Here is a 144,179-nt window from a genome sequence, read left to right on the forward strand (position 1 = left end):
CTAAGGACATCACACAACACCCAGCCATCACGAGGCAGAGAAAATCCCTGACCCCGCCGGGAATCGAACCCGGGAACCCGGGCGTGGGAAGCGAGAACGCTACCGCACGACCACGAGATGCGGGCCGCATGGATTGGGACTTTGTTTCCGGGTCATAAGTGATAAACTAACATTCATGACGTGTCATCACTCTTACAGTTATATTCAGACAAATATTTTCAGTGGCTTCTTTTTGTTCGATCGTGAGAGTTTTCGGGCCACTTTCAGGCACGCTTTTCTCACTTTAAACTGTTACCGGAAAATTTGCATTACGTGTTCTTTATCAAACCTACACTTTTAGAAATCGATCGAATGCTCAACCGACGATGAGATCGAATCAAATTACCTACTTTTCTGATATTGTCATCTGTTAGCACTGATGAAGTGCACCCGAAGCGCGAGTCATCTTTAAACGCTTGAACCCATGAAAAACTCGCTTATGTAATAAACAGTCTTCGCCATACATTTCTTTTGGTTGAAGACAGGATTAAATAGCAGTTTTTCTAGGTTCCATGTGAAACTCAATAACAGCTCGCTGCTCTATTATCAAATTTCCATTCTTCCGCAAAACAAAATACCATCTCTTAGGCATACAGCTTTGCCTCCATATTGGATTTCTCTTCTTATTATATGAAACGCATGAATCAGAGGAAAGTCTCAGAACTCTCATTGAAAATGTCATTATTAAAATTAAAACCCTAGCCACACTACTAAAATTAGCTGTAGGAAGCTAGTTTTGCTATAGGAGTTTCGGGGCAGTAAGCGAATTTGGGAATAATGGAGAACATTTGGTAGCTTATAACTATGGAAGTAATTACGTATTTGATAAGCTGTTTTTTGAATCAGTACATACCGTTAAGTACTCATTTTGGTCAATTCTGTAGACAGCGAGATTGAGAAAAGCCGTCCTCAGTTTTCTGTGGTTTGTTGCATTTCCCGCGTCCATAGTCGAGGTATCCGAAGAACTCCTGAACGTATGTCACTCAACTCGAAGGTAAGCATATTTCAATCCTGGCTGTGGAAGAAATTCAGCTGTCATGGGCCACGAGAGACGGTATCGTGCAGATACTGATAGGCAAGCTCAGTGCCGAAATCCTAGAATCACATTCCAGTCCTGTCCGAGGAGGCTCAGGGAGTGGTGCACGTCCATGATGATCCGTTTGTCGGGTGAGGACGTTATGTTTGGCGGGCCCCTTGAGGTTACTTGAGAGCACGAGGCCATGTGTCAGTACTGGTTTACATCCCATCACTTCTTTCATCATCACACACCACAAATGTAATACTACACTGTATACACATCCGTTACAGTCAGGTGCACTCAACAGACACAATTCGCACACACGTTTTTGAAATGAGTCACTGTGCATGGGGGAAAAAACCCTGTCCAGATACTTAGCTCTTCAGTTTCAACATTTTGTTAATAGGGAACCAAGAACTTTTTTAAACCTCAAAAATAAATAAAATTCTAATGTAAATTTCTTGTGACTAGGACCTTCCGTCAGATAGACCGTTCGCCTGGTGCAAGTCTTTCGATTTGACGCCACATTGGCGACTTGCGTCGATGGGGGTGAAATGATGAGGATTAGGACAACACAACACCCAGTCCCTGAGCGGAGAAAATCTCCGACCCAGCCGAGAATCGAGCCCGGGACCTTAGGATTGACATTCAGTCACAGTTACAACTCAGCTACCGGGGGCGAACTTTAAAATGCTTAAAGTCTTTATTAACGATTCTGTCAATAGTTGCAGTATTCACATCAGGTGATTAGTTTCGAAGCTTACAGGTTCATTTTCAAATCTAGCCTACTGAGGCAGCACTCACAGCGCCTGATCTTAATAATAAACATTAAAGTGGCAACAAGTGCTTCATAAAATGTATACGAAAAGCCACACATTCCTCTTAGCAAGTCAAAATCAAACTACTAGCTTGCTGAACCTACCCCTTCAGGTTTCCGAAACCACAATTCCATTCGATTTTATCTCTATGTTTAATTACTTTCCAAAAAACAGCCGCAGCAGGAACACAGGACTGGACTGCCCAGAGTACCACAATTCCTCAGAAGCTCAAGGTGCGTGCATTCCTTCTACGGAACTAAGAAGCTAGTAGAGAGCAGTGATTGTTATGTGGAGGCGGACCTTTGGCTTGTTTATATACCCATATGTCTCTGGGAGTCTACTTTCTTCGCCTTTAATACTGTATAAACAATGGTCAGAAAGTCACAGTACCAAATAACTTTCTCAGAAGGAGTTAACTCTTACCATAAGGCGGGGGCTGACCAAGAAGTAACAGGGGTTTGAAAATAAAAAAAATTAATAATTTGGAAGAAACTGAATTTTATTATATTCATTTTAAAGGTACACTTTTAAGCTATTTTTAAACATATCGCCATTCAAATTGAGGCAATTATCATACCATGCCACAAGTGTTTCAATAACTTCTCTGCAGAAATCTAAGGCTTGCTATCTCAACCACTGGTTTTTACCGGTTTGCAGTTCGGCGCGAGATTCAAAACGTTGAACCAGCCATGTCTTTATTGTTCTGAGAAGTGGTGGTATTCGCTCGACTCCAAATCTTAGATGTATAGTGGATGGTAAAACACCTCCCAACCAAAATCCCGTAGGTGCTCTCGTATACAATTGGCCCTGAGTGGAAGTGTGTTGTGGGAAAAGAAAGAAAAGAAAGGAAGCTCTTGGTGTCGTCCAGCCTTAGCTTTGTCAGTGTTTGACAATATCTCTCTGACTTAATTGCTGTGCGACGTTCAAGCAAATTAACGAGAATCACCCTCTCGGAGTGCCAAAACGCAGTATCCATTGTCTTTCTCGCTGACAGGGTTTACAGGCAATTCCTTGTTTTCTTGGGAGAATTTCTGTTTTCCCATTCCATCGACTGCCTTTTTGTTTCACAGTTGACATTCTTCACGAATGTCTCTTCTTCACTTACGATACGATCGATAACTTTGTTTAGCATTTTTCTCGTCTTCTTCGAGAGAGGCTAACGCTGCAGCGAATCTCAGATTTTTTGTGATCTTCTTTTAGGATTTTCGGAAACCACGTAGCAAAAAATCTGTGGTAAACCAGTATCTCTGCCACAATTTCATATACGAAACTCCGTGAAATTTGGGGAAAATGTTGCGAAAGTTTCGTAATCGCGAAACGACGATTTTTACTGACTCGGTCGTCGATTTTCATCTTCAGTTTGTCCAGCTAGGCTTAACACTGCAGTCCTCATCGTGAATATTGGTACACCTATTTTTAAAAGCAGTACGCCGCAACCTCAAGCAGTTTTCACTCCTTATTCCATTTTTATACACGTCACAAAGGTTAGCATAAATTTCAGTTGACTTGCAATTTTTTGATAGTAACAACCTAATTATCAAACAAGGGGTGGTATTATTTACTGCAGTGCACATTTTAACACGTCACAGACAGCAACGTAGCAGGTATATAGACCACGCGTTACCACTGCTGGATGCTTACCGAGGGTAGGAACGTTATGACACCATGATGGAGGTTGCAGTCCCGCCCAGTGCAGCGATAGACCGAAACGTCTGCTACTCTCTGAATAGCCCTCGTATAGCGCTAAAGTAACACAACTGCCTAAAGAACGTCTTCTCATGCGACACAAAGCTCAGGTCTTGCTTTCAATCTCTTTGCGGCAGAGCTTGAAAGATCTGCGTGGTTCTGCAAAGACTGTCAAAGAGCTGTAAGTGGAACCAATAATTTATTTTCATTCTTCTCTCTAACCTTCTTACCACGTAATGTTCGGTACTCGTATGCAAAATGATACACTTCTTGCTACTAAACTCGTAGCTTACTCAAAAAAGTAGAACCGGATATCTCTGCAGTTGATTTTGCGTATTACTGTCTTCCGTAAGGCGTCATTTTGTCGCCAGGTAAGCTACAGAGGCTATTTGAATGAAGAGACAACGAAACTGCAATAAATGCAAAAGGCCGTTTGTAGAGATTTACCGGTGTTTCATTATACATGAAGCCATGCGTCCTGGTGAGTTGTCTCGCACTGGGGCCCTTCTGTTTCACGTTTCCACTTTAGAGGTAAGAGCTAAGCTACAGACCAGAATGTACGCGCCACTTTGTTCTCACCGCCGACAGGTATTAGGTCGTACCTGGACGCTCATGAATACACACAACCCACCATAGCAGGTTTCCGAAGTACTGTGATTATTAAACCTGTATAAACAGGTGGAGTCCAGCCCTAAACCAGTACACTTAATACTGAATGGAATCTGATGAATGTATTGGAAATGTGACACTTACATACAGGCGAGGAAACGATAACGTGTTTCAAAGCTAAGAACCAGTAAACAAAATCTAGTAAAGAAACTTTCGTACTATGATTGATTAATAAGTATCATATGTATAATTTCATAGTGCTTTCTGGCAAAGGGGAACTTACTTGTTTCTTCGTTTCGTTAGTCTTTAGTATATCGCCTAGATTCAGGTCAACAAAAACGAAGTTGCGTAACGTCGATCGAAGTTTCGTTAAATAATTCCAACACTTGTCTCAAATGGGATGGGCTATGTACTGCAAGATATAAATCAGGATGAACAACAACGGTGAGTATTCCTGACATTTCTTTCTACCATAGGAGGAAAAGAGTTTCACACATAAACACTATCACACAGCGATTCTTCGGAATATACGTCAGCGGCTTCGTACCATAATCAGTGTCAGATCTTGTTCTTAATACTTCTATGGCGCTAAGTAATAATAAAGATACGAGTAAATTACAATGGAATTAAAATCCAATGTAAGTACTTTTCAAAAATCTATCGTAGTGCGTAGCCATAAAAAGATTATGTGAATGAAATAGGCCTATTCGAAAACGGTTACACCTGCGATATTATTTACAAGCTGAATATCAGGTTACATAAGACGCCAATTTGGCCTGTCACATCTGAATGGCCCCCCACTCGGAGCAGATCCTCTCAAAAGAAGGGTGCATCTACATGTGGCTGAGGCGGCACAATAGATAACGTAATGTAAGAGCTTTGAGCAGAACCAGGGTAAAATATCCCACTTGACCGTCTCTATTTAGATTTTTGATGAGTTCCCCAAATAAAGTGAGACGAATGGCGGGAAGCTTCCAACGAAAAGGTCGCGGCCCTTATCCTCCCCTACACTTATCCAGCTCTAGTTTGTGGACCACAAATTAATAAACGTGTATCCCCCTTCTTTCACTCCAATAAACAAAAGAAAAATATTGAAAAATACTCCCAATATTGACATTTTAGACCGGTGCTCATCTTAAAACCTCCGTTACGAGACATCTATCGATGGAATAACCGAACAAATGGGGAAAGGTATGCCTCTTAAGAGAAATATATAATATGAGAACTAACTTCATATATGCACTCAGTCCTAAAAGTTTAAATCTGGTACGCAGGAGAAATACAAGTTTTTCTGATGTACATTAATTAAAAGAGTTTATAAATTTATAAATTTAAATTTCTCCCGGGCCCCATAAATTCATAAATAGATCTTAAAGTTTGACGTCATCAGCTAAGAGTAATGCTTGGGGAACAGGACACAAAGCTATATAATTGATATACCCTGATCACTGAAAAAAAAAAAAAAAAACAAATTGTAGCATTATAAAAGAAAACGTACTTTCATGTCAACGTTTCGTCATTTTTGTTCCAATCGGCCACAGTTTAGTGTTCGAATCCTCTTTTATAGCTATAACATTAAATGTATTCACGGTAAATGATGACAGCCAAAACAGTTGCAGGATAATGATTTATTAAAATCCTCGACCACGGTTTCGGTGTATATAAATATACCATCATCAGAAGTAAAATACCTAAAATTACATCCTGCAATGGCGATTAATGAAACTATTGTGCCAAAGGCGTCGTCAGTAGTTTCAGCCATGTTTAAAATCGTGACATTAAATGTACTAATGCCCCTACATATACTAATACTTTTAGGACAATTTAGTCACATCATTTAAACTACCAAATTAACATTCACTACCGGTTGCTTCACTGAACATCATCCGGTGAAAAGCACGCTGGAAGTAGCAGTGGAGTGTTTGGCATACACCTAAACAGTGCCCGCATCTCGTGATCGTGCGGTAGCGTTCTCGCTTCCCACGCCCGGGTTCCCGGGTTCGATTCCCGGCGGGGTCAGGGATTTTCTCTGCCTCGTGATGGCTGGGTGTTGTGTGCTGTCCTTAGGTTAGTTAGGTTTAAGTAGTTCTAAGTTCTAGGGGACTTATGACCACAGCAGTTGAGTCCCGTAGTGCTCAGAGCCATTTGAACCATTTGAACCTAAACAGTGCCTCCAGCATGTACATAACTCTTCACAACGCCCCAGACACGTGTCATCTGATCATGTACCTTGAACGCAACCTGTAACAAAAATTAAAACACCTCTTATTGTAGCCGACGTGAGATACATTTATTGTCTCAGAGATATTTTTTGTGTATACTATCGCACAAAGAATCTACAGTCACCATATAAATGAAGCGCCAAATCGAAATTTATCGATATGTGAAGCGTAGAACAAACAAATTAAATGATAATATCAAACGCTGATTGCTTAGTAAGTTACTCAGATGGTAAAAAAAAGAAAAAAAAAGAGTGTAGCCTTTTGAGATGATCTGGCGTAAACCTGTTGACATGGTGCTACTTCCGTGGCTGGGGCGTCAATGACGTAGCCTTTTAATCCTAGTATACTAAAGCGGGGGAAATGTTACTAAACCATCGTAAATGTAGCTACTCTTCTATTCAAAGAAGTTATAATTTAATTGTATGCACTTGTTAATTACAATTGTAAGGTCTCCAGTGGTAGGTCTCATACAAAATAAGTACAAAATGTCCCCTTTTAGTCCCTATTCTCACAAAACCAAATTGGCGAATGCCCCGAATTGGTACCAGCTGCAGTCGTAAATTTGACAAAGGTTCATAAATCTACAGTTGAACATTGGCTACTTTTAACATTTCAGATTTTTCACAAATCACAGGTGTCAAAACAATTAAAGCACGTCACACAGGACAGAGCTACAGTTGAACATTGGCTACTTTTAACAATGCAGATTTTTCACAAATCACAGTTGAACATTGGCTACTTTTAACAATGCAGATTTTTCACAAATCACAGATGTCAATATAATTAAAGCACGTCACACAGGACAGATCGTTGCAGAAGACCCAAACGAGTTTCGATTTCTTACAACCTCTGAATACATCTAAGATTATTAAGAGAACGGTTCGACGAACATCTTTCTCTCCTACACTCAGACTTGGGTGTTATGTTATATGATGTTCCCGTAAAACACAACCATTAAATACTGTGATACTCACTGAGACAAACGGGATTTCTGCTACACTCTAAGGAAAAAAAGAGAGAGAGACGCACCATGAAGGAATTATCTGAATGGGACGGAAATCGGTAGATGTGATGAAAACGTACAGAAACATACGATTACAACTACAGAGAAATTGGTTGATTTATTCAGGAGGAACAACACAAAAAACTGAGCAAGTCAATGAGGCGTTGGTCCACCTCTGTCACTTACGCAAGCAGTCATTTGGCTTGACGTTAACAGATAGTCGTCGGATGCCCTCCTGAGAAATATCGTGCCACATTCTGCCCAATTGGCGCTATAGATCGTCAGTATGTCGAGATGGTTTAAGGTCGCTGCCAATAATGCTCCTTAAGTTCTCAACTAGGGAGACGTCCGGTGACCTTGCTGGCCATAATATGGTTTCGTAAGCACGAAAATAAGCAGTAGAAACTCTCCCCCGCATGCTGAAATGTAAGTACAGGATGGCTTGCCATGAAACGTAACGAAACAGGCAGCAGAGTATCGTCGACGTACCGCTGTGCTGTTAGAGTGTCTTTGATGAGAACGAAGGGGGTCGTGCTATGAAAAGAAATGAAAACTCGGACCATCATTCCTGTTGTCGGGTCGTATGGTGAGCGAGAATCATTCTGGTATCTTACCGCTGTCTGAGGCGTCTCCACATACGTCTTCGGCGTAGAATCTCACTCTCCTGTGATGAGTCCCGCTTTTAACTGAGCCCCGATGACCATTGAAGATGTGCCGATAACCAGGAGTGATGTTCCGGGGTGCCATTTCGTTTCATAGCACATCTTCACCCTTGCAGCACAGCCGCACGTCGACGATATTCTATGCCCCGTTTTGTTTCCCTTGGTGGCGAGCCATCCTGGGTCTTCATTTCAGCAAGACAATGCCCGCCTGCACGAGGTGACAGTTTTCACGGCTTGCTTCAGTGCTTGCAAAACACTGCCTTGGCCAGCAAGGTCCCTGGATCTCTCCCCAACTGAGAACTTTTGGAGCGTTATGGGGAGGGCCCTCGACGATCTGATGCCCCAGTTGGACAGTATTCGGCACGATATCTATCATCCATCAACTCAGTGTGAAGCTTAATAATTGCTGACATTAGAACCAGATGTGAGGGAAGGCGCTATTGACTTAATTTCTGAAGCACTTGCTCCTGAATAAATTACTCAGTTTTTCTGAAAGTGTAATCATTTGTTTGTCTGTACATGTTAATTACATCTATCGATTTCCGTTCTATTCAGATAATTCCCTTGTGGTGTGCCGGCCGCTGTGGCCGAGCGGTTCTAGGCGCTTCAGTCTAGAACCGCGCGACCGCTACAGTCGCAGGTTCGAATCCGGCCTCGTGCATGGATGTGTGTGATGTCCTTAGGTTAGTTAGGTTTAAGTAGATATTAGTCTAGTGACTGATGACCTCAGATGTTAAGTCCCATAGTGCTCAGAGCAATGTGAACCACTTTTGAAAACGACCAGAAGGGTACGCGTCCACCTCCTGCTGCCTTGAACCAGATGATGAAGGCGGTTACTGCTGCAGTGTGGGCGTGTCCAGCTCCATTGGTAGGACGAGGCGGAGGAGGCGAAGGCTCAGTCTCCATGAGGTCGTCCCGCGGTGCCGTGATGACGCCCTCTGGGGGCTGCTGCGGCCGTGCTGTCCTCTGCACCCATGAATCTGGGGGAAGAGAGGCTGAAAGATCATCGTGTACATGACAGAGGCGAAGTTGATTTTGGTGGTGGCGCTGCAAACCATCTGGACCTCAAAGGGGAGACATGCAAGCGCCAAGTCAACGGACGATCTCGCCTCTCACCCACAGTCTGCTGCCGCTAAAACCCTGTAAAACACAATATCGTGCTCCGCAAAGAGATAGTTGCGGCCTTCCTTCGGTGCCGGATGCTGAGGAGGGTGGAGCAGTGGGAGCAGTGTGCGATGGCGGCGGCCGTGAAGGAGTTCCGCCGGCGGGTGGTCCATCCCGTGTGTGCGAGCGATAGGAGGCGAGAAACAGTTTCAGTGCTTGATCCCTGTTGAGTACGGAGCTAAGTTTGGCCATCTGCTGCTTGAAGGTTCCGACAAAACGTTCCACTTCACCGTTTGACTATGAATGTAACGGTGCATTAGTTAGGTGCTGTATGCCATTGCGTTCACGTAAACTGAGGGCCGTTGTCTGACAAGTACTTCACATAATCCTTTGAGGAAGAAAATCGATGACAACATCTCAATTGTGCTACGTGAAGTAGTTGTTGAGTTCATTGGCATAGCAGAAGGAAACTTGCTATATGAGACAAACACAATCAATCAGCGAGTGTTCCGAAAAGGTCCCGCAAAGGCTATGTGCACACATTATCATGGAGATTGCGACTTATGCCTAGCAGAGAATTTTTGTGGTGGGGCGAACTGATTTTACGCACATGCATGACACTGTGACGTCATCTGTTCTGTTTGAACGTCCATACCCTGCCAAGTACAGTGTAGATGCGCTAACTGTTCTGTGCGAACAATCCCCCAGTGTCCCTGGAGAAGTAAGTGCAACACTTCCTTTTGCAAAGCTTAAGGGATCAACACACATTACTGTCCACTGTCATGGTGAACAAGAATCACATCCTTCTGTACAGAATCGAATATAATAGTCTACTTTCCCTAAAACTGTCTCCATGTCTGTGATTTGCGAGGAACTGGCGAGTCTCCTATGGGTAACAAATGCGACTGAAGAGCCGGCCGAAGTGGCCGTCCGGTTAAAGGCGCTGCAGTCTGGAACCGCAAGACCGCTACGGTCGCAGGTTCGAATCCTGCCTCGGGCATGGATGTTTGTGATGTCCTTAGGTTAGGTTTAACTAGTTCTAAGTTCTAGGGGACTAATGACCTCAGCAGTTGAGTCCCATAGTACTCAGAGCCATTTTGCGACTGAAGAGGATGTACACCTTAAATATTTATGACATAACCAAGATACTGCAATTGAGGTTTAAAAATATCACACTTCTCCAGTCTACACTTTAGCCCTGCTAACACCTGATATCCCTGTAAAGGAAGAGCTAGCTCCAGGAATCGACTTGCCCTACCCTACTTGCAGATCGCGCGATCGTCTTAGGAGGGGCGTTCCTCTATGCAAGACCAACATGCGAAAATGGGGCATTCTTCCAGCTGATGGAGATACATGCTGTGAGTACGGAACAACACAAGACGCGGTCCACCTGCTGATATGTCGTGAATCTGAATAACCTTGCACAACACAGGATCTGATCGATTGAACTAAAAAGGCCATCGGAGCTGCTACCTACTGGAAATGCTGACCGGACACGAAAATGAGTGAATGAGTGCTGCATCAGACAACACACGAAATAAAGCTTGTTACTTTGCAATATGTTCTTCAGCAGAATGACCTGCCACTACAATATCGTCCAAATAGTTCGATCAGTGTGGTACCTATGCAGTCAGCTGTTCCATATACCGTTGGAAAATGGCGGATGCGGAAGCACTGCCAAAAGGAAAACGCAGATATTTAAATAAGCTTCGTGAGTGTTTGCTACACACTTTTTGAGATTCTTCATCGAGCAGTTTTGAAGATATGCGTCTAGCAAAGCAATTTTTGAAAAGTAGCGTCCAGCGCCTAATTTGTCCATAAGATCCTCTGGGCGTAGCAATGGATAAGTATCAATGATAGTTTGTGGATTGACTGTAGATTTAAAATCAACACAAAGGCGAATGCGACCTGAAGGTTTGGGGAGCGAAACCTGTTGATTTGCCCACTAGCTCATATGGGCGAAATAACTCCGCTATCTTGCAAGTTTTTAAGTTCCGCAGCGAATTTGTCCCGTAATGCAATGGGAACAGTTCTGGCCCGGCATTGTCTTTTAGCGTAATATGTGCAACAAAATGGTTAGCTTTGCCAAAAACCTTCCGGGAATTCCTTTAGCAAGCTAACTACACTGTATTTTGCATTGAAGGCAGGCCCTGATAACACATTATCTTGAATGTTAAAACCTAACAAATAAAATGAATAAAGACCAAATATTTTCTCAGAATTCCGTGATTTGAGCACTGTAAAAGTCAATGGTCGCATATGCGATCGATACATGGCAGGCAAAGTACATGTTACGAGAACGGGAAAGTCTTGTCCATTATAAGCCGTCAGTTGCGTGCTAGTTGTAGACAGACGTGGGATTCCTAAGTTCATATGTGTGGCGACTTAGCAATGTGACAGAGGCACCTGTCTCAAACTGAAATTTCACACATTTCCCACAAATAAGTAAATGAACAAAAAGTTTGTTTTACTAGTTTATTGGTGACGAAACTTGACGCTTGCTAGATTTGCTAATGCTTGTTGCAGACTTTGAATATCTGCATTAAAGACATGGGCCTTGTGATGAGAGTTTTGTGAGTGGGCTGAATTCTTAGGTTTGTTCTGTTGCAAACATACGGACTGTACATGTCCTTCCCTACCACAAGAGTAACACTGAGCTTGTCAGGAGTGGCAGTCTTGGAGTTTGTGCCGTGAGTAACGGCGAGCGCAAAACTTAAAAGCAAACGATCCAACCTGACAAATAGCTGGGTGCTCAAATGTGTGAGGCGACAAGGCACCAGAATCATACTGATCTAGTATTTGCACTACCTGCTGAAATGATGGGTTGCACTGTTTCAAAATCTGTTCTCTGTGTTTGACATCAGGCACATTGTACACGATTGCATAACGCAACATAACATCTGCATATAAAGCACCGCAAGCACATTTAAGTTTACATTTCCTTGTCATACCTTACAAATCTGTTACCCACACAGCCGGCCGAAGTGGCCGTGCGGTTAAAGGCGCTGCAGTATGGAACCGCAAGACCGCTACGGTCGCAGGTTCGAATCCTGCCTCGGGCATGGATGTTTGTGATGTCCTTAGGTTAGTTAGGTTTCACTAGTTCTAAGTTCTAGGGGACTAATGACCTCAGCAGTTGAGTCCCATAGTGCTCAGAGCCATTTGAACCATTTGTTACCCACACGATAAGCTTGTTCTGACCGATTTTTGCAATTAAAGAACTGATAACTAGCTGGTACCACATTCACTTGTTCGTCATAATAGTGAGTTAATGACGCTACCCCGTCCAAGTTCACTCGGAGTGGCGTTGGGGAACAGTTTTTGTAGTAGCCTAAACGCTGCACTTAATACTGTTGATAGCAGATAGGGAAGTTTCACAGTTCCTGGTACATTGTGGAAGATGACGTGGACAACCACTAGATCCATTCCTCTTCTTGTTGACGAAATTATCGAAAAGGTGGAACAGCATCTGTAGTAGGCGGTTCCTGTTCTGTCTGGCGTGCGGCGTTGGCTAATGGCTGCTGCACCGTGTTGAGTAGTGCAACTGCTGCGTCTGGAACCGAAACATCTGCATTACCTGTGTGGCATCTAACGTTTGCGGCTGTGGCGCCTGAGCAGGGGGCGGGACAAGTGTCGTCGGCATGTTGGAAGTGACAAATGCAAAAAAACAGATAAGGGAAGCATGCAAAATAAGGACAAGCAAGGAAAATTTCGGCAATGCCCATCAGAAAACATGGATGAGCAAACGCAAGGTGAAACTATTAAAGCAATAAGTGCCCCTACAAAGTAAAGACAACAGAGAATTAAATTGCCAGCACAATACAAACGAAAAGTTCATGACCGTCGGTCACCGGATTCGGAGGATACTCGTCGCCAAATGTGGGGTCCTGCCCACTTGTCGCATATAGGGTGCCTAAGGGAATGCTATACAACAATTCAAGTAAATAACATTAGTAGTTTTATTTCAATAAAGCAATTTGCCAAAAATTTGAAATGAAAAGGGTGTCGCAAGCGATGAGGGACATGCAACGTAAATCAGAGCCCTTTGCCATACACAATGTTCATGACACATTTGGTGGATCACTTATAAATATTATCATAGCATTCTCTGCTAGGCCTGTCCATGTACTGTCCCGATACTGAGCGGCCGAGGTTGGCAGGATCGGCACTTATATTCTCCTCTTGTAGAGGCTGTTCCTGTCGTGGAGCGGTCCTAACCAGCGCACTTTCTCTTCCCTTGGGTTTTAAAAACTTCATTCCGGCACTTGTGGTTACGACAGAAGAATAAGGCTTAGTGCGTTGCATACAGGTTACAGGACTCCAAGGTATGCTGACGACATTGCTCATAGTGAATACACTCATTCTATAAGTAATTTTCATATAAATATTAGTAGTGTGATAAGGGAGATTGTGGATATGTTTTAATTAATTCAAGATGCCAAATCCTCCCCCCAACCCTGCCCCGTTCTTGGTGGGAAGACGTGGCAATGGTTCACAGATGATGTCACCTTATGATGTCACTGGATGACGTCATGGGCTTTCTGCTTCCCCATTCTATATGTAGAAATTAGTCATCATGTCTGAACCTGAAGACCTGAGGTTCCCCACTCCTGGATTTGTTGGGAGAACAGTTCACAATACTGCAACCAAAGGGCACCCGAAATTATGAAATTATTGTTTTTTCGTCATTTGGAAACTGATGGGAATCTAGTTCCCAATACAGCCACCAGAGAGCGTCCCTTCTTGGAGGAGAATCCCCACACCTTCCCTCTTGAAAATCACCACCCCTACCAAATGCTGAGCTGGGTGTTCCCCCAATGTACGCGTTCCTATTGGTTTCCACCAAATTAGTAGGTAGAATCTGTATAAACCCTACCCCATCCACAGTTATCCTCATTCTGGTCTAGCCTGTGATAGTGTCCTCATCATTGTTAGGGATCTCACCAAAGGCAATGAAGTGAGCAGCAAGCAGCAGCAGCTGCAGCAGCACCAGTGACAGTGCCAAATGACCGAGACAGTAGTTGGAGGAATTGGTGTGTAGGAACATATTTTCATACCATGTGTCCTGAACGGTGTGTGTGTGTCTGTGTGTATAAGTTCCCCAGCAACTATTTCACTTGTAGGCAGCATGCGCTCCAGATCTGCCACCCTCTGAAAACATTTGATAGTGGTTTACTGGGATCGTCAACACGTGCCATCCGCCATTATCGATGGACTCTGGGACACAACTGAATCAGCGCGGAAGAACGAACTCTTATTTGTCATTAAATCCTATTTAGACCTTATGTCCAGCCACGTTCGAACGATTGTTGCTCTCAGCTTGGCCAACATTTTGTGTAGTAGACTTCACACTCTGTAGGCCTATACCGTCAATTTAATTGCAAATATAATCATCGCAAGCTCTTGGTTTAAAAATCATGAAAGAAGGCTGCATACACTAGATCTAAGTTCTAGGGGACTAATGACCTCAGCAGTTGAGCCCCATAGTGCTCAGAGCCATTTGAACCATTTTTTGACATTACACACATCCCTGCCCGAGGCAGGATTCGAACCTGCGACCGTAGCGGTCGCGCGGTTCCAGACTGTAGCGCCTAGAACCGCTCGGCCACTCCAGCCGGCGCCTGGAGAAGGTTTCGGATTCATTATACACTCTAAGACAAGAAGAAATGGCGCACTATGAAGGAATTATCCGAATGGGACGGAAATTGGTACATGCGACGTACGTAACGAATACAGTTTCAGAAAAATTGGATGATTTGTTCAAGAGAAATAACTTCAGAAACTGAGCATGTTAATAATGAATTGGTCCCACTCTCACTCTCACTTTTATACAAGCAGTTATTCCGCGTGGCACTGATGGAGAGAGCTGTTGAATGTTGTCCTGAGAGACTTCATGCTAAATTCTGTCCAATTGGCCCGTTAGGTTGTTAAAATACCGAACTGATTAGAGATCCCTTCCTATCATGCTTCAGAATTCTCTATTTGGGACACGTCCCATGGCATTGTTCCCCAACGTAGAGTTTGGCAAGCACGAAGACAAGCAGTAGAAACTATCGCAGTGTGTGGACGGACATTACTTGCAGAAATCTAAGCTCAGGATGGCTTGCCATGAAGGGCAGGAGAAAGTGGCGTAGAATATCATCGACGTACCTTTATGATGAAATGATGCCGCGAATGACAGCCAAAGAGGTTCTGCTATGAAAAGAAAAGGCACCCGACACCATTACTCCTGGTGGTCGGACTGTAGGGTGGGAGTCAGTCTGATTGGTATCCCACCGTTATCTGTTTTGACTCCACCCACGTCTTCGCTTGTCACCGAACCTCAGTTCAAAGCGGGACTCATCATTGAAGACAATTTCACTCCAATCAGAGTCATTCCAGGTCGTAGAAGTGTCTCAAAACGCCCCAGACAGACATGGGATACCAGTTTCAGTGTCGCCCGCCTTACAGCCCAAGAGCCAGGAGTGATCGTCTTCAGTCCCATTTCTTTTCATAGCAGGATTCTTTTGGTTATCATCCGGGGCACCCTTACAGCACAGCGGTGCGTCGAAAACAGTTTACGTCCCCTTTCATTGCTCTTCATAAGAAGCCATCAAGGGGTTACATTTCAGCAAGATAATCCACGCCAACACACGGCGGAAATTTTTCCTAATTTTCTTCGCGCTTTTCAAACCCTACCTTCACTAGCAAAGTCGCCGGATGTCTCCTCAACTGAGAACGTTTGCAGCCTTAAGTGAAGGACCTTCCAACCAGCTTGGAATTTTGACGATGTAACACAGCAACTGAACAGAATTCGGTACGATATCCCTCAGAACGATATTCAACAATTCGAACAATGAATGTCAAGCCGAATAACTGCTTGCATGAGGGCCAGAGGTGGACCAAAGCGTTATTGATTTGCTCAAATTTTGAAGCTCTAGGTCTGGAATAAATCATCCAGGCTTTGTGAAAACGTAATACTCTGTTTGTCAGTCCGTGTAAATAACATCTACCGATTTCCGTCCCAATCGGATAATTTTTTCGTGGTGTTGTGGTGCATCGTGGTTTTCCTTTTTTGTTTTTTGTCTTAAAGTGTGTAATGGAAAGACAAAGATTTCAGAACCAGAGTTTAAACTGGATACATTTCCCGGAGCACATGAACTATAGACTAAAAGTGAAGAAATTGGAAGAAGATGAGAAATTGAAGAGATAGGACGTAGTAAGGTGAAAGCACGAGATTTTTTTGAAGGAGAAGTCGAACGAGTAGCCTTGAGAGATAAAGAGAGTGAAAGCATTAGATAATCAAACAGGTGAAAAGACAAGGCCAATAGAAATCGTTGGATAAGGCAGGAGATATTTAATTTAGTCGATGAATGGAGAAAATGTAAAAATGCAGAAAATAAAGCAGGTGTAAGAAAAAACAAACGTCAATGAATGTGATTGACAGGAAATACAAAATCGTTAAGCAGGAAAGCATGTAGGACGAATTTAAGGATTTACGTTCATTTTTCACCAGTGTAAAGGTAGGTACCACCTACGGGAAAATTAAGAGGCCTTTGGAGATAGAGAAGCAGTTGTATGAATATCAAGAGCTCAGATAGTAAATCAGTACTAAGAAACAAGAGAAAGCTCAAAGGTGGATGGAGTATATAGGGGGTCTATACAAGGAAAATGAACTTGAAAGCAGTATTACAGAAAGGGAAGAGGCTGTGGATGAAGATGAGGTGAGAGGTATGATATTGTGAAAAGAATGCACTGAAAGACTGAATGCAAACCAAGTCCCAGGAATAGAAGGTATTCCATCAGAAGTACTTGTAGTCTAGGGAGAGCCAGCAATGTCGAGACTCTTTCATCTGGTGTGGAAGTCACATGAGACATGCGAAACACCCTCAGTCAACAAGAAGAATGTAATAATGTCAATTGCAAAGAAAGCAGGTGTTTACAGATGTGAATATTACCAAACTATCAGTTTAATAACTCATGGTTGCAAAACACTTGCTCGATTTCTTTACAGAAGACCGGATAAAGCAGCAGAGAAATCTAGAAACACACGAGGCTACAATGATTCTCAAGAATTCTCTTAGAAGTTTGGATAAGGTTATGGCATTTCTATCCATAGATAATATTTTTATAATTTTTTCTGGAATACTCTCTTTGAAATACTGAACGCAGCAGGAGTAAAATACGAGGAGTGAAAGTCTTTTTACAACTTGTACGGAAACCAAGCTGCAGTAATGTAGGCAGTCCCGGTGGTCCCGGTCACCTACGGTGGACTGAATGGCCGAGCGGTGACTTCTCCAGTCGTCAGGATGCTAGGAAATGGCTGTAGAAGCGTCAGAAACGCCAAATAAACATTATTAATTCAAAACACCTTTATTTCTGCCGAGTACAATGTGGCCTGCGTACACAGGCTAGCTGAGCCTGGTGATATCAACGACCTTCCCCGAGTCCTCGCTGACTCGTAGCAGTGACACCCCCTCCGGGCCGCACGTATTGCTAGCGCAGCGCCGCGTGCTGTGACGTAGCGGAGGAATGTCCTTACTTCGGCCGCGCGCGGCTGGCGGCGCCCGGCAGGGCCGCGGCTCGGCTGCGGACAGCAAGCTGCTGCGCGTGTAGGCTCTGGACTGGATTCTCGACGCTGTCGGCACGACGGCCACCCCGTCTTCTTCCCTGCTCCTCCTGGTGGCTCGTCCACGGTGGACGGGCGAAACGGGCTGCAGTCCCCCAGCGTCGTCGGCTCACCAGGTTGTGACGGCGGATGCACAGGGCCTAGGCCCCGCACCATCTCGACGACGACTCACTGGTGTGGTCAGCATTGGCGGCGAGAGAGTCTGCCGCGGTGTCAGCTAATCCTGGGTTGATGATTGACAGCGGCAGCAGAGAGGACCAGAGCTGGTACTGTCCCCTCATGTCTGCTGCTGGATGGGCCGCCCTTACTGCAACATCTCCTTAATAAAGATTAACATGTCGATCACCGAGCTGAGCGCTACGCAGCGACCCAGTACACATCTAACTGCAAGTCTAACTGCGAGTGCCTTGTTGCTATCAAAGCTGGCGTATTTAAAGGAAGCACGAGCGACGTCCTGACGTCATGCTCGTTTGTAATGAACGCATTCCTTGCACTTATAGTGCTGGTTCATCTGTCGTACTCGCCCCTTAGATGTTCTTGCGACAGAGTTACGTGTTGTTACGTCAGACTTACGCGAAGTTGTGAAATGCAGTACAGCTGACGCTATACCTCTGTCTTGCACTCTACGTAAGTCTCTGTCTAACACAAACCCGCCTGCTAAGCAGTTCTCTCTTGCCTGCTGTGTGTAACCAGACCATTGCCCCTGCGTGACGTCACATTCCATACATGCGCAATCCTCTACCTCTTGGCTAACTTCCTGCCTCTGGCTCTCGGCATAGGCAACGAAACTTTGACAATATTCCAAGTTTCCAACTATTCCGCGGCACTACAGTATTACGAGTAGTGGGGCGTGAAAGGGAACCTGTTGTTGAGAAGGTAGTGAGACAAATTTGTAGCCCACCCAGAGCTCACAAAGTCTGTATATTGCGCAAGCTGTAAAGCAATCGAGAGAAAAATTTGGATTAGGAATTACAGATCAGTAAGAAGAAATAATAACTATGTGGTCTGCCTATGACTTTGCAATTCTGTCAGAAACGGAGGAACAGTTACTTGGAATGGACAGTCCCTTGCAAGGAAGATATAAGATGAACATCAACAAAAACAAGTAAAGGATAACCGAGTGTATTCTTATTATATCAGGTTAATTAGATTAGGAAACGAGACGCCAGAAGTAGTAGACTACATGTGTTATTTGTGCAGCAAATGATGATGGCAGAAGTACAGAAGCTATAAATGGTAGTGTGGTAATGGAAAGAAAACCGTTTGTGAAGAAGAGACATTCGTTAATATCTAATGAAAATTTATGTGTTGGAAAATCTTTTCTGAAAGTATTTGTCTCAAGTGTAGCCATGCATGGAAACGGACTATTGATGATAAAAAGTTTAGAAAGGAGATAATAGAAGCTTCTGAATTTTGATACCACAAAAAGATGCTGAGGATAACATGAATAGCTCGCGTAACTAATTTGGAAGTACTGAACAGACTTGCGGAACAATACATTTGTGGCACAACTTATATAAAAGAAAGGGTCAGCTGATACGACGCATTCCGAAACGTCAAGGAATCACCAATTTCATATCGTAAAGAAGTGTTGGGGCTAAAAGTAGTAGAGGAAGAGCAGGATATGAATAAAGTATGCAAACTCAGTAGGATGTAGGTAGCAGTAATTACTCTGTGATGAAGTGGCTTGCACGGGATAGGGAAGTTTCGAGAGGAACATCAAACCAGTCTGCGGAATGAAGCCCACAACAACATCGTGCGTTATTCCTACCCTGCTGTATGTCTAGAATAAGCAAAATTTCGATATTGTTATCCTTGCTGGTGTGCCACGTGAAATGAAGTGTTGTGAAACATAGCTCAAATTGTATGTGTTCTATGTAATAATTTCAGTGTCATAATAAGAATACACTGATATACAGGGTGTTTCAAAAATGACCGGTATATTTGAAACGGCAATAAAAACTAAACGAGCAGCGATAGAAATACACCGTTTGTTGCAATATGCTTGGGACAACAGTACATTTTCAGGCAGACAAACTTTCGAAATTACAGTAGTTACAATTTTCAACAACAGATGGCGCTGCGGTCTGGGAAACTCTATAGTACGATATTTTCCACATATCCACCATGCGTAGCAATAATATGGCGTAGTCTCTGAATGAAATTACCGGAAACCTTTGACAACGTGTCTGGCGGAATGGCTTCACATGCAGATGAGATGTACTGCTTCAGCTGTTCAATTGTTTCTGGATTCTGGCGGTATACCTGGTCTTTCAAGTGTCCCCACAGAAAGAAGTCACAGGGGTTCATGTCTGGCGAATAGTGAGGCCAATCCACGCCGCCTCCTGTATGTTTCGGATAGCCCAAAGCAATCACACGATCATCGAAATATTCATTCAGGAAATTAAAGACGTAGGCCGTGCGATGTGGCCGGGCACCATCTTGCATTAACCACGAGGTGTTCGCAGTGTCGTCTAAGGCAGTTTGTACCGCCACAAATTCACGAAGAATGTCCAGATAGCGTGATGCAGTAATCGTTTCGGATCTGAAAAATGGGCCAATGATTCCTTTGGAAGAAATGGCGGCCCAGACCAGTACTTTTTGAGGATGCAGGGACGATGGGACTGCAACATGGGGCTTTTCGGTTCCCCATATGCGCCAGTTCTGTTTATTGACGAAGCCGTCAAGGTAAAAATAAGCTTCGACAGTAAACCAAATGCTGCCCACATGCATATCGCCGTCATCAATCCTCTGCACTATATCGTTAGCGAATGTCTCTCGTGCAGCAATGGTAGCGGCGCTGAGGGGTTGCCGCGTTTGAATTTTGTGTGGATAGAGGTGTAAACTCTGGCGCATGAGACGATATGTGGACGTTGGCGTCATTTGGACCGCAGCTGCAACACGGCGAACGGAAACCCGAGGCCGCTGTTGGATCACCTGCTGCACTAGCTGCGCGTTGCCCTCTGCGGTCGCCCTACCTTTCCAGCACGTTCATCTGTCACGTTCCCAGTCCGTTGAAATTTTTCAAACAGATCCTTTATTGTATCGCTTTTCGGTCCTTTGGTTACATTAAACCTCCGTTGAAAACTTTGTCTTGTTGCAACAACACTGTGTTCTAGGCGGTGGAATTCCAACACCAGAAAAATCTTCTGTTCTAAGGAATAAACCATGTTGTCTACAGCACACCTGCACGTTGTGAACAGCACACGCTTACAGCAGAAAGACGACGTACAGAATGGCGCACCCACAGACTGCGTTGTCTTCTATATCTTTCACATCACTTGCAGCGCCATCTGTTGTTGAAAATTGTAACTACCGTAATTTCGAAAGTTTGTCCGCCTGAAAACGTACTGTTGTCCCAAGCATATTGCAACAAACGGTGTATTTCTATCGCTGCTCGTTTAGTTTTTATTGCCGTTTCAAATATACCGGTCATTTTTGAAACACCCTGTAAGTCAAAGATATAAAATCATATATTCCGAAATAATGAAACAGCTGTAACTGAATAGATCCAGACATTTCACAGAGCTATTTCCAAAAGTCAACATACTCCAACAATTATCAATTTATCACGTCTTGTTATCAGCCCTTTGTGTGTAGTCGCACGTTTCCTGTGTTATTGAATAAAGTCTTACCGTCTCGGTAAGTGGTTTATAATTGGATGGACTAGCTCTCTGAAGAATCAATAATCAGTTGAATCAGTCGCCCCGAATAAACAGCAACATAATTCCATTTCGTCCGCCGTTATCGTTCATCGCCGCTGCACCACTTCCATATAATTACGCTGTGCTCTGATTCACTGACTGCATTAGCATATGCAGCGAGTTTTAGAACCGATAACTCGCTTAGCTGAGCAGCAACGAAACCAACAGCAATAAATAGAATTTGACATTACACATTTCGTACGTCATTATTATTGTTACCGTAGTTAGTTTGTATTTCACTGTTTTATAAATCACTTTAATCAAAATTCATGTCTTCGTACGAGTTGATATTGGAATTATGTAAATAAAGAGATAAAATATTCAACAATAAAAACAAAAGATATCTAAATCAAGTAGTGATATCCATAATTTACAGATCCGAGGCAATTGCAAATTCCGAATCATACGCATGTCACTTCCGCCGCTATTTCTGCTCATGACTGGATCCATCTGTTGCGACAGTGCATGTTTCCAGTACGAACAGCCCTCTTAGATTGTTTCCATGTGATGCTATCATTTTCCGTCTTGTAAAGTCATCAGGTAGTCAAATCCAATAGCAAAATATTTCAGACAAGATATCTGTTTGGTGCTAAAAGTGATACTTGACAATAAATAATGAAAAGTGTGAAATCATCCACATAGTAGTAAAAGGAGTTCATTAAATTTCGGATTTACGTGTGTTCAATTACGTAATTGTGTTGTTGTTGTGGTCTTCAGTCCGAAAATTGATTTGATACAGCTCTCTATGCTACTCTATCCTGTGCGAACCGAATAATAACTGCAATGTACATCTTTCTGACTGCTTACTGTATTCCGTTCTTGATCTCCCTATACGATTCTTGCCACATACGCATACCTACAACACTAAATTGGTGATCCTTTGATGTCTCTGATTGTTTCCTATCAACCGATCCCTTGGTTTGTGCAACAAACTTGTTGTCTACCCATTTCTGTTCATCGACAAATCTTATCTTCAGCATTTTTCTGTAGCATAACATTTAGAAAGCTTCTCTTTTCTCTTTATCTGAACAGTTGATCGTCCAGTTTTCAATTACATTCATGGCTACTCTCCGGACAAATACATAAAGCTTAAATCGATATTCCATGTTAACAAATTTCTCCTCTTTAGAAATGTTTTTCTTGCCATTGTCAGTCTACTGTTTGTATCATTTCTATTTGGGCCATCATCAGTCTTCCCAAGTATCAAAAATCATCTACTACGTTAAGTGTCTCGTTTCCTAATCCAAGTCCCTTAGCATCACCAGATTTAATTCGACTACATCGTGTTATCCACGTTTTGCTTTTGTTGAAGTTCATCTCACATCCTCCTTGCATGTTACTGTTCATTGCATGCAACTGCTCTTCCAAATTCTTGCTGTCTCTGACAGAATTACAGTGTCATCGCAAACCTCATAGGTTTCAATTCTCGCCCCCCCTCCCCTCCCCCCGAGCTTTAGTTCCTACTACAAAATTTCTTTGGTTACTATTGCTGCTCGTTCAATGTAAACATCGAATAACGTCAGGACTCTTACAACTACCGCCTTGTTTTTGTACAAGTTGTAAATGGCTTTTCGCTGCTTGTATTTCACCCTGCTACCTACATAATTTCGAAGAGAGTATACCAGTCAAGATTGTCAACAGCTATCTGTAATTCTACATATGCTACAAAAGTAGGTTTGCGTGTTCCATACTTAGGGATTACAATTACGAATAACTTAAATTGGAACGGTCTTATACGTAACGTTGTGGCCAAAGCAAACCGAAGATTACGATGTATTGTTAGACCACTAAGAAAATGCAACTGATCTACTAAAGAAGCTGCCCATAATATGCTTGTCCGTCTTCTTCTGGAGTACTGCTGTGCGGTATGCCATCCGCATAAGACAGGATTGACGGAGGAAATCGAAAAAGTTAAAAAATGTGCAGCTCGTTTTGTATTGTCTCAAAACAGGGGAGAGAGTGCGAGGGATGTACCCGAATTCTGCTAGCAGTCATTAAGACATAGGCGATTTTTGCTGCGGTAGGATCTCTCCACGAAATTTCAATATCTTTCCCCAGCAAATATGAAAATATTTTGTTGACGCCCACCTACATAGATGAAAATTATCATCATAATAAAATAAGAGAAATCGGAGAGCGCACAGAAAAAGTTCGTTCCTACCGCGCGCGTTTATAGAGTCGTACGCTGGAGAAAACGATTGTAGGTGATTCGATGAACCCTCTGCCAGGCACCTGATTGTGAACTACAGAGTAATTATGCAAAGCTTCAGTCCTGCTGTCAGATCCGTAGTGTGGTCGTCGGGCAGCAGAAAATTACGACAGTGAAAAACGTGAGGATACAATGTTGTAGCACAGACGTAACATTTAAATTGTTTTACTCTTTTAGTTTTTGTATTCTAAATTCGCTGTTCTGATGCGAGCGAACATAGAATAGTCACTCACAGCCCAGTGAGTGTAGGCGGAAGAAAGGTATGTATTCGTACAATGAACTGCAATTATATAATTTGTTAGAATAAATAATTAATAATATTTTTGCTCATGATTTAATTTTTATCAGTGTATTGTGCAAACTATTTACCACTCAAAATATATTTTGCTAAGGAGAGCGTCTAATAACAAAATTCATACCTTAGTTGTCAGCGATAACTTGTAGCTAGCGACGTTTACAGAGAGTAGGTGGTAACAGAATAACTTTGTGTGAAGGCCATTTTAGTGTGCTCTTTTTATACACGATACCTACAACTGAATTATTAGACTATCCTTTGAAACCCTCCGACGTTTATTAGTAGCATTTTGTGTGTTTGTGTGTGTGTGTGTGTGTGTGTGTGTGTGTGTGTGTGTGTGTGTGTGTGTGTGTATGTGTGTGTATGCTTGGCCAAAATATATATCTTACATCACTAACGAGCCTTCGTAAACAAAAGAAAAGGAAGCTGTATGACAGGCAAGCAAACTGCCTTTCCGTGTTGGACAGAAATGGTCCCCAACTACTACGAAGATAACCATAAATATTTCTGGAAATAACAATGGAGAAAATTGTGACTGATTTTGAGCAACAGAATTATTTACAAACAGCAACGCATACTTTTGCGTGTGTACAACACGAGCTATTTAATTGGAATATTCGTTTATTATTGAATCGTGAAAAGTAATGTCAGCCTTTAATCGTAGATTTTTTGAGTCATCAGTTTTCTGGCTGATTTTAAGCGGCCCACCACAGATTCTCCTCCTGTGCCAACATATTTATGTCAGAGTAGCACTTTCACACCACGTTCTCACTTAGAAACCATCTACATTTTTACACTTTATAGCTCCCTCTACTACCACAGAAATTATTAATTAATGTCCTAACAGATGTCATATCATTATGTTCCTTCTATTTATCAGTGTTTTCCATATATTCCTTTCCTCGGCGATACTGCAGAGAACCTCCTCATTCTTTTCCTTACCAGTCCGCCTGGTTTTCAACATTCCTCTGTAGCACCGCATCTCAAGTGCTTAGATTCTCTTCTGTTCTGGTTTTCCCACGGTGCATATAATGGTGTCCTCCAGACGTACATGATCAGAAATTTCTTCCTCAAAGTAAGGACTACGTTTGATGTTAGTAGACTTCTATTTAAAAGGAATGTCCTCTTTGCAGTGCTAGACCGCCTTTTATTTCCTATCCTTGTCTTGAACACCAATATTCTGATGTTAAGTTTCTTGCTGTTTTCAGTTCTGCTGATTCTCATTACATCTTAAGACACTTCTTGCATATTTTGCTGCTACTTCGAATGTGAAGTGAGCGATAGGGTGAATCATTGTGTCAATTCTTTGTCAATTTCCTCACACAGGGTCCTTATTTGTCGCAGAAATAATGCTTTCACTTGCTATAATATCGCTTATAGACTGTTATTCGAGTCTGAAAAGCAAATGTTGCCACTTTTGGTGAATATTCCGGATAAAGCATCAGATGTGTATGAACCCACTCGTTGCTTAAAGCTGAATATTTAACTCAGTTAGCAATGAGTAACATCATCTAATGTTGAAGAATTTCTTCACCTTGCATTTTGTGAGATCAGCGACTTTAAATGGGTCAAGTATAGTGGAAAGTGACTGAAATACTCTGTACTCTACAATGTTTCTATCAGGACGACGGCAGTTCTTTCGAGCATTATCTAATTTAATGTACTTTAAGGCCTAGGTATTTGATTTGGCGATAGACGTTCCTAAATACATCGCAGATATCTGTCAATTCTACCTCTGTTTCCGGATATTCTGCGCGTCTTCTTCTTTATCTAGTCTAAATCAAAGTAACTTAACATTCTCACTGAAAATAGGAATAAATGTAGATATTTATATAGAAGCCAAAATCACTAAATCACGACAGAGGGTACTGGTGTGATGGCCATACGTAAGATACCACCGTTTTCCTCTAAAGAAACAGTATACCACGAAACATGTGTGCAGGTCGACTAAGGCTTCAATTCACTGTTTGTCATGTCCATTGATTTGGTACCAGACGAGTTCTAGGCGGGAATACTAGCATGCAACTTATAAGTTGTATCAGTAGCTCCCGTAAACCATGATTACGCTGCAGGTAGCTTTCATTGTAAACCCTATACGGAAGTGTGACGAAGTTCTGAAGACTGTATTGCGGGCCGCGCGGGATTAGCCGAGCGGTCTCAGGTGCTGCAGTCATGGACTGTGCGGCTGATCCCGACGGAAGTTCGAGTCCTCCCTCGGGCATGGGTGTGTTTGTCCTTAGGATAATTTAGGTTAAGTAGTGTGTAAGCTTAGGAACTGATGACCTTAGCAGTTAAGTCCCATAAGATTTCACAAACATCTAAACATTTGAACTCTATTGCGGCATATCTCTTGCGTGCCACAGCTAGATGTGCTTTTTAAGGCATTCCCGAAAAGGAAAACTGTGTGTCCATAGGATGTCCATAATACACCAGACGACTTTCCTCAATGTCAGCGCAATATGTATCAGTGTGTTGTATGTGTTAGTCTTCCGTTTCGGCAGAGATATCAGAGGAGCGATGTGGATACCACTGGATGCCAAACGCAATTAACGTTTGCGACACGACACGTAATGATTAACGCAATTCAAAATTTATTGTGCCCAACAACCGAGAGATATTTTAGATTAGATGTAACAGTGATTCTGTAGATCAATAACGGGGAGGTACTCGAGGATGTAGAAAATCTCAGAGAACAAGAACACATAATATAAATTTACAAAGAAAATAATTATGTCAGTGTACCTTCTACAGATGAAACGGTCTTAAAGAATGTGGATCAGTAAAAAAAAAGTATCTTACCATACTTTCATTTAATAGGTAATAATAAACTTGTCTCGCAACCATGTAAATCTACAGTAAATTAATGTGCATATGATTATTTTTAGTTACTGTATCCACGCATCATGAAACAGAAATATCAGTTATTGCCAATTATTTATATTGATCATATTCCTGCACTGACGATGAACAGAAAAAGTGACATTTGATATTATTAATGATATATACATATCAGTTGGATTTCTACTAAAAAATTCGCCAGTGGTGTAGATGTTGGCCACAAATAATTCCTTTATACGCCTCTGTAACTGATCAGTATGAGTAGTTAAACTCTTCACGTTTGCTGAGAAGTTACTGAAAATGTGTGTTCCCGAATGAAGGAGAAACCTAGGGACCAAACTAGCTGACATTCAAGCTTTGTGGGGATTAATCTTATTTCTGATATTACTTGCAAGATCAGAATTTGATGTAACAGCATTTACAGAGCGTTCGGAAATTATGATTACGAACATCCAGGACTTGTTGAGGGGAGCGACTGTATAATATTTTGAGTAGGAACCCATGCCCGGAAACGTACCGTTTCCGTGCTACAGCCGTTTGTAAAGGTTTTTGATAGGTGTATATGCAACAGGGTAGTTATGGTGGGATGTGGTTACGACCGACCGTCTGATGTCATTTGACGTCTATCACACCTCTCTGACTTAGTTGGAGCCCCATTCACATGTCTGCGTGTGTTAAAACAACATGGTTAAGTACACGTTTGCAGAATATACCGACATGACCCTTCTGAATGGCGAAGCTCACGGTTGTGAAATGACTGCTCGTCGCCTTTATCAAGATCGTTCTCCACATGGTCCGACTCCACTGCATACCCTTTTCGCCATAATTACGCAACGGGTTCGAAAATGGATTCCTTCACCTCAGCAGGCGTAGTTGTGGAACTCTAAGGAGACACCGCACGTCCGAATTGGAAGAGACTGTACTGCTGAATAGAACCCGTGAGCGAGAACACTAGCAATTTTTTTCTATTAATGAGTGGACTTGTAAAACAAGTGACGTACTGGGTCACGCCTAATGAATTACTTGTAAAAGTGGTCGCATTACCAACATGTTTTCAGATGGGCGTAACACCCAAACGGAAATTTTCCAGACGTGTTCAATTTCAAAATACTGTCCACTCACTCCCCTCTACAAGCCGTAAAAATCTGTAACGGGAATTTGCGACCACTGTATGAAGCAGCATGTATATACATATGGGATGCCTTCTAACCCCTGGGTCGATATCAGGCAAATCTGGCGATCAAACAGCCTACTTTACTAGTATCTGCACTGTGAGGTTTATACGTCCCAGCTCCATTAGGAGAGGCCAAATTGTGTTTAATCAGTCCCTGTCGTGTAGTCTGCCCTGCATGGTAGGGCTGTTGTGTGGGAATAGTATCAACCTGTCTTATTGATCAACTTTGGAGAGCAGCCTACATGCGCGATGCAATAAACCATTTTCCAGCCCCGAAAATATATGTTACCCTGCACGACAAGTGTTTTGGAGTGTTATCGACCTGCTTTGAGGTGGCTACATGTGCAGTGGGTATGGCTGGGAGTCAGTTGAGATAAACAGTAGAGATGACGGACTAAGAGAAGCGGGCAGAAGTGGATGGAAGGAGAGAGAGGAGGCAGCAGGGGATGATTGGAGAGAGAGAGGGAAGAGTGAGGGACAGAGAGAGGGGAGTATGGAATCGGCAGGGAGAGGGGCACGAGGAGATGGGTAGGGAAAGGTGCAAGAGGAGATGAATAAGGAGGTGGGACAGGATGGAGTGAGTATGGGGAAGTGGATGGGCAGAGAGGGAGGGCAAAGAGATGGCAGAGAAGATGGACAAGGAGATATGGAAGAGATGGTCAGAGAGGGGAGGTGGGGGTCGAGATGGGCAGAGAGAAGGGAACGAGGAAGTGGATATTGGGGATGAAGATGTAGTTACAGAGAGGAGGTGGAGGAGATGGATGGATAGGAATTGTTGGTTGAGACAGACTAAGAGGGGGAATGAAGACGTGGGCTCCAGAGGGAGGATGAGGAGATACGTGCAAAATGTATGTCGAACATCTATGCGAGTGGAGCCATTGGGAAAAGTGTAAAGCAGTATGTGTGTATTTATATCGAGTATGTTCTCTTAAACTACAGGATCAATTTCAACCGAATTTGGTACACATACAGGTTCAAAAACGAGCATATTCATTGTGGGGGGTAGAATATCTTAGCTCCCATAGGAGCAGAGATAAGACAAAACGTGCTCTTCCTGCCCATAATGTTTAGGCTCTGCACATCAGACGCCTTGTATGGGAATAGTATAGACCTGGCTTATTGATGTATTTCGTGGGGGCTGCACGTGTATGTGGGTACATGTGAGCAGACAGAGTTGATTAGGAGATGTGTAGTGAGAGAGGGGGATAGAATGAGGTGGGCAGAGGAAAGATGGGAGAAGGAGATGGATAGACAGAGAGAGGGAGGATGTGATGGGCAGGGAGAGGTGGGAGGAAGAGATGGACAGAAAGAGGGATGAGTAGGGGATGGACAGAGAGAGGGCAGAAGTGTACAGAGCGTGAGGAGTAGGAAATACGAGGGTAATCGCAAAGGTAAGGTCCTATTATTTTATTAGTGGATAGACAGACCTGTTTATTTCTTCAATGGTTTACATCAGTTTACAGCTTGAACATTCAGCTATTTTTCGACATAATCACCATTTCTGTAGATGCATTTTTGTAGACTCTGTGGCAGTTTCAGTATGCCCATTTCATACCAACTCGCCGCCATGCTGTTCAGAAAGTTATGAACCTAGATGGAAAGTGGAGGTAGGGGAGAGAGTTGCAGGGGGCAGGTGGAACCTGTAGAAGAGTAGTGGGCAGCTAGGAGGGAAGAGCGGGAGGCAGTGATGGGCAGAGACAGAGGAGTCGGAGGATATGGACAGAGGGAGGCAGCATGCAGATATGATTGGACAGAGAGGGCGTAGGATACGAGCTAAGAAAGGTGGGAGGATGAGGTGGACAGACAGAGAGAGTGGGTACGAGGAACTGGAGGTATGGGGGTGGGAGGGTGAACAGCAGGATAGGGAGAGGAACGGATCAACACAGATATTTCTATAGTTCCTTCGTTCTTATGTTCTTATGGCCTACTTAATTTTGTTAGGTGGAAACAGTGTGAATTTAACTTGATTACTGTACAGCTGGAAACATGTAAATGTAAATGTACTTGCAAGTTGGACTATATTTCTAATAGTGTAGATTGAGATATTTTAAATGATGCTATAACAATAACTACTAAACTTTAAATATAAAACATTAAAGATCTGCAAAAACTGACGCGTAAGAGCACTAAGGGCAGGGAATGCATATAGAATGTGCCCCAAGGGAGAATGGTCAGTATTGTGGGATTTGATAGGACGACCCTTAGAAGCAAAATTCTGCATCTGTTTACACTATTCCGTATGGTGTCCGAGACAGAACGCATTTGATATTGATTGTTATGTATTTTCCGTATTATTCTATTCCGGCGTAACATCAAGCGCTGGCACGTCGGCATGGGACGTAACCGCACAGAAGGAGATGCAATCCGAAAACAAAGGAAGTAGGTTACAGTACGCTTGTTCGCCCACTGCTTGAATACTGCTCAGCAGTGTGGGATCCGTAGTAGATAGGGTTGATAGAAGAGATAGAGAAGATCCAACGGAGAGCAGCGCGCTTCGTTACAGGATCATTTAGTAACCGCGAAAGCGTTACGGAGATGATAGATAAACTCCAGTGGAAGACTCTGTAGGAGAGATGCTCAGTAGCTCGATACGGGCTTTTGTTAAAGTTTCGAGAAGAGACCATGAGGATGAAATCAGAGCGATTAGAGCCTACACAGAATCATACCGACAATCCTTCTATCCGCGAACAATACGAGACTGGAATAGAAGGGAGAACCGATAGAGGTACTCAGTGTACCCTCCGCCACACACCGCCAGGTGGCTTGCGGATTATGGATGTAGATGTAGATGTAGACAACGTCAGCCAATACTACGCTGACTAGGACTCACCACGACAGGAGCGGCCCGTATCCGGATAGAATATAAGCGCCGCTCCTGCCAGCCTCGACCGCACTAGAAGACCGGCACGAGAAGACGCACCAAAAGACAGGCACTGGAAGAAGAGCCGTCATCCTAACTGTTTAGTGGAGACTTCTGCCTTATATCGTTTGCATATAAATTGTATATTGAGAAGGACATTGATTATTTGCATGTTGCCAATTCTTGCGACACGTCATTGTAGAAACGCAAGTTAAGTATTATCATTTTAATTACTGTAATGAACCCCATCAAAATGATTTCCATGTATGTTGTCTAGCTATCCAAGAAAACAGCTTCCTAGGCAACCAATAATATTCGAGTGGGCAGGATCCCACACATTCAGTGTAAAGGTTATACATGTCTACCTGTACAACAGTTAACCAACATCACAACATGCGTTTTACAAAGTATCAGTTGAAAAATAATCGTTGCAGTACACGTTACATTACAGCTGTTGTACAGTTCACAATAGATTTTCGAATATCGAACCATCAACTTGAGTGCATTTGTGCATGATTGTGATAACATGTAGTGTTGCTTGACTGAGTGCCTCTGCACGTTCCCTACTTATGGCAGTGGCGTCCACGACGCGTGTAAGCCGTTTAACTAGAGTACTCACCCTCCGTTTGTACACCTAAGACTTGATTCAACACCGTAAACAAGAACCTAACGGTGAAAGATCTGACGATCTTGGCGGCCTGTTAATTGTACAATCACGAACAGCCCTGCGACTAGTGTTAGCGCGGTTGAGGTGTTCCCATGCACGTCTCGTAAAGCTTGAACGAGCTCCGACTTGCTGGAATTACATTGCAATCCGCATGGGCAAAGGAACGTCTCAAAATGTTCAACAAACGAATTTTCCAAAAAAGCAAGTAGTTCTGTCCCGTCATTCGCTCTTCTAAAACGGCTGGACCCATGAACATTAATCGATAAACAAACTAGTAAATGGGTTTCCACTGTTGTTGTTGTTGTTGTTGTTGTTGTCTTCAGTCCTGAGACTAGTTTGATGCAGTTCTCCATGCTACTCTATCCTGCGCAAGCTTCTCCATCTCCCAGTACCTACTGCAACCTACATCCTTCTGAATTTGCTTAGTGTATTCATCTCTTGGTTTCCCTCTACCAGTTTTACCCTTCACACTGCCCTCCAATACTAAATTGGTGATCCCTTGATGCCTCAACACATGTCATACCAACAGATCCCTTCTTTTAGTCAAGTTGTGCCACAAACTTCTCTTCTCCCCAATCCTATTCAATACTTCCTCATTAGTTATATGATCTACCCATCTAATCTTCAGTATTCTTCTGTAGCACCACATTTCAAAAGCTTCTATTCTCTTCTTGTCCAAACTATTTATCGTCCATGTTTCACTTCCATACATGACTACACTCCATACAAATGCTTTCAGAAATGACTTCCTGACACATAAATCTATACTCGAAGTTAACAAATTTCTTTTCTTCAGAAACGCTTTCCTTGCCATTGCCAGTCTACATTTTATATCCTCTCTACTTCGACCATCATCAGTTATTTTGCTCCCCAAATAACAAAATTCCTTTACTACTTTCAGTGTCTCATTTCCTAATCTAATTCACTCAGCATCACCTGACTTCATTCGACTACATTCCATTATCCTCGTTTTGCTTTTGTTGATGTTCCTCTTATACCCTCCATTCAAGACACTATCCATTCCATTCAACTGCTCTTCCAAGTCCTTTGCTGTCTCTGACAGAGCTACAATGTCATCGGCGAACCTCAACGTTTTTATTTCTTCTCCATGGATTTTAATGCCTACTCCGAATTTTTCTTTTGTTTCCTTCACTGCTTGCTCAATATACAGAATGAATAACATCGGGGAGAGACTACAACCCTGTCTCACTTCCTTCCGAACCACTGCTTCCCTTGTATGTCCCTCGACTCTTATAACTGCCATCTTGTTTCTGTACAAATTGTAAATAGCCTTTCGCTCCCTGTGTTTTACCACTCCCTCCTTCAGAATTTGAAAGAGCGTATTCCAGTCAACATTGTCAAAAGCTTTCTCTAAGTTTACGAGTGCTATAAACGTAGGTTTGCCTTTTCTTAATCTAGCTTCTAAGATAAGTCGTATGGTCAGTATTGCCTCACGTGTTCCAACATTTCTACGGAATCCAAACTGATCTTCCCCGAGGTCGGCTTCTACTAGTTTTTCCATTCATCTGTAAAGAATCCACGTTAGTATTTTGCAGCCGTGACTTATTAAACTGATAGTTCGGTAATTTTCACAGTTGTCAACAACTACTTCCTTTGGGATTGGAATTATTATATTCTTCTTGAAGTCTGAGGGTATTTCGCCTGTTTCATACATCTTGCTCACCAGATGGCAGAGTTTCGTCAGGACTGGCTCTCCCAAGGCTGTCAGAAATTCTACTCCCGGGGCCTTGTTTCGACTCAGGGCTTTCAGTGCTCTGTCAAACTCTTCACGCAGTATTATATCTCCCATTTCATCTCCATCTACATCCTCTTCCATTTTCATAATACTGTCCTCAAGTACATCGCCCTTGTATAGACCCTCTACATACTCCTTCCACCTTTCTGCTTTCCCTTCTTTGCTTAGAACTGGGTTTCCATCTGAGCTTTTGATATTCATACAAGTGGTTCTTTTTTCTCCAAAGGTCTCTTTAATTTTCCTGTAGGCTGTATCCTTCTTACCCCTGGTGAGATAAGCCTCTACATCATTACATTTGTCCTCTAGCCATGCCTGCTTAGCCATTTTACACTTCCTGTCGATCTCATTTTTGAGACGTTTGTATTCCTTTTTGCCTGCTTCATTAACTGCTTTTTTATATTTTCTCCTTTCATCAATTTAATTCAGTATTTCTTCTGTTACCCAAGGATTTCTACTAGCCCTCGTCTTTTTACCTACTTGGTCCTCCGCTGCCTTCACTACTTCATCCCTCAAAGCTACCCATTCTTCTTCTACTGTACTTCTTTCCCCCATTCCTGCCAGTTGTTCCCTTGTGATCTCCCTGAAACTCTGTACAACCTCTGATTTAGTCAGTTTATCCAGGTCCCATCTCCTTAAATTCACACCTTTTTGCAGTTCCTTCAGTTTTAATCTACGGGTCATAACCAATAGATTGTGGTCAGGATCCACATCTGCCCCTGGAAATATCTTACAATTTAAAACCTGGTTCCCAAATCTCTGTCTTACCATTACATAATCTATCTGAAACCCGTCAGCATCTCCAGGCTTCTTCCATGTATACAACTCTCTTTCATGATTCTTGAACCAAGTGTTAGCTAAGATTAAGTTGTGCTCTGTGCAAACTTCTACCAGGCGGCTTCCTCTTTCATCTCTTACCCCCAATCCATATTCACCTATTACGTTTCCTTCTCTCCCTTTTCCTACTGCCGAATTCCAGTCGCCCATGACTATTAAATTTTCGTCTCCCTTCACAATCTGAATAATTTCTCTTATTTCATCATACATTCCTTCAATTCCTTCGTCATCTGCAGAGCTAGTTGGCATATAAACTTGCACTACTGTAGTAGGCGTGAGCTTCGTATCTATCTTGGCCACAATAATGCGTTCGCTATATTGTTTGTAGTAGCTTACCCGCATTCCTATTTTCTTATTCATTATTAAACCTACTCCTGCATTACCCCTATTTGATTTTGTGTTTATAACCCTGTAGTCACCTGACCAGAAGCCTTGTTCCTCCTTCCACCGAACTTCACTAATTCCCACTATATCTAAATTTAACCTATCTATTTCCCTTTTTAAATTTTCTAACCTACCTGCCCGATTAAGGGATCTGACATTCCAAACTCCGATCCGTAGAACGCCAGTTTTCTTTCTCCTGATAACGACATCCTCTTGAGTAGTCCCCGCCCGGAGATCCGAATGGGGGACTATTTTATCTCCGGAATATTTTACCCAAGAGGAGGCCATCATCATTTAACCATACAGTAAAGCTGCATGCCCTCGGGAAAAATTGCGGCTGTAGTTTCCCCTTGCTTTCAGCCGTTCGCAGTGCCAGCACAGCAAGGCCGTTTTGGTTAGTGTTACAAGGCCAGATCAGTCAATCATCCAGACTGTTGCCCTTGCAACTACTGAAAAGGCTGCTGCCCCTCTTCAGGAACCACACGTTTGTCTGGCCTCTCAACAGATACCCCTCCGTTGTGGTTGCACCTACGGTACGGCTATCTGAATCACTGAGGCACGCAAGCCTCCCCATCAACGGCAAGGTCCATGGTTCATGGGGTGAGGGGGTGGGGGTTTCCAGTGTAGCGTGTGTATTTTCCTGTGACCATCGGTGATTATTGCGTATGTTGTTGGTTCCATTCCATGTAAACTTGGCTTCAGAAGTGAATAGTATTTATGGAAGGAAATTACGATTGCCATTTGACTAACGACAAAATACAAGTCTCGTGGCATTGTGGCCAATGTGAAGATAGTTGACACAATGTATGTTTTCCACGTGCAGTGTTCATCATACACGTGCTCGTAGGACACTGATACGTGCAAAAAGTCACCATGAGCTGGTAGGAGGACTGTGATGCACCATTTCAACAGTGTGTTGCTTTACTGCGCCGGTTGCTGAGTGACAGTTTCGGAAGGAAAACGGGAACTTAAAAGACTACCTGTTTCACGCAATGTGTTGAAAACCTCGGTAAACTTTTCAAGCTCAAGTCAGGACGTGTTAGAAAGTGCTGAAGTCAATCTACGACAGAAGGTGGAGCACTATCATCGCCAAAGCCGTATACGTGCACCAAATCTGCATATTCTTTAATACGGTAAGTGTTTAGCATCTTAGCCAGCGTGTATACTAACACACTTAACTGATACTTCCCTCTCATGGACTCCCAGTCCCTTGCACTACTTCACAGATAACATATCGTGGACAAATGCTCGTTCGGGGGGTTAGTTTAATGGCAAAATGGTTCAAATGGCTCTGAGCATTATGGGACCTAACTTCTGAGGTCATCAGTCCCCTAACAGTTAAAACTACTTAAACTTAACTAACCTAAGGACGTCACACACATCCATGCCGAAGGCAGGATTCGAACCTGCGACCGTAGCAGGCGCTCGTTTCCAGACTATAGCGCCTAGAACAGGTCGGCCCACGCGGTCGGCTAGTTTTAAAGCAGAAACACATAGGTGGAAAGAGGTTGAAAGCAACAAGGTGTAGTGGATGACAAAAATACGTGTGTGACACTAACACAAAAACAAATGTACATTAAGAAACACAGGAATTACAGACATTTTCAACTTTACCCATAGATTTAAATCAGTCCCCACTCACAGCCAATGTCTGTAATTCCTTTGTGTCTTAATTAACAGTGGCTGATGGATCAAAATGATGTCTGCTCATACGGACATATCCGGAAGAACGGACGCCTTATGTGTATAACTAAGGCGAGGACGGTCAATGATCTCTTCAGTATGGGTACACATCAGGCTCGAACTCTTACGTGAACCGCCGAAATGCCGCGAGTTATGAGGATAATAGGCAAGGGGCACTACCTTAGTAGTGTGTGTATGTGTTGAGAATTTGGCTCTGACAGGAGGCGAGCGAAGGTAGTCAGTGTATTTGTGATTACCACTGTGTCCAGATGGCTTAGGGGTCGGAGCACCTTCCTAAGAATCAGGTGACCCCTGTTCGAGTACCTGTCTGGCACGAATTTCCAACATTGCCAATTAATTTAAATCAACGCCCACTCGCAGCCAGTGTCTTTGTTCCCTTTGTGTCTTGATTCATAGTGACTGGTGGATAAATATGGTGTCTGTTTTTTCGGACGTGTCTGAGAAAACAGACACCACATGTATATGAATGTGCATTAAATTTATTCTATCCTGGAAAAAAATCGGTTCAAAAATGGCTCTGAGTACTATGGGACTCAACTGCTGAGGTCATTAGTCCCCTAGAACTTAGAACTAGTTAAACCTAACTAACCTAAGGACATCACACATCCATGCCCGAGGCAGGATTCGAACCTGCGACCGTAGCGGTCTCGCGGTTCCAGACTGCAGCGCCAGAACCGCGCGGCCACTTCGGCCGGCCGAAAAAACTCGGAGTAGTTCACATGTTCATATGAACAATTTTTACTTCAAATGAGCGTACCTGTCATATCCATGAATACTGACTAACCCTTCTGGGACATCCCGTATTCCTGCGTGTCACGTTAGTTGCGGGAACCACAGCAGATGTGTCAAAATCTTCCTTTGCCAGCTAATGAAGAATTGCATCACAATACTCAAAAATCTCCACTTTTTAATATATGCATTCCAGATCCTTTTCAATTTAGTCGACGTACGTCTCACCTAAATGAATAATTATAAACATTTTATGATAATTGTGTCAACAGTAAATGAGGCCCTAGCTTACCTGTAATCGAGGAAAGCAGAGTAGGGACAGCTTTTTGATAATACATCCACACGACTTGCAACTACGTTTACTGTAATACCATGTTTGTCTCTACTTACAGGTTATAGTTATTTACTGCGTTCCAGAAAGCTTGCCCACCGAAAGGTGAACAATACTGTCAGATGTCTACTATGCATTCGGCGAATTGCTGCTCCGAAATGGCCACTTTCGGCTACCCTGTGTTGCGCCATGTAGCGGTACGTGCGTCATAGAATGCATTCTTTGCCCCAGCGGCTGTGCTGATGTATTTTCCTTCGGGACCCTGTGATTCCGCCCGCGGCTAGACGCACCACATACGTCTGGGGACGCTTTTATGCCGGCTTTCTTGTAGAAGCGAAGCACAAGGACTGGTCTGAGAGCGCTCTCAGCAGCAACGCGCGGTGCATCGTGGTAACACGCACCTAGCCCCGTATCTGGGGCACTCGGGAGATTCCCCTCCTCTTGCGGCGTCTTACTGCCGTAGCGACATGACCCAGCATCGCGTTGTGCAGAGAAGGCTGCTACAGAAATGTGGCGTGTTTTCTGTAAACGTTTCGACAGACGTCAACATTTGTGTCCTACATGCACAGCAGACAAAAGTTCTAAAACGTAATGGAAAAAGAGACCAGGAATGCTGAACTCAGGTAAATTAGGAAGTAAATTGGCAAAGAGGAAATCATTTGAGGCACTAACCACTGATCTAGGTTATAGTAGTCTTTCATTCAATAAATGAGCAATACAATACGACAGACGACTAAATAATTAAGGTAGGGTGGTTGCCAGTCTTAAGGTTCAGGAATATTTGCCAGGTCAGTTTCTTTTTGCTGACTCTGTACTAATCTAATTAGTTCTCAGTAATATTTAATAATATCTTTACATACATTCAAGTAATTTTTACTTCTGTTATTATTATTTTATTACTATTTGTCATATTAAAATAATTGTTATTTTCCAGGTATCTGCGACGTAAGGAAAAGAAAAAAAATGGTATATATGAAATCTTGAACCGACGTAAGAGAGAGCCATAAGCCCGTAATCTGATCAGGTTAAATAAATAAAATAAAAGTAATAACGGTAGAACTAATAATGTTCGAAAAGTGCCTAACTTATTTAACATTTTACTTCTTACTCAAGCTGAATTACGTTGTCACTTCATGTGTGTACTATATTGCTGTTTCATTACGTTGTCAAAACAGCCTCATATGCAGGAGACTTCTGCTAAAGTAGTTGTTTTTTGTTCTGCTGTCAGCGCATCGGCTATCTGAAAATCGTACATAGAATACAACGTTGCCGTATTTATTGACGTATCTTCATCTGATGATGGAGTTATAATAAACTGAAACAGTAATTGTTTCAGTTAATTGCAAAGAGACCGAAACTAACTGAAAACTTTCGATTGCTTACTTAAGATTTACTGTGGGAATTATTTGGAAAGACAGAAAAGGAAACAGATAGATGGGGTGACAAATTGGAGTGATGTACAAACTACGAATATAATGATATTTTAACGATGTGGGCCAGACATGTAGCCACGAAAAAGTATGAAAGATTGACTGCCGGCCGGTGTGGCCGTGCTGTTCTAGGCGCTTCAGTCTGGAAACGCGTGACCACTATGGTCGCAGGTTCGAATCATGCCTCGGGCATTGATGTGTGTGATGTCCTTAGGTTAGTTAGGTTTAATTAGTTCTAAGTTCTAGGCGACTAATGACCTCAGAAGTTAAGTCGCATAGTGCTCAGAGCCATTTGAACCATTTGAAAGATTGACTAAAGAAATATTTTGCATGATCACAAGCGTTGATCCCTAGTTAGTTATATGTTACATGAGTCCCTTGCAAAAATGTAAAATAATAATATGTGGAGCTAGTCAGTTTACAACCTACGTATGCATGATATTCATGGGAGTATAGATATGCGCATGTTATGAAGGACACACTACCCTACATTCGAGTAAATATCAACGTCTTACCTCTACTCGTTCAAGGTGTTGCTTCCTACTTCTTTCAGTGTGTAGAGGTAGGGGTGTAAATGTGGAAACCACGTTTGTTTTTGCTGTATAAAAGAAATATTTACTTCTCTTTCAGCTTCAAAAATTAGCCAAAGCTAATTAGTAATGTCTTAGCAATGAATGTAATATTATGAAACCCAAAAACTAAATATGTTAAAAATTTTAAAAAAATTTCTGCTTGCGCAACAACTTATTAATTTTTCAAGAAGTGTGGGTAATTTGGAAACGCCTTAAAATTGTGGGAAACTGCCTACTTCAAACGAAAACTATTAACAACGTTAGAAGCTACTTTATTTTATACTAAATTTAAACTACACAAAAATATTTTAATCGCAAAATGGCATCTTCTTCATTAGGTTTTTCTTCCGCAACTGGGATATCCAAATCTGGCTCGCCTGAAGAGACAGTTGGTGCATTGGGCTCTTCATCTGAATCCTCAGACAACTTCAGCTGTTTTTTGCATGGTTTTCTAGGAGGAGCTTCAGGTTTTTTCTTGCTTTTGGCAGGTGCCTTAGGAAGCTTCTGTTTACACTTCAGTACGGAGTCTTCAAGGCGTGTTTTATAAGGTGAAGATGTCAAAACAGCTGTCGAATCTGGATTGCGACCTCTGTTGGAAACCGTCCGCTTTAGATGAGGGATTGGCATGATATCTTGTGGAGACACACACGTGTTTGGTAAGGTATTTGACAACGAGGTTGACCTTCTGCTTTCTTTTTGGCCATGTTCACTTGGGCTGTCAGTTGTCACAGGCCTGAATGCGTTCTGAGTGTCTTCTTGTCTGAGGTCATTACTTCCACCTGGGGATGCAGGAGTCTCATAAGTTCCTCTCAGACTTCTGGCCGCGTCTAAAGCTGACGTGGCAACTATAAAGTCGATTTCTCCAAAACCAGCCCTGTCACATGGAAAAATTCCAGTCTCCAAAAATCCTTTTGCAGCAAGAGAGCCAGTGTGGCACTTTAGGCAAGCTTTCCCAAACAACTCAGATATTTCATATGGTTCTAAGGGCCGGCTGCTGTGCCGCAACCATTGGGGAACATACTCAGCGTAATAGGTTTTTAGAGTGCCCATTACGGTCTTCTCAAGTGGTTGAGTTTTATTAGAGGTGTGAGGCGGGGTGCTCACGATTCTAAGATGGTTCTCCCTTGCACGTTCTATAACTTGAAGGTTTCTGGCATGACTATTATGCCCATCAAGAATTAACAACACAGGAGATTCTTTTGAGGGATTTGCCTTTGAAATGAAGTGGTCAAACCACTCGGAGAAGAGTTCAATTTGAATCCAACCTGAAGGATGGCCTTTACCGATAGTTCCAGGTGGTGCTCCTTTCAGTAGAATATCAGTCCAGGTCTTCCTGGAGAAGATCATCATTGGTGGTATGAAAGTCACCAGGGATTGGTGGTGTGACAGTCACCAGGGATCCTCATTCTGCTGATGTGAGGGCACCTTCTTGACATTTACCTTTCAATCCAGTTACATGTGGTATTCTGCTCTGGACGACAGAGAGCCCAGTGTCGTCCACATTATACACGCGATCAGCACTATAGGAGTCTTTACTGTACTCAGCATCCAAAACGTCAACTTGTCTACAGCTTCTTTGTTGAACCCGTTTGCTTTCAAGAATGTGGTCCCCATAGGTTTGTGGATTGTGAATTTATATCTGTGTTGTCTAAGAAAGAGGTCAAACAAAACTCTACTTGCAGCATTTGAAGTAAAAGGCTGGTTAATATTATTTCTTTCCGCTAGCTGATATGCCATTCTCTTGACATCTAGTCTGGTAAGGCCATAGAAGCGATTATCCACTTCAATGAGATACTCTACCAACTGTTTCTCAATAGCATCAGGTAGTACAGTCTTATGTCCAAGTCTGAAAGAAACACATTCTTCAGGTGACATATCACTATGCACAAACCTTTGAAGTGTCGTCTGAGGTACACTGAGAGCTTTTACTGCTCTTCTTAAACTGCTTTTCCCTTAAGGCCATTATAGCCTTAATCATGATTTCAGCATCCCCCTTCTTCACAATAGCTCTTTGTTTCCGATCAGTTAGCTTTCGTGGCATCTATAAACAGACCAAACAATATTAGAAGTAATGTATTTGATGTTGGTATTGTGGAAACGTTTCCATATTGCCATCGTATGTATGCTTCCCCATTATCTACGCAATGACCATTCTAAATTTCGGTAGATTAAATTAAGCAAATATCCATTTAAGATTGACAAAGGACTAGTAAAAACTTCTATGCACCTCCCTTTATAAGCTATCAGACGTAAAAGAAGATAACAACAAAGTATGTAGATAAATATAATACCACAACTTACCTCGGGAAGGGTTTAGAAAATGCGCGAGCGTAAATTACATCACTGTCGGAGCGTCTGTTGCTCAACTGACTGCTAACCCTCTACCGTGACAAATAAGAACTATTGCAACAGTTTCTGGCTGCCCAACTAGAGTGCAGCACTCTGCAGGCCAGATACTAGACGTTTCCACATTTCCCACACGCTTCCACATTTACACCCCTACCTCTATTGTTTTCCTTCTGAACTGGCGTGTGCTTTCTGCCCATTTAAAGGTTACTAAAGTACCAATTCTTCAAATTTAGGGGTAAACGTGTTAACTAATACTATTCGTGCCGCGACTGACGCACTTCATTTCCTTTGTATAGTGCTACTCCGACAAAAGGAACCAGTACAGCACTTTAAAGGCCAGAAAATTTACTTTCGATAAAGAAGGATTTTATGGTAGTAATATTAACAGTGAAAGAGAAAGTCTTGATTATGTAATAATTTATCATAAGAAATAGTCGTTGGTTCAGTTTTCTGTACATTCCACTCGCAATGTTCTGTCAGGATGGCCGTTATTCATCTAGGGCCGTGATATGTAATCGTCGTTCATCGCTGCGAGCGGCTGCATTGTCAAAGGAATATTCGGTTCAGTTGTCTGCATCGGGAGGCCCTCCCGGGTTCGTCTGCAGCACGTACGTGAAACTATCGGAGAAGTGGGGTGCAAACGCAGTTCATTGCGCCTGCCCCATGGGTCACTCACCTGCGTACTACAAACGCCGCCTCCCACACACGTGAAAACCAATACGTTTTAATGGTAAGATTGCAATTTATTCCTAAATAAATTGACACAATGGGAAAAAAAAAGAAATTATATACAACTGCCATTGTCAATGCCACTTTGAACGTTCAGTAATTCACTCCTTCTAATCAAATATACATTGTTAACTTATTATTGACAGCATGTCTGTGGCACTAACAAGCTAAAGGAATATAAGGTACATAGTACCAGTTGCAGATAGCTTATCTAACAGCTTGCAGCAGTGACAAAACTTTGACTTCCAATAATTCAGATAATTACTTAACGAGTTTACTGTAGACTGACTTTGAATACAGTGTAGATATAAAAGACAGCGTAACCAAGAATAAATGATACTCTGTGAAAGGCTTTCGCTCGCTGTGAAACACAACTGAAGCATCACTTTTTCGAAACCCCGTAACTATTTCCCACTATGATATATAAGTTTGAAATTTCCCTCAAAGGTGCATGCGACCTTCCTCCGCAATGATACAGAAGCTTGGCACCCAGCGACGTGACCTTCAGACCCGGCGAGTCTTCAGACAGCAAGGTGTTGATACGTGCGGAAAACAGACCACAGCTGGGAAATTCATGTGAACTGTAAGGTAGGCTAATGACGTCAGGCTGGCATCATATTTCAGCAAAGTTCTGCCCAACGCCAGCATGGAAGTGTCAAGCGAAGAAATGTGACCCCTTCCTTTGACGTCTCCGTAATGAAGGTTAGAATGTCCAGCGTTGGAATCAAGCGGTAACCTTACGAGTGGCCTAGGGTAACGTTTCAGAAACACCGTCGTTCAGAATCGAGACGAGAAGACCTCAGGAAGTGACACAAAGGGCGTCAATGAGACCACCTCATTTCAAAAATGGCTCTGAGCACTATGGGACATCTGAGGTCATCAGTCCCCTAGAACTTAGAACTACTTAAATCTAACGAACCTAAGGACATCACACACATCCATGCCCGAGGCAGGATTCGAACCTGCGACCCTAGCGGCCGCGCGGTTCCAGACTGTAGTGCCTAGAACCACCTCATTTCCTTGACGCCTTGACTCCCACACATTTTGCAGTCAAAAACGACAGTTCACACTGCGGTGAGCAACAGCACGACGTTTTTGTCCATCTTTGTCTTTGTTGACAGTTCACAGCCCCTTCGACCTTCCTTTAAAGACGATGTGAGTCAGTAACCTCACTGAATGTGATCACACCCTTTTGGAGCGCAGTGGGACCCCAGTTTTTGCTCTAGTGTACACTGTGGAAACACAGGGGACTGTTCAAAACTATTCGACGAAATATGACCGCGATCCGAAGCAGAGAAGGGGTGCTTATGCTTTTTCAGCCCTCCTGTGGCTTGATCACAGAGCGATACGACACAGACACAGGCGTGAATAAAACAGCGAAGTGTCCCTTTAAGACCGCCTCAGCTCGGAAACACTGTCAGTGCCACCCACCAACGTTTGTTGACCACTGTGGGAAATGCTTCATTAGCATGGGCTGTACATTTACCATTTGAAAGGTAGTATCAAAATAAGGATGCCGTAGAAACACATACTGTAGTGCTTTAATTCATTATGAAAAACTGATTCACGTGACAAGTGTGAGGATAAAGTGTCATGAGGGCTTGAACAAGCCTTGACGCATCGTTTAGTAAGAAAACTGTGAACCACGAGACAACATAGTCCAGTGGAAAAAGGAAACTGTAAATACTGAAACACTGATAGCGTCATGCAGGCTGCAGGCTAGTGGCAGCCATCAGAACAATATAAATTAAAAAAAAAAACTATCTTTTAGTACTGTGTTGCTTGGCTCCGTTATAATCGTAAAACGCTCACAAGTAATAATTTTGTATGGGCTTACTCGGATAAATATGTCATTGGACAGCTGATACAAACGAAATCAGCGTTCACCACTCAAACGGTGCACATGCACGAGTCAAATTCCCTGGCACTTCAGTTGGCAAATCCTAGACCACTTTTAAAGGAATGGTTAGCGTGATTTTTGGGTGTTTGAAGTGAGCTCCATTTTTGCAAATCTCATTTGATGCGAACTAGGACCCATGTAATATTGTAGTTATTGTTGCTAGAAGCTGATTGTTGAGCAGTTAGAAGTGCTTAGATCCATTTTCGGATAACTTTACTTTTTACCGAGATATGGCTGCTAATGCAGATGCAATAATATCTACAACGTTTGAGAAACTGCTAAAAGACTCGCTAACTCAATGTTGCAATAGAATCGTGAGAGTTTAAGCGGGAAATTCAGAACTCTATTAAGCAAATGGTTCTTTTCAACTATGAACATATTTTTAGTAGAAAAATGTTTTTAACATTGGTAAATACGTTGTTGCTAAATGGGAACAACCCAGAATATTTTCAAAGTCCGCTCGACACCAATGCAGCACAATACACAGAATTGCCATGGCAACTGAAATCGTCATTGTAGGTGAATTTATTTATTTATTCCATTAACAGTACAGAGTAACCCACGACCTTGAAATGTAAGATGGGTCGGATGTTACTAAATCTAATAGCAAAGACGTCTTATTGTTACCATCTTATTGGTGTGCATTTGTCAGGGCTATTTTAAATAATATAAAGAACATAATACATAAAAAATTCTCTAAGGTTACAGAGAATTTAATGTCTTACGATTGTTAAAGTGGTTGTTTCTGCCTGACTGAGGTGAGTGTAATTTATATTACAAAACTGTCAAAAAAATAATAATACAGTAAGAGCGGTAAAAATAAGTTGCTATATGTAGAAGGAAGTGGTATGCTACATTTGGATGTGTAATATAGTCTGAGTAGCTAGTTAGTTGATAATAGCTTATTGCTTCTTATTTCAGGTGAGAATGTCTCGGTGGAACCTAGAGTTAATCTCCTCTGAAATGGTGGGTGTTCATGTAGGTTTGTTGTGTTTGTGTGTATGATATTCAGAAGTTGTTTGTTTCTCTAATTGTTGATAGTTGTGGTATATTCAGTGTGATACCTTGGAGACATACACACCTGGTATAATACAAATTATATACTGATTGAGCATTTGATAAATATAATACATGCATTTTAGATTGACATTAAAAATAAATTTATGGTTGTAAATTTATTAGAATGTAGTTCATTGCTGGTTGAGTGAAGAATTCCGTAAATAACTCGATTTTTAGTTTTTATACATGATCTATTCAGAAAATACATTTTATATATGAAACACATTGGGTGTAGCTTTACGTAATGAAGTGAATATACTTATGCCTACAAATAATAAGACGAATAATACATTACTGCTTGCGTACAGTATACTACAAGCAATATGCAGTATGTCGTTGGGAAGGAGGAGCCTTGGAATAAAAGTTCTTTGATCCTTCTTCTCCATAGCGACGTTACCTCATTACCAGTGTCTTAGAATGTGGTGCCACTGCCTGTGTCGGTGCGTAGACGGTTTTATCATTGTTACAGCCTGTTGTGCTGTCAGTGACATTGTGTAGTGTAGCAGAATAGTAAAGAGCTATAAATGTGGAATATTGTCAAAGTTTCATTGCGTATGCCGAGAGCCAGAGGCAGTAGATTAGCCAAGAGGTAAGAGGATTTCACATGTATCATATTGTCTCATCACTTGGGGGCAGTGGCCTGGTTACACACAACAGGCGAGAGAGAGAATTGCTTAGCACGTGGGTTTGTGTTAGACGGAGACTTTCATAGAGTGTAAGACAGAGGTATAGCGTCAGCTGTACTGCATTTCATAACTTCGCGTAAGTCTGCCGCAACAACACGTAACTCTGTCACAAGAACACTTAAGGGGTGAGTACGACAGGTAAATCAGCAGTATAAGTGGAACAAATGCGTGCATTACAAACGAGCTTGACGTCAGGACGTCGCTCGTGCTTCCTTTAAATACGCCAGCTTTGACAGCAACAAGGCACTCGCAATTAGACTGGCAGTTAGATGTTTACTGGGACGCTGCGTAGCGCTCAGCTCGGTGATCGACATGTTAATCTTTATTAAGGAGATGTCGCAGTAAGGCCAGCCCACCCAGCAGAAGACGTGAGGGGACAGTACCAGCTCTGGTCCTCTCTGCTGCCGCTGTCAATCATCAACCCAGGATTAGCAGACATTGCAGCAGACCCGCTCGCCTCCAATGCTGACCACATCAGTGAGCCGACGTCGAGATCGTGTTGGGCCTAGGCCCTGTGCATCCGCCGTCACAACCGGGTGAGCCGACGACGCTGGGGGACTGCAGCCCGTTCCTCCCGTCCACCGCGGACGAGCCACCAGGAGGAGCAGGGAAGAAGACGGGATGGGATGGAGTACACCCCGCACTACGAGAACGCCTCTCGTGCCGACAGCGCTGGGACTCCAGCCCGGAGCCTCCTACGAGCAGCGGCCTGCTGTCCGCCGCTGAGCCGATCGGCCAGCCAGGCGCCACCAGCCACGCGCGGCCGAAGTAAGGGCATTCCTCCGCTACGTCACAGCACGCGACGCTGCGCTAGCAAGACTGCTGCGGCCCAGAGCTGGTGTCATCGCTCCGAGTCAGCGAGGACTCGAGGAAGGTCGTTGATATCACCAAGCTCAGCCAGCCTGTGTTATGCGGGCCACATTGTACTCGGCAGGAATAAAGGTGTCATGAATTAATAATGATTCTTTGGCGTTTATGACGCGTCCACAGTCATTTCCTAGCATCCTAACAACTGGAGAGGTCACCGCTCGGCTTCCAGTCCACCATAGTTGACCGGGACCACCGCGGCGCCTACATGCAGTGTCATGTGTTTTTGGTTTGTGTCCCTTACGTGTTGGTCTCTTCTGAGTCATATTCACTTAGTATGTTTGGTTCGTTCGTCGGTTTCGGAATCTGCGGCTGTGCTTGTGTCCTCCCACTGTCGGCGAATAGTAATAAATAATAATAATGTAGCGTAGAAGTAACGCTACCACTGAAAAAAAACAATTTTTATGTATTTCCATGTAATCTATTACGTACTGCCATAAACAAACCGTGTTAAAACATGGGGATTTAAAAACGGAAGTACAAAAGGGATTTTGTCATTTTTAAAGGAAATAACTTTTATGAATTATGAATTGTGTTGTAACATATCAAACAATTAAAAATTAAACCCGAAATGCTGCGTTATAGGACTGTTACTTCAAAAGTGCCCTAAATGTTCTTTTTGCGTTAGCTAATTATGACACATTCTTACATGTTAGGACCACTTCATAGGTTCATTGTACCACTTTACATCACTGACTACAACGTAAATGTTTTCGTATTCATGTACAAACCTATATTCTGGCACTATTCGATTGCTTAAGTGTGGTTGAAAATATTTGTGACGTTCCAGAGGTAGGACGGAACACAGATATAGATAGAGTGGGTAAATTACCACTGGCCCAGGAAACCATCAATTTCCTTACGACAACAAGCCCTACTAAGTTCATCCATTTTGGTTGTGGATCATGTAATTTGGGTTCCGTATCTTCACGAATATGAAGGATTTTTGGGCCGTTTTATTTCGCTCGCCCCCTACATGTTGGTGAAATCTGTAGCTACCCTTCCCCATGTGTTAAATGGTGACTCGGGCAGTCTATACGTATATGCGCGTTGCAACAAAATGTTTATTCAAGAAATCATAGAGGTATACATGCATGGATTAGAAAACCTACTGGAACACAAAAGAGGCTACATATTACCGTACCTCATAGGGTGTAGGAAACCCCTTGTCATTCAAAACATCTTCCAGTCGTCTCAGAATGGATACGTACTGCACCTTTATGGTTTTCAAACGAATCTAGTGTAAGTAGGCTGTTTAGGTTTTTATGTTGGTAACGCCATGTAGCGCTCTATATGAAAATCACTGACTGAGCTGTGTGCAGCCTGTGGCTGGTTTGCATTGTTGGAATTCGCTATTGTAGTGTTGGGCAGTTGGCTGTTAACAGCGCGTAGTGTTGCGCAGTTGGAGGTGAGCCGCCAGCAGTGGTGGATGTGGGGAGAGAGAGGGCGGAGTTTTGAGAGCGGATGATCTGGACGTGTGTCCATCAGAGTCAGTAAATTTGTAAGACTGGATTTCATGGCGCTCACTGTATTGCAGTAGTTCGAGTAACGAAGATTTTTGTGAAGTAAGTGATTCATGAAAGGTATAGGTTATTGTTAGTCAGGACCATTCTTTTGTAGGGATTTTTGATAGTCAGCTTGCGTTGCGCAAAAAATTGTGTGTGTCAGTTTAGTGTTGATCAGAACAAGTAAAGAGCGAAATGTCTGCTGTTTGAAAATGAAATAACGTAAGGGGTTTACCAGCACAGTAATTCATTAATTTTTCTAAGGGGACGTTTCACAAGTACCATCCTTACTGCAATATAGTGGCACGTTCAGGTAACGATCACGCACCCTTCTCTACGAAGTAGACCTCCTAGGTTCAAAATATTGAGATCTAGTCACTATAGAGGCCAATGGAGTTGCCACTTGTGATTCTCACGCTCTCGAAACCAGTCGTGGACGATGCGAGTTGCGTGAACAGTGGCTCTGACGTACTAGCGTATCAACAATTAGGAATAAACGTTGCAGCATGGGATGGACATGATCATGCACAATGGTCACATAGTCCTTGGTAGTAATAGTACTTTGCTGAGTTGCCGCAAGGATCGTGGAATACGTCGATATGGCTGACCAAATCATCACCGATCGCCCGCCAGGTTTCACTCTTGGGACGTAAACTCGGTCAGGAGTTTGAAACAGTGTGCAACAAGGCTCATCCAATCAACTGACTTTCTTCAATTGCTGCATAGTCCATTAAGAGCTTTGGCACCATTTGTCCTCGTACTGATATTTGCATCACTGACAAGTGGTCGTGGAATTCCAGCTTGCCCTGAAAATCTGAGAAAAATGAGTTCTCTTCGTATTCTTTTGTTCACAGGATTCGTTCGTGACTTTTGCAGGTGTCGATCTCTTACCTTCTGCGGCAATCCCCTTCAATGAGCATCCGTCACTATCGTTCAACACACAATTTCGTCCGAGTTGTGATTTAGAGGAAAATGTTTTTGCAGTTTCCCGACACGCAGTATAAATATTCCATATGGTGCCTCTTGAGACACCAAACACTTCAGCTAATTTGGTTATGGAAGCACCATCATAAGATACCAACGATCTGCCACGTTCTAAATCATTTAGCTGCGACGCAGTGAACCCACAACTATACAGAACACTGTTCTGGCCACGTCTGACTCTTACAACGTTTTTAGAGGGTTTCACAGGTGCCGTTCGTGGTTAAATACAACAGCACAACCAGCTGACTTGGGTAGCATCTGCATGTATATTCAGGCATACATTTGTCGCCTCGTTCCCACATTTTTGTTCAACAATTGTACCTACCTTTACACAGTGACAATGGTTATCTAAGCAGTGTGTTGAATGCAGCATCAGGGAAATCAGTGTCTAGGTCTAGGAGCCACTTATCAACGGGATTATGGGCGTCGGTACCGGTCCTGCATGTCGACCGGCCAGGTGACCATAATAGAACCCAGCAGATGAAAACCTGGCGTGACGTCATAGCTGTATGAAACGACAGACGAAATCAGGCATAACCAGGCCGTATGCTGTCGGCCATCACCGCCCAACAACGTAACATTCATCGAAATCAATGTAGCCTTCTACAGCCGATATTGCATAACTGGTAACATCCACGGTCTGTTTGGGAGTGAGGAAATCAACCAGCAGCAGACACTGCCTCTCTCAAAACACTGTGGCCTCGTAACTTTCTTTGGTATGTTGTTTATTTCCACTTTTATCGGTACTAGGGAGGTGGCGAGTTGGTAATTGAAGGGCGTAACCATGACATTAACGTTTTCTTCATCTCGGGTGTCACACGGTGCAAACACGTTTCATCCCGATGGAATGGACGACCCTCCACATGATACCACATTAACTGCTGCACGGGTAACCCTATTCGCTTTTCTTTAGTTTACTGGGAATTTCCCCGATCCCGAGCGAGAATACGTTTTCCGATTGTTCAGTTTGTTGTGCACGATATCCAAAGCACGGCCTACGAAAATGCTGTGCTGTTTACAGTCTGCTATGAGAACGACGATCTAGGACCAAAGTTTTGACTTATCGCACGTTATTCTCTGAAATGGATGTTCTTGGCTTCCCTCACACTTTTTCGTCTCGCACACCAGTCTGTTCTGCTCTTGTTAAATTCTTAACACCTCGTTTCATGACTCCGTATACTTCCTTTACTTGGCGATCACTCCAATCGTCGGCCATGTATCCGTCACCGATTTCGTCTCGGATTTGCATTTAGAAGCTCATCCGCACACCTGACCTCGTCTAAATGATGCGTTCCTAAGGTTTGAGCGTTCCGCCTGTCTAGACTCAGATTTTAATTGAAAGTGTACACCCGTGATAGTTGTTGTTAACTTGCTAATCGAATTCCCCCTCTAGTCTAGATGCAAGATGTGGATTATTTGCTTAGAGTTGTTTCTTAAGACTGATTCGAAGTTATATACCACTCAGTTATGCCACATTGGAATGATATCCAGGAGCACCCGCATTAATGCTGACTGAATCCGACTGATCCATTTCTGCAATGCTGCTTATACGGTAGGAGCGCAACGTTTCAAATGGATGATTGAATCGTAATTGTTTTGTGTTAGAGTAGTTGGAGGATCTCTAGGAATGTGGCCGATTCCCCCCGTTGCCATTCTTCCACATGCCGGCCGCTGTGGCCGAGCGGTTCTAGGCGTTTCAGTCCGGAACCGCGCCGCTGCTACGGTCGCAGGTGCGAATCCTGCCACGGGCATGGATGTGTGTGACGTCCCTGGATTAGTTAGGTTTAAGTAGTTTCTAAGTCTAGCGGACTGATGACCTGAGGTGTTAAATACAGAATGCTTAGAGCCATTTGAACCATTCTTCCACATGCGTGCAGTGAGCTAATCTGTGGGACTACAAAATGCGTTTATCTGGTCGCGAGATTGTATATACGAGTAGTCACGAAATCGAGTCACACAGAATATTAGGTACCAACTGGGGGAAAGAAGAATATGGATGTAGGAAGTCCAACTTCGTGGACATCGCCATTCGTGCTACACCAATACGCGAATAATTATGTTACCTCAAACCAGCTTACAGAGGAAAACATTGTCGAATAAAAATATTATCCATATTGCAGATACGTTCAATGCAGCGTTGGCAAAATATTTATTTTCTGAGGTAAGTGGCAATCTCTCTAAGGCAAGAACATTGAGCTGAATGGCGTAATGGTCGTCAGTTGTAGCTATCAGTCTACATACTGGTTTGATACAGTCGTCCTTGGTACTATCCCTAGAGGATATGCTTTGGTATCTGCATAGCCACACCTTTCCTGTTTACTATATCCAAGCATAGGTCTGACTATACACTAAACCTTTAATCCCCCACCAACCACGCATACATCGCCAATTTAACTTCAGTATGATTGTGTATAATTCGTGACTGTAAGAATATCCACACAAAGAAGGCCTGTATCAACAATCCTATAACCACCATTCCTAGATGAAGCTACCAAATTTTTCAGCTGGAAAAATCGAAAATTTATGTGTACTAATGAAACAGTTCTCAGCCACAATCACTAGTGCTAATAATCAGCTATGATCGCAGGGACGTAATAGACCAAATTTGAGAGCAAACCGGAAAATCGACTATAATACTATTAAAGTAACCAACATATCGCAAAAAGGAAATGGTAAATGCGTAATTGCATCTTGGACAGTTGAAACCGAAAGAACAGGCAAGGGAAAAGCATATAAAGAGGAAAATAAAAAAGACGATATGTGCTTTTAAGAAACTAGACAGAATTTACAAAACTTAGGTTCCGACCTGCTTGAAACGATAAACTTGGAATCAATGTGTAACCACTTATGACCAGTGGAAATGAATTAATTATTTCGCAGCGAACAATGGAGAGATGCCACCTGGGGATTACAGATGGATAGAAAAACAAACAAATGAATGACCCACACAAAATAAGTGGCGTGGCGGGCAACGATCTACTAAATGCGACAGAAATCTTTTTGCCTTTATTTTTAAGCAACATGCGTATACGCTAATAAATAAGCAATATGCATCGGGAAAAATGGAATATATGAAATGAAGCGTTGGAGAGCTACTAACACAGGAATCAAATTGAAGTTTCTTGATAATACAGAAATATTTCCAAGAACTACTGTGTTGGAACCATGAGCCATTGTGAAGAGGTAGTAAGGGTACTCTACGATGGTGAAGATTGATTTGATTTTGATATCCAGCCCGCTGCGAGAAATCAATCTGAAGTCGTGTCACCTAATCAGTAATTATCGAGGACGTGGGGACTCTGCGATCTGGTGTTGTCAGTCGTGCTTGAACAAGACTGGACAGAAGGAAGGAATGGCGTAAGCGGAGCCGGTGTTGCACCATTGAACAGCCCCCTAAACGCATTATTTGCCACAGTATAAGGAGTAGCACTGAAAATAGCAAAGGCGAATTTAAAATCATTATTAGAAAGTGTGTATGTTATTGTGAAAGACCAGTTTCGGTCATATATCGGTATTATCAGGTTAGTAACTACGTTCACATTGTCGCTTGGTACATGCACGAAATATTTGATAAATATTATATCTCACTTGTGTGAGGAAATATCAGCACTCAGGATACACTGACGATGAATTTCGGATCTAAAGGTCTTTATTGGGCTAAGACAAAGTGTTACTGTGTAATATGTCCACACATGAGACTAATAATGTAGTGATACATATGAAAATAGGAGATAGCGTAGGTCGTAACACACGGAAATAGAGGATTGCACCTACTACTAAAAGTATCTTCTAAATCGAAAACAAAAACTAATTTCCATAGCAAATTTACACGTCAGCTAGACCCTAAGTGCTTAGCGATGTATAAAACTTATGACACTCTAAACCGAGCAAGGGTCCCTTGTTTCCGCAACTGCACTGAGTTGTCCACAGTTGTTTCTGCAATAAATCAGTGAGTGTGAACCTCGCTCTCCATATCTCGAGTAAGTTGCAGCTGACGGAGAGGAAATCTTTTGTATGGAGAGCAATGGAAACACACGACACTTGTGTAATGTTCTACAGTATTTATTTTTTATTTCACAAACCGGTTTTCGGCTGTTAAATATTGTAGAATATTACACCAATGTTATGTGTGTTTTCATTCATAATGTCTAAAATCTTCAAACAAGAACTTACATAACAGTCAACCAGCGCTACGAAATGAAACTTTTCTTTACAAATTATGAACTGATTACGAAGTTGCTTTCGATTCCGCCCTGTAGCTTACCAGGGATGGCAGGAATCGTTAATAATATTAGCTCTTACCCCGTCGCATTTGGTATGTGTCGACATACAACATTTTGACATTCTAAGACTTTGATCTCTCGTATTAATATACAGAGTGTTTCACTGATCCTATTAAAGGAAGGAGGAAGATTCGGGCTTCTCGTCCAGTTGACGGTGCTGTGGTTAGAGACGGAGCACAAGCTCGGATAATTTCAGGGATGGGAAACGAAATCGGCGGTTCCCACTCGAAGGAATCAGCCCGGAATTTGCCTGGAGCGATATAGGGAAGTGCCGAAAAACCTATAACTCTGGATGATCGGACGCAGGTCTGAATCGTCGTCCTCCCGAATGCGAATCCGGTGCGCTAACCATTCCTATTACACGGGTCTAGGTCTTGTACAGGGAAGTTAGTACATGAAGTTGTCTTACACTATCGCTCAGAAGTTTTCGAACGCCCTGAAAGTAAGATAAAAAACATAATTATCAGATTCAGAGAAGAATTAGTTGTATTGTTTCCCCAATGTCATGCTCATTATAATGTTTAAGAGTAGTGTTCCACGTTTCTAAAAACGAAATCGTTCAAAAAATAACTTTCCATTGTCATGCTATTGAGGTTCCAAGCATTGCATGCCGCTAATTTGTGGCATAAAATAATCTTTTCTGAGTAGATGGCGTTCATGGGACGTCAACAAGTATGTCAACGCGGTTACAGGTAAGAAAAGGCGTGTAGTTATGCACGAAATATTAAAGAGTGAACTTCACTGAAGGCTCAGAGGAGCTTTCAACAGAAAAGACGTTCTGTGTGTGTACGTGCAACCGGTGTTACTATACGACAAGTAGCACTTGAATAAGATATTTCCTTGGGATGTGTCCATTATACCTTGCAGTAGCACGCAAATACTGGCTGGAATGCGGACCGACCGTGACAGGTTAGGGCAAAAGTCACAGTCATATTATGAAATGATGACTAATATGGTCACAAGCGATCGCTTAAAAACAGCGCAAGTTTTAACAGTATAACTCAACCATAACAGGAAAAGCCGGTGAGTCTAAGTACCGTGAAAAGACGGCGGGTGAGAAACCATTACTATTGATAAGGGGATGATGCTACTCTGGGCAAGACAACATGAAAGTTTGGCAGTAAATGTGTGAAAAAATTTACTTTTCACTGAAGAATCCAAATTTGAGGTCTTTGGCACTGAGCGACGCAAGTTTGTTCGCCGGTTGCTAGGTGAACGAATGCTACAGCTATGTGTACCTCCAAAATTAAAGCACAGAAGAGTTTCCCCCATCGTCTGGGGAGGTTTTGGAGGCGTTAAGACTGGTGATCTTGTACAAACAAACGGAACAACGAAGAAAGAGGATTACTATCGCTTTCTACGGTGTCATACGAAGCCATGTAGAAGATTTCGAAATGTATAAAGCGAATACGGCAAATTTAAAAAAAAGAACGAACTGAAAAATATAACCTGGGCGCCCCAATTTCCCCGACTGCAATTCTACTTAACTGCTTTGGGATCACCTGGGTAGAGCAGTTAGATCAAGGCCTATTATCAACGTTCGTCACCTCTGGACCAGAGTACAAGAGTAAAAGCGGCACATCAGCGAGGAAACCGTGAGGAAGTTGACAGTGGCAATGATTCGCGTATGCAGAGTAGTGATTAAAGCCAAAGGAGTCTGCTACGAGGAGAGTAAAATTTGACTGCATTTGTTTAGTTTCAATAAAATATTATTCCAAATCTGACTTATGAGTAATTTTAATATTTCTGGTTCCAATTTGCATCAATCTGCATTTTTTCCTCGAGTTTACTAATGTTCAAAAACTTTTGATCGATAGTGTAGGTAACGTGTGTGCGGAAATATGCTGTTTGGATATTATAAAATAAATTTGAAGGTTGGGGCACTCTCAGATCTATTTTCTTTTTCTCTTTCGATGTTACAATTCATGCTGCACATTGCACGGGACGTTAGAGTACAGACATTAACGAGAAGGTTCTCGATGCCGGACTTCTCAAACGCGTGATGTTCGACATGTGAGTTTTAATAGCTGAGTATACGTATTGGCGCTATATATCACAGCGGAACTTTACTTGGAGAAATTGTATCCGCGAGAAAGGAATCCCGCGTTCTTCTAAGCTAGCGGAGGGGCCGGTATTCAAGACGCAGCCGACAGAAGGCAGCACTGCGCTCTCCCTTCCCGGAATCCAAACCATTCCGTGAACACATTCCTGCCGTCCACGGGCGGACCGTGCGACTGGAGAATTCTCTCGCAGAGCTGGAAGGAGCAATTTGTAAACCCCTGTCCGACTGCGTTCCTTCGCAAGCTGTGTTACTGCACCCAGGGCTCCAGGCACGGAATCGTTCTGAGAGAAGGCGGCCGACGGTCCAGGCACTTGGAGTGAAACGTGACCGACTGCAGCCACGGTGCGGACGTGTGGAACGTGAAGAACTGACACATCCAGCCGGCCGCGGTGGTCTCGCGGTTGTAGGCGCTCAGTCCGGAACCTCGCGAATGCTACGGTCGCAGGTTCAAGTCCTGCCTCGGGCATGGATGTGTGTGATGTCCTTAGGTTACTTAGGTTTAAGTAGTTCTATGTTCTAGGGGACTGATGGTCTCAGATGTTAAGTCCCATAGTGCTCAGAGCCATTTGAACTTTTTTTTTTTTTTTTTGACACATCCACAACCTTCCACCACGTCCTCCGTCTCAGTGGAATACTTCTCTCTTCTTCTTCAACTCCTCTAACTCCTTCCACAACAAATTCCGGAAGATCGAAACCGATTGCAAAATAACTAACACATGGTGTATGATTGATGCCGGAAGTGGCCCTATTCCCTAGGGAAAGAAAAGTCTGAGGTCATTCACATCGGTACCGAAAGAAATCCATTAAATTTTGATTTCACGATGAATTATAGAAATTTAGGCTGTCATTTCGAGTAAATACCTGGAAACTGAAAACCAAAGACTACGACCCACTACCGGAACTCTTAGAAGACATAACAGTTCTGGTATAGAGACTGCCTACACTAGGATATTGCCATGATCTGTGTGATCCTTACCAGATACGATTGACGGAGGACCTAGAAAAAACTGTCAGAAGGCCAGTTTGTTCTGTGTTATAAAGAAATAGGGAAGAGAGTGTCACGGATATGACAAACGAGTTGGGATGACAATAATTAAAACACAGGCCTTCTCGTTGCGGCGAGATCTTCGCACCATGTTTCCATTATCAACTTCCTCCTCAGAATGTGAATATACACTGGCCACTAAAATTGCGACACCACGAAGATGACGTGCTGCAGACGCGAAATTTAACCGATAGGAAAATCTGCAGTGAAATGCAGATGATTAGCTTTTCAGAGCCTTCACCCAAGGTTGGCGCCGGTGGCGACACCTACAACGTGCTGACATGAGGAAAGTTACCAACCGGTTTCTCATACACAAACAGCAGTTGACCGGCGTTGCCTGGTAAAACGTTGTAGTGATGCCTCGTGTCAGGAGGAGATATGCGTACCATCACGTTTCTGACTTTGATAAAGGTCGGATTGCGTGATTGCGGATTATTGTATCGCGACTTTGGTGCTCGCGTTGGTCGAGATCCAATGACAGTTAGCAGAATATGGGATCGGTGGCTTCAGGAGGGTAATATGGATCGCCGTGCTGGATCCCAACGGACTCGTATCACTAGCAGTCGAGATGACAGGCATCTCATCCGCAAAGGCTGTAACGGATCGTGCAGCCACGTCTCGATCCCTGAATCAACACATGGAGACGTTTGCAAGACAACAACCATCTGCACGAACAGTTCGACGACGTTTGCAGCAGCATGGAATATAAGCTCGGAGACCATGGCTGAGGTTACCCTTGACGCTGCTTCACAGACAGGAGTGCCTGCGATGGTGTACTCAACGACGAATCTGGGTGCAAGAATGGCAAAACATCAATTTTTCGGATGAATCCAGGTTCTGTTTATAGCATCATGATGGTCGCATCCGTGTTTGACGACATCGCGGTGAACGTGCATTTGAAGCGCGTATTCATCATCGCCATACTGGCGTATCACCCGGCGTAATGGTATGGGGTGCCATTGGTTACACGTCTCCGTCACCTCTTGTTCGCACTGACGGCACTTTGAACAGTGAACGTTACATTTAAGATGTGTTACGACATGTGGATCTACTCTTCATTCGATCCCTTCGAAAGCCTACATTTCAGCAGCATAACGCAAGACCGCATGTTGCAGGTCCTGTACGGGCCTTTCTGGATACAGAAAATCTTCGACTGCTGCCCTGGCCAGCTCATTCTCCAGATCTCTCACCAATTGAAAACGTCTGGTCAATGGTGGCCGAGCAACTGGCTCGTCACAATACGCCAGTCATTACTCTTGATGATCTGTGGTATCGTGTTGAAGCTGCATGGGCAGCTGTACCTGCACACGCCATCCAATCTCTGTTTGACTCAATGCCCAGGCGTATCAAGCCCGTTATTACGGCCTGAAGTGGTTGTTCTGGGTACTGATTTCTCAGGATGTATGCACCCAAATAGCGTGAAAATCTAATCACATGTCAGTTCTAGTATAATATAATTGTCCAATGAATACCCGTTTATGCTCAGCATTTCTTCTTGTGGTAGCAATTTTACTGTCGCCAACCTACATAAGGAGATATGTTCATCATAATAAAATAAGCTCCCACGGAAATATTTTAGTGTTAATTTTTCACATACGCTGTTAGAAAGTGGAAAGGTAGAGAAATAGTCTAAAGGTGGTATGAAGAACTCTTTCCCAGGCACTTATGTCTCAGCTGCAGAGTTTTCAGTAGATGTAGATTTAGATGTAGATGTAGAAGTCCTTGCACTACATTACTCTCTTCTCAACTAACTAACGCCAGGTCCGAGCACGTCAGTCAAGCGACCGAGGTCCGACACAGGCTAACTTCTTCCACTCGTTACTCTCCTGATAACAAAATTTCAGCACATTTCATTTTTTCCTATCAAACCAATGCAAATACAGCTTACACAAAAACTACAAATAGTGAAATAGAAATCAAAATAATACAAAAAAGTCTTATGAGACATTCTACTTCGTTCTCATCAAAACATCAAATTAAAAGATATTAAGAAGGTAAAAATAATTGCAATCTTTGTTATACAAGATGTCAAAAGCGAAACCGACGTTATGGAACTAGAATGTTCTCGGAAATGCAGGAATACAGTAATACAGTTCGTTTAGGAACGAAATAAATAAGAAGTGCAATGAAGCTAAGACGAAATGGCTGCATCAAAAGTGCGAAGATATGGAAAAAGAAATGACTCTCCGTAGGACTTGCTCATCAAACAGAATAATCAAAACTAGTTTCGGTAAAGTTAAAATCAGAGGTGGTAGGATCGAGAGTTCAACGTGAGTTTCATTGTGAAATGCAGCAGCGGATACGTGGAAAGAGTACACTGGAGGCCTCTATGAGGAGAAAGACTTGTCTGATGTGACGGAAGAAGAAACAGTAGTCGATAGAGAAGACATAGGAGATCCAATATTAGAAATTAAAAGAGCTTTGAAGGACTTAAGATCAAATAAGGCAGAATACCATCCACACAATACTGAAGATTGCAAGACCCGACAAGTACAAGAATTATTGCACAATCAGGCTCACAGCTCATGCATCCAAGTTACTGACAAGAATAATATACTGAAGAATGGATAAGAAAATTGGGGATGAGTTAACTTACGATCAGTTTGCCTTCAGGAAAGGTAAAGGTACTACAGAGGCAGTTTTGACATAGCGGTTGATAGTGGAAGCAAGACTAAAGAAAAATCAAGACACGTTCACAGGATTTGTCGACCTTAAAAAAGATGTCGACAATGTAAAATAATGTAAGGTCTTCGAAAATCTAAGCAAAATAGGGGTAAGGTATAGGGAAGACGGCTAATATAATGTATAATATGTACAAGGGCAAGAAGGAACAATAAGAGTGGAAGACCAAGAACGAAGTGCTCGGATTAAGCGGGGTGTAAGAAAGCGAGGTTTTTCTATCAGTACATCGAAGAAACAGTGACAGAAATAAAAGAAAAATAGAAGACTGGAATTAATATTCAAAGTGAATGAATACAAATGATAGGATTCGCTGAAGACATTTCTATCTTCAGTGAAAGTAAGCAGGAATTACAGAATGTGTTGAATGGGATCAACAGAATAATGAGTACAGAGTATGGACTGAGAGTCAATCGAAGAACGGCGAAAGCAATAAAAGGTAGCATAAACGAGGGAATCGAGGAACTTAACATCAGGGTTGAATAACAGGAAGTAGACGAACTTCAGGAATTCTGCTACCTAGGCAGGAAAATAACCCAAAACGGACAAAGCAGCTCTGGAAAAAAAGAGAAACTCTGGAAAAAGGGAATTCCTGCCCAAGAGAAATCTGCTTATATCCAATAGGGGCCTTTCTTTGAGAAATAAATTTGTGAGAATTACATTTGGAGCACAGCATTGTATGGTAGTGAAACATGGACTGTGGGAAAGCGGGAACAGAAGGGAATTGAAGCACTTGACATGTAGTATCATGTAGAACCCCCGCGAGCACTCAGAAGTGCCGCAACACGAGTCGGCATGAACTCGACTAATGTCTGAAGAAGTGCTGGAGGGAATTTACACCATGAATCCTGCAAGGCTGTCCATAAATCCCCAAGAGTACGAGGGGATGGAGGTCTCGTCTGAACACCACGTTGAAAGGCATCCCAGATATACTCAATAATGTTCATTCTGGGGAGTCTGGTGGCCAGAGGAAGTTTTTAAACTCAGACGAGTGTTCCTGGAGCAATTCTGGACGTATGGGGTGTCGCATTGTCATGCTGGTATTGCTCAAGTCCGTCGGAATGCACAATAGACATGAATGGATGCACGTGATCAGACTGGATCTTTACATGCGTGTCACCTGTCAGAGTCGTATCTAGACGCAGCAGGGGTTCATCATCACTTCAACTGCACACGCCCAACACAATTACAGAGCGTCTGATAACTTGAACAGTTCACAGCTGACGTTCAGGGTCCATGGATTCACGAGGTGTCTCCATGTTCGTACACGTCCACCCACTCGATACAATTTGAAATGAGACTCGTACGACCAGACAACATGTTTCCAGTCATCAACAGTCCAGTTTCGGTGTTGACGGGCCCAGACATGGCGTAAAGCTTTGTATAATGCAGTCATCAATGGCACACGACTGGCCCTTTGGCCCAGAAAGCCCGCATCGGTGATATTTCGTTGAGTGGTTCGCACGCTGACAGTTGCTGATGGCTCAGCATTGAAATCTGCAGCAATTTTCGAGAGGGTTGCAGTTCTGTCACGTTGATCGATTCTTTTCAGTCGTCTTTGGTTCCGATCTTGCAGGATCTTTTTCCGGCCACAAGAATGTCAGGGATCTGTGTTTCACCGGATTCCTGATATTGACGGCGTACTCGTGAATCCGTCGTACTGGAAAATCCCCACTTCATCGCTACCTCGGAGATGCTGTGTCCCATCGCTCGTGCACGGACTATAACACTTAAATCTTGATAACCTGCCATTGTAGTAGCAGTAACCTATAAAACTACTGCGCAGGACACTTATTGTCTTATATAGGCGTTGCCGACTGCAGAGCCGTGTTCTGCCTGTTTGCATATCTCTGTATTTGAAAACGCATGCCTATACCAGTTTCTTTGAAGCTTCAACGTAGGCCGACCATTAAGGTAAAGAATTAGGAAATTCTCTGCTGAACCGGTGAGGAGAGAAATGTATGGAAAACACTGAAAATAACAATGGACACGATGGTTGGATATCTCATAAGACGTCAGGGAAGCACTTCCGTGCTGGTAGAGGGAGCTGTAGAGGGTAAGAACTGTGGGGAAAGGCAGACGGGAATTGTTCCAGCGCATAGTAGAGAATGTAGGTTGCAAGTTCCCTGAAAGAAAGAGATTGGCACAGGCGAGGAATTCTAGGTGAACTTCATCAAACCAGTTAGGAGACTGATAACTCAAAAAAGCATCAGATTAATGGGTTTTCGTAGCCCTCCTACTGTTCTTTTTCGCTGTTAGTCATTAGACCGTATCTTTCGCTCTTCTAGAATTGCTAATCGGTTGACGCTGAAAAGGTTTTGAAAATTGTAAGACACATCGATTTTAATTTGAAGAATAACATGCTAAAAGGAAATGAACCGGATTATGACAAAAAGTAAGAGCTCTGGTATTGCCCTTGAATTAATTTTTCGCAGAATCATTCAGTCCCAGTAGATACCTATCGATTAATGAAAGTATAGAGGCACTGAACGGATAAAGTTTTTTGAGGAATACATGCCACTGTAAAATTTAAAGCGAGGGTCAAAATTTTCGTAATGTGCCTTGCCGTTACAGGTTGCATGTTGTACATTCAAATTTAGGAAAGAGAAACTAAATATGATGGTGTACCACTAGGAGAAAATGTTCTTTCACATTCTTTGCCTTTTGACGAGGGGGGATATAGTTTATTTTTTGGTAGTTTTTTCTCTACTTTACCACTTTTCCAAAAAGAGCTAGAGAAAAGCCTTAACGGATGTAGAACTATTTTACCTACAAGAAATTCTTTTTTCCAAAAGAAATAGTAAGAGCATATAAAATTTTGAAACGTTTTGCTATGAAAGGCGACATTTTTGTTTCCAAGTGGATAGACAGAGGAAAAGACAGTGTTATAATTTGTATTAATATGCACAATCTAAGGGAAATAACGTTTCTAAGCAGACGCAACAACGGAGGAAAAAAGGAAAATGTTTCTTGTACTTCATCAATTGCAGACAGCAATGGTGGATTAATGTGAGCAGCACTATTCACAGTGACAAACTGCCTATTGGCTTCTGTCTCGGGTTCTTCGGCCGACGTTCATCTAATGATTTTTCTGACGTTTCGGCAGCACGAGTGGCTGGCATTGTTAAAGCTTCACTCTCCACTACCGGTGGTGAACTGGAGCCGAGCTCGTGGCCGCAGACTATATGTACCTGGCACGCCAACGTCCGAGGGCTTCTCCGCGGTCATTTCCGGTGCGGTTCTCCTCTTGCTACCTGCGACGGTCGTTCGCTGCAGTACGGGAAGCCAGGATCCGTTTACCTTAAGGCTTTCCTCTTTCTTGTTGAAACTGTTGGTGTGTTTTTGTATTTATACAGCTTCTCTGAACAAGTTTCTTGTTGTAACTGTTCACGTGTTTTTGTATTTCTACAGCTTCTCTGAACAAGAAAGAGGAAAGCCTAAAGGTAAACGGATCCTGGCTTCCCGTACTGCAGCGAACGACCGTCGCAGGTAGCAAGAGGAGAACCGCACCGGAAATGACCGCGGAGAAGCCCTCGGACGTTGGCGTGCCAGGTACATATAATCTGCAGCCGCGAGCTCGGCTCCAGTTCACCACCGGCAATGGAGGGTGAAGCTTTGACAATGCCAGCCACTCGTGCTGGCGAAACGTCAGAAAAACCATTAGATGAACGTCGGCCGAAGAACCCGAGACAGAAGTCAATAGGCAGTTTGTCAACAAGTGGCCAGGAAAGCCTTAACAATTTTGTACTATTCACCGTACAATACTTCTTGGAAGACTAGGCGTGGATTTATGAAATTTTCCTATTACTTCATTGATCCAGCAACAATAAATGCGTATAGTAAAAGACCAGTGACTCTTTAATATATATGAAATGTAGGAAAACGGACCCGCAAAATTACAGACCAATATCATTAACAGTGGTTTACTGCGTAGTTCTTGTACATATTCTGGTTCGAATACAACAAATTTCGTTGCTTCGGGAAAGCAGCACGGTTTTAGAAAGCATCGCTCGTGCGACAGAGAGGCAGTTTGGAGAACCCACATTTCAAGCTGTCAGCAGAACGATTTCAGTGCCACCAACGTACATTACGCACGAGGACCATGAAGGAAAGATAAGAGAAATTAGGGCTAAACGGACTCGCTTTTCCCTCTCTCTGTTCGCAAGTAGAACAGGAGGGAAAAGACTAGTAGTGGTACAGGGTATGCACAACATGTGGCTTGCGGACGATTTATATAGAAGTAGAATTACAGTCCAATGCTCTCTTTTCATAACAAAGTTTTGTTTTCTGAAGGGAAAAGACATTAATGAATCGAAAAGTGCAAAATATGTAAACTCATTGATTTCTATGTCCTGAAATTTGGCAGTTATTGTAACGGTGAAAGTAGCTGAACCTAATCGTTTCAGCAGACCTACCATAGCAATATTATTCGATCGCCTGGTAACCGTCTCAGTACAGTGTGGAGGCAACCAAGATGCAGTCCTCAGGTGCGCTCTATTATGTGTTCAGCTGGGACGTGGAGTAGTCATTGTTTTGTGATAGAATAAGGGTTTTTCAGTATCCTAACAGCGTCTTCCACCCTGATTACCAACCTTGCTGTCTACATTTGGATGATGGTTCAGTTCTTTCATTCACGAACACTCTGAGGCCAAATCGTCAAGACTGTCCTTCATGAGGCAGCATACGCCGTGGATCTGTTGACATAAACTGTACAGAGCGTCGTTGGGCTATGTTAAGACGAACAGTGCATCATCGTATGGACGGTACTCAAGACACTGGATGAGCTCAACATGGCAGCCGTCGAAGGGCGGGACACTGCTGGAAAGCGACGTCTCGACCACCCGCAGACGGTTTGTCCAGGAGAATCCAAGCGCGTTGTAGTGCAACACGTTGGAGTGCCACGGTATGCAGTGTCACCAAACAGCAGAATGTTATTTCACAGAGGAGCGTTTTTAGAACCACTGCATTTGCTGGGTTTGCAAAGTTTGGTTCATTATGGCACAATCATCACCGATATCGCGACCCATTGGCCAGCTTCGGATGCTACAATAAGGAAAATAATTAACTGACATCAAGAACTTCAAATGTTTTCACGAAGTTTACTTGTAAGCTTAGTTCCGTTAAAATACATGAGGCTCATAGTAACACGTTTGGTGAAATATATTTGTGCATTGAGAAAATAAAGGTAATAACAAATATGTAGGTACATATTTAGATACTGTCCACGGCCTTGCCACAGAGGTAACACCAGTTCCAGTGAGGCCACAAAAGTTAGGGGCTGTTGGGCTTGGGTAGCACTTGGATAGGTCAATGTCCGGGTGTGCCGAGTGCTGTTGGCAAACATGGTGCACTCACCCCTTGTGGAGCAAATTGAGGAGTTACTTGACTGAAGAGCAGCGGCACCAGTCACAAAAACTGACAACTGCCGGGAGTGCGGTGTGCTGAACACATGCCGCTCTGTATCCGCACCCGCTGACGCTTGAGGGCGGAGGACGACACGGCGGCCTGATGTACCGTTGGGCCTTCGAGGCCTTTTCGGACTGTGTTTGTTTTTATGTAGATACTAGTTAGTGTATGTATTCTCATCTACACTCTCCATAAGAGAAAAGCCTTAAAATATGAAAAAAATGCTACCATAACAGTTAAATCAGTTACTGACAAGATATACAAACAGAGTACATGATGTTAAACCAGTAAAACCACGCTGTAACAGAATAAAGACCTTACAATAAAAGAAGGATAGGAGCAACCCTTATGGTGCGAATTTCCGACGATTGATGGTGCTGCATTTCATTCTGCTAGATGTTTACACCACTGCCCGTAAGCTTAGAAGAGACGGCACGGACCGAACGATAACTGAGGCATTCTGCTGTCACTCACTGGCACTCTTCCCCCGTCTGCGATGTCTTCACATTAGCTGGGCAATGAGGAGACGTGGCTCGGACGGCACAGTGCAAAATTCGACCACTGTAAGGACCTGTCATTAGCTGGAGCATTTATGTAGGAAGCAGTGAATTAACTAAATTAATAAATCATCGTAGATATTGAAATATGCGTCAGTTACAAACTCTTTCTGCTCCTTTCGCTGTACATATATCCATTTAAACTAAAATGTCGAGCCGTTTACATTTTCCAACTTTATGTATGTCTCTTAGTTGTTCGTGAATGTTACCAACAATATGTCCCTATTTCTACACATTTAAGCGTAATGCTGTTTTATTGCTGGAGTATAAGCCGTCCTTAAATCTCAAGTCAAAGGACCTGTGTACCTGCTCAACATAGCCCTTTTTACATTCAAATGGTTCAAATGGCTCTGAGCAGTATGGGACTTAACATCTGAGGTCATCAGACCCCTATAACTTAGAACTCCTTAAACCTAACTAGCGCAAGAACATCATACACATCCAAGCCCGAGGCAGGATTCGAACCTGCGACCATAGCAGTCACGCGGTTCCGGACTTCACGTCTAGAACAGCTCGGCCACTGCGGCCGGCTTTTTACATTCACAGCAGATCTTAATTCCTTGTCATTCTTATTTGGGAAATGTGTTAACATTTTCTGATGTCCAGGATGCAATTCAAGCCCTTTTCACCTAGCTCAGTATTAAATGATTTTCGTCTTTGCTTCTCTGGTGGGCAGCGCACTGATCTGCACATACCCAGATAGCCATAAACTATGATACAAGTGTAATGACCAAAACAGAATAACAAAGTTGTGTTTGCGTAGGCTGTCGCTAGCACACCAGGAGGCAAAGACGTTGCGAGAAGATCGATAATAAGTGCAAGAAACGAGCCTCTCAGGAGAGAGGCCAGAAACAGACTCGCAGGCAACGCGCCGCCGACGCCCTCTTGACCGCCAACATTTAGACTGCCGCCGCGTATTGGAGAGGCCAGTTAGTCATCCAACGGGTCAATGAGTCATCAGTTGCAGCCTAGTGGAAGTCGCAGTCGCAGTCAGCTCTAGCTCAGTCTGTACCTAGCTACCACAGTAGTGTGCATAGCGGGGCATGTACTTCATCAGCAGTGAGGCTAACATGGGCTATTACATCTGGATTATCTTAAGTAACTTATTGTGCTTACGAATAAAGAAACCTGTTAATAGATGCATGCAGTTTATGTCATAGAATACGATACTGGCCACCAATAACATCCTCCCCTTGCTTCCCATGGTACAAGCCTACAGTGGTAATGGGACGACACGAAAGAGGTTCGTGGGACATGGCTTAAACTGTTTAGTTTCGCTGAAAGTCAATACTGACATTACACTAAAATGTTATTGACAGGAAGCCTACCAATACCACTGATATCTAATAAGAAGATGAGCTTGTAGATGGTTCAAGATAATGTCCACCGAGACTTTTAGCTCAAAGTTGGTGAAGAAGAGGTCCAGCAGGGCGTGGACTTCACGACAGATGAAGTAAGAGCTATTGAGGTATGTGCTCGAGGGTTGCTGGGGCAAGACCAGATCTATGCGGATAGGGTCTAGGAGGCCATGAGATCGACGACAGTTGACATGAGGTCTAGCAAGGCACGAGTTTGAGGCCAGCTGGGACAAGCTGAGGCAAGGCTTGAGCTTAGAGACAACTGAGATAAGGCCCTAAGGTCCAGAGAGATGGTGAGATTGAGGGTTCAACGATGCATAGGTTCCTGGCCAGACGAACCACTTGAAGACAGTTGAGACTTCGTCCAGCAGGGCTTGTGTTAAAGGATGATTGAGATGAGGTCCAGAGAAATGTGAGCTTGAGGATGATGGAGATGAGGTCTAGCAAGACCTGAACTTAGGGACAGATGAGCTGAAATCCATCAGGATGTGATCTCACCGACAGTTGAGACGAGAACCACTAAGGAAGTTTGGTTGAAAGCAACCGTGTGTGTTTGTGTGGATGATGGACTATTTCCATCGATTTCCTGAGGGTGGCGTAGCTAGGGGCTGAGCTGTGTGTACCCACAGTACACACCATTATTGATGGTGGCATGCCTTAGGCTACATAGCAATAATTATCAGGTGTCGTTTGTACATAAGATATACTTGGTCCATAAATAATAGATTTCAGCTATCAGTCGTCCTTTCGAACTTTTATTGTCAGATATAGATTTCAACAAGCAACTAGCCATTCTCAATGCACTATCCTTTTTTGCTCGATGCCTGTAATGCCTGTTGGTCTGGCTTTATACACAGTTCATTGAATACTAAGTAGCTGAAATCTATAATTTACAAATCAAAATAACGGTCGCTGCGTGCAACAGCCTCTGAACGGAGGGTAACCTGATACACTTGGTCTGTTTGTATCATTTTTAATTTTGGTTTTTATAGTGTTTATTATTTCCATGTCTTATTCATGTGCAAGGTCGTCCTGTTTCAATATGCTGATTCCTTTATTGACTTCCGCTTGGCATAATTGTAGCTATATCCTTGTGTGCATCATGAAATATCATTTTTTCCGACTTTGAGGTTGATTTGAATGCTCACTGGTCACATCTGTACATGTTGATTTCCTATAGATCTGTATTTCGTGACTGCCATTTTTGTGATAAAATGTCAAATCAAATATTTTTTCCTTCTACCTCATCTTTCATCTTGAAGTTAATCACAGAATGCATATTGCTCAGTATTTTAGCCAAATTTTCAATTTGCAATTCATTCGCCCTATAAAGAAAAACTTATCTTTTGTAGTATATTCCATCGTTAACAATATCTGCAATCACCTTAATCAAAATCATTTCTGGCAGGTTGATACAAGTATCTGCCATTGTTCTACTTAAAGCATTCCCATAGGGAATCCATCAGCTTGTCAGTAGCGTCTGTTTTCAAACATAAAATTGTTAAATGACAGAACCAAATTTAATATATCTATCAGTTGTACAACTTCAGTTTGATTTACGCGTTTACTACGTAATACATTTATTTTAACAATAATCATGACGTTGTTAACAGGGAAATATATATATAGGTAACTGATGTCCATTGAAATGAATGTAGGAGCATCAACTATCTTGACTGATTTTATCTACTGGGCAAAGGTTCCACTCCTTTTTAATCTCACAGGATTCTTCACAAATGAAATTCGTTATCAATACTTTATTGAGCTCTCTATTACTTTTATATGTAGGAGAGACAATATTGTTAACTGTAATATTTCAGGCTTCCCGAGCGAGGCTTTGTCGTGTTTTCTGCCTGTTATTCGCGTCTTTCGTGCACGATATTTCAATTGCGTGACTCGCAGTCTTCTTCATGTGCTGATACTGAATCCAGGATGGAACAAGTCTGGTATTTATGCCTACGTTGTGCTAGGCGCTCCCTCTGCGGCCCGCGCCGCGTCTGGCGCTCTCTCTGTCCGTGGTGTGCGCCGACCAATAGCACTGACTGCAGCATTTTCCTCTAGCCTCGGCTGTTTCGAACACTGTGCGCTTGCTTTGTGGTTATTATACGTTGCCACCATTGGTGAATTAAGTTCTGAGTGACGTCCCAGGCGTGATAGACGTATTGTCTTCCGATTGTCGTCATTTAAGCCCTTCTGTGAATTAACAGAGAAAAAGGAAAATAAGACTCAGGTAAAGTGGTGTCTGGTTTTCTAATGCTTTTTTCTTCGGATGTGTCTTTCTATACTAGATAAAAAGTCTATACCCTTTATGTTAAAGAACAGATGACAAATAGCAAACATTGTTGTAGTAACTGCCTGCTTCACTGTATCTACTTGATAAAACAAATGATACTTACTTTCAAGTCACTGAGGCATTTTTGTCTACCAAGCTAAATAATCACTTGTCAAGAGTAAATGTGTGAGTAGCAGTCGCATTTCAATAAACTTGTATATTGGTCAGGTAATAACTAAGAGAAAAATATAGTGACAGCTTTGGAAAAACATTAACATTTCACAAAAATATCAAGCTCATTCACTGTAGCGCACCTACTTTCCACAGGGATTCTCCTCATGACTGACGCCAATTTTTCCAAACATCTTTTATGTTTTTGATCTTCGACTACAGATAAAATAAAGTAATATGTCCTAAGCCAATGTTAACGGACAACGATTGATATCAGTGTTTCCACACAAAGTGCAGTGTAGCATCCAGATGTCCATTAGAATATTTGTCTTTAAATATTTATCATAGAATGTTCGATTCGTTATGGACGACGATATCCATGATGAGCTGCTATTCGCGAAAATTTTGAAAACGAACATTAAAGGCGAATCAATATCTAATGTCCTAAGTGATTTTTTAAGGAAAAATCGATTCCATTTACAAACACTATTTCGGAAGCGTTAGATGGCCGATATTGTGGGTTTACAAGCCATATTTAAAGAATAGTATTAGGACTAACTGTAATTCACTGTGTTATCCACCGACAACTACTTGTAGCGAAAAATTTGAGTGGTAAAGTGCACCAATCACTTCAATTTGTGATTAACGCAGTTAACAAAAGAAGAAAAAGTGCTTTGAGTACAAGTTTATTTGCACTATTGTGCGATGAAAATGATGAAGATTTGCAACGATTGCTCTTACATACCTAAGCACGCTGGTTGTCGAAAGGTGCATGTTTATCAAGATTTTACTCAGTTTTCGAATCAGTGATAGAATTTCTGGAAACTAAAAATCCATATGTAAAAGAAAATCTGATAAAATTTGAAGCACGCAATGTCTGCTTGACAGATTTGTTTAACAAATTTAATGACGTTAACTAGCAGTTACAAGTGGACAGTGTAATTTTAATAAAAGCAAAGTGTGTAATTTCGGTTTTTCTTGGTAACTGAAATTTATGAAAAAAATATAAGTCGACGTGAATGCTCACAGTTCCCAAATTTGTGACACGCAGAATGTCTTGAAGAGGATATTCAAACGTATGGTCAACATTTAATTACCCCGCATGATGACTTCAAAAATATCTCTGAAGATATTCTGACGATGAAAATAGCACCATGGATCATAAATCCATTTGATGAAAGGGAAGTGGCGGATGTGATATTATAAGAGGACCTACTTGAGCTTAGCACCAATGAGAAGCTGAAGGTGAAATTTAAGAAAGGCTGTCAAACATTTTAGGTGCAGGAAGAAATACCCGAAAAATATCCAGGGCTGTGGGAAATTGCGAGAAAATATTTGGTAGTGTACCCCTCATCATATCTTGTCGAAAAAAGTTTTAGTGTCGTTAACAACCCATTAACAAAAGAATAGGAACAGTTTGAACATCACAGAAGGGAGAGATTTTACGTTATTCCTTACAAAGATGAAGCCAAATATTGATAATTTGCTGTCAGTTCATTAAGTACTTCCGTCTCATTAAAATTATTACAATTTTTGAAATTGCTTATTTGTATTTTAGAGTTGATTGTTTACGTTTTGTCGATTGTTGATTAGTACTGTTATTTAATGTTTATTTTTAATCATATTAAGTATATAATCGTAAGTATTATTTTAGTAAATAGGACACAAGAAAATGTATTTTTCTTTTTGCTTTTACCACTCCGAATTTTGGGTTGGGACTCGACCGTCCAAATTTTTAGGAGTTTTGGGAATGTAGTAGAAATGTAGGAGCAGGGGGTCTACCAGAAACAGTAAAACTTTGAAAGTGGTCTACGAGGAAAGAAAGTTTGGGAACCTCTGATCCTAGTCGACACACGCTTGGTGCAGCACGCCAGCCTTGCACTCTGGGGGCCAGGGGGCGAATCCGCCGTGGCCCCGACACATCCATTGTAGTTTCATGATAAGACGTATCGGAAACAAACCCGACAGTAGCTGTTAGTTCGCGTACAAAAAGTCTTTTAGAAATTGTGTCGGCCCGGAAAAGGGCCTTTTTTTGTAGCCGGACATTGTTTACTTAAACCAGGTGCTCGAACTGGCGACCCTTTGACGCGACACAAGCTTGGTAACATTTAACGGTGTTTTGACGAACTCTTTCAAAGATCCTGGCTTTGCCTTGATATGATTGGCGGCACGTTGAATTCGATCCATTAATTCCTCTTCGTTTGTAGGTGGTTCGCGTCCGGGTGGGTGAACCAGAAGCTTGTACAATCCCCGCAGGAAAAAGTTCGGTGGCGTGAGGTCTGGTAATAGCGTGGGCAGTGTACTACGAGCACCTCTGCCAATTACCGGCCGTCGAAGAGTTCATTTAAATATTCTCGCACAGCACGACTGTAATGTGCGGGTGCTCCATCATGCTGCAACCACATGCGCTGCCGTATGTCCAGGGGAACATCTTCCAGCAGGCCGGGTAGAGTTTCTTGGAAAAACTGAAGGTAATTTGCCACGGTAAGTCGAGGAGGTAGATGGATCAGCCCAATCAGATTGTATGCCGCAATGCCTGCCCAAAAGTTGAGCAAAAATCTCTCCTCGTGTCCGTGGACGTACATGACGTGAGGATTTCCCCTTGCCCAGCAATGAACGTTTCGAGTGTTGTAAATGCCACCGCGATGGAAAGTGCACTCGTCGTTAAGCAACACAATGGTGGGGAAGTCGGTATCTCGTACAACACGTCGCAGAAACACCGGAAGAACCCTAGCCTGTGTACACAGACCACCACAGGATTTAGGTCTTGGACAGAGTGGAAACTGAATAGATGCTGGCCGTCATCGCTCAAAACCTCGCAGACTAAGCAATGAGTGAGCCCCATGTCGTGTCCAACCGCTCGAGTACTTGTCGTAGGTTCTTCCTCGAAGAGCTCGAGAATAGTCTCTTCGCCAAGTCGCCCGTGAATTGCTGTAAACCTTTGCGGGTGTCGGTGGCGTCTTGCTGGGTACCGTTCCTCATAAAACCGTCGAGCTTCATGCGCATTACCGTAGGTTAGTCCATAAACAAAAATTATATTTCGTTGTTCTTCAGACTAATACTGTGCCACCATGCTTACTGTATGACTAAATTTCAGGAGACGTATGTGTGTGTCTGTGTGCTCCGAAGCGAAGCTTACGTGTGAACACCTCTGACGTGAGGTGGAGACAAAACAGCAAGATCTATTCGACACGTTTGTATGTGTGAACTGACATTCATAGCGCTACCCGTCAACCGACGGACGGCACCAGGGCAATCCCAAGGCCAATCGGAGGGCGTGGCGTCAAGCATCCGTAGTTTACAAATGGTGCTTTGTCGACCTACACAATTTCAGCAATTTCGGTTCATACTGGCATCAGTTATCCAGGAGAGCTTCTGTAGAGTTTGGAAGGCAGGAGACGAGGTACTGGCGGAATTAACGCTGTGAGGACGGGGCGTGAGTCGTGCTTGGGTAGCCCAGTTGGTAGTGCACGTGCCCGCGAAATGCAAAGGTGCCGAGTTCGAGTCTCGGCCCGGCACACTGTTTTAATCTGCCAGGAAGTTTCACATCAGTTATCTAAGGTTAAAATTTCGTGACAGAATTTTTCTCCACCCTGTGTAAACCATCTGATTCAGCATCTGGGAACAAGAAGTAAATGGATTATAAGGATTAATGGAAATAAATTGGTTAATAGCCTTATCAACGCAGATTATGTTACCATTCTGGACGAAAATGAAGTGAGCCACAAATAAGAGTCAATAAATTATGTCAGTTAGGGAAAACAGACATAACCTCAGAAAATCAACGGAGAAAACTAAGATCGTGACTCATCATGGGAAATACCCCGTATGTTCCAAAATAATAATAGCATGTCTCCAACTTTAATTTTGTAGTATGCGACGTAAGCTATGCAATGGACAAGGATAAAGAAAATAAAACTGTCAGTACGCGGAATGATAAACAAAATATTCCGGAGCAGAATTAAAAATTCAATATAGGTCAACTTTTACTGCTATATGAATGAGAGCCATAGATCCCTAAAAATGTGATTAAAGCAAACTACAAGCAACAGAAGCGAGATTTCTTAGGAAAGTGGGAGTTGTCGCCAGGGAAGACTTAGAATTAGATATTTGTAATATTAATTAAAGTATTGAAGAAAATGAAACATAAAAATATCACTTTCAAAGAATGACTGCATAGACAATGCCATGTGGGGCCATGCTGTACCAGCCAACAAGAAGAATGGACCTAGGAAGAGGCAGCATGAGGTAGCAGTGAAAATAGAAGAAGCACAAATGCCAAGCCTCAAAATGCAGAAGAAGAAGAAGAAGAATGTAAGTAAGTTGACAATATGAATTCATTCTCAAATCGTGTTAGTGCTTTTCCCTCTAAATTTTTAGTGAAATAATTTTTATTATTTTTTTCATCGAATAAAATGCCAAAATATTCAGAGAATTCTGCTTAATTCACATTTTGTCTAAAGGAATGTATTCAGGATGTAATGCAGTACAGCAGATTCAATTTCTCCGCCACCAGGATTCGAACCGGCAGACCTATACTCGGGCGCCACCAAACGTTAGAGGCCTTGACTTTTTTTTTCTTTTATTCGTGGTCACCTTCCCACTTTAGCCCCACCTTGCGAACGCCATACATAGGCCTCAGTGAGCTTAAGCTTGTAGCTCGCAATGATATTTTCCTCGCGGAATTTCTACTGAAGCGTGCTCCGGACTACTTTAGTAACTCTCCTTAAAACCAAAACCTCGCTTTGATTGGGGATGAACACCGTCATGAATAACGAATACAGAACAACTTCATGTAAACGAATAAAACAGACTCTTTGTGGAAACAAAAATATACAAAGACCATCCTGAAAACCTAATAAACGTCATCATGTGAGGAAACAGATTGCAACAAGTATCTCTGGAAGACGACAAGAATGAAAACTTTTCTTCAAAACAATTATAGGAATTAATTTTGATAAACAAATTAAAGATCTTGGGAAAAAGGAGAAAGCGCAAAGACGGTTCATGATAACTATAAATCTTAACTTGAGAGATAGCATTAGAATTCTTCTCGAAGAGTAAGAAATTACTTGTACAGGATCCCGAGAAAATTGTAGTAAAATTGTTTGTATTTCTGTCGTAAATTGTGTTGGTGAATCATATAGTCTCTGATGCCCGTTATGTCTCACGTTTCAGTCGTCAGTGTGAATGAGACAAAGTGATCCACGTTCCACACATATCGGTTCTGCTCCGCAGGCTGTATGTGGCACTGTCATCAAACGTTTCATTTAACGAACAGAAGAACGCAACTTACATTTCCTTTCTTTGGTCATGAACGTCGTTTCACTTTCGCTTTATGGTGACCGTAGCCTTTCTTCCGTTGGTGATGGCCTGTTAAACTTTTTCAAGAGCTTCGGCTTCATTTGAAGGCAGTGAATCTCGGCAGATGTCCGAGAGGGGTTACTCAAAATGGTTCGTTTGTCGCCCTGTGAATTGCAGTAGGTGCCAGCTGCGGCATCTTCCCTTGCTTTCTGCTGCACTGTCAGTCCTTTGTCCCGTTCGTTGTTCTCCAACAGCGTTTTACATACGAACACACACACGAGTCTGCTCTTAACCTGCCCGCAGCGTTAATTAAGTCCACATGTCCTCCCACGTCAAGGGCAACGTTTTCACTCTTTCGTTGTCACCCTGCCTTTCTTCAAAGACTGCAGCATACTTACGACGTTAACGTCGGTAACTGAGCACGTCTATTGTAAGCTACACGTCTTTCCAGCCGGAAGACGTTACTCGAATTTCACCCTGTTTGAAATTTATTGACACGTAAATAAATTCCTCAACTAAAGTTTTGGTACAACTCGATGACTCCCTGAGCGCTTAGACTGAAGGATAACAGGGAGGAAAAGAATCCACAATACAAAGCTAACAAACAGATTGCGTTGAAATAAGAATGGAACAATATCAGTTGAAACTGAAATGTGAAGAATTAGAATTTAATAGAGGAACGCATTTGCTATTTTTGACTACGTGAAAATGTTTTAAAATGTCGAGAAGAGAAAATTATGAGAAATATTAGACAGGAGAGTCATACCACACCATTTGTTAACAGTAATTTGAGAAATGTATCACTACTTGAAACTTATCACTGCCTAAAAAAGAGAATGCTAAATGTAGCCGCCCTACGTCTATCTGTTATCGTCGACTTCTCTAACGGAAGATAAGATGTTATCTATTCGATATCCCAAAATTTAGTTATATCTATACATCAGATGGAGCAGCTGCAAACATCTTCACTGTAACAGCGATTAAATTTCGGATTTTCATAATAATTAATATTAACTTTTTGCTCAGTCGATCACCCTTCATTTGTAGCTGCGTTACCGAAGACAAGACAAATAATATCGTCTTTGGATATTAGCTATTATTCCCTAATACACATGTGATTATGAAAATCGCTTTACTTTTTAACTAACAACGTTCAATAACAATTACATGATCATGAATGATTGTGTTTTCTATATAGGGAAAAGGACGGATGATCCTAGAAGTACTCTCAGCAATTTGGCTAAGTAAATGTCCGTGATTTTTGTAGTTCGTCACTTAAAGATATTATAGCAAGGACAGTGGCCTATTACTATTCTTCGATACAATCATTCAGACTTCGTACGCTTTTATTCTCAGAAAGCGTAGTGTCCAGTTCCGTTCTTATATTTAGTATTATCCTATTATTAGTTATTCAGCACGTAATAAAAGTTAATACTTAGCACTACCTTTTATTCGCGCACACAAATCCTGAGATATTCTTAGTCCGTGACCTTACGGCAAAAGTCTGTCCCGTAAAAATTAACTATAGTCAATTTTCTTGCAGTTTGACAAAAGTTCACTGACCCCTTCCATAGCATATCACATCGAAATGCCCGCTATATCGCACGCCGCAGCTACGTAGACTTATTCGGTTGCGCAGAAAACAAGACAGAGATGTAACAATACTCACGCATTGTTTATTTAGCAGAATTTAGAAACAAAAGTAGCAACGTTAAACCCTCTTTGATTTACGTGAAGCGCTACTTTGCTGCGGACGTTATTCTGCTGAGAGATTATGTATCGATAATTTTAATTAAAAGTTTTTCAATGCTATAAACCCTTTAATGGATAGTGTAGCTGATCAGCTACAGACTTCATTTGTTCGATGTACCCTATAATGAGCATCATTATGTAACAAATTCGTTATGTAGTTAAATGTATACACTGTATTGCAGCTGCTAAGCTACTTGTAGTTCCTCATAGCCATCGTAAATGACAGGATGAACTGAACCAGTTCGACAAATATCTGTATGCTAGTACTGCTGCGCGTGTGTTTTGGCGGAGAGTAGAGATGTTTTTTTGGTGTTTGTGCACTGATTTGTCGGTTTTAAAACTACTTTTTTATTTAGAAAACGTAAGTAGATTTGTATAGACAGTTAATTCGAGTGTCTTTACGATAGATTTGAAATTGTCGGTTTTTGTGTTTGTAGCGATTGTCAAGAATAATGCTTTATTAATTTAATTAAAAATATTTTCAATACTTTTTTTCGTAATGTAGGCACTATAAACTAAACGTGGTAATTTTTTACAGCTTGAAATGAAAAATCATGCATTTAGGCGTTAATTACTTCCGATATTATCGATCACTTCTCCCCAACACGAAAATAAGCCTGATAATATTATTCTTGATTGAAAGAGCGGTTATATGAAGGAACAATAAATTTAGGGCAACGACAAGGATGCCGTTTCTCTCCGTTACATTTTGATACCTATGTTGATGATAGGTTGAGATGAATCTCTAAGCAATAGAGTTGTATGCCCATGACTTTAAACAATCGCTCTTTTCTGATGGCCAACTTCTTACAGTTAACATGGAAGGCACCCCCTTACAAGCCATTTACCGTTATAGAGGAAATATATCTGCTGAGATATAATTTAACCAACTCACAAAAAATATTGTGCCTTTTAAAGGTCAAGACCCGGATCCAAGCAAAATTGTAATACAGAACCTGAAAACAGACTAGGTCTTGGATAGTACCGCCTGTTTGACAAACGAACAAGATTTACGGCAATAAATTTAATGATTGAGTTATATTAATGGGATCATATGTGGACCATTGAATAAAAACATAAGGAAAGAACTTCCGAAAAAAATCCATACTTTATGACACAGACTTTGACGTTAGCAGCTGGCAGTGAACGAAGAATACAAGCTGTGGAAACGGGGTTTTTAAAATAAGCAACTAGCTGCGGTCTACCTGATATGATAAGGAATACAACAATCAGAAAAGAATTAGGACTTAAAAGCGTACCCTGACACATAAACAAATATAAAATAAATCTACTGAATAAATCACAAGAATTGAAGAATACAAGACACCTAAAATAATAATGAGTTTTCGGCGGTAGATTATAGATCAATCAGTAACCTATAAAGAGGTGGATGGATCAAATCGGAACTAACCACGGACGGTAGAAGCACTGAACTAGAGGACACAACAAGCAAATGGGTAACAACTGAAGAGAGAAGAAAAAGCAGAGGATAAAATTTCAATCCCATAAACATTTCTACTTGTATGTACGTAACTAATAGGATGCTCCACAGTGCTCCTCACGAGCGATGACATGCGCGTGGACACACAGAATGCTGTGTTGCAAGCACAGGTTATGAAGACTGCATCTACGTCTCTACATCTACACCTGTACTCCGCAAGCCACTTTACTGTTTCGTGGGGGTGGGGACTTCTGGTGCCGCTTCCATTTCGCCCGCTTTACTAAAAATGGTTCAAATGGCTCTGAGCACTATGGGACTCAACTGCTGAGGTCATTAGTCCCCTAGAACTTAGAACTAGTTAAACCTAACTAACCTAAGGACATCACACACATCCACGCCCGAGGCAGGATTCGAACCTGCGACCGTAGCGGTCTCGCGGTTCCAGACTGCAGCGCCAGAACCGCGCGGCCACTTCGGCCGGCACCCGCTTTACTGACCCCTTCGCTATGATAAGGTGCTATGATAAGATCGACTGCCGCTAAACGATCCCGTGATCACCAAGTTCTCTGATTTCCTAGTGTGGTGTGCGTACTTAAGACCTTCGGTAGACACACCATCAGATTATTTGACTTGTCGCTCTAACAAAGTAGGCGAGTGTCAGCAATATGTATTGTGGTCTTATCGTGGCGTGTTTATGTTCTGCCGTTAGGTCAGACGATAGAAATGCCACTTGCACGCTTAGAGTAGCAGATTGACGGTGACCAGCTTTAAACAGAACTTGATTAATTTTCACACACATTTATTAAAATAATAAAAATCATAGACATTACGTAACTTGATTCTGGATGCTGTTTACAATTGACAATCTGAAGTTCCTTTGGTCTTGGTACGTTAATCTTATTCTCACATATATCTCTGATCCTTGACAAAGTGTATATTCATTTATCTTCATGGCTATGTACAGGAATATGGTAATCTTATTAGGCGCAGACTGAAACTTGACTATAGACTAATGCAGAGTAATGCAGACTGCCTAATCGGAGCTCTGTACACTCGTTATAATACCTCGCACGTTCAGGTATCACTGCGCGAGTGTGATCCGCGAGGAGAAAAGGTTCTACGTTAGCAGCAATGTCATTGACTGCGTTACATCTTAATACGCGGATCGACAGAAGCAGAATTTGGTCCGTCTCTAAGACAGCGCCATCTCGTTGTGCGGAGACGGATGAGCGTTGCGCCTGCGCTGTTGTGTTTAGCGGGGCGCGCTCTAGTGGGAAAGTTGTGTACGCGCTGACTACGCGGAACTATGTACACAACACTTAGCCATGCTCATTTTGCGAGATGGTCACTGTGGTAGGCAGTAACATGTTGCCCGATAGTTCATAGTATGCTCGTGGAATTTCAACATTAAACCTTTCTCTGAAACACAACGCTTCTCTTCCAGCGTCTGCCAGTGGAATTTGCTGATCAGCACTAATGCTTCCACACTCTCCAGCCACATTAATGTGACCACCTGTCAAAGGCTGGAAAATACCCCTCTGCTGTGCGGATGTACAGGAAGAGAGAAATTGAGTTTCTGGTAGTACAGGAAGGGAGCAATTAAGATTGTGGAAGGTGTCGAAGGGGATGTGAGCCATGTTGACTGCAATGCCATGACAAGCTGTGCTGGACCTCCCGGTTGAGGATCCATGGCGCGAACAGCGCTGTCGAGACGGTCCCACAGACTCTTCATTGAGTTTCAGTCTGGCATGTCTGGTGGCAGGGGAGCAGGGACCCACAGACTCTTCATTGAGTTTCAGTCCGACATGTCAGGTGGCCAGGGGAGGAGGGTCTCAACAAACTCTTCATTGACTTTCAGTCTGGCATGTCTGGTGGCCAGGGGAGGAGGGACCCACAGAATCTTCGTTCAGTTTCAGTCCGATATGTCTGGTGGCCAGGGGAGGAGGGTCCCACGGACGCTTCATTGAGTTTCAGTCTGGCATGTCTGGTGGCCAGGGCAAGAGGGTCCTACAGACTCTTCGTTGAGTTTCAGTCTGGCATGTCTGGTGGCCAGGGGAGGAGGGTCCCACGGACCCTTTATTGAGTTTCAGTCCGGCATGTCTGGTGGCCAGGGGAGGAGGGTGAGCTCATGCCAGTGCTCTTCTAACCGCGCTCGACACTGTGAGCTGTGGTTTAGTGTGACACGTTGCAACGTCCTGCTGATGGATACTGTAGTGCCGAGAAAAAGCACACAGTATATATGTTTGGACATTACCCCAAGGATAGATACATACTTGTGTTGATCCCTTGTGTCCTCCAGAATGACGAGATCAGCTATGGAAAATTCAACATACCGAAATGCTCCCACCTCCGTCTGGAAACTTCTCACGATTGTTGCAAGGCTGTAAATACCAACGGCCATGCATCTGATGGAGTAGAAACGTTATACATCTAAAATGGCCATCTGTGGACATTCATTTGAAGTCCCGTTGTTGTATCAGCGTGAAATTCTAGCTTTCAGCGCTGATGAACAGCAATCAGTATGGGTGCATGAACAAAGCGTATGCTGTACGGTCGTTGAGGAGACACTGTTGATAGATCCTTGTTTCGTGTGGGCGGTCAGCTGCTCAGCACTTCCATGTTTTTTGGCAGTACACACTGTACCACCAACCACCTAAAACGGCAATCAATATTAAAGTTATACCTCTGCGAGGAATTTTTAAGTAGTTGTGATCGTGAGGTAACCTAATGGAAGCACCATAATCAAACTGCGAATCGTTTCCGAAATACTCCAGCAGAGGGTAAAGTATAGTAAACGGTGGGTCAGGATCAGACGTTCTATCTAAACAGCAAGTTGTAACAGTTCATGTTAAAACAAACTGCCAGCCTAATTAGCACACTCACGAGTAACACGCCACTCGAGTCAATAACACAGAACGAATGACTGAGATGAATGAAAATCCACTAATAAGTTACTCTTACAGCAAATATTAACACAAATAAACTTAAAAATAAGTAAATGAAGACTAAAACTTTACAAAATATTGACTATCAGTTTCAACAGCGGTCCAGCACACCTGAGGTCTCACGAAAGATAAAAAAGAAGCCGCTGGAGGTGTTGCTCAGTCAAAACTTGACTTTCGCAAATAACATCCTGAATGCAGGTCACTAGATAAATTAGTAGCAATGCAAAACTGGAGAACTGCAGCCGAACTAATCTTCCTGCACATACAGTAATACTGTCATAGACAACACGATAGTTTCACGAAAATAAGTCACTTATACCTGTGTTGTAGCGGTTCTGGCGGAGGTTTGAGTAATATACTTGTGCTTAAAACGAAATTCAATGCACCGTTCGGATTTACTTGTGGATCAAATATCCATTGATTGGTTTGTAAATAACGCTCGGACGTAGTAAGTGAAGTACGTGTAAAGTAACAGATGAACTTGTAAGTATGTGAATAACTATGTCAGTACGTAACAAGTAACTTATTCAGAGATATAAGTTATCACATCGATGTATCAAACAATGAAAATCATGTAAATTAATTGTATGGTAAAGGATGAATAACGGAAGTTGTATAGTGAGTCGCAGATAGGCATAACAAGAAGACTGTCCTAAATAAAGCTTTCGGCCAATAAGGCTTTCGTCAACAATAGTCGTAGATACACAAACACACACGCACACACACACACACACACACACACACACACACTCGTAAACGCAACTCACTGAGTTGCGTGTGTGTGTGTGTGTGTGTGTGTGTGTGTGTGTGTGTGTGTGTGTGTCTACGACTATTGTTGACGAAAGCCTTAATAGCCGCAAGCTTTGATTGGGACAGTCTTTTTGTTGTGCCTATCTGCGACTCAGCATCTCCGGTATATGGCGAGTAGCAACTTTCCTTTTCGTAATATCATTACATTACATCCCGGTTTTTCCACTGTTTGAAGTTGTATAATGTGTAACTACTAGTGCAAAATATGTAGGAAAAAGTTATTACAGTTACTCCAGACTGAAAACTTCGAGACAAATTTTCTAAAGAAAGGGGATATGTTACACACTAGAACAGTATCAGCAGTAGAAAGTGGCGGGAAACTAAAAATTCGTCCCATTTCTTCTTTGGTAGCACCCTCGAGCCGAACCGCCTGTGTCAGTGACCAGTAGACTGACAACCAGGGGAAAAATACTGAGCGAGTCGCGGTAAATAAGGAAGCTGTTGCAGCACAAGGAAATGACCAAGTGCCAGAGTCTGCAGACGAAGCATAATGACGACATATAAGCCGAGATATACTGCCGTACTGTCATGGGGGCGGACAGTGGACTCCTGCGAGAGCGAGTACGTCTGGGACTGGACTCCTATAATCGGTCTATTAACTGGCATCTTGCTAGTGAGACAAAAAACCTTTTATTACCATTTATTATATTAAAAGATTTGTTATTTCCTAAGTATGATGCAGAAAGGTACTGTATGTGTGAAAACTTGGTCTGGCATGAGAGGACACGAAGACTAATCTTATCAGGTTAATTGTGGATAAGCAGGGTTCCGTCTGAATATGAATGACCTACAGTATCAGGTCACACATCTGGTGCAAGGTAGACCAGTTACACTCAAGGTCACCCAAGCACCTCTAGTCCCACCCACACACCTCAGGCTGTTGTGTGAGTTATATCTAAAATCAACCTGCTCTACCCACTCACATGAGGTAGTCGAGGATGTAACCCGATACTGATGACATAGTCTTTTGTGATAGAACACTAGGGGACAACTCCAGTCTGCCCGAGCCAACTGGAACGTAATAAGTGGTGGAGTGCTGGGCAATCCCTTCCCTCCTGAGTGAAGCTACTCCTCTTTCTCCTTCTTCTCCTTCTCCTCCTCCTCCTCCTCCTCCTCCTCCCTCTTCACCCTTTATAAATGGTTCACTTGCCTAAGCCTCCTGATTTGGGTTTGTGCATCATAGGGAGAGGATCAGGTTTGTTACAAACAAAGCATTATTATTAACAATAGCTCTATAGTTTTATAGTGAACGGGTCTGGTAAAATTATTAATAACGAATTTTTCGGAAATATAGTTTTACAATGTTACTGTCTGACTTTATCAACAATTCTTTGACAATCATTTTAGTGATTTATTTACAGAGCTGATTTCTTCTGCTGAAATATAATACAAAAAGCTACTTTTTAAAATACTTTGTTGGTTTATTACAAAGTGATTTTTCCCTCTGAACAGTAATTTGCTAAATTATTTTTTTTGTTGACATACATACAATGGTTTATTTACAAAACTACATATCTTTTCCATTTTTTTAAGATTCGTATTCATTACTAATATTATAAGGTACACTAAAACTAGAAGAGCAGACAACTATGTTTCACATTTTTTTTGTACTGTTTTTCATGCTTGTGCAATATATACATTTAAATCTTTTCGTTTTGTTCATGCCGTATACAGTAATTAAATTGTAATCATTCATTAGTTTGATGAGTGTGTACACATTTTAATCATTTTCCCCATACAGTGTATATGGGAAACTACGAAAAGCAGCAACAAGTATACAAAAACCACCCACATGTACACGTGGATACAATGCTTACGTGCACAAATAGTGTGCACATAATTTGCACATGTAGATATTGTGCAATTAGTCTGGCATCTTCTTTCACACACACGTCTACGACAAGCAGTTCAGTATTCCGCATACACACCCACTGTTTACAGATAAATAACAAACCACACACTCAGTTACTGTCAACAGTCTGAAAACGGGAGGGCGCTGTTCCTGTCCTCACAAAAGAACCGTTTGCTGTCATGATGTGACAGCCCTACTTTCAGCTGCAGTGAATATGTACCTAATGACATCTTGGTCGAAAGACTACTTAGTGCACTATATACGGAGCAGCGCCAACACACTAGAGCAGGCACTTGCTGTTATCTGTCCCCGGAGTCTATTGCGGTGGCATGTCTCCATAAAATCTTCTCTGTTTTCAAGCCGCGTTAATCCGGTTAAAATTCTCGAGCTTTCGATGATTATCTCCACCATTGTCGTTGGGAGTAACACCACTGACTGCCGGGTCTACCACGGTTTTCTGCTTATACAGCCACGATAGCGGGCCTCTGACACCAATTGGAGAGGGCTAAAATGACGCGTGCGCGGAAGATGAGTTGGGAAGCTGTTAAGAGTTACGGCCCTCCGTGGGATTGAATGGCGTCAAGTCAGGTCAGAAACTGCCGCTCAAGCCTCGCTACAAGCTCCAAGCACTCGTCGTTGCTTCGACACCTGCCCCCACCCCTTACAAAGTGCGTACCCCTTGTCTCTGTTAAAATTGTTGCTGTTCATTCTAATCTCAGCCGTCTCCTTTATAACGGAATCCCAGTATGTTGATGCGTGAGACAAGACTCTGGTGTTCCCATACTTAGGGTCCGTTTTCGAATCAATGCCCTGCTACGACCGACTTATCAAACTCCCTTTGTTCAAAAAGTCGCTTCTGTTACGCACAACAGTCTGCAACTGTACGAATTGTCTAACCTACGCAGATGCTGCAGCATTCGCATGGGATGCCATACACACCGGGCACACTAACAGCTATGTCTTTTTTAATATGGCGCAGTATATATGGTATCTTGTGTGTGGACCGGAACGCTGATCTCAGTCCATGTGTCTGTAGCAAACGTTCTAACGTGCTGCTCATTGCCCCACAGTACGGTCGGTAAGCCGCCGACTTAGTCTCTTCTTCCAGTTCACAAGGCGTCCTTGAAAGCGTTTGTAATGCCTCTCATGGTATAACCTTCTCTCTGAACACGTTTCTCAAGTGCTGCAATCCACGCCGTAGGTGGTAGTCGTCAGAAATAAGATTCTCTGTGAGCTAACTTGTTCAGGACTGCGTTCTTATGTAAAGGGTGGTGAAGAGTATCGACGTTCAAATATCAATCAGTGTGAGTTGGTTTCCCGTACAGTGCAACAGAAGAAGACGAAATAACTCACAAGACCGCAAGACCACAGCTAACAAACACACACAAACTTTGAAAAAATATCCTCTTAAATACTTCCGTTAAAACTCTCCGATTATACCTGTGACAATCACGGTGTTTGACATACAGAGCCCTCTAGCGACTGTTGTGGTCAAGCCAAAGATTGAATAAAAATCTGGGATGTTGTTGAACCTGTCTAGAGCACGTGGAATAGATTACATGTGGTAAAAGCCTTAACTACAACTTTCCACACGTTTACGACGCTCAGAGTGAGTTGTTCATGTGCTAAGGTGAATCACATAGTCTCCTCTGAGAGCACTGTATCCACTGTCCTGAGAAACCTGCTAACTTTGAACCTTCATCTCACTAGTATCACCTGCAAAATGCGATCTTCACCAATTTTAATTGTTTGTTCGCTCAGGGATTGTGGCAATTTACATGAAATTTTTTTTATCCCATCCACGAAACAATTGCAACAGCACCAAATTCTCGAAATAATAATGAGTCTGAACGACAGAATGGAAGCAACATTAAAGTGTCCACTGTCGTGCTATTACCACCGTCGCTGATGAACAGTCTTCCGTATCTACCTCCCCCCCCCCTTCCCATCATTAATCACTACCCACGGTATTATACTATATAAGAGAACTACAGACTTATAGTTGTGAAACACTGTGGGAAATTATACCCTGAGCTGACAATTTCCACTTCCAATGAGGTAAGAGCAGCATCAGTATCAGCTATGGCGAAAATAAGTAAACACTGGGTGTAAATTGTTCTTGATGTTATGTTGCATAAGGCACACCGAACTGATCGCCGTATGGTTCCACCACGATCACACCAGGTGTGTTTGTTGTCCACCTGAAGCAGTGAACTTTCTTTTTCATTTCCCTATCATTTGTTTGTTCTCGTGTGTTTTTTTCTCTTCTTACAAGATTTATTTGATTTGTTTTTAAGATTTCTATCCAATGATATATATTTTTAAGCATTGTGGTTAAAATTGACAATTTGTAAAGAGTAGAAAGTGTAGATTCCAATAATGGCACTACAACAATGTGGATGAGTTTTCTATGTAAAATGAGGAATATGACACATCTGGGCAATTTGCGCTCCCAACACACAAAAAAATTCACCGTCTTCTCTGTAAGAAATATATGCTCTGAAAATATTGAATTCTGAGGCAGAGATTTGTAGCTATGATGAGTAAACTCCCCAGACTTCCATGTGAAATATTAAGGGAGTCATTTTTAAAAAAGGCTCAAAAAGTGTCACAAATGTTTTAAGTTATGTGGTACTTGTAGGATCACTACGATGAAATCTGGGACCCTTATTATCCCCTGATGAACTATCATCATAACGATTTCCCACTATGGCGCTTCAGCTCTGCCAGTCCTGTCGGCACTATTGGTGTTGCTGCTAGTAGGTCTCAGACTAGAACGACTTTTCAGGTTCCACAGACTCTTGTTTATAGCCGAAAACGGTATTCCTTTGCTTATTCCAACCAATAGGAATCGAGTGCGCTTATCTCTAGTCACAGGAAGACAACCGTTTGCTGCTATGCATCGACAACGCAGTCTTATCGTGCTCTTACCGGTGTTCTTGTAGTATAGTTTTATATTTCGGTACAGAGCTGCCCACTATTGCATCACGTGGACTGTGGTGCAATGTACTACATCTGGCGACTCAAGAGAAGAATATTTCTGTGATTCTCTGAAATATGAAGCGTGCGGCGAACATCGTTGTGGAGTGTTGCCTACTGGGTTGAGCGGGTGCAAGTGTGCTATCCACAGCGCGCTGCGGTCAGCGCATCTGCCTGTCCACACTGGTGGGCAAAATTAAAACAACAAGCTGCCGTTTACCCACTTCGTGTCTAATTCACGATTTAATCATACAAGGTGTCAACAAATGTCTTTACGATCGTGTTCTGCATTGAAGATGGCTTCCCGATAAGCCGACTTACGTGGTAGTCCCATATCCACACAGTCACAGACGGTGAAGTATGGCACAGGAAGACACTTATAGACTCCCTCTGCTGTGGACGGCTGTATGAAGAATCGAAGCGGGAGAGTCGCAATCGGATGCGGCCCGATGGCTTAGTGCGAATCGTTCTGTTGTTTCTGGGATGAGGCGACAGTTTATAGAGGCCGAAAGAGTATTTCGGAGACCAAGACGGGGCCGATTGCGTGTGACACCAGTAAGAGAGGACCCTTATTTGCCTGTAAGGGCACGACGGTACTGCAACTGGCATCTGACCTCACAGTATTCACTGGAGGTTGTGTATCGAGGCAAATGGTGTAGACAATGCTTCAGGAGACCTGCTCTCAGTTTACCTCATGGCTACCTTCACAGAAGAGAACGTTTAGAGTGGAGCCGTCAACATGCCACTTGGACGTTCAAAACGTGGACCAACGTTCTGTTGACAGACGAATCCCGATTTGGTATGTAGAGCGATTCTCGACGGATTCGCAACTGGAGGTCACGTGGAACACGATTTTGGGACACGAACATTGTGGAAAGAGTTCGAAATCGAGGAGAATCCCTAATGGTGTGGGCAGGGATTATGTTGACCACTCGAATACTTCTTCAAGAAATTGTGTAGGTGAATCACCAACATATAATTGCTGTCAGGTACCGTGAGGAGATACTGGGATGCAAGGTGCAGAGGGTCCAGACTTCATATTGAGGAACGATGATGCTCGACCTCACAGAGCACAGGTGTTTGCTATTATCTTGAAAATGGAAGATATTGCATGCATGGCGTAGCGTGCTCGTTCTCACGATTTGAATCCCATAGAGCATGTCTGAGGGAGACGGCTTGCATCACGTCGGCAGCCAGCAACCACTCTCTATGACTTGTGAGCAGCTAAGCAGGAACAATGGGTGTTATTGTATCAGCATGACATTGATGACATCATTCACAGCAGATCCCGTCGTTGTCAGGCTTGCGGAATTTCGGGCTCAGAAAACCGTCTAGCAGTTGTGGAGAAGCCATTGCTTCTACAACGAGTGAATCCTTTGAAGGTGGCTCCGGAAAGGCATTACCACTGAACGCTGAACCCTGTCGCAGTATGTTAAGGGATGTTTTGTCACCTGAACTACAGTGTGTGAAGCTTCGTTACAGGAAAATGATGCAATCGGTCAACCGTCAATTGCAACAATGGACTTCTCACGAAAGAGCTTTCGTAGCTGGATGATTTCTCGCGACAGTGACGTGAACTTTGGCCATCCAGACTTTGTGCTTTCACAACGCGTGATATCTTTCTGCGGAGGTAGTTGAAAACTCCTATGTGCGCCGGCAAACCACGATCATCTTCAGAGACCAAGGCAGAGATTCAGCCCGTAATTTCGGAACTAGAGGTGCACAAATACGGAAACGATACGGAAAATCTCATGGAAAGAGCGAGTATGTGGTTGTAGAGCCGCGGAGGACATTGGAATAATGTCATATTTCGCACATATCCATAGCTAAGGTACACTGAAATAACATGTAAGGAATATCCATTCAAACACGTTACCCGGCGTCAGGGGGGTCTCGTTCATCCCATGCATACCCGACGTCAACACCAAATTAAATGAATTTTCGAACTCGTGGAATCGATAAACCACCCGTAAGTTTCAAGTTAGAGGATAATATATATATATATATTAATGCTCAATTTCTGTATTATTTCAGGTAGGAATAACAAGAACTGTGGTAAACAGGAGTGTGTCTGGTATCCATTAGTATAATTTCCAATCGCGGCCATATCTCCTACTTCTCCTGTTTCTTCTTCTTAATAGGTAATTTAAATAACCTACTTTGCATAATATTCTATTAAGAAGCGTACTTCTTCGGAGTTTTTCATTGACAGCCTTTTCGCGGGTTATCAGTTGCGAAGCAGAACATTCATGAAACGCTTCAATCGGTTTCTTTATCGTCATCAGAAAGCTAGCCGAAATAACGCTTCAACGAATCTCCTACTTGATTCTTCAGCGAGGAGCCTTGTTGAATTCTTTCTCCAAGACGATACAACAACATCATCGAAAAACCAACAAGTATTCTACACTGAAGAGCCAAAGAAACTGGTGCCTGCAGGGCCCCCGAGAGCACGCAGAAGTGCCGCAAAATGACGTGGCATGGACTCGACTAATGTCTGAAGTAGTGCTCAAGGGAAATGACAGCGTGAATCCTGCAGGACTATCCACAAATCCGTAAGAGAACGTTATGCTCACAATGCTCATGTCTGGGGAGTTTGGTGGCTATGGGAAGTGTTTGAACTGAGGAAAGTGTTCCTGGAGCCACTCTGTAGCAATTCAGGACATGTGGGGTGTCGCATTGTCGTGCTGGAATTTCCCAAGTCCATCGGAAGCATAATGGACGTTAATGGATGCAGGTGATCAGACACGATGCTTACGCACGAGTCACCTGTCAGACTCTTATCTAGACGTATCAGGGGCACACGCCTCACACCATTACACAGCGTCTACCAGCTTGAACAATCCCCTCTTGACATGCAGGGTCCGTGGATTCATGAGAATGTCTCCATAACCCAACACGTCCATCCGGTCGATACAATTTGAAACGAGACTTGTCCGACCAGGTGACATGTTTGAATTCATCAACAGTGTAATGTCGGCGTTGAAAGGCCCAGGCGAGGCATAAAGCTTTGTGTTGTGCAGTCATCAAGGGTACACGAGCGGACCTCCGGCTCAGAAAGCCCATATCGATGATATATCGTTGAATGGTTCGCACGCTGATACTTGTTGACGGCCCAGCATTGAAATTTGCAGCAATTTGCGGAAGGATTGCATGTCGTCATTGGTCCCATTCTTACAGAATCTTTTTCTGGCCGCAGCGATGTCGGAGATTTGATGTTTTACCAGATCTCAAATATTCATGGTACACTCGTGAAATAGTAGTACGCTACCTAGCAGATGCTGTGTCCCATCGTTCGTGCGTCGACTACAACATCTTGATAACCTTCCAATGTAGCAGCACTAACGGATCTAAAAAATGCGCAAGAAACTTGTTGTTTTATATAGGCGTTGTCGACAGCAGCGTCGTATTCTGCCTGTTTACATATCTCTGTATTTTAATACGTATGCCTATACAAGTCTCTTCAGCGCTTCAGTGGATTAGAAGCAGTAATTTTACTGGCAATGTTTAGACAAAGATTTAGGAAGCAGGTTTTATATTGTAAGACATTTCCATCGGTAGATATAGACTCTGATCACAATCAATTGAGTATAAACTGTAGATTAAAATCGAAGAACCTGCAAAAAGATGGGAATTTAAGGAGATGGGACCTGGATAAACTGAAAGAAACAGATGTAGAAAGTTTCAGAGAGAGCATTAGAGAACGATTGTCAAGAACGGTGGAAGGAAATGCAGTAGAAGAAGAATAAGTAGCTTTGTGAAATGAAATACTGAAGGCAGCAGGCGATCAAATACGTAAAAAGACGAGGGCTAGTAGAAATGCTTGTGCGTCGGGAGAGATATTGAGCATGCGGTAAATGAAGCTGGCAAAGAAAGGAATACAACCGTCTCATAAATGAGATCGACAGGAAGCGCAAAATCGCCAAGCAGGGATGGATTAACGACAAATGTAAGGATGTAGAGGCATATATCACTAGGGTAAGATAGATACTGCTTATAGGAAAACTGAAGAGACCTTTTGAGAAAAGAGAACGACTTGTACGAATATCAAGGGCTCAGATGGGAAACCAATTCTAAGCAAAGAAGGGAAAGCAGAAATTTGGATGGAGTATGTAGAGGATCTATACAAGGGCGATGTACTTGAGGGAAATATTATGGAAATAGAGTAGGACGTACATGAAATTAGAGGTATGATACTGCGTGAAGAATTTGACAGAGCGCTGAAAGATGTAATTCGATACAAGGCCCGAGGAGCAGACAACATACCACTACAGTTACTGATGGTGTTGGGAGAGCCAGCCCTGACAAAACTTTACCATCACGTGAGTAAGATGTATGAGCCAGGCGAAATACCAGACTTCAAGAATAATATAATAATTCCAAAGAAAGCAGGTGCTGTAAGGTGTGCAAATGACTGAACTATCATTTTAATAAGTCACGGCTGTAAAATGCTAATACGAATTCTTTTCATACGAATGGAAAAACTGGTTGAAGCCGACCTAGGGGAAAATCAGTTTGCATTCTGTAGAAATGTTGGAACGCTTGAGGCAATATTGACCCTACGACTCATCTTAGAACATAGTTTAAGGAAAGGCAAACCTACGTTTCTAGCATTTGTAGACTTATAGAAAGCTTTTGACAATGTTCACTAGAAAACTCTCTTTCAAATTCTGAATGTGCCAGGGGTAAAATACGGAGAGCGAAAGGCTATTTACGAATTGTACGGATATAAGACCCGATGGGCATGAAAGAGAAGCCGTGGTTGAGAAGGGAGTGAGACAGGATTGTAGCCTCTCCCCGATATTAATCAGTCTTTATATTGAGCAACCAGTAAAGGAAACAAAAGAAAAATTTTGAGTTGTAATTGAAATCCATGGAGAAGAAATACAAATTTGATATTTGCCGATGACATAGTAATTCTGTTAGACACAGCAAAGGACCTGGAAGAGCAGTTGAAAGGAATGGACAGTGTTTTGAAAGGAGGATATAAGGTGAACATCAACAAAAACAAAACGTGGATAATGGAATGCAGTCGAGTTAAATCGGGTGATAATGAGGGAATTAGATTGGTAAATTAGACACCTTAAGTAGTAGATGAGTTTTGCTATTTGGGAGCAATTGTAACTGATAATGGTCGAAGTAGAGAGGATATAAAATGTAGACTGGTGATGGCAAGGAACGTGTTTCTGAAGAAGAGAAATTTGTTGACATCAAGGATAGATTTAAGTCTCAGAAAGTCGTTTCTGAAAGTATCTGTATGGAGTGTAGTCATCTATGGATGTGAAACAAGGACATTATACAGTTTAAACAAGAAATGAATGGAGGACTTCGAAATGTGGTGCTGCAGAAGAATGCTGAAGACTAGATGATTAGATCACGTAACTAATGTGTAGGCACTGAATCGAATTGGGTAGATGAGGAATTTATCGCTCAAATGGACTAGGTGAAGGGACTGGTTTTTAGGACATATTCTGAGGCATCAAGGAATCACCAATTTAGTACATGAGGGCAGCGTTAGGGGTAAAAATCGTAGAGGGAGACCAAAAGATGAATATACTAAGCAGATTCAGAAGGATGTAGGTTGCTGTAGTTACTTGGAGATGAAGAAGCTTGGACAGGATAGAGTATCATGGAGAGCTGAATCAACCCAGTCTCTGGACTAAAGACTATAACTACATATCACAACAGCACAGATACGTAACTGAGACGATGAACTTGATAAGACTATCTTAAAACTAAATTCAACATATACTTTGTTCATTTCATATACTACTCTTCGTATATCAGCCTTACTGACGAATCACAGGAGTCTTCAGAATGTAATGCATGGAAGGCGTTGAGGCCACTCTCTACAGAACGTCAAAAATTCAAACTCGACATCAAAATGTGAGTATAAAATGCAAACATTGTTCATTGCGTCGTTGCTGATACTGTTATTGAACCCCCCCCCCCCCCGCTCCCCCCCCCCCCCCCCCGTGCCTGACAATCTGATAATTGAAGCTTCTATAGTAGATGAAGGTGTTGAAACATAACTAGTACCTAGGTTGTGGTGCCATGTACGGCAATCTTGTTTTTATGGGTATTATATGCTAGATGCTAATAGTAACAGCTTTATTACAAACAATGTATATTTGGACGAAGGTGCCATCGATGGGTTACACACTGATGCTCGAGAACATTATGACCATCTACTTAATAATCGGTATGAAGCGACGCTTTATTTCATGGAAGTAAAGAGACAGTGGAGGTAGTTGGTACTACACTTGCACACAAAACTCACCTAATTCCCGTAAAATTTGGGGAGGTGGCCGATAAACTTCGACGCCTGTCCCATCACATCCCAGATGTGTTTGATCTGTTTCAGGTCTGGCAGCACGTCAACTAGAACTCGCCACTGTGTTCCTCGAACCACCCCATCACATTCCTGTCCTTACGACATGGCGCATTATCTTGTTGAAACATGCCAACCACTGCCGTCGAAAAACATGATCGTCATGAAGGGGTGTAGGTGATTTGCAACCAGTGTACGATAGTGCTTGGCCGTCATGGTGTCTTGCACGAGCTACACTGGGCCTATGGGTGCCCACGTGAATGTTCCCCAGAGCTTAATGGAGCAGGCGCCAGTTTGTCTCCATCCCACAGTGGAGATTTCAAGGAGCTGTTCCTCTGGAAGAAGACGGATTTGCGCCGTCCCATCGACATTATGAAGAAGGTATGGGGATTCATCAGACCATGCAGCGCTCCGTCACTGCGCCAATGCCCAGTGCAGATGGCCACGTGCCAATTTCAGTTGTATTCGCCGAAGTCGATGTGTTATCATCGGCACATGCATGGGTCGTCGGTTGCGAAGGCCAATCGTTACAAGTGTTCGGTGCACTGTGTGTTCAGACACACTTGTACACTGCACAGCATTAATGTCTGATGTTAATGCGTCCACAGTCGGCCACCTATCCTGTTATACCAGTGCACTCAGCGTACGACTTCCGACATTTGTAATGAGGGGCACCCGCCCAACGTAACGACGTCTGGACGCGGTTTCCCCTTGGTTTCGCCACGTGTTGAACACACTTACTGCAGCACTCGTCGGACACCTGGCAAATAGTGCACGCTTCCGAATGCTCGTTCCTACCCTCTGGGTCATCACAATCTTACCTCGTCAAAATCGGATAGATCGCGCGCATTCCCCACTCTACACACGGACAGGGCGCTCACTGACCAGCAGTCACTCCTCGCCTGGTGACGCTGCTATCGTCTGAATAGGTTTATATCGATGGTTGGTCGGTGGTGATGTTGTTCTGACAGATAAGTGTATAAAAAATAAACATAACATATCAAACCATAACCATTATTCTGAAGAGTAATCATACATTTCAATGAATGATTGCTTTATATCCGTTGCTAATCACCTTAATGCCTGAACGCTTAGCAATGTAGAAACACCAGTTATCAAATCACAAACAGAATTTCCTAACAAACGCTTCTACATGTGGATCATAAAACAAGACCAAGTAAATAAATATGCTGGTCTATAGCCACCAAGGTAAATAATATAGACGAGATAAAAGTGAAGATGCTTGCTTGGCCGTAATACATAAGACGGCTGCCATTTGATGCGAATATAGACGGACTACACAGTGCAGTGTTTCAAATAAACAGTCTTACAAACTATGAACGCTGCTTGGTGCCTATTAAGCTTTACGTTCGACATAGCGATGGATACCGATGATCATGGTCTGCATTTGCAATGAGGATATTAGTATTCTGCGGAAGAAACTCTTGTCAAAGTTTATTTAACGTGTTAGACGCCACCCTCTATATCACTGTCATATAAAACGAAGTGAAATAAATGTTATTGCTGTAGACATCGGTGATTACAAGATTGTAAAATTAGTGAAACTTGAACTTCTGGTATTAGTATCGCTATAAAACTGGATCACGACACTGGTACGGAAGAGGACTTTCTGTTTGAGACCGTAACAGTGGACAAGAGAGGAGGTCGATGAACCGTGAAGGCCAGCGGATATCTCTGGCCAGCGGCAATATTGCCGGAGGACCCATAAAAGCCGAAAAGCCCTCGCCAGATACCGTGCGTTTACGGCTCCCTTTAATTGCTGCGACTCCAACAGATGCCGCTCCACAACTGTAATGGTCAGCCATCTTGATCTCACTGGAAACGACATTCGGGGGGACCGCTTCACGCTTTTGCTGCCGCAGACACTACTAGAGCGACGTAATTATTGCAGATTAGCCACACACACACACGTTACCAAGGACACCGGTCTGAGTTAACTGCTCAGAAAAGCAATGATAAAGAGATGTGAAGGAATTTCTGGGCAAATGAGACTGTGAAATGAAAACTGTGTTTCTATCACGTGATCGACATCTACTATGTCTGTATATACGAATCACCACAATAAACCGACAGGTTGCACTGATTAAGAGAACGAACTCGTTTCGGAAGAACGAGGTACAAATCGGTCATTTACGTTTTCCGTGGCTTGCTTAAAAGCTACCGTAGTCAAACAAAATGCTGCATAATACCGAAACATTGATACTGAATCTTGTGATTAATGAATACGTCGTGGTATAAGTAGATTAGTTTATCATCTAATTCTGGTTGAAACACGCCATGTTCCTAACGTGAGGGGACTATGTATGCAGAACATGACAACCGTGTTACCTGTAAACATTTCTTGCGCTGTGTGTCATTACGAGACTTCTACACATTCAGACAGATTGATAACGATAGCTTGTGATCAGAGGCTTTGTTTAGTCATCTAATGGAGTAGGGAATTAGACAGAGGGGCTGTTGTCGCAAGGGCACAGAAGCACTCTTTGTGAATTAGCCAGCAGTGGGACACAACGCTCCCTTCTGAAACCCTCAACGGTCTCCGCTCACAGAACTCTGATATTCGTGTGTGGAGGCAACGACGCCAATGTTTACAATTTCACTGCATCCCGACCGCCACATGTATCAAGTCAGTTTAGTCATGTTTTGGAATGGAATCATGTACAGGGGAAGGAAACCCTTCATGCCAATACACGTCAGGATCGCTATTGTGTAGTTTCGAGTCCTTTGCACGCATGGTGGGACCATTTGTTGAACTTATTCGAGCGGGATTCACTCTGATGGATGACAATGTACACCCATACTGTAACAATGACTTCTAGTGGAGCATAGAACCATTCAGATGGAGTGGCCTCCATATTCCCCAGATCCAAATTGCATTGATAATATATACACCAGGCAAACACGAGTGGTTTGCAATCGACCTGCTCTACCAGAAACGATACAGGGTGTGGTAGAGAGCGCTGTGGACGAATGGGGCAATATCCCACAGGCGTATCTGGCCAATCTGCTAAGGAGTATGCCTAACGGCATTCAAAAGTCTCTCAATTTACGAGGATAATCACTGTGCTATGTAAGATGATTGTGTGAAGAAACTATAGTGTTTCCAGTGGAATCTTTTGTAGTTTTAATTTTTTTTATTGTTCACCTTTATCAACTGGTAATGTATTCATCATCTTTATTTTTGTTTTCTTACGACTGTAGCTGACAGACAAAATCAGTTTTGTTTCCTATTCTATCTAGCACTGACAATAAAGCAATATGCAACATTTGTTTTAATCACAGTACAAACTGAATGCAGAATGATTCCTGTGAGATAGGTAACGACCGATTTTGCTTCCTATCTTTATCAAATCCAAGATTCCGTTTATTATGACGTCATCGCCGGTAGGACGCTAAATTTCTACTCTCATTACATTCCCTTGATGATATGCCTTCTGAAACGGGAAATAAAAGTGTTAGATATGCTTCAACTGCTCCAGTCATATAGCTCGTCTCTCCGAAAAGTGCCATAGAGATTTGTTTTAAGTGGTCAATCAATCATTCGCACCTATACGATAATACATTCCATCAGGTTTCCTTTCTTCATTTTGCCCGGTTAGGGAGCACGTTTATACTTGCACTTGGCTTGATGACTTCTGGTTTCATATCCCCCGAAGGTTTCTTCATGAATTCTCTAAGTCTTTTTGTCTGTTCTTATGACTATTTCCTGTCCATCACCTTTTTGAGCGTCTCCGTGAATCTGTGCTTCGTTTTTAGTGTTCAAAAAGTTACACGATTTATGACATTACCATGATAAATAAGAAGGACCGCTGCAACCGTTTATTCAAAAATGGGACCGGTTCCACCAACTATATTACATCAGGAGGTGTTAACCTACATAAAAATGTATAAAACAACCTATTACAATTTTGGCAAGTCACAATTTTCAGCCTTTTAGTGACGCTCTTCCGTCGTCAGATAAGTGCGTCTTCATTCGTGCTGCTCTTGGTCGTATATGTTTAGTACCTTACGCTTATCGCCTGTGTTACGGGCCCCACACACTCGAGCAGTGATTGTACAAGAGTTTACGTTACATCCGCCGCGTGGTCGTTTCCTCCACATAGCAGGCACGCCGTGCGGGCAGCCGCGTTGTCAGGAGTACAAGGTTCTCTTCCTTGTACGGCTTGGGCTGTTTACCACAGATTTTACTTCGCCTCTACAGTGACTGGGGAGCGACAATTTCGCCGACAGGCAGCATGCCTGTCCCAGAGAGCGTTGTCAGCAAGGCAACCTTGCTTCGCCTCACCACGTGTCCTTGCAGCGCCACACGGATATCCATTAGCGTTACTCTTTAGGCTACCACCAGACCGTACGGAATTAGTTACACCCTAAGCGTCAAGTCAGCAGTACGGGAGTTTCGTCCCAGCACTATAAGTTGGTAGGACCAACAGTTTCGTCTCAGCACTACACGCCCGCCGATCCGACCAGTTCGTTCTCCTTTGCAGCAGCAGCACGTCAGACGTCCTACGCTGGCAGTACCGGCGCAGTGAAGCCTCAGGTCTTCACGCCATCGACTACCACGACTCCACGATTCATTGTGTAGCCACGTCACAGACTGCGCCAGAGGAGAGATATTTCTGTTGCATGTAATTGTGTGGATATTCGTCCAGGGACACTATAACTGATCTTCTCTTTGCTGGTAACTTTATTCTTTTAAAAGGGTCTTCGGTCACTCCTCAGTACGAGGATACTTCAGTTTATACGTGTATTTTATAACTAATGTCGTTCGTAAACTAACCGCATGTTCACTGTATCTTACCTACGAACCCACCCAAGTGACTATTCCACTCCATATCTCAAAAACTGGGGTATTCAGGTAACTGTAGATGTTTATTACCATTAAAGTTTCGTGTTGTTGTCAGTTTTACATTTCTAATCTTTTAAGGCAGGTTGCTAATCTCTGCTTGATTTTGAAAACTTATCAAGTGCAGACTCAATGTTCAGTCAATTTTCTTTTTTCATTTGGTACTTCATAGCAGATAGCCGTATCATATGAATAAAACATAAGTTTAATAATAATATTGTCTCCCACGCCATTAATATACAATATAAATGGCAAGTGTCCTAACACAGTACAGTGGAACGCTTTTGGAGGTACTCCTACATCTGTAGATAGCTCTCCACTCTACGTGACATGCTGAGTCTTTCCGTGTGAACAAGTGTAAGTCCCGATTAAGGGATGCATCTCTAATGTAACAACATACACTTCCTTTATGTTCTTTCCTCTGCTAATCGCTTATGTAACTAATACTTTTCGTACTATTTAGCTGCCTATATGACCTGCAAGCCATTCAAATAATTAGTGATTTGAGTCTTGTACGGTATGGTTTAAGTGCTTAAGATTCTAGTTTATGCTCGCTGGACGTCTCGCTAACCGGCGCAACGCTCTCTTGTCACGGCTGCGCCTGCTTATTCGTCTATTCGAGCTTCAAACACGAATGGCTATACAAACCGCTGTTATGAAATGAGTAGCTTTAACAGTTTTAAATACTTACAGTGCACTTTAGCAGATAACATTTTGCAGTACATTTCTTTCAGTGTATTCTTCCTGTGCGAAAAGTTTGACAGCAGATTTCGACACATCTGATTGTACCATTCGCTTGTAAGTGCACCTCATACCAGTTCTCGCAACAAAAACAAAAAAAAATGGTCAGCAGTACCGGGAAACCGCGTATGGGTCTTCCGCATGGCAGCCGCCTACACTAATCACCGAGCTGTGGCGGCTTACAGCGAAGAGTTTCAAGATGGCAGGCCACAAACAATAATGAGCGTGCCAATTAAGAAGCATAATTTACAATTTTTCTTTGGTATCAGCTGCAGAAATTGGATTAAATGAATAAAAAAAACAACTTTGTACAGCAGTCGGTTTGGATATCCCCCTTTTTTGTGAATAGTGATTTCTCTATGCATTGTGATGTTCCTCCCACCCCGTCCTACTGTATATGAATGAATTGTATGAGACTTCCTTTCCTAGCAGGCAGAACCTGTGGTGCAATAATGGTAGCCGACACATAAACATAAATAAACGAACACAATCTGGAGCTTGTGAGGCCTGTGGTGGAGAAGGCGAATGGTCGTCAACTTTGGTTTATTGGGAGAATTGTAGGAATAAGAGGTTCACTGCGTATAGGACGCTGGTGCGACCTATTCTTGAGTACTGCTGGTGCGTTTCGGTCCGTACCGAGTCAGATAAAGGAAGTCATCGAAGCAGTTCAGAGGAGGGCTGCTAGATTGTTTACTGGTAGGTTTTAATTACACGTGAGTGTTACGGAGAGCCGGCCGGGGTGGCCGAATGGTTCTAAGTGCTACAGTCTGGATCCGCGTGACCGCTACGGTCGCAGGTTCGAATCCTGTCTCGGGCATGGATGTGTGTGATGCCCTTAGGTTAGTTAGGTTTAAGTAGTTCTACGTTCTAGGGGACTGATGACCTCAGAAGTTATGTCCGATAGTGCTCAGAGCCATTTGAGCCATTTTTTGTTACGGAGAAGGTCGGGGAACTAAAATGAGAGTGGCGACGTTCTTTCCGAGAAACACTGTTGAGAAAATTTTGAGAACCGGCATTTGAAGCTGACTACTGAACGATTCTACTGTCACCAATATAAATTGCGCATATGGGCCACGAAGATCAATTACGAGAAATTAGGGCTCACACGGAGGAATATAGACAGTCATTTTCTCCTCACTCTATTTGCGAGAGGAACAGGAAACGAAATGACAAGTACTCGTACACAGTACTCTCTGCCATGCACCGTGCGGTGCCTTGAGAACCATGTATGTATATGCAGACTATAAATGATATTTTGTCTGGCATAATAATGTGTAACTATGTTGTCCAAGTCCCTTGGTAGTGTTACCCAATTACTAATCCCGTTTAAGGGCCTAGGAGTCAGATAATTACTCGAATAGTGATATGATTTCCTTATCCCTTTTAAGTCATGGTATTCTCGTTTATGACCTTAGTTGACTTACGCCATTAAGTACAATAAAGAAAGAAATAGCATCCTCTACTACAAAAGGTAAGAAGAAGTATTTGTGTTGTAAAAAGTATCGGTCAATCTGCACTCAGCTGGAGAGATATCGTGTGCGGAATGGAGACCTCTAATCTCTTTACGTCCGCGTTTACTGCGACCGGGAAGCACACAACTTCCGGATCGCCGAAAGCCACGGCGCAGTCAGGCAGTAACAGCGGCAAAGATCAGATCTGGCGGTCCCCAACCCCTCTGCTGTGTCTTGCGATAGGGGTTACGACCTGGCAAAGTGTGGCGTTGGCTCGATCAGGAACTAAACCGTGAGCACTCGCGTTCAAAGGAAACTTTACGACCCGTCAAGGGTGGAGTACCACTTGTCAACTGCCTGTAGATCTGGACGCCGGTATCAGGAACCCGAGCTTCCAACGACTGTACAAGCTACTCCTTTCAAGATCCGAACGAGCGATAGTAAAATTTCGATAATGACATAGGACATCATTACTACTTTAAACTTCGTCATTTGTTACTATTGAAACAGTAGCAGCTCAATCAATAAGTGGTTTGTATAGGGGGAATGTTTACCTAAACTGTCTCCTCCTTCTTTTTCTTTTTCTTCTTCTTCATTTCCCTAGTCTTTGTCTCGTACATTCACGGAGCCGGCATATTACTGATATATGGATTGACAATCTTAGTGCTAAGGGATGGCCGGAAGCCCTTCCAGGTCTCCACCATTACTCCTCCGGTACGTAATTTCTGTACCCCAACTGACAGTATCTAGGGCTATCCCGTGTGAATGTGTGAGGACGTTCTCGAATTGTCTGCGAATTGTGCAGTTGACATGGGACGTGGGTATCAGACCAGTATTCACCTAGTGGGATGTGGAAAACCGCTAGAAAAACACATCCGCGCTCGTCAACACACCGAACGGCGTCGTTAATCCGCTGGGAGAATTTAATACGATGACTGCGTGCCTCACCGAATCGCGGAAGATTCGTGCTATCTCTCGCAGCAATCGGTTTCGGGTCCTTTTATCGAGACTTTGTTCAACTGAAACGGAAGTATAACGATAAGGCCTTCTCTAGGTGATTTTTTTCACAATTTCTGTTGATTTGTAGCTCAGAGCCGGTCCCTCGAAGGACTTCCTTTAACTTTTCGTAATCATTCACCACCAGAAGAGACTGTTTATTACTGGTTTGCAGAATTTCGTGGTAGTCATTCTCCATTAGCCATGAATTACGAGAAGGAAGACTTTAATCTGTTGTTTTTCCCTAACACATCCTCACTCTCCCCAAACGGAACGAAAAGGGACAGTACGTTACATACACTTAGAGAGAAGCATGTCACAGACGACCATAAATTCGATTTTTCAACATTATTTTCAAGTGGAAAATAATGTTTCCAGGTGGATTCCAGACAATTAAACCGATGCTGCGCAAGACTCGTGATGTATGCTATAGGAAAATGCCCAAGAATTTCGACCGATAAAATGTAAAATATATACAAAGTACACGGTGCTAGAGGCAAAAGAGTCTCAGTAACGATTGCCTGTAAAAGCTACGAGCACTACTTCATCGCCTTTAATGTGAAACAAATCTCATCTACTTCAAGCACTCTGTATTCCACATTTTGAAAAGTGAGCCGAAACAAAGGAAAATGTCCAGTGAACATGGCCTGAAAAGTGCATACTGTAACAGCTATGAGCATTTGTTCATCTTTGCTACGGTGCTTAGAGCATTCATGTTGGAACGCATGTTTTCTGGACATTAATTCTTGTTTTGGTCCATACAACCTTCCTGCCAAAATACGGAAAGCAAAGAGCTTCGAGTGTCTACTAAACTATTTTTTCAACATCTCTAAGGCAACGCGTCTTCAAATCTCTGTACAGACCTATTTTTTTCTCCAACAGTCATTTGCGGTTCGCAGTTTAATGCTGTTAAAAGCGTTGGCAGGCGTCACAAATTTCCTTAAGTTCACTCGACTTTAGGAGTTTCTTAGCGGTAATGAATATATTCATTAAACCTTCATGCACAGTGCGGCAATTTTTCACGCGTTTTCTCTTGAACTATGCTCCTTACGATTAGATATTTGGGTAGGTACATACTGCGGCACATGTGGATACTGTCTGCGAAATATGTTGGATACAGAGAGAATGACAAAGAAGAAACAAAACTAAACGTTACGAATGATGCGACAAGCTAAATAAACTGTTTATTATTTCGAAAGAATGGAGAGTGTAAGGAATGCAGATATTAGAAAGGACGTTAAACAAGAATGTATGAGAGTAGAAATCGATAACAAGAGATTAAGATGGGACGGGCATGTTAAGAGGATGCTTGAGCAGAGACTTCCCAAAATCATGGAAGAACTAAAGATGGATGGAAAAAGACCTAAAGGGCTCCGAAGAACACGGTGGAAAACGGGAGTGAGAATATCTGTGGAGAGGAGAGGTGTGACTTGGCAGCAAGTGGAGGAAGAAAAGTGGTGGGAGGACCGAACCAAATGGAGAGAACTCGTCAGCACCCAGACGCAGCAGTAGCTGGAGCAGGTTCCGGATACATACATACATTATTTCGAAAGTAATGGCCACAACTGTTAACACTGCTTATCTCGTTGAGGGGAATGCCTTCATGGAAAAACTTTTGAGGTTGCCTACGGAACCGTGATTTTACCCAGGCTTACAACTCTTCATCCGAAGCAAATCGACAGCCATGAATGTGAAAACGTCAGGGCCTAAAACACGTAAAAATGACATGCGGAGTTGTTGGGAGCAACCGGACAGTATGGAGTATGTCTAAGGGCTTAACAGCCAAATTTCCGCAGCGTACTCGAAACAACCTTGGCAGCAACACGTGGGCCCGCTTCGGAGTAGGAGGTGATCACCTGGGTGCATTCATGGTTCCGTAGACGAGTGCAATGATTTTTCCATGTAGGCATTGACCGTCTTGTCTCACAATGGGATAAATATATTAACATTTATAGCTATTACTTTTGAATAATTAACAGCTTACTTGTTTTTCTTCCATTTGTCTCGTACTCATTAGATAGCCTCTTATATCACTCATTGAAGAGAGTCAGGGAGAGGTTGTAGGTGTTGCAAACCAGATTGGCAGAGACTCAAAGTATCCTACTTGCTATGTTTCAAGAACCAGTATTAAGTGAAGAATCTAGGAATGCACTTTAGATTCAGATGTAGCACTCCTGAAATGACAATAAGATAATCCTATGTTAAGTGCGCACAAGTACGTTTCAATAGACACCGTTCCCACGTAAGGGGAAGAAACGATAGTACATTGTACAGGGTGATTCAGAGAATCGGGAAAATTGGAGAAAACTATATATTTTTATGAAAAAAAATTAAATAAATTCGCTTATGTCATTTAGTAGTAAAAACACGCAATTTAAGAATAAATAAAGTAACTTTGTCTCCTGAAGTTGACATCTTGCATGTGATCGCCATTTTTGCACAAACATTCGTGGAATCTCTTAGTGCATGGTTCGAAGTACCAGTTCACAATTCAAGAATTCAAGTTTTTCGGAAATTCGTTCTCGGATATTAGCTTTCAAATCTCCTGTTGTAGCTGGTTGAATAGATACATATTGCTTTTAAGGTGACCCAATAGAAGATATCGCACGCTGACATATCGGAAACCGTTTCTCGAAATTGTATCGTTGCCGAACAACTGGCGTACCAGGATTCTGTATTTGTGCCGTGTGTGACATGCACCCGTCTTCATGAAGTCAGTCTCTGTCTGTAGGTTTTGCGCCACGAAGGAAGAAATTTCTGAGAATTTACGTCTGGAACACCGAATTGTATGGTAAATAGACATGGACTGTGGGGATACCAGAACAGAAGAGAATCGAATCGCTTGAGATGTGGTGCTACAGAGGAGTGTTGAAAAGCAGGTGGGCTGGTAAGGTAAGGAATGAGAAGATTCTCCGCGGAATCGGTGAGGAAAGGAATTCGTGGAAAACACTGACAAGGAGAAGGGACACGATAATAGAACATCTGTTAAGACATCAGGGAATGACTTCCATGGTACTAGAGGGAGCAGTAGAGGACAAGAACTCTAGAGGAAGACAGAAATTGTAATGCATCCACCAAATAATTGAGGACGTAGGTTGCAAGTGGTACTCTGATACGTAAAGGTTGGCACAGGACAGGAATTCGTGGTGGGCTGCATAAAACCATTTAAAACACTGGTGAGTCAAAAAAGGAAAGAAGCACGCATCAGAGAGTGGAACATTCCTAAACGCCACATCAACTAATCTGAAAGCATCCCTAGGGATGCTAATAGTAATGGGTTTTCGTAGCCTCCCTACTGTTATTCATCTTTATTGGTCATCAGACTGCATTTTTCACACTTCTAGATTCGCTGATGTGATGACTCTGAAAATATTTTTTAAAATTCTAAGTCACAATAATTGAATTGACAACAATAACATGCCATCCGATATTCTTGTGCCTAATGAGAATTTTTTTTTTTTTTTTTTTTTTTTTTTTTTTTTTTTTTTTTTTTTTTTTTTTTTTTTTTTTTTTTAGAAACTAACGGAAATGGGCTTTGCCTGAGAGGCATAGGTGGTTAACAAAATCGTCGTCACCGTATATCTTTTTCTTTTGCGTTCACTGAATGTCGTCACATTAGGTCACCGTGAGGTATCACTTCATGGACGATGTGCAACCTGTGCGGATAGTGATGTAAATCCTGCGAGCATTTGAACTATGCAACTGTAAGGAATACGGCGACACACTAAACGAGGTGGGTTTGCTACGTCAGCAGAGGAAGTAGTTGCGGAATTCTGTAAGCGCGGTCTCGACGCTGTCAGTTTTTTAGAAAGGTTTGATGCCAAAAGCACGTTTCGTATCACTTCAGTTATTCAAGTTATCAAAATGGCAAGAAAGTGTGTGCTGACTCCTGGTACTCAGCTTCATCAATCACCCAGAGCACCAACATAAATGTCCCTTTTTTTATACACTGTATACAATGGGAAGTAGTCTTTGTCATTCATCTCATAGAGTATTCATGTAGGTGTAGAAGTAGATACAAACGGGCAATCCTTTGTTGTATTGCACACTGCCGTCAGATGACTGCAATTTCTTCCTGTAGGAGTTCTGTGGAGGCCTGACGTTGACAGATGCGAGATTTAATACCTGAGGCCGTACATCAGCTCAAAATGCCGCAGCGCGAATGAGCAAACTGCAAAGGTAGTCTCTGTGAGAGGAAATTAGCAGAGCTGTACATCGCACATTGGTAGCTCCACGTTAGCGGGTCCAGTCACTCCTGTTTTATGAGCGCACGACTTCGGCGGAAGCACGAGAGCGGCGAAATTTCGGCAGTTAATGAGCCGGACCGCGCTTAGCGCGCCAAAGCTTCACACCGGCTTCAGACTTTGTTCTCCACACGGAGAGCGGAGTGTCGGGCAGATGGGGCGCTGTGGTCTCGGAAATTATGGCGCCCGCAAAGTGAGGCCTCAGGCGCGGCGTCTGACAAAGGGCGGGAGCGGGGTAGCTGGCGCCAAGAGAGGCACGCCAGGTAGCATCTAGTGTGGCGCCACTAATTCAGATGCCATCTCATACATCATTAGGAACCGCCCTTTTACCTTTTCACAGAAACAAAGAACGTTAAACAATTTTCGGTACATATAGTTTTATTGTTTCTCTAACACATGCCACACAGGTGGATATTGCCCTAAACGACACATGCATAATCACAACAGGCTGCTTCAGTCAACTCCAGCCGAAGGGCTCTACCACTTTGCAGGAAATGCACCAGCTCTTGTCCGAAGAGAAATAGCAGCAAACAGGGAAAGAACGAAACTGGTTCAAAAAATGGTTCAAATGGCTCTGAGCACTATGGGACTTAACAACTACGGTCATCAGTCCCCTAGAACTCAGAACCACTTAAACCTAATTAACCTAAGAGGACATCACACAACATCCAGTCATCAAGGAAACTGGGGCAGGAATAAATGCATCCCATGCATGGGATGAAACCTTGCACAAAATGACGTAAGTCAAGGGACGTTTCCTCAGGACATGGGAGAAGCTAACAACCACTAACGAAGAAGCGACACTGCAACTATGGAGGGATCAGACATCCCAGCCTCCTGGTTGGAAATGATTCTCAGAGTCTTTCCCCCTTGGTCATGATGAGAGGTGGACGATCTGGAGATCCTTCAATAGGCTGAGGTCAGGAGTGGGAAGATCACGGGTTAACCTGGGAAAATGAGGAAGCATTGACTTTACCAATCAAAGGATAATGCACTGGAAGTGGCCAAATATTGGTCAAAGATTGTATAAACAGCGTTGATCTAACAGTAATTGCATAAACTATGCTTTATGAATGTTTCTGGCACGAGAATAATAATAATAATGGTTTCTCTAAATAAGTCATAGACTTTTGCGTTCATGTGACAAAATTGTAAAAATTTTCTGCACCTGAGTTGGTACCTCAGTAATTTCGTTTCCGGAAGGATTCAACAATTTTTGAGCTGAAGAATCTCGTTGTTCATATATTTTTTCTTAACACAACGGATCAACCAGGAAGTGTTTAGATGCTGGCTCAAATGATTATGGACAAGAAGACATGAATTTCATCTCTCCCCCATCATATAACCATTTGTAAAATGATGCGATCTTGTGGCTGTTTTTCCGGATTCCACCCAATGCCTTTTGGCAAACAAATTATTGTATTCCATTCGGCATTAACTGTTCCCGACCCTCTAAAGGAATACTGACAACATATCTGTTAGCTATTATAAGCGGAACACGTGCGTCCTCGGTTCCGCATAGTTTTAACTGTGATAAAATGATGGTGCAGTGTTCATATTCTGCACGCCAGCTAAGTAATAAATGCGCGTATTCGCATGCTTACTTAATAAGCCGGCTACTACCCTTTCCTTTGTGCGAGACCGCATGTGTCTGATAAGCCTGATTCGAAATTCTGGATATTAGTATTCTCCTATTCGTGTACTCTTCGTAAACTCTTTCACTGATGTGCCATTACTTGTGCCAAATCGTGTATTTTCAAACAGCTGGGAGTGCCACAAAAACCTCGTGTTATCGTCAATCGTAGACTTACTTTACGCTTTTTAGACACTTTTGGTAACAGTATATTGTTTCCAAAATAACTCATCTGTAGTTGCTTTGCATATTTACGTGAATAAACTCATAATGGTATTTTTGAAATTTTAGTAATTTACTGTACTGTCATTGTGAATAACTTATCGGCGTTTGTGATATCAAGTTACTCTAAATAAGAAATATATCTTTACGCTAGCTTACTCTTGTGACGTTAAACTATACTGTCGGTTTTTATCGTAAATTAACGCTATTGTCGAATCTGTTAGTGACTGTAAGCTCAAAAAGTTTCAAAGAAGCAGTAAATTTCATAAAACGTTTTTCTGTCGTTATAGTCGGTGACAGAGTTTGTGACACCCATCACCTCATGCATATGCTGAACTGCACAGCATATATAACATGCTACCAACATATTTTCTGTAGACGTGAAGTCGAAAAACTATCCAAACATTGTAATGCTCTTGTAGATAATGTGGGACATTATACTATTGCCGAGTTATTTATCACTTTTGTTTATCTCATGAGTTCGTTAAAGTAACGAGAAAACTCTGTTTAGTATCCACTGTATTAACACAAATGACATACAACCTGAAGTGTTGGCAGAAGAGCCAACACCGTGTTGCTAGAGGAGGCCGAAATGCACGCTTTTAAGCTCACGCAGATTGGCGTGAGGTCTGGAACAGTTAAGGGAATTAATAGTAGCAAATAAAGTACGTAGTTGATGTAATACTTAACTTTAATCCATAATTGGTGAACATTGGTCTGACGGTACAGGCATCACAAGTTATATATCTATTGATAATGGCGCCTTGCTAGGTCGTAGCAAATGACGTAGCTGAAGGCTGAGCTAACTATCGTCTCGGCAAATGAGAGCGTATTTGTCAGTGAACCTTTCCTAGCAAAGTCGGCTGTACAACTGGGGCGAGTGCTAGTACGTCTCTCTAGACCTGCCGTGTGGTGGCGCTCGGTCTGCAATCACTGACAGTGGCGACACGCGGGTCCGACGTATACAACCGGACCGCGGCCGATTTAAAGGCTACCACCTAGCAAGTGTGGTGTCTGGCGGTGACACCACACAACCTAACATGATAACGTTAAGAAAAAAGTCTTTTTTAATAAGACAATGTGTCCCACATTGTCTTGACTAAGCAGGATAATACGTTCCGCTTCGAAATGGCCTACGTCGACGTTCAGTTCACTGTCATACCGAAGTAGCGTTACAGGATTACCAAGAAAGTGTGCTAACTTAGCAGTAAAGGTAGATCTTCAACAAAACCCTGTTAACAAATCATTATATACTACAATTATGTCAGTACAACTGACAGAAGCAGAAAACACAGGCGCTGACAGGTGTGTAATTCAGCAAGCTTTTGACCTTTAGATTTACAGGGTACAGAATCAGGGCCCTGACATAACTTATGGGGGAGAAGTTGTCTTACGGATTTTTTAGGAATTGTCTATCTGCCTGCTAGTGGCTCTTTCACAGAAGGGGTAAAGACCTTGTCTCCAGCGAGATTAGAACCGAAAACTAAAGCATTCTTCCGCATGAAGAGTAGACACTTCACCATTTAGGTATCATACAACCGCTTCAGACAATGACCTCTTGTAGTCCCAGTGATGGCCAACACAAGGAATTCGCAACGGAAATTGCAAAGTAAGGGGCAGGTTCTGGATTCAAAAGCATAGAATTTTTTAACACTCTTATCCCTTAAGTGTGAATAATTCAGGTATTTAATCTAAATTACTAGAAACTGTCGAGTGAATGTAACTGGATAATTCTGAACCAAACCAGGAAGTAAATCAACACTCGACGGAAACATAGTTGGCAAACGTAACGTACAATGCATTTCTCCATTTGCTGCTCAACCAATGTGAATTGTGAGACAGCTGGACCACGGGCGGCTCGCCTTTCGAAGACTCGGTGTCGCCAGCTGCAACCACATTTAGTGGGGGCAAAAATGCTAGTATGGGCCAAAGAGTTTTCTGTGTATTTCTGTAACTATCATTTGAGTCTAAGGCGTAGTTACCAATGACGTCCAGATGTGCCTACTGCAACTCGGTTATCATAAATAAAGAGATTAGAAAATTATTTTGGCGCTAGTCCTCTTTGATACATGTAGCAGGTATTTTAGTTTTTTCCCCCTTAAGCAAAATGCAAACTAAGGAAACTCATTCACTGAAACGATTCGCTTTTTAGCATCGGCGGACACTATTGACATTATGAATAAATAACATTCGTTTTAATGCTATACACTTGAAAACAGTTTCCCTGATGAACGCTTGCATTAGCACTACCTCTGAAACACAATAAAACAAATGAAAAGACAACATAGCACTATTTGTGGATTTTCGCATTTTGTAGTCAACTTTCATACGCTACGAAAACATATACACACGTTGTTGTAAATCATAAAAGCAGACCGTGAAAGGGAATTTCTTGCAATGTCCTAAATGCAGGGCTCAAAAGCTGCGAAGGTAATTGAACAATCCATTCGCTGCAGTGCAAGTTGGATTACAGATTCTGATAATATGAAAGGAAATAAAATTATGATGAGAACGTGAAACAAGGAGCCAAAAGTGCAGACAGTAATGTGTAAAATATGTCATATGTAAGCAAAACTGTCATTCATTCGTGTGTGGTAAGAAGGTCTACCACCCGCTTAATAGCTTGTCTGACCGTCTTTAGAACCGAGCGAGGTGGCGCAGTGGTTAGCACACTGGACTCGCATTCGGGAGGACGACGGTTCAATCCCGTCTCCGGCCATCCTGATTTAGGTTTTCCGTGATTTCCCTAAATCGCTTCAGGCAAATGCCGGGATGGTTCCTTTGAAAGGGCACGGCCGATTTCCTTCCCCATCCCCAGCTTGCGCTCCGTCTCTAATGACCTCGTTGTCGACGGGACGTTAAACACTAATCTCCTCCTCCTCCTCCGTCTTTAGAACGAAACACATCGCTGATTCTGCATTACAGGTATCCGACAATTTGTTGGTAGATTATGGAAGTATGTGGCATTACATGTCTATGCAAAGGCCACGTAATTCGCTCAAATAACGGGCCACGTATTTACATACGTGTCGCCCGATAGCGATCCAGAGTAGTTCCATAAGTTTTAAGCCGAGACGTCGACGGTAGTTCACTATAATGTTCCTCAAATCACTGAAGCACGCTTCTGGCTCCAGGACACGGACAATTATACAGCTGAAACATGACACTGCCGTCGGGGAAGACATCTAAGCATGAAGGGATTCAGATGGTTCGCAGTTGTCAGCTTTCGATAACTACCACAGCTTCCAAGCAGGTGCAAGAGAATGTCCCCCGTAACACTGCCCCCAACCAACCTGCGTCCGTGGTGAGCTGCACGTTTTGAGCCGCCGTTCACCTCAATGGCAGCGTTTGTGGGGACAACCATCGACCTAGTGTTGCAAAAATGTGATTCGACCAAAGAGCTAACACGTTTCCATTGACATATGGTCGAATCCCGATTATCCCATGCCCACTAGAATAGTAACTGATGACGTCGTTGGGTCAACATGTGAACACGTAGGTGTGGTCTGCTGCTATGCTTCAACAATGTACGATGAACGGCGTGGTCCGAAACACTCGTGCTTGCACAAACCTCTGTCCTCTTTCGGCAGAGAGGCCACATATCACCATCTATCCTACTTCACAGAGCAGACAAACCACTGGAACCCACGTTCTGTGAAGAGTCGTCGACGTCCAACCATTTAGCGCCCAGTCGTAGTTTTACTGTCCTTCTACCTCTTTCCGTACATGTTCACGACAGTATCACGTGAACCTTTGACCAGCTTCGCCGTTTTCGAGACACCCGTTCACTGGCTCTGCGTGATAATGATCTGCCCTTTGTCAAGGTCGCTATTTCGATGAGTTTCTCTATATACAGCCTATACCTTCGCTATAATGATCCCCCGTACGTGTCTGCTCTGCTTACATACTTTTGTTTTACTGCGTCACGTGCCCGCAGCCCCACCAGAAGGCATCCAATGATGCGTAGACGGCGTTCATAATGTTTTCGACTATCGGTGTATGTCAAATATTTTGATACTCGAAAATTCATTTATCAAAATCATACATGAATTATATACACACATGCCGAGCGTGCAGGCCTTGTGGTAAAGTGCATTGCTGAATCGAGTCCCGGTGACAGCGAGGATTTTTCTGTATTCATTCTAACCTAGCCGTCCCATCTCAACTATATGAGGAGTCGGTTGAAAGAAAACGGGGTTGTAATTCCACGTGAAACTACAAGTTCCTTTTCCCTGGATGTATAACTGGGGTAGATTAAGGGCACACAAGTCAACATAGTGGCGTCCAATAGAAAGACTTGCAAATATCTATTCACGTTGAAGTGACGAAAGTCATGCTGTAGCGATATGCACATATATAGATGGCGGTAGTATCGCGTACACAAGGTGTAAAAACGCAGTGGATTGGCGCACCTCTCATTTGTACTCAGGTGATTCGTGTGAAAAGATTTTCCACGTGTTTAAGGCCCCACGACTGGTAGGTGCACCTAGAGGCATGGGACATTACATTTCTAAATTCGTTGGGAATTCAAAATTTCGAGATCCACAGTGTCATAAGTGTACCGAGAATACCAAATTTTAGGCATTACGTATCACCACGTACAGCACAGTAGCCGACAGCCTTCGCTTAACGACCGAGAGCAGCGGAGTTTGCGTAGAGTTGTAAGTGCTAACAGACAAGAAACGTTCCGTGGAATAACCGCTGAAATCAATGTCGAACGCACGACAAACGTATCCTTTGGAACAGCGTTAACGGACTATGGCGCTTGCGCCTCCGCTGACAGCACGGTTTTGCTGTACCACATCTCCTGGACATCGCATCTCGGTCGCACAGTAGACGACCTGGAAAACGTGGCCAGATCACATGAGGCCCCGTCTCAGTCGGTAAGAGCCGATTGTACGGTTCGAGTGTGGCGCAAATCCTGTGAAGCCGTGGACCACAGTTTTCATCAATGCGTTGTGCAACTGGTGGTGACCATACGAGTATAATGATGTGGGCTGTATTTGCATGGAACTGACGGTGCCTCGATCCAAGAGAACGGAAAAATGGCTCTGACCGGCTACTTAGAGACCATTAGCAACCATCCATGGATTTCTTGTTGCCAGTAATTTCACTGGACCATAGTTGGAACTTCTGAACGGTTGTGGCGAATAATTGGGCCACCCACACCATAAGTACATTTATGGGACATAATCGAGACGTCAGCTGGTGCACAAAATCCTTCTGCGGCAACACTTTCGCTATTATGGGTGACTGTTGAGGCTGCATGGCTCGATACTCCTGCAGAAGACTTTCCACGACGATGCCACGTCGGGATGCTGCACCCGTTGGGCAAAAGAAGGTCCGACACGATATTGAGAGGTACCTACGATTTTTGTCAAAAAAGTGTAGTATGGATATTAAATGGGTGGCAAATCTGAGCGAATACTAACTGTGAACATTCGAGTCACAGAAACTATCAAACAAAGCTGAAAGTAGCTTTACATATTATGATCACATAGTGTCGTACTATTAGAGATGTGCAATCAACCAAGGACACGTGTTGTTTGCTACAGCTGCGGCGGTGTGTATTTTTCCCCAGTCGACTGAGCAACTACGAACTTGGTAAATTTCAACTTTTTTAAAATACTAGCCGTGTATCTCAGCTGCTAAATTTTTGACATTGTGTTTCTTTTTTAGTGTTCTCCCTGTCAAAAAAATATCACTGCAGGATTCTAAATGTCTTGTTGGACAGTTCTCTGGTTAGTACGGGATGTATTATAGAATTTTCACAACACCAAAAGATTCAGTCTTATGAAGCGTGGTCAGCAACCTTATTAAACACATGAGTTGATCATAATACGCTTTTCTTCTTCATAGGAAGCAGCCTGTTGATCTGTCTTGTGATACATCGATCGGAATTTACCACTGCATATGTAGCCAATACGCAGATATAATGATACCATTGTGGTATCGATAGCTACGATGCCACGGTATAGGTGCAAGTTCTTAGGTTGGCACTACGACTCTGACGACAGCGCCCTCTACCCTGCACTGTGCAGATCTACGAGCTCCGCTTGAGATTCATCCCACTTAATTCCGAGGAGACCACCTAACAACATTGTTCCTACTTCATAGGGGCTAGCAATTACAGACTGTGCTACTTCAGTGATAGTTAGTTCAACTACTAGTAGCTGTTAGATTTGATGGATGAACGGCTTCGCACCTATAAGCTCATCTGTACGCAAAGTTAAGTAAAAGAGTTATAACCTAATTGCAGTACCGAAGAATTTTCATCTTATCCTGCTCCTACCCACTTCCTAAATTCGTCCTACTCCTCAGTTTACAGGAGCAGACCCATGCGCCGCCTTCCAGGCTGAGTACAAAACCCATCACGTTGGTAAACATCACACAAGATACTGCATATTTGTCTCAAAACATATTTTGTTAGTACAATCGACTTCATGTAGCACGACATGGGTCGTGACAACAGTGAGTTGATGACTTGGTAAATAGATATAGTGTATTTTTCCTCCACTACTACAGAGCTCTACCCCATTTGTGTGTTCGACGAGGACGCATACATTTCACATTATTTCTTACCAGCTAAAGAGTCTTACACTGACCTCGCACAAAAACATTGCGAGAGTTAAGTCTCTTTATTCCGCCTTGTAGTCCCGACGGATCTCGACCACAATCAGTGTACTCTCAGGATTGTGTTAACGAGCCTTACAGAATCGTCACAGACTAATAATATTACAGAGTTTATTTGTATATAAATATCGTGTTCTGGTAGGTAAATGGTAGCAATGCCTTGGCTTAGCACTAAGCATACATATACACTAAAGCACCTAAGAAACTGGTATAGACATGCGTAATCAAATGCAGAGATATGTTAACAGGCAGAATACGGTGCTGCGGTGGGCAACGCCTATATAAGACAACACGCATCTGGCGCAGTTGTTAGATCGGTTGCTGCTACTACAGTGGCAAGGTATCCAGGCTTAAGTGAGCTTCATCGCTTTATCGTGGTGTTATAGTCAGTGGACAAGCCATGGGACACAGCGTCTCCGAAGTAGGGATGAAGTGGGGATTTTCCCGTAGAACTATTTCACGAGCATATCGTGGATATCAGGAATCCAGTAAAACTTCAAATCTTCGACATCGCTGTGGCCGGAAAAAGATCCTGCAAGAACGACACGAACGACGACTAAAGAGAATCGTTCACGTGACGGAAGTGCAACCCTTCCGCAAATTGCTGCAGATTTCAGTGCTGGGCCATCAACAAGTGTCAGCGTGCGAACCATTCAACGAAACATCATCGATATGAGCCGAAGGCCCACTCGTGTACCCTTGATGACTGCACGACACAAAGCTACACGCATCGCCTGGGCTCGCCGATATTGGACTGTTGATGACTGGAAGCATGTTGCCTGGTCTGACGAGTCCCGTTTCAAATTGTATCGAGTGGAAGGACGTTCACGGGTATACAGACAACTTCATGAATCCATGAACTTTGCGTGTAAGCATGGGGCTGTTCAAGCTGATGGAGGCTCTGTAAGGGTGTGAGGCGTGTGCAGTTGGAGAGGTACTGGACCTCTGATAAGTCTAGATACTACTCCGACGTGTGACACATACGTAAGCAACCTGCCTGATCACCTACATCGATTCATGTCCATTTGCATTTCGACAGACCTGGGCAATTCCGGCAGAGCAATGCGACACCCCACACGTCCAGAACTGCTACAGAGTGGCTTCAGGAACACTCTTCTGAGGTTAAACACTTCCACTGGTCACCAAACTCATGAACATTTTTGAGCATATCTGCGTTGCCTTGCAAAGTGCTGTTCAGAAGATATCTCTACCCTTCGTACTCTTACGGATTTATGGATATCCCTGCGTGATTTATGGTGTCAGCTCCCTCCAGCACTACTTCAGACATTAGTGGAGTCCATGCCACGTCGTGTTGCGTCACTACTAAGTGCTCTCAGGATCCCTACACATTAGGCAGATGTACAAGTTTTTCTGGCTCTTCAGTGTACATCAGATCTCACTAATTATTAATGCAAAGGTTAGTTTTCGTATTCAGTATTATTTTTAGCTACTGACGTGTGCTATCTGTCCAATATGTGTGTTTGGAATTCTATGGATCTGTCGAAATTACGTTAATAGCGATTGTCATACTCGGATTTTGCTGTAGGTAATATACGAGACATGAAGCAATAACGAATATACTAATAACATTGCAGGGTTATTTTGGTTGGATGTCATACTTATAATTACGTGTCTTCATTCCACGTATAAGTGCTGTCTGGGTGAGAATACGGTCGCTCACGCGTAAGCATTAGTTGTGGGAGCTTCATTCTGCTTCGTCCAGACAGGAAGAGGGAGGAGATGGGAGTAACTGGTCCTTAAACTGTTAGTAACGTTTAACCGCAAAGTCGTCCATTGATTTCTGCTGTTGACCACATAGGCGCCTGTTGGTTATATGACTGGTTGGCTGTGTTAGGATGTCCCCTCCTTGGGTGACTGATTTCGTAGCAATACCAACTACACAAGTCGCTAGGTCAGTCTCATTGTAGACGATTACGTATATTTATTGTTTAACTAATGCCAATTTCTCTACTATTATGGAGATGATGATGGTCTGCCGTAGTGTTGGGCAGGCACGTGGAGCTCTCTCGTTCGCAGCCAGTGTTGTGATGGCGTCTGAGGCCACTCAGGGAACTCCATACTCTACCACTAGCATCTCACTTGGATAATTCGAGGTGCACGTCCATTATGTGGCGAATGCAGAGAAGGGGGAGGGGGACTGAATCTTGTTTCTCTCGACATGTTGGGATGTGCTTGCCACGGTAGAGAAATGTTCACAGCAATATACCACATGTAGGCGTTAGAGGGGTATGTTTACTGCTGCAGAAACGTACTTTTCGCTGGGATCGCTGGAGGCGCTTGTCAGCACCATCCCTAGGTGTGTGTACTGTGTGTGTTCTGTAGCGCTATGCTATACACACATTATGTTTGGTTAGAAGAATCAGAACTTTGCTATGACGTCACAGAATATAGTAATGAAGCGGTGGCTTAGCAGGGGGGTTTTGTTGTAAATAAACCTTGGTAAGAAAAAGTACTGCTTACAGAATTTGCCATGTCGACAGTAATATGACATGAGATCATTACATCTCTCAACGTGCTCGTTTCTAATGTATACATTAGCAGTGTGGTGGTGCTTTACCAACGATTAATAATTCCGACTGTGATTGGCTGAGGGGATCAAGACGTCTTTGTGAGCTACACGACATGACACAATATGATGCAAAATGGCGCCATTTGATGTGATGTGATGTTGATGTGACGTCGCAAAGAACTCACGTAATTCCATAAATTAATAAGGTTACATAAAAATACGTAAAAATATGAATATTGTAAAAAATATCCAAACAAGTGGAAAATAGGGAATAATAATGTCAGTTACATATCTCTCTTGGTATGGCCTGTGTTGGTGCCTTGACTCATGTAATATTAAATTTTTATTATAAACAAACAAAACTGTTGTGACTAAATGTAATAAAATTAATTTGTTATTAGAAAATAAACACATACTACAACCTCTCCATTTGCTACTCCGCTCCATAATACACCTGACCCACACAAGTGCCCCCGTTATAAAAGATGAAGATGGGAACGTGGTACTTGATCCTCATTGGTCCAGTCAGTTCTGAGAGGAGAGGAGGAGAGGGACAGAGGTTCCCCAGGATGGCCTTCATCAATTTTTTGAGGTTCCCCAGGAGGAAGGGAGAGGGGGGGGGGTTGTAGGCCTTTCAATATGTATCACTCAAATGGGTAACCTGATTCCAGATGTGACAAGATCATTGCCTGAGTTGAAATGCTACTGCTCAGCTACTTCTGTAGTCTGCATTCCAGTTGCCTATATTTTCACTTCTCCACAGTTGAAAAGATGAAGTTACAGAAATAATTTAACTAGCTTTTCGGGATATAATTCATACATTCAAACTTCATTTTGAATCTCACACACAAATTGCCAACATTTAAGTTACACTGTTTCCTTTCCCCAGCGCCAAGGAAAGTGTTTGTATAAAAATTTATTCATAGTTCTACAGATTCTCTATCTATCAAAAATCTGAAAGACTAATCAGAGACAGTTTAGCTCAATTAAAAGGGGAGGGTTTAATACTTCACTCGCCAGATTGTTTCTGAATATGCGTGGCGCGCAAACACTCACTAAACCGGAATGAAAGAGGCAAAAATTGTGTATTAGTCATATGGAAATTCTGTTCCTTCTAATGCGAAACAAGTATGAATACAAGTCATTATGATGATACTTGAAGTTCCTTCGCATGTAGCCGTTCGAGGCGCACGCTCGCGGCTGCATCTACCGTGTTATAAATTAACAAAGCGCTGCACAGCAACGGTTTACACCCACTCCCTGACAGACTGCGACACACTGCCTCAGAATCCTCCGGTGGCACTGCCTATTCCCAGGCAAGGTCGGAACGCTTGCTTTTCGATAGCCAGCGCAACAGTGTTCTTGAGAAGCACCTTTATGGCAGCATTAAATTTCTAATAACTCTCTAAATTGGGTCTAAATTCGTAAGAAACCAACTTCTTGATTTATCTTCGAGTTGACAAATGTTTAAAGAACACTCTATTTAGACTCTGATCTTCTATGTCAACTAAAATTGCTTGTACAATTTCTTAAGTGTAACTTCGAGCAGTCATTGTCCTCTGAATTGGGGCTTTCTGCCGTCCCTCCACCCATTAATAATACTTTAATTCCCTTTAAACCAGGTGTATTTCTACAGATTTATAACTAGAATATGGTGCTGTAATACCAATATCAAAACTTCATAGTAAAGAGTTACACTTTACAATAATATCTAACAATACCCACAATTTTTGGAATACCTTCGAAAATATTGAAGATAACGCTAAAAAACTTCCATACCACGTTTACATGCTAAAAGACAAATACCATTAAAATTTCAACTATGCAACTTCAAGTTTTAGTGGATGCGAAATTTCGGTAAGTCATCGATAACTTGCAAAGTTATTAGCATAATGCACTGGTCTTAGGCTAAAATTAGTCTCATAAGACTACCAACTTTGATTCTTCAGATTTCAGCGCATGTGGAACGTGTTTAAAATGTCGATTTTTGTTGAAACTATTGAACCGAGGAACTTAAAACTCAGGAGTAACTATTGGAACTTTCATATGTTTATGAAACAGTGCAGCAATAAATTATCTTGTTTCAAATTATCTACATTTTTAGCAGGGTGTTGAGTATGGCGAAATTCCCAAACACTGGCCTTCGCGCTATGTTTACTAACGATCAACAAGGGAAGGATAGGGGCAATCCATGTCTCTCCCGTTGTTAACTCGCGCGATAGCTGCACAACGTCCAGGTTTTGGACAAAACATGGAAACACCACAAACACAGCACGTTACCACTCCTAATACGGCGTAGGAAAACCGTCGCCATTCAATTCAGCTCGCTGTCGATCCTAAATGGATAAATACAGGTCCTGTCTGGTTTTCAAGGGAACCTTGTACCATTTGTCCTGCAAAATAGCGGTCAGGTGAATATGATTGAAAGTGATCACGTGACATTCTCTCCAAAGTAGACCTCTAAGCCCAAGTAATACTGAAATCTGGTGACTGTAGAGGCCAGGGGAGACGCAACACTTCATCCTTGTGCTCACAAAGCCTCTCCTGGCCATGTGAACTGTTGTCTTAGAACACAGCGTCAGCATTGGGGAACAAATATTTTATCATGAGGTGCACCCGATCAGACAAATTGGGGACAGAATCCTCGGAAGTAGTGCGACTTTGCACTGTCTCCATGGAGACCATGGAATACCACGATATGGCTGACCTGATCGTCACCAAACACAGGCCACGTTTAACTCTTCGAACGTAATCCCGACCAGAACGTGGAAACAGCGTGTAACACCTTCAAATTCGCGGGTTTATGGCTTCCGTACTACCTTTACATGTTAAGAGGATTTGCGTCACTGGTGAGTGGTTTTGGAATTTCAGGTCCCCCAGCAGTTCGCTTTGTATGGAGCTCCCATCTTGTACTTTTGGTGTAGGCAGGCTTCACCAGTAGGATATTCAGTTCTGCGGCGACTTTTACAGATGTCGTCTGCTTTATGTTTCGTCACAGTTCTCTTCAATTGCTGCTCATAATGATTAAGTGGCACACACTTTCATCGGCGTTGTGACTTAGCGGATGATTTATTTCCCCTTTCCCTGTATGCAGTATAAATCTTCGGTACACTGCATCTTGAAATATGAAGTACTTCATCTACTTTGGTTACCGAAGCACCCCCATACGAGCACCAACAAATTGCCCACGTTCAAATTCACTCAGTTTCGACATAATGCACTTACAATTACACAGGACACTTCTCTGACCATGAGTGACACTTGCGACGTACTGAGGACGTTGGGCAGGTGGCTTTCGTAGTCAGATACAACAGTGCAACCAGTATCCTTGACAACGATCTGCTCTTATGTCCAAGCATGAATCCCTCGTGGTGCTTCCATATTTTTGTCCAACCGCTGCATTTTCTTCCCCTCACAGTCATAGGCACCAGGCTCCTTCATCGATTTCCACCGTACGTGAAGACATACCTTCTGTCTATAGATTACTAGCCACCGTGTCGGAGGCGTCGACGGCGTGAGATATTAAAATCGCGTTCTTTATTATACTTTCAACTGTCGCTGACTCGTTTCTTGTCGTCTTGATTCCCTAATCGACCAATACATCTGACCTCCTGAAGCACCTTTCCAGCACCACCGCTCTTCAGAGGCTTCTAAACAAAGCGGTATGAAATGATTCTGTCTTCTCAGATATCCAAGTTCGATAGCCACTCAGTTCTGTGCTCCACAAATAATGGGTTGTTATAACTGAAGTGTAGCTACGGACAGAGGTCCAGTGTGGTTTGTAATTATTGTATGGGAGCAGCATTTGGTAGATATTGTAATGCGTAAATGCGAAACTGATTTACTCTGGATAAAATCAGCTTCACCTTTTGGCTACCCTGTGCAAATCTGGCTCTGTGAATACAAAAAAGATGTATAGAAATGTTTGCGCATGTAATGGATTCGGGTAGGAAATGTAAAACGATTGAGATAGTCATTCATGTTGATTTTATTACTAACCGCCACTTAGACAATTTGTTCAATATGAGACGTCGATGAGATGCTGTACACCGTTAGATTTTCTTTTCAGCGTAAATCGGTTCAGCATTAACACATTAGTATATCTGCCAAATTTCGCTACTGATATATAAGAAACTATCAGCCTCGATTGCGGTAACGAAAGCAGCCTTTACCTACGTTTCAGCCCAAGTAACTGAGCCTTATCCAGAAGATAATGCTGATTCTATAATATGTCTGTGAGGGCATGGTTTAGAAATAAAAGTGGAACAACCTGGACCATGCCCTCGTAGATATATTATAGAATCTGGTTTATCTTCTGAAGAAGGCTCAACTACCTGGCTGAAACCCAGGTAAAGGTTGGATTCATTACCGCAATCGAGGCTGATACTTTCTTATATATATCAGATTATCACGATTGTTAACTGGGCTGCAGTGTTGAAAGTACTAAATTATGGCTACCTTACGGTAATTACATCTCACATTGGACCTCAGTGAGCAGCTGGACTTCCACTGCAGCCACCCGGTAGCTTTCCATCAATATTTTTGCTGTCACATTATTAATATTTTAGTGTGTTAGCTGCTGCTTTTCTTATAGTTAGCCATTCTCAGTTGTGCAATACTTCTGGCGTCAGACTGATGATTCCAATCATTATGACCTCCTGCATAGAATCGTCTTTATCCAACTCTGGACCTCAATACAGCTGCGATTTTGCGTGGCATATATTTCACAAGTCCTTGGAAGATCTACAGAAGTATGTGGCTCCTGACATTACTCACCGTTCAAGCAGTTCTCGAAGACATGGGCCGGTGATTGGTAGGTGGGGAGTACGCCTGTTGACAAAATATGGGCATATCGATATTTCGGTTAATTTTAGAGAAAATACCGATATTTGTCGACGACGTTTCTTCCACTGCTTTACCAATATGTTGATATTGAAACGGCATCATCGAGTGCTGATATTTCTATTTTATATTATTTTGTTTCGTAGTTTTCTGTAAATTTTCCAACTGTTCTTTTTAATTTGTAGTAGAACACAATTTTACTTTCAATGTGTGAAGGAATCTCCCTACTTTTTCAGCGTTTATCATGTCCAGTAATTCTCCTTGACTGTGTAAAGCAAGTACAGGTGGCACAAAGAAGTCCGACTGCACAGCGGAGTGTGTGTGTGGGGGGGGGGGGGGGGGGGGCATATGAATGGGAAAACAAGATTTCCTGTGTGAAGAAGTAGCACATCAGTTGCGCAAAAAATTTTTTAAGGCAGCTACTGTTTTATTCCTTGGATACACATTCTTCAAAAACTGTAGCTGAAAATGGCAAGATTGTTCTTTGCGGTGGGCGGAGACGTGTGAGGGGATATGCTGACGTAATCGACGCTCGACGCTACCAACAGAAACTGCAACGTTTAGCTTCACCACGCAATTTTGACACTACAACTGGTAGTTCGCAGACGTTTGCAGAAATAAAAAAAATGGGGATGTCGACGTGAGGAGTTCCGGAAAAATCCGACAAGTCACGAAACCGAACTGCTCACCCATCGGACACCTTTTATTGTGCCACTCACACGCAGTTACCGTTGTTAGCAACTTGTTTACCGGAAAGTGTTAACCTGCATTGTTTACCTTTCAATTCTTGCTCTAACGGGGGTAAGCAAGCTGCTAGTTTGTAGATGTAAAAAATAGCTAATAACATGTCAGTACTTAAATATACAGCCGTAAAAACAGCAGTATATTTACAATGTGCAGCCAATATTTTCATAGGCCTGTAAGTAGATATTTTTCCCATTGATATACAAATATACCGATATCTATTTTCGATATGACGAGGGTCGATGTTGATATCTTTTTCTAATATCGATATATCGGACTACCCAGATTTTTAAAAAATCGACGACCCATAGCGTCCCAGAGGAGTGCCTTAGCGTTCATATCAGCTGAATCTGATTGCCAAGACATCAAGATGAGTTCACTATGATGCTCCTCAAACACACAAAGCATGATTCATGTCTTGTCGAATGGACAATTATCCTGCTGTAAGATTCCATCAGTCTCAGGGAAGACACAATCAGTGACACAGACGAAACACGTATTAAGCGATACGCATAGCACAGAACGGAAGACTGTGATAACGTCTTCTGTAGCATTATATGGCCCCCCACTGGTACCGAGAGAGGTGGCGCAGTGGTTAGACACTGGACTCGCATTCGGGAGGACGACGGTTCAATCCCGCGTCCGGCCATCCTGATTTAGGTTTACCGTGATTTCCCTAAATCGCTCCAGGCAAATGCCGGGATGGTTCCTTTGAAAGGGCACGGCCGACAAGTCGAAACGTTTACACCGATCCACAGTCCAATCCCGATGACTCCGTGAGCGCTGCCTTCAAAATTAGTGGAGTCACTGGGTCAATCAGTGTACACGTATTTGTCGTCTGCTGCTCTGTCTCTCTCTCTCTCTCTCTCTCTCTCCCTCCCCCTGGAACTCTCACACGAAAATGACCCCTGTGTTACTCAAGAGGCTTCGTGGAAATTACATAGAGAGGGCAAGTGCTGGAGGAACTCGACTGGTATACCTTTACATTTGACAAAACTGATTAGAGGCTTGTGTGCGGTAAAAGAGCTAAAATACAATGCGATGAAAATGCTGCTGGCGACGTGTTCACACGATGACCTGAAATTACGTTCTGCTAATCCCGCACTACGATTAAAACACGGAGATTACTCAGTCTCTCATTTACGCATTAATTCAGACTGAACAGCAACTGAGCAGAACAGTTAAACTGAAATTACATATCCGGTTTCGAGCAAATTAGTCTAGGTGTTGTGCCATTTCTGAAATGTTACGTGCTGTGTGAGAGATTTTCAACTCTGACGCTTTACTGCTGCCTAACCACAAGGGTCTTTGACAGTACCGTAGCAGCCGATACTATCGTCCCTGGTAGGTAGGACTGATTTTTTTTATCCCCTACGCATTCCTTTGTGGGTTACGGATTACCTTAAAAAACAGACTTTGGGGAGCACTTTTGTGTCGACTGAAGTGATGTTTTAGAACCAAATGTAGGAGCGTGAAGATCTTCAGTATATGTTGTTACACTACTAAAAAATCAGAGAACAGAGTGTTGCACATTGTTAGTAGAAGCTGTATATCATTTTGTGAATTACTATCTAGTGAGATGAGATAACCTAAAACGAACGAGGAACTTCGCCAAAGATGAAATTGTACCAGTGTGTATTGGCAACTGGACTGGGATTAGACTGAGTATTCCATGAATATAATATTTATAAAAGGGCTTCGTTAAATAAAACCCATCACCTGTCCAGTAATAATATAAACAGTTACAGATTTACAACATAGAAATTTAATATTCCGTGAGGCACTAGCTGCAACAGTCAGTTATATTCCTCCCCTGAGATAGCCTGATGCTTCTTTGCGATCGTACAATCAGAAATGCGAATGGCAGGCTTCCAAGCCAGAACGCTCGTCGTAAGAAACATTTCCATCGCAACATCGTAAGGCGAATAAAATTTTTGGCCTTTAGCTTGTCTACGATTAACAAGAGTTGATTTTCGAGTACATACTGTGGCGTTTCTCCTATGTGGGTGGTGGATGAAAACATATAGACTGTGTACTGTCTATCTCTTCCCACGCTCTCGCCCCTTGGGGCTCAAAATGTTATTCAGGTCCGACTCACGTGGAACTACCAGTGGCCTTATACTCAAATCCCCGAATAACAGCAACGGATATTTAAATAAAATGACGATGTCTTGCCTCTGGATATGTCTCTAATTGCATATCTAGGTAATTTCTTCCCTACACCACATTTAAGGTAAAAGTTATCAGACATTCTTTCCCGTTCAAAGAATAATTGTTTCTCGCCTTTTCCGTGGAGATCGATATATACAGGGTTATTACAAATGATTGAAGCGATTTCACACCTCTACAATACCTTTATTATTTGAGATATTTTCACAATGCTTCCCACACACATACAAAAACTCAAAAAGTTTTTTTAGGCATTCACAAATGTTCGATATGTGCCCCTTTAGTGATTCGGCAGACATCAAGCCGATAATCAAGTTCCTCCCACACTCGGCGCAGCATGTCCCCATCAATGAGTTCGAAAGCATCGTTGATGCGAGCTCGCAGTTCTGGCACGTTTCTTGGTAGAGGAGGTTTAAACACTGAATCTTTCACATAACCCCACAGAAAGAAATCGCACGGGGTTAAGTCGGGAGAACGTGGAGGCCATGACATGAATTGCTGATCATGACTCCACCGCGACCGATCCATCGGTTTTCCAATTTTCCTGTTTAAGAAATGCCGAACATCATGATGGAAGTGCGGTGGAGCACCATCCTGTTGAAAGATGAAGTTGGCGCTGTCGGTCTCCAGTTGTGGCATGAGCCAATTATCCAGCATGTCCAGATACACGTGTCCTGTAACGTTTTTTTCGTAGAAGAAAAAGGGGCCGTAAACTTAAAACCGTTAACTTTTGGTGAATTGCGAATTTGCTGCACGAATGCGTGAGGATTCTCTACCACCCAGATTTGCACATTGTGTCTGTTCACTTCACCATTAAGAAAAAATGTTGCTTCATCACTGGAAACAAGTTTCGCACTGAACGCATCCTCTTGCATGAACTGTTGCAACCGCGCCGAAAATTCAAAGCGTTTGACTTTGTCATCGGGTGTCAGGGCTTGTAGCAATTGTAAACGGTAAGGCTTCTGCTTTAGCCTTTTCCGTAAGATTTTCCAAACCGTCGGCTGTGGTACGCTTAGCTCCCTGCTTGCTTTATTCGTCGACTTCCGCGGGCTACGCGTGAAACTTGCCCGCACGCGTTCAACCGTTTCTTCGCTCACTGCAGGCCGACCCGTTGATTTCCCCTTACAGAGGCATCCAGAAGCTTTAAACTGCGCATACCATCGCCGAATGGAGTTAGCAGTTGGTGGATCTTTGTTGAACTTCGTCCTGAAGTGTCGTTGCACTGTTATGACTGACTGATGTGAGTGCATTTCAAGCACGACATACGCTTTCTCGGCTCCTGTCGCCATTTTGTCTCACTGCGCTCTCGAGCGCTCTGGCGGCAGAAACCTGAAGTGCGGCTTCAGCCGAACGAAACTTAATGAGTTTTTCTACGTATCTGTAGTGTGTCGTGACCATATGTCAATGAATGGAGCTACAGTGAATTTATGAAATCGCTTCACTCATTTGTAATAGCCCTGTATTATTGTTGTGCCCCAGACATGAACTACCAAAGGGGAAGTCGGAAATAGCCACAACTTAGAAGATTTATTGTGAAATCAAGGTGGTACATAACAGCATAATCACTTGTGTCCAGGTCCGCATCTAAGAGTTCATCTACCGTAAACGCTGTCACAGTAACAGCGTCATGACAGACAGGACACCTGCTCTGTACTCCAGGAGATCCACCAGACGACTCTCCTTCCGAGCCGCGACGATGCGATTTAACCACAATGGGTTCCATCCTGTTTGGCTCCGTCGACTCCGGCGGTACAACTTCTGCGTGAGCACTTTGAAGTATCTCGCGCTGCTGCCACTGGTTCGTTGGCACACGGTCCGAGAAAGCGGTGGCCGCGTCTTACGTGCGGCAACCGGGCTTTCGAATGTTCAAATGTGTGTGAAATCATTTCAGCAAAATGAGACAGTGAATGTGTGGCGTAGTGTAAGCTTGACCGTGCGGACAATGTACGTGAGGAGTACAGTGATGAAGATACGATCTTAACTAGTGAAAGTGATACTGAAACAAGTGTTGAGCCATGGAGTTCATCAGCGTTGCCAAACAGGAAGCCACAGTAAAGGACAATCGTTCTCCAAGGAGGAGATACTAAACATAATTACATACATACGAGATTATCCGCAACGTAGTAACATAACAATTATGGACAGATTTCAAAGAAGGCTGCAGCAATATGACCCCGCAGTATATTTGAAAAACTACGGATGTTCAAGAAGGGCGAGGCGCACTTGTTACAAAACCTGGTTTTTTCGCGTTTCAAGGATGCTCAATAGAATTTACGAGATGCGCATGACAGTAACCTACTACATTATTGCCTTCAAATTGCGCGCGAAATGGATTACAGTGATACAATGATTTCAAGGGATGCAGTGGATGTTTGTATAGCTTCAAACAGTGCTACAGAATTGGAAGACGTGTGACAACGAAATTACAAACGAAGCGTCAACTGACAATCAATAGTGAACTCCAGAATCGCCCAGAAAATTTGTAGATGAGATAAATAAACTTTCTCCATCGTTGAATAAAGTAGTTGTTTTCAATGACCGACCAATCAGGATTTGAAGAAGAAATACGTAGCAAAGGAACCCTGGAAATTCGTGGTACCAAGAGAGTTGTATCGAGATCAACTAACTCCAGTGTATGACGCTTTAGTATAGAGCTATATCGACCAATAATCTGGATGGAGAATCGGCTGGAACGTTATTTATTGTGCTGTGAGAAATTGGAGGTGCTCTGCCTCCTACGATTGTTTCTCGTGTGCGTGATCTTGCTAGCGCAGCAGGGAATATTCAAGTCACAGTATGCAAGAGGAGGAAAATGGGCGAAAGAGAACTACCACTACGCTATTTGTGCTGCTTTTGGGTAATAGCTGTTCAAAATAACTTGCTTTGGCTTGATTCCTGGTTGCGTATAAAAATCATATTCCTTTAAACTATCCCTCCTGAATAGTGTGTGACATTGCAGCCCATACCACCTGGAACCGCTGGACAATTTTAGCCTCTGGATGTTTGTTCAGTCGTGCCTATAGAACATATTATCGCACTGTCTGCAGCTACGCCTTAAAGGATAGCCAGCTAAACGATAGCCGGCCGCTGTGAACGAGCGGTTCTAGGCTCTTTAGTCTGGAACCGCGTGACCGCTACGGTCGCAGCTTCGAATCCTGCCTCGGGCAAGGATGTGTGTGATGTCCTTAGGTTCGTTAGGTTTAAGTAGTTCTAAGTTCTAGGGGACTGATGACATCAGATGTTGAGTCCCATAGTGCTCATACCTGTGACGAAAGGTAGAGTTCCCCATTCTGTCACCTTTCTGATGCATATGGTGAGTGATTAGCAGCTAACTATTTTCCTCTCATAATTGTTAATACACTTTCAAATGACCCTCACTAAACACCTAACTTGTGACTTCACACCTAAGGGGTTCCTTGCAGGACTCTCCTATATTCGAATCAACTTAAGGAAATCCCTGACAACTGTCAGCGCTTTTGACAGCGTTCAACTGTGAACAGCAAACGGTTGTAAGCAAAAGTAGTAGCTGTTTATAGAGCTACGAAGAGGGGTTGCCATGGAGACGATTAAAAATCACGCTGTAGACACGGGAAGCAGCTGTTCCCAAGGTACAGACACTGTTCTGGATAATGTTTCTTAATCTGAAGACTGTGCTTACATTATGCATATAGTGTAGTACGGTGAGTACATAATTTCAAAGGTCATATGACGAATACGGGGAAATGAAATTTTTTCGATGCTTCACTACGAACACAGTTCATTTCTTGTTTTCGTTGCTAATAGAAAACTGCCAAAATGAATACCTGGGTAATGTCGGGCTAGCCAGCTGGTATTCAAATAAATTACTCATCATACGGATTATTAGCTATTTTCAAGCGAATAACCACATTTTATTACTTACGTTAGTCTTCTAAGAAGAACGAAGAACTGCTGTAACACCCTTTAACTGTATTTTTGAATCAGTCATACACCATCTGCGTCTTGTACTTTCCCCATCCTATCAGTCTGCTTCTACATTAACTTGAAGAAATGATCTGACTTGGCGCAACATAAAGCGTAGCGTCAGTCGGGAAATTACACAGAATAAAGACTGATGTGTTAGGTAGTTTATTTCTCGTTTTGAACTGCAGTAATAGCGTCCCGAGCCCCTTGGAGGCCAGTGTATTGTCGCCTTGCTGTAAACCCCACACGCACACACACGTTAACATCCCGTGGTGCGTCTTTCCAAAGCGTTTCCGACTACTGCGTGGTGTCATAAAAGTAAATGCTAGCACGTTTTTAGATTAAATTTAAACGTGGTTTATTCGCAGCTTGTGACTTAATCCATTTCAGCAATTTTCTTTTTACATCTCGCTAGCTTTTTTTATTACGTGCGTACAACAGGCAAATGAGTCGTCGACGTAGACGAACCGTTACAATCTCCGTAGCTTCCTGTTCCATGGAACCAGAAATGTAATTCATACAGCTTAGAAAACAATAAAAGCCTAACTTCAACTATTTTCAGCGGAATTAAGTATTGCATTTCATAAAGTATTCAGACACGACCCATCATTTTGCAACGAAAGGAGACCCCCTTTACATGTCAATATAAGATCAGAATATTAATAGGGAAATACAGACAGGAGTTGGACGATAATATGGCAGCACCGCTGGAATTGCAAGCTTTAACGTTACAACGATCAGTCACAATAATGTGGTACGTAGGTTGTTTATGTGCTTGTATGTTGGTAGCGCTATGTAGCGCTCTGTTTTAAATCTCTGACTGCACTGTGTGCAGTCTGTAAGAGACCCTCTCTGGCTGGTCGGACTTTCAGTTGGAGGTGAACAGCCAGCAGTGATGGAAGTTGGGTGTGAGTTGTCAACAGCGATAGAGGTTAAAGGTTAATAGTTAGCTGTGTTGGAGGTTTGCAGTATTAGCATGAGCAGACAGTCTGAATGAATATCCATTACCGAGATTTATTACTGATGATTATATAATTTCTTTGAACTGGGTGTCACATTATTAAGGTAAAAATACATTGTTTGCTTTGCAACAAATTCTTTCCTTTGCTAACCACATCCCTATTAGTAGTTATGGCCTACAGTAGTTAGAATCATTTATTTAGCTGACAGTATTGGTGCTTGGGGCATTGCTGTAGTTCGTGTAATGGAGATTTTTGTGAGGTATGTGACTCATGAAATGTATAGGTTATTGTTAGGATTTCTTCTTATTCGGGCGAATTCTTTGGTATTAATTATTTGAAGTCAGGTTATCATTTTTGAGCAGTCAGTTGCATTGCACTAGGATATTGTGGGTCAGTGCTGAGATGATAGAGAATAGTAATGTGACACTAGCATTCAATCTCACTCAGCTGTTTCAGAATCAAATAACGTAGAAGTTGCACCTTCTCAGTTATTTCAATCTAAATAAGTAAAATCATTCTAAGAAATTTCACCTGGGGGCCCTGCCAGGATACCTCAATGGAATCTTCTGATTTTTCTTGTAGTTTGAATAATTAGTGTTTGATTATAAATTAGTTATTGTTATTGCTAGCACATAATTGTATAGAGAATTTTCTTAGTAGTTGTAGTTTCTTATTGTTGTACTGTATTGCAATAAGCAAAGCAGTTGTGGAATGCATATGGATTTGCATTAAGTATCAGACAGTTGCTTTTGCAACTAATTAGGTAGTTATTATATTCAGTGCTATTTGAGTGTGCCTTCTAATTTTTCCTTGTCAAATTCTTTTGTGTGTTACTTTTTAAAATAGTGTGATAATCATGGTGTGTGAAAAATGCTACACTAGACTGCAAAGCAAATTGAGAAACGATAGTGAGGATGAGCATAGCTTGTCAGCACCACCATGTAATGAAGTGACAAATGTCCAAAATAATTCTGTAATTGTGCATAGGGACATGGATCAGGCAATAAATAATGGTGTACATCGTGAAACAATTAGTGAACAGGGAAGTATTGATAATCGATCGGTCAGCAACAGTTCACCTCAGGAACGTGCAATGATAGAACATCTTGCGAATACTGTAGATACAGGTTTTGCGTCATTACCCTTTTCTCAATTAAGTCAAGATTCATTCTCTGTTTTTCAAAATACGAATATTGCCAATGGAAATGCACCTCCAAAAAGCACAAAGAAACATGTTCTATACACTAATATATTGTTATTGCAGTTACTGAAACAAATGAAACAAACGATCTAACAAAATCAGAAACAAATACAACGAAAATTTCAAAAGTTAGACACAATCGAACAAAATTTTCAGAAGTTAGACATAATTCAGCAAACTTGAACAAACACGTGAAGATTTAACTGCTGAATTACTTACAATGGAATCTAAATGTCAAAAAGTTTGTAAAGATGCAAAAATATTAGTTTAGGAGTATTTTCAGCCTATTTTTTTGGCTGCATTACAGAATCATGAAGCAGCCATAAAAGAACTGCAGATTATTGTCCACGAAAATCATGACACCTTGCAAGCCAAAATTCACTCAGTTGCATCTACCAATATGGTTACACAACTTCCAAAAGATCAAGAAAACTTAAAGGACACGGTAGATACGATTACAACACAAATGGGTACACTGAAAGTTGGTTCAGAAAAAAAAGAAAACTCAGAAGAAATCAGCACATTATCAGAAAAAGTAGTCGAACTTTCGAATCAGTTATCTAGTTTATCTACGAAGGTAGATGATGACCTGAATGCTACAAGATCGGTAGCCTTTACTGATACAGAGGAATACGAAGCAATTAGGAAGTTCAAACAAAGTCAGAAGCAAATGAATACGCAACACAAAAGAGAAATGCGGGACGTACAGGATCAGTGGGCACACGTGATGCAAGAGTGACACATTTCAGAGGATACTCGCGTTCCGATACGGGAAGAAATATTTAGTAATACGGAAAGGTAACAAGGCAATAATACATGGTATTTTGGAGATCTTGAATGGAGTAGGCAGGGTGGCCCGAAATTTTAGATGGAACAGCCGACACGATTTAAGAATGACAGATTTGCAAATCGGAGACACGATGACTTTGACTATAAGCTCGTCATCACTACGCGAAAAATCGGAACATTCAAGAATTCTATTAATATATACATCCACAGGCTTGGTTTAGTCAGTTTTCTTACTGCTTTCCTCATAATTGAATATTAAAGTACAAAAGAAAATAGACAGGGATACACCACATTCCTTGTGTAAAACCGTTGATTGAGAAATAGTTTGTTTTGTGACTTAGTCTTTACCATTAAACGTTTGACTTCAAGTTACTATTACGTTTTCTCGCATTTAGCATGCAGCGATATTTTGAAGTCAACTATCTAGTCAAAGACCTATGGAATTTATTAAGACAGTAATTTTATGAGTTTACTTTTATTGGGAACAGACGACACAGTCTCAGTGTGTGTACATTTTGATTGTTAGTTGCACGATACATCACGACTATAAAGTCCACATTGTTGGAACATATATTGATAATGAGATTTTACTAGAATATTTTGGTTTACTTGAAAAGACATTTTTTATTTAAACTACTTTCTGGGATATTACAGATGACAGCTTCATTACTCCTTTTACACTGTACCTGCTTTATGTCTCCACAGTTTTTCTACATTCTTCTGGAAAGTAAAACATGTTTTAGTAGTGGCTTTTGTGGCATGGCTACAGTGAGAGAGTTATTTTCGTAACACAACAATATGTTACAGTACAGTACTTTCAAGGTCACGGCAATGAACGCAATAATTTTAACATTTATAGCATAGCACTTCACTTTTGTAAATGACAAGGTAAGTACATTAACTTCTGGAGAACTTTGCTTATGGACGACGATAACTATTACTCTTGGCCATTTTTATCGTTAAGCAATTACATAAATTATCTTACAGCAAGAAGCACAGTTTATCTCTACATGACACGCATTTGAGTGATTATCTTCTGTACTAGGAAGATTTTTACGAAATACTTTTGAACTACTATGATATAAAGAAAGTTTTCGGCGATACATTTCATTTCGCAGTTTAATCTATGACACCTGAGGGTATAATTACATTTACCACCATGGCGGTACACCTACTTTGTGTACCATGCGTGTGGCAAACGCAAGGAGCCCTAGCTAATATGGTATTTGCTTATACAATTTTACACATTGGTACCATATTTCTCTATCACAGAAATACAGAGCTATCTGGTCAGTTTAATGAGAGAAATGAACATTTACTACGTCAGTTACACATGCCTACGTAATTAGACAGATTGATTACTTCACATTTAAGAAATTTTACTTTGCCTGTACTTTGTGAACTGTTCATATTTTTTCGAAACCACTGTGATACTATGAGAGATTTAAGTGTTGTGTTTTGTATAGGATCATGATTTTTGAAGTATGTTTGAGGTAGATGAAACTACTGAAACGAGCAGAGAGGATTTTTTTAAGGTTTTCAGACTACAACGATTTTGAGATTTGAATGATTTGTTATGATGATGGTATTACAATGACGATGTGTATTATGATGATCAATAAGGTGATGCTATGTGAGGAATATGTTTTTCTACGTGTTTATGATGATGAAGTATTGAAGCAGTATCGACGAGTAATAAGGTCAGGAATAATGAGTATTGGTTAGGGTCTCTGGTTCGTGGAAATAATGTTGAAAACCAAGAATCATACTTTAAGAGTCATGAAAAGTGTATATATCTGTGGATGTGAGTACCACAACGCTGATGGAAATTTTGGACAGTGTTATTCATGAGACTTCTTTTCCATGCACTTCCAACATAAATGTTCAACCTGTGGAATTTTTTTATTTGTATCAAACTGTCACTGTAGCGGGAACTGTTGTAAATATTTCGGTAAAGTGCTTGTGATATTCGCTTTGCAACAAAATCTTTCCTTTCCTATCCCTATCAGTAGTTAGAATCTTTTATTTAGCTGGCAGTATTTGTGCTTGCCGCATTGCTGTATTTCGTGTAATGAAGATATTTATGAGTTAAGTGACTTATGAAATGTATAGGTTATTGTTATTATTTATTTTTATTCGGGCCCATTCTTTTGTATTAATTATTTCAAGTCAGGTTTACATTTTTGAGCACTGAGATAGCGATGCGCTAGGATATAGTGGGTCTGTGTTAAGATGATAAAGAATAGTAAAGTGACACTAGCATTCAATCTCACTCAGCAGTTTCAAAGTCAAGTAATGTAGAAGTTGCACCTGCACAGTTATTTAAAACTAAGTAAGTAAAATCATTTTAAGAAGTTTCAATGTGAACATCTGTCAACACCTGTCAGAAGCCCGACTAACCACATGTTGCACCGTGGAACGCTGTAGAAACAGTGTCAGTGGGGTCCTGGAAGGCACCGACAGGCATGTGGAGCCATGCCGAAGCCACTGCCGTGGCCAGCTGAGCTGGGTTTACCATGACACGAAAAGCCGGATTGAGGTGGTCTTACAGATTCACGTTTGGGTTTAAACGCCGAGCGTGTGGTGACCACGGGAGTACGGTAAATTTTTCCCCTTTCTCTTCGAACCACGCACACACGCTGCGAGCGGTGTGACAAATTGCATTATCCAGGTGGTTGTTGCCATAGCGTCGAGGGGAAACAAACAACATGTACGGGTTGATGTAGTCTCCCAGAATATATGATTAATTGTGTTAGACTTTTATGCCTTCTAGAATGACGAGATCGCCGAAGGAATAAGACGAAACATTCCCCAGACCTTTACGTTCCCTCCTGGTTGCAAGGTATGTGCTGTCAGAGGTCTCACGCCGTACACGGCAACAGCCATGTGTTCGATGAGAATAAAACGTGAGTCATCTGAAAAGGCCATCAGTCGCCACTCAATTGACGCGCAGTTGCGGTATGGGTGCTCTAATTCGACTTTTCGTAGCCGACGAATAGCAGTCATCATGGGCGCACGAACGTGGTACCTGCTGCATAGGCCCACAGGCAGCAATGTTCGCTGGACGGTCGTTAAGGAGCCACTGTTTGGTATCTGCTCTGTTCATCTGAGCGGTCAGTTGCTCAACAATTGCACGTCTGCTCGCCCGAACACATCTCCACAGTCGTCGTTCAGTGTTGTTATCTATGGCGCGCTGCACAGTTTCGGACAGCGCCGATTTCTCATGCATGATACACTTCCACCATTGCAGCAAGCTATAAGTTTAGAAACATTCGTATACAAATCGACGATGTCTAACGAAATCAACATCATAGTGTCTGCAGTAGGTATGTCTTTTATTTTCTCTACTAATTGGGCACTATTTGTAGCCGAGAATTGCTGCTCAAATTTATAGTGTCTGTTCAAAATTGTTTTTAACGTATAGTAATTTTTTTAGGTTCTATATTGGGATTAATTTGTTTGTACTTCTAGCACCGGTTTTGTAATAACCTCTGTTAACTGGTGGTCAGGTTACATCACTGACAGTCGTAATAGGGCTTTAACAAAATCCATGCACACTACGCATTAAGCGTTCGGTTATAATAATTTATATGTTTTTAAAATACACAATAAATTTAAATCCTCATCACTTTCATGTAATTATTTATGTTGTTAGTTTGTCACTACATTTTAATTGCCTTAGTAACTAGTTGCGGGAAAATGTGCGTAATCTGGCTCTAGTTTTCTACAGTGCGATGTGTATTTTTGCAAATAATTTGTACTGTTACCTTTCCTAACTTATGACATGTATATTACCAATTATCCATATCTTGCATTTTAAAGTAATTGTTAGGGCCTACTTTGGATGTATGGGTATTTTCAAAATCAGCTTTTATGTTATAAGGGGTCCCACTGCTACTATGAGACATGTAATAAAATTATCTCCTTCATATGGGTATCCAAAATCGTTTGCTTGACAGTTTGCATTTCTGTTGTATCAGCTGTAAATGTATGAATGATGGGTTCTGGTCCACTGCTTGTGCAAAAGTGTATAACCAAAGTGTGACGTATTTTTTTTTGGGACAAAGCTTTTATCTTCAAAGATAACACTGTTTCCTTATACCCAAGTTCTGCTTGTATCATATGAGAAAATTTTTCTATAAATAATAGGTGTGATAGCGGAGGTTTCTACTAGGCTAGCGTATTCCGTACACTTGTGCCTCTAGCCAACATTTCATTAATTATTTGCAATGTGTAACAGTAGTTTTTACTCAAGAGTGCGCTAAACGATCTCTACACCCACAATGTGCTTTTAAATCATTCTGCTTTCACAATTACGATGATTTTTTGTAATTAAACCTCAGAAGTAGTTACGTGTGTATCATCACGTCGTTAAATGCGATAAAAATTTTTAGTCTGCAGCCTAAAAATTTGTTTATAACACGAAATGTGTTTCATGAAATTTTGACCTGTTAAATCGTGATATATATTGTACAATTACCACTATTTATGTACTTCACTTCTTGGTTTCAACGTAATATTTAACGTAAATTGAGAACTTTCTACCTCTGACTTCCTACGGCAGATGACGGTTACTCTGTTGTAACAAACTCTGTTATATTTGTATATTTTTCTTCTTTACTAGTCCCATAACCTTACACCATATAATTATACCTGTTTATTTTTATTCTTCCATGTTTTTTAAGTTGTCTGAAAATAACACGCCAGTGTATGTTGGCAAGATTTCCATTTCCCCCTTTCTTTTTACTATGCGTTTTTAAAGTACAATTTTAAATTTGAAGTATTCAATTAATGATTTGCAAGTGCACTTTGGTATTTTGTGGTAATCTCTTGTCAAATAAAGTAATGTTAACTTTTCACGTGACACATGTCACATACAGGGCATTCCAAGCCCCGGTCCCACCGAGGTCTCCTGTACAGGTGAATGTAAACAGCGGCTTCAGTTATTATGATCGTTTCATAGCCTTTGTTAATAATAACTTGACACCAGTGCCTATGAGCTTTAATTTGTACGCTAAAGGTATGATCTTTTATATTCAGGTGTATTTGTGGTCTTCTGTTTCTTACTCACTGATCTCTATGTGAAAATATTTAATTTCCAGCACTGAAGTTCGTTATGTGATCGAAAATCGATTTTGCTGTTGATAAATCATCAAAATTACGGCCAACGCTGCCCTTCCTTCTAATTTTAAAAACCTATGATCTGAATATCCACGAAGCCATACAAACCCCTCAGTCAATTAGAAATGAGTGAGAAACTTGTTGCTTTTGGGTATTTTCTTCTATCATCGCACAGATCGTGTGTTACTGTTACTGGAAACTTCTTATGACATGTATTGCGAATACATAGAAAGAAGGATCCTTTATTGTATGATTATATGATAGCGGAACAAACACTGGTAGCAGTTACTTCTGTAAAATATCTGGGAGTATGCGTGCGGAACGATTTGAAGTGGAATGATCATATAAAATTAATTGTTGGTAAGGCGGGTACCAGGTTGAGATTCATTGGGAGAGTGCTTAGAAAATGTAGTCCATCAACAAAGGAGGTGGCTTACAAAACACTCGTTCGACCTATACTTGAGTATTGCTCATCAGTGTGGGATCCGTACCAGATCGGTTTGACGGAGGAGATAGAGAAGATCCAAAGAAGAGCGGCGCGTTTCGTCACAGGGTTATTTGGTAACCGTGATAGCGTTACGGAGATGTTTAATAAACTCAAGTGGCAGACTCTGCAAGAGAGGCGCTCTGCATCGCGGTGTAGCTTGCTCGCCAGGTTTCGAGAGGGTGCGTTCCTGGATGAGGTATCGAATATATTGCTTCCCCCTACTTATACCTCCCGAGGAGATCACGAATGTAAAATTAGAGAGATTAGAGCGCGCACGGAGGCTTTCAGACAGTCGTTCTTCCCGCGAACCATACGCGACTGGAACAGGAAAGGGAGGTAATGACAGTGGCACGTAAAGTGCCCTCCGCCACACACCGTTGGGTGGCTTGCGGAGTATAAATGTAGATGTAGATGTAGATGTACGAGATGTACCCAGAAAGACAAGCAAAGTACCCATACTTATCACTTACAACAGACTTGAAAATATGGAGTGGAATACCACTTCTGAGTGAAAGATGTCCGTTCTAGGTTTAGAATATGTAATATGAATTTATATGCATTATTTCTATAGTATAGTTCATTGGTATTGGTTTTATTAAAGCACTCTCATCTGTTATTCATGTAATAATAACAAAGCAGTTAGCTATCATCTTTGTGATTAGATTTTTTGAATCTATTCCAATCACTATTTCTATAAAGGACGATTTAATTGTTTCACCTTTCTTCAACTAGTTACTATTACTGTGGGACACTTTTGGACATCGTTATGGCACATGAGTCCTACATTCGATGATAAAGGCGACAATCGCCTCTATATTTTTCGTACGATTTACAATACATACAAAATTGTCTACACTGTGACTTGTTTGCCTATACACAAGGCGTCCCAGGAGGAATAATAATTTCCAAGGGTACTTCAGGAACGATCGATCACTCGAAGTAAACAAGTCTAGTAAAAATGAGCTCTAAATTGTATAACTTAAGAGCTATGTGCAATTGTTCATATTCGCTGCTGTGAAACGCATTTCTTCAACTGAAAAAGTGTCCATAGCTCTTAAGGCGTACATTTTAGTGGACATGTTTACAATATAATTTATTCTCGTATTAGTTCATATTACCTTCTCTTTCATTGTGTAGAAGATGAGAAAATGCTCATAGCTCTCTTACATTTTACAGCCCATGTTTACTAGATGTTTTTGATTCAAAAGACCGCTCCTGTCCCTTCCCTGAATAATTATTGTTCCTCCTGGGACACCCTGGTTTATAAAGTAGTATTTATAGAGGGTAGTGTATTGACAGTGACCCGGCCAAATATCTCACTACAAAGAACGAAACTCGTCTAGCATGAAGGGGGAAACCAGATGCAGCTATGGTTGGCCCTCTAGATGGCGCCGCCATAGGTCAAACTGATATCAACTGCGTTTTTTTAAAAATAGGAACAGCCATTTTTATTACATATTCGTGTAGTACGTAAAGAAATACGAATGTTTTAGTTGGACCCCTTTTTTCGCTTTGTGATAGACGGTGCTATAATAGTCACAAACGTATAAGTACATGGTATCACGTAATATTCCGCCAGTGCGGACGGTATTTGCTTCGTCATACATTACGCCTGTTAATATGGACCGTTTACCAATTGCGGGAAAGGTCGATATCGTGTTCATGTATGGCTATTGTGATCAAAATGGCCAACGGGGGGTGTGCTATGTATGCTGCTCGGTATCCTGGACGGCATCATCCAAGTGTCCGGACCGTTCGCCTAATAGTTACGTTATTTAAGGAAACAGCAAGTGTTCAGCCACGTGTGAAAAGTCAACCACGACCTGCAACAAATGATGATGTCCAAGTAGGTGTTTTAGTTGCTGCTGTCGGTAATCCGCACATCAGTAACAGACAAACTGCGCGAGAATCGGGAATCTCAAAAACGTCGGTGTTGAAATGCTACATCAACATCGATTGCACCCGTACCATATTTCTATGCACCAGGAATTGCATGGCGACGACTTTGAACGTCGTGTACAGATCTACCACTGAGCACAAGGGAAATTATGGGACGATGAGAGATTTTTGCACTTGTCATTCACCAACAGCGGTAACGTAAACCAGCATAATATGCTGTATTGGGCAACGGAAAATCCATAATGGCTGAGACAAGTGGAACATCAGCGGCCTTGGCCGGTTAATGTACGGGGCGGCATTATGGGAGGAAGGATAATTGGCTCCCATTTTATCGATGGCAATCTAAATCGTGCAATGTATGCTGATTTCCTACGTAACGTTCTACCGATGTTACTACAAGATGTTTCACTGCATGACGGAATGGCGATGTACTTTCAACATGATGGATGTCCGGCACATAGCTCGCGTGCGGTCGAAGCGGTATTGAATAGCGTATTTCATGACAGGCCCGCACGTTCACCGTATCTGACGTCCCGGGATTTCTTTCTGTGGGGAAAGTTGAAGGATATTTGCTATCGTGATCCACCGACAAAGCCTGACAACATGCGTCAGCGCATTGTCAATGCATGTGCGAACATTGCGAACTACTCGCTGTTGAGAAGAATGTCGTTACACATATTGCCAAATGCATTGACGTTAACGGACGACATTTTGAATATTTATTGCATTAATGTGGTATCTACAGGTAATCACGCTGTAACAGGAGGCCATCTGGTTTCTCACTTCAAACTAGACAAGTTTCGTTATTTGTAGTTTTTTCGTTTGACGCTTATTTCGTGAGGTATTTGGCCCAGTCATGATCAAGGGACCTCCCTGTATATGTACATGTATCCTAAGCCACTGGATCGATATCAACCATGTTTTGTACACATACAGCTTAAAATGGAGTGCCATCATTGTGGGAGTTAGAACCTCCAAGCTCCAATTGAAGCAGAAATACGGGCTAGGGCTTAAACGTATTTTCCTTGCCCCTGCCATGTTGGCTCCCATGTGTGATATGTGCATTGTGCCAGGACGATATTGGTCTACCTTATCAATCTCCTTTGTATGATGATTTATACATTTATACAGTTTTCAAGCTGCTGACGTTTAGGCTTGTCTGTGTGACAGCCGTGTTGTGACAGCAGTATCAGCCCACTTCATTTTGCAGGTGGGCAAAGCTCCTGGAAGATTGATATGGATAGGTGAGATTATGAGCACAGAGATGAGGCATCAGGTGACAGATAGTGAGAGATGAATGCAGGAGGGGAGTGAGGGAGCGAGCAGGAGTGTGGGGGCGGGGAGAGAGAGGTGAGGAGGTGGAGAGAGGGAGGGGAGAGGGGACTAGGGGTGGGATGCGATGGAAAGAAAGATGGGGGTAACAAGAAATGGATGGAGAGAGAGGGAGAAGAAAGAGATGACAGAGTTAGGGGACAAGAAGATGGAGAAAGAAAGAGGAAGGAGAAGTAGACAGACAAAGATGGGAGGACTGGAGGTGGACAGAGAGAGTGGGGGAAGGAGAGATGGCCTCGGGGGGGCGGGTGGGGGGGGGGAGTAGGAAATGCAGGAGCCAAGTGGAAGGTTCAGAGTGGCAGTTAGCAGGTGGAAAGGGAAGAGGCGAAGGAGGTGAGAAACAGGAGATGCAGAGGTGGATAGGATACAGGGAGGGGGAGAAATATATGATCAAGGATGGGGAGGTTGGAGGAGATGGGCATTGACAGGAACAGATGGACAGATGGAGGTGAAAGTATGAAGAGAAGAGGAGAGGGGAGAGAAAGAGACGTAACAGAGACGCGGGAGGAGGAGATGTGTCCTGTGTATGTGTGAAATGTGTTTGTAAACGATGCCGGAGAGAAAAGCCTGGTACAATTATAAGACGGGATAGTTCTTTTCTCCTGGTGACACAAAGCCATCTTCCTGAGTAATGTTTAGTTTTCTATTATTCAGTGTCGTCCTAAGGCAATTATGGAAAATGTTTAATTTATTTCTCATTTTTGAAAGATAAGCTGCAAACAGTGTTAGACAAGTGTAGAGCTATTTGTCATGATATTTATATGTGGGGTGCTGTGAAGGAACCTTACTGCCGTTCTACAAATGAGACTACTGTGTACGTATAAAAGATCGTAGATATATAGATGGTGTAAAAGACTACATGTGCATAATTTTACAGCTTTCAGAAGAGTAAAAAAGAAACTGTTTTTTAAGTGACAAAAATTCACATGTGCATCCTTTTCCTTTAGAGGTCCTTGAATGGTCAGGTGCTGGACTTCTTTTAGGGCAACGAACGTAGTTGCTTTGATCTGGAATCTGATTTCCAAACAACTACATCATAGTGCTTGGAAGAATAAATTTTCATTACTGCCAGTAGTGTCCTCGTCCCTGAATAATCAATTACAGTATTAGTCATTATGTTGTGTTTACGTGAGAGTTTTGGCTGGCGTTTATTGAGACATGATTGGCGATCGCTGTCTAACCGAGTTACCTGACTTGAACCTCAGTTATGTGGAAGCAGTACGAAACAGTCTAGCAGCAATGCGCTAGTATGCAGAAGAAGGCTACCAAATCATGTCAAATTTCAGAAACTTGATAGTCGTCTTCGTAAAACCCGTGGATTTTTTTTCAGTGGGCTGATACGAAGCATTTGCTGTACGTGACATCGGTGAACACTTCATAAAGCTTGATTTCCTGTTTGGCCGAAGCTGCAGCCATTATTCGTGAAAGACCTGCTTGTTTTGAGAGGGTTAGACAGTCTCCATCACGTAGATCCCCGCTGTGCATTAATGTAAAATGAGGACATTTTTAGGAACCTCTGAAAGAATATTAATCACACGGCAGTTTGAATGCTTTCTCTGAACAAACATATCGTCAAAAATTTCACGAATCACTAGGATGGAAACGAAGCACATTTTTGTCACATAAAAAACAGTGCTACTTTTTATCTACTCTTAACATTCAAGTGTACTGTATCGTAGGTTTTTACACGATATGTGCCATACTGTGGGAATGTATATATTCCGTAAGTATGTGCCCGACTGATTGTGATAATAAGGAAGAGAATAAGAGGTTCCCGGTTTTTCAGACAGAGATTCATGTTTCGTTTTAAGCGGAATTCTCCTTTAGAAATAAAGAGATAAAAGAAATAAAAAAAGAGGGGTTGGAGATGACAAGGCGGCGCTTAACTAATGCGAAGTCTGGGATTAGGGCAGCGTAAGTCGGGGCCGACAGCAGGCGGAATTAAGGTCGTGACAGAGAAGGCGCCTAGAAACGTCACAGCCGTGACGTCCGTCTGCTTACGGTACAGCTACTTGCACTAGACAATGTACACCAGTACCAAACACAAAGGAAAAGTCAAGAACGAAAATAACTGTTGGTAGCTACTGTGAGATACAAACTTTGAGGCAGAAAGTCTCCTAACCTCTTATTTCCATTCATACAGAGGATGCCGTATAATACTACAGTACTCAATATAATTACTATGTAAGTTAGGTGCACATCAACTGGTAGACTTTAATTAGCTTAAAGTTGACGCGAAATATTGTTGACTGGAAATATCTCCGGGATCTGCACAATTAGAAACTGCAAGCATGGGTTACTGAGGGCACAGCGACCACTGCGAATGACAGACTGTACAGATCAAACAGTTACGAGTCGCACAAAGTTTAACTTCTTAACCGTTGCCACCCGACCCACGTCAGCGCCATCTAATCTGTAAGGAACGGTGTACTCATTAACGACGTCAAAATACATTGTTCATCAACAGTTAGCTTACGACATGGTAAGTTAACAATGGTAGTCCTGGTGGCAACTTATCACCGAGTTAAAAGTACCGTTCTATATCACACTCAAGCACTAGATGACATTTGCTTTAGGTTAACTGGTTGGTTTGAGCATACACCCATTCAAGGAGCCTAAACATCACATAGCCAATTCACACCAGTTTGTGTTTGTCTGTGGTAACGAAAGATACTCAAACCATAACGTGAAGCCACTAGGACTGTTGATAAAATGTCTATATGTAAATATTTTTCCAAACATTATCGATACAAACCGAGGATACTACTCTCCAATATATCGATTTCGAAATGACAATATCTAGTGTCGATATTTCTATTCTGTATTATTTTTTCCGCATGTTTCGATAAATATATGAAACTACTCTATTGAAATCGTAGTAGAACATAATTTTACTTTCACTGTGTGAAGGGGTGTTTTGAGCTTGCATTACGACCAGTCTTTCTTTTTGACTGCATGAAGGTCGTCCGCTGTGGCCGAGCGGTTCTAGGCGCTTCATTCCGGACTCGCGCTGCTGCTACGGTCGCAGGTTCGTACCCGGCTCGGTCATGGCTGTGTGTGATGTCCTTAGGGTAGTTAGGTTTAAGTACTCGTAGTTGTAAGTTCCATAGTGCTTAGAGACATTTGAACCATTTTGACTGTATAAAGCAAGTATAGGTGGCACAAAGAAGAAGTCCGAATGCGCTGGAGAGGGGCGGTGGGAATGGAATAACAAGTTTTTCGATGTAGAGAAATAGCTCATCACCAGCGTTAAAACACAATTTTTAACGCAAATAGTGTGCAATTTCTTCACATCGTCATTGTTCGAAAACAGTTGTCGAAAAATGTGAACATAATCTAAATGACAAATTTGGCGGTGGCCGGAGACGTATGAGGGTAAATGCTGATGTAATGGGCTCTCGGCACTACCAACAGAAACTGCAATGTTCACTTTCACCTGGCAGTTTTGACACTACAACTGCTAGGTCGCTGGAGTTTGCAGTAATGACAACAAACAGAGAAGTTGGCATGAAGTGTTCCACATAAATCCGATATGTGACGAAACCGAACCACGGACCTATCGAACACCTTTTATTGTCGCACTTACATGCAGTTACCATTGTTAGCGAAGTGGCTATCCCCAAGAGTGAACGTGCATCGTTTTCCTTTCAATTCCTGCTCCTAAGGGCATAAGCAGACAGCTAGCTTTTTGATCTACAGACTATCTAATAATAAATCAATACTTCAACACACATATCCAAAACCAGCGGTATGTTTACAATTTGCACACAAAATTTTTGTTCGGCGGAACGTCTATACATTTCCGTCGGTGGATTAATATATCAGTACGTGTTTCGATATATCTAGGGCTGACGTTGTTATTAAATACCGGTATACTCACAGATCTGATGAGCCCCGCTTTCAACTGGCGAAGCAGAAATAAAACTCTGTGCGACTCTGAGACTGTTTTATCTCTTTATCAGCATAGGGAATACAGCTAACTTAAAAGTAGAGTCCTAATTTGGAAACAGATGGGGAGCGTGGGTGAATGTTTCAAACGTGCGCCTCCTATCACATATAAGGAAAACGTCAGAGTGTATCATAGGTCGTAGAATACGCAAGGATGGGGGACTATCAATGCTATCCATGCAATACGCTTGCTTACTAAGGAACACTTGAAGAATTCTAATCATATCCACTTGACTTTTCCGAATATGGAATAGGCTTTTGAACGAGTACCAACGGAATTCATACGGTATGCCATCCGAGAACATAAAATACGTGAAGTACTAAATGAATAGGTTGCTCTGGCACAGTCGGGTACTCTCTTCTGCAGAGATATCAGATGACTTTCCTGTTCCTGTGAATGTCCATTAAGGATCAACATTTTTCCCCGTCTTTTCATCAGTATGTTGGACGTGGTCACCAGAATTCTTCAGAAACAAGCACCTTGTGTCCTGCTGTATTTTGATGTTCTTCTACTGGCTACTAAAGAGAACAACGACCTTCACCGACAAGGCAGAGCATGGAAGAACCACCTTACACGCTCCGCACCTCGCTTCAACAATGAAAACCAGAATACCTGTCAACAGATACAAATAGTACGGACACATTAAAGATCTGCGGTATAGGTCGGACAAACACTAAAAAAATCGTGGCTAAAACGTCGCTGTCGACATCATACTCGTGCCAGAAATCGAAAACGGTGTTAGCAGAGCATGTGTTAATAGTGGCAGTGATCGGCGTGCTTTGTCATCACGAAGATCACGCCCTGCAATCCTCCCAGTTGCCTTATCTCGCAGCAAAAGAAGCAAAGCAA

Source organism: Schistocerca americana, chromosome 3 (assembly GCF_021461395.2).
Source record: "Schistocerca americana isolate TAMUIC-IGC-003095 chromosome 3, iqSchAmer2.1, whole genome shotgun sequence".
Taxonomy (NCBI): domain Eukaryota; kingdom Metazoa; phylum Arthropoda; class Insecta; order Orthoptera; family Acrididae; genus Schistocerca; species Schistocerca americana.